At 52.4% G+C, this 107,881-nt stretch overlaps 5 protein-coding genes and 1 long non-coding RNA gene across 9 annotated transcripts; 1 reads left to right on the top strand and 5 right to left on the bottom strand.

Annotated features, from left to right (window-relative positions):
• Positions 1 to 20,297: 20,297 nt before the first annotated feature.
• RPA1 (replication protein A1) lies at positions 20,298 to 54,545 on the bottom strand. Its single transcript, XM_083715147.1, has 17 exons — positions 54,394 to 54,545; positions 52,743 to 52,790; positions 51,324 to 51,402; positions 49,484 to 49,592; positions 47,030 to 47,118; positions 45,647 to 45,757; positions 42,808 to 42,937; positions 41,505 to 41,607; positions 39,093 to 39,161; positions 38,042 to 38,234; positions 36,155 to 36,294; positions 34,596 to 34,744; positions 30,530 to 30,662; positions 29,236 to 29,412; positions 24,863 to 24,970; positions 22,009 to 22,095; positions 20,298 to 21,253 (listed from the first exon to the last, which is right to left on the bottom strand). Exons 1-17 carry the CDS (start codon positions 54,424 to 54,426, stop codon positions 21,140 to 21,142), a joined length of 1,872 nt encoding a protein of 623 aa, XP_083571273.1. The 5' UTR covers positions 54,427 to 54,545; the 3' UTR covers positions 20,298 to 21,139.
• Positions 54,546 to 54,569: 24 nt separating this feature from the next.
• On the top strand, positions 54,570 to 68,575 carry SMYD4 (SET and MYND domain containing 4). 2 transcript variants are annotated; one of them, XM_083715082.1, is made up of 12 exons: positions 54,570 to 55,185; positions 55,902 to 55,969; positions 56,734 to 56,873; positions 57,553 to 57,697; positions 59,309 to 59,398; positions 60,088 to 61,219; positions 62,562 to 62,744; positions 64,381 to 64,556; positions 65,515 to 65,650; positions 66,186 to 66,302; positions 67,317 to 67,440; positions 68,227 to 68,575. In XM_083715082.1, the coding sequence occupies exons 2-12, from the start codon at positions 55,967 to 55,969 to the stop codon at positions 68,399 to 68,401; spliced, it is 2,421 nt and encodes an 806-aa protein (XP_083571208.1). In that variant the 5' UTR covers positions 54,570 to 55,185; positions 55,902 to 55,966; the 3' UTR covers positions 68,402 to 68,575. The 2 variants fall into 2 exon arrangements, with proteins under 2 accessions (XP_083571208.1, XP_083571207.1); XM_083715081.1 differs by lacking the exon at positions 55,902 to 55,969.
• Positions 55,150 to 68,220, bottom strand: LOC310832976. Its single transcript, XR_014558497.1, has 3 exons — positions 67,634 to 68,220; positions 56,750 to 56,946; positions 55,150 to 55,208 (listed from the first exon to the last, which is right to left on the bottom strand). It is a non-coding gene; the product is annotated as an uncharacterized lncRNA (long non-coding RNA).
• Positions 68,576 to 69,191: 616 nt separating the features above from the next.
• SERPINF1 (serpin family F member 1) lies at positions 69,192 to 76,324 on the bottom strand. The gene is made up of 8 exons (XM_083715231.1): positions 75,940 to 76,324; positions 73,659 to 73,753; positions 73,092 to 73,284; positions 72,850 to 73,005; positions 72,106 to 72,309; positions 71,724 to 71,866; positions 70,120 to 70,330; positions 69,192 to 69,609 (listed from the first exon to the last, which is right to left on the bottom strand). Exons 2-8 carry the CDS (start codon positions 73,743 to 73,745, stop codon positions 69,353 to 69,355), a joined length of 1,251 nt encoding a protein of 416 aa, XP_083571357.1. The 5' UTR covers positions 73,746 to 73,753; positions 75,940 to 76,324; the 3' UTR covers positions 69,192 to 69,352.
• A 3,228-nt stretch (positions 76,325 to 79,552) lies between these two features.
• On the bottom strand, positions 79,553 to 89,346 carry SERPINF2 (serpin family F member 2). Of its 2 annotated transcripts, none has more exons than XM_083715187.1 (9): positions 89,169 to 89,346; positions 88,267 to 88,345; positions 87,879 to 87,929; positions 85,904 to 86,279; positions 84,955 to 85,095; positions 83,741 to 83,944; positions 81,930 to 82,072; positions 81,449 to 81,653; positions 79,553 to 80,508 (listed from the first exon to the last, which is right to left on the bottom strand). In XM_083715187.1, the coding sequence occupies exons 2-9, from the start codon at positions 88,321 to 88,323 to the stop codon at positions 80,171 to 80,173; spliced, it is 1,515 nt and encodes a 504-aa protein (XP_083571313.1). In that variant the 5' UTR covers positions 88,324 to 88,345; positions 89,169 to 89,346; the 3' UTR covers positions 79,553 to 80,170. The 2 variants fall into 2 exon arrangements, with proteins under 2 accessions (XP_083571313.1, XP_083571312.1); XM_083715186.1 differs by having other exon boundaries at positions 85,904 to 86,303; positions 89,169 to 89,342.
• An 824-nt stretch (positions 89,347 to 90,170) lies between these two features.
• On the bottom strand, positions 90,171 to 107,399 carry WDR81 (WD repeat domain 81). 2 transcript variants are annotated; one of them, XM_083714987.1, is made up of 11 exons: positions 107,293 to 107,399; positions 102,553 to 106,194; positions 102,191 to 102,298; positions 101,313 to 101,503; positions 99,049 to 99,239; positions 98,708 to 98,861; positions 98,088 to 98,220; positions 96,743 to 97,432; positions 95,832 to 95,977; positions 94,138 to 94,317; positions 90,171 to 91,438 (listed from the first exon to the last, which is right to left on the bottom strand). In XM_083714987.1, the coding sequence occupies exons 2-11, from the start codon at positions 106,166 to 106,168 to the stop codon at positions 91,115 to 91,117; spliced, it is 5,733 nt and encodes a 1,910-aa protein (XP_083571113.1). In that variant the 5' UTR covers positions 106,169 to 106,194; positions 107,293 to 107,399; the 3' UTR covers positions 90,171 to 91,114. The 2 variants fall into 2 exon arrangements, with proteins under 2 accessions (XP_083571113.1, XP_083571112.1); XM_083714986.1 differs by lacking the exon at positions 107,293 to 107,399 and adding an exon at positions 106,595 to 106,727.
• Between the last annotated feature and the right edge of the window lie 482 nt (positions 107,400 to 107,881).

The raw sequence follows: 107,881 nt of genomic DNA, 5'->3' as shown, positions 1-107,881 counted from the left end.
GGGCAGCGAGAGGGCACATAACGAAAATTCAAGCAGAAAGGCAGCCACATAGCCTTACGTTCAAGCTCATCAGCACCCAAACAGCCACAGAAGACAATACAATGGGGCAAGGGAGGTTTGCTGTTAAATTAAGCTGGGAAGCACCCAAAGGCCTCCCCCTCCCTGCAGAAGACCCCCCCCCCCACTGACCCAGGGCTCCCATGTACGGAAAGATACATTTGGACACAGGAAGCTGCCTCAGGCACAGGCCGTTGATCCACTTAGGCCAGTGCTGCCTGCACTGACTGGCAACAGCTCTCGGGGGCTGTTTCAGGCAAGGAGTTTGCCAGCCCCACCTGGGAGGTCGAAGATGGCGCTGTCTCCATGCAACAGTCCCAACTCTGCCACTGAGCCCAGGCCCAAGCTGCCTCGGACAAGCGAAACCACTGGTCCAGCTAGCTCAGGACTGACTGGCAGCCGCTCCCCAAAGTTTCAGAGATGCCGTTTGGGGATTGCGCCTGGGAACTTCTGTCTTCAACCGTGAAGCTTTCGCCTTAGACAATTTAGGACTGGAGAGAGAACGCGCCCATGTCAGGGGCTATGAAAGGTGTCAGTTAACCGGAGCCCCTATGTGCAAGGCCGATCTGCCAGATATTGAGGACAAGTGGCAGGCAAGGGCCTCTGCCCACTATTGAGAGCAGAATGAGATGGTGGGTTTCACAGCCCCCACTGGACCTTGGGGGGGGGGCGACATGCCACGGGTAGGCGGAGCCAGAAAGAAAGTGGGCAGTGCAGTAGATGCAAACTCCACCCTCCACGCTGGCAAGCAAATGGCAGGGTCAGGGTTTGGGGATCCTCTCCTCCCAGCCAGGCAATCTCTCAAGGAGGGTGTGCAGCAGGGCGAGTGAGGGGGTGTGGCCTGGAGAGAGTCACGAGGGCCAACTAAGAGAGTGCTGGAGGGCCACATGCGGCCGCAGTGCCTGAAATGCCCCCCTTTTGGACCAGGTGGGCCTTCGTGGACCTCAGATCCAGTTCTAACATTATCGTGGCCTAACTGGGAACTGAGGGGGGTGTGTTTGCCCTCTAACAGACTAAACCCCTTTGGGGTCAGCCCTGCTGAGGCCCTTCTTCTCCACCTGCAACCTCCAGCCCCCTCCCCAACATCCTTGGCTCTTCCTTCTGTGGAGCATCACCTGTTGCCTCCGGTGTGAAGAAGGGAGAGTCTTGTGGCTCCTTAAGAGATTGAGAGGCAACAGCAAGAGAGTGAAAAGGATTCTCCTCTTCACACGAGGGTCCAAAACATCAGAAGGTAAGGGGAGCCTGCTGGATCAGGCCAGTGGCCCATTAGTCCAGCATCCCGTTCTCACAGTGGCCAACCAGATGCCCGTGGAAAACTAGCAAGCAGGATTCGAGCCCAGGAGCCATTTCCCTCACTCTGGTTTCCAGCAACTGGCCTTCAGAAGCATGGCTGCCTCTTGTGGGAGGGAGTTCCATAGGTTAACTCCGCGCAGCTTGAGGAAGCCCTTCCTTTCAGGTGACCTGAATCTGAGGGCGAATCCTACTCTGCCCAGTCTCCATAGCTAAGGGAGGCGTCCGAAGATACTGCCCTTCCGCATCTACCGGCCCGGCAACTCTTCCATGCTCCCCGCCCTCGGGTTTCAACCTGTTTCCCTAAAAGCCTTTGATTCCCTGCCGATGCCGCCCCTCTCCCCACCCCAGACAATTTGCAAGGGGGTCTTCTGTGGGTGCGCCGAGGTGCGTCCCCGAGCCGCCCCTCCTGCCCTCTTTCCCGGCGTCTCGGAGGCTCCCCTCCGCCCGACTTCCAGGCGAACCCTCGGCAGCTTCACCTCTACAGAAAGGGGAGTCGGAGTCGCTTTCTAGGCCAGGCCCGGGGGGGGGGGGGCTGCTCGCGAAGCCGCCTTAGCTGCGGAGAGGAAGCCTCGCGCAGGCCGGGCCCCTCCCTAGGAAGCCCCCAAAGCAGCGCCCAGCCGAGCGAGGGCGACCCCCGGGGCCGGGAGGAGGCGCCGCCCGTCCCAAGCCCCCTGTGGACACGTCTTTCCCCAAAGGCTCTGCCGCCGGCGAGGCGGGCTGCCCTGGAGGGGCCACGCGGAGGAGCGCGGAGCGCGGCTGCGGGAGAGGATCTTGAGGAGGGGCGCAGGCTGCCGGGCCCCTCCTGGGGGGGGGGGAGAGGGAGAGGCACGCCGGCCGCTCTTCCCGCCCGGCCCCGCGCTGGGAAGCGGCTCTGCTGCAGAGCCAAGCCGAGCGAGGCTCTCTCGGCTGCGCCGACGCCCCAGCACAATTCTAACACCCCCCCCCCCAACGCCCTTAGGAAACCCCCTCCGTCCAAATCATGAGGGTTTGCATGGCAGCAGAGACGGGGAGGCCCCGGGAGCCCCCCACATGCTGCCCATCGATGCTCCTCGCTGACGGCTGTGCCTCGTGGGAACGGGGAGACCCGTGTTGCGTCTCCTCCTCACGACAACTCCGCGAGGTGGGCCCGTCTCAAGGCCATCCTTCAAGAGGGGCTTCCTCCCGGTGTGGCCGGCCTCGGCCTCCCGCCCCCCGGAGCCACCGGCCCCGCTGGGAGACTGAGGGGAGCCGGACGGCCTCCGTCTTGTTCTGGATAGTTCAGTTGGTTGGTGCCTAGTGCTGAGAACCCAGAGGTCGCAGGTTCGTGCCCCGCAAAGGACAGCTCCACATTCCTGCATTGCAGGTGGTTGGACTAGATGGTCCTCAGGGTCCCTTCCAGCGCTACAATTCTATGATCTCCGTAGAATATGCTTGGGACAGTGTGATGGTCGCCTTTCTCTTGGGGACTTGCGGGCTGCAGCTGCCCCAGCCAAAAAAGCATATTATCGCACCCCTTACCCCACCCCGCCGCCCAGATATGATGCTGCCAAAGAGAGAGAGGCCGGACCCCCCACCCGTCCCACAACGGCGCTTGGAGACGGACCCGCGCCGCAGGAGTGGCCGGAGGGGGAGGCTGGTCAGGCAAGCGCCCCCGCGCCGTCCCAAGAGCGCTCCTTGGCCCGCAAACGCCCCCTTGGGAGAACAGTGCGCGCCGCGATTCGGTACACACGCGCGCTGCCGCCAAGGCGGGGAGTGAGCGAGTGACCTACTTTCCCGGCTGCTGGGCAGGGCAGGATTCATTCGGGCGGCCGAGAGAGAGAAGGAGCAGCCGGGAAGGGCCTGGGCGGGCCGGCAAGGAGCCCCCTTGGGCGGAGCGCACCGGCCTTTGCCCTCGAAGGTTACCTGGCGCCGGACTAGCCAAGGCGCTTCCTTCGGACACCCGCCCCCCTCACTTTACACAGAGCTAGGCGCGTCTTTCCTGATGACCCCCCCCCCCTCCATTCAGCCTCTCCTCCACATTCCTCCGCAGGCAGCACTACGTGTCCGACGGCACACAGCGCGCGCGCGCGGACACACCCGCCGCCGGCCCGCGGAGGAGCTTCTGCTCGCCCCCTGGCGGGCGGGGCAGGGACCCGGCGGGGGGGTGCGCTCCCGAGGCGCCGTCGCCCGGAGACGCGCCGGCTCTGTCCCTGGCAGGTGCCTCGCGCGGCGCTCCTTGGCAACCCGCCCGAGCCCCGAGGGAGGCCGAGCGCTACCAGCCGGCAGAGCAACAGCCCTCGCTCGCCAGGTGGAGAAGCAGCCCGGCCAGGATCGGCGCCCTCCGCCCTCCTCCTGACATTTAGCCGCCAGAACGGGGGATGGGCGGAGCCTCTTGCCGGGAGCGGCAGTAATGAAGCATTTTTTTAAAGGGGGGGTAAGTCCCGCTGCGCAACTAGGCAGGTCTATCAAGGCAAACTAGCCCTCGCCCGCAATAAATAAGAAACTGCGCAAAGACCAAGAGGGCCGTGGAGATTCGGCCGCCATCAGGGCAGTTTCAAAAGTCAATAAAAACAACTTTGGGGGGCTGCAGCCCCGCAGGCGCGCGCACACACCCTGCCCCATGGATGGATATAAATAGCCGGGCGTTGCCGCTTCTTCCCCCGACCCTGCAGGTAGCCAGCCCGAGGGTGCTTGAGCCGAGCTGGGCGGTCAGCTGTAGATGCTACTGGAGAGCTCCGCGCGTCAAGCAGACGCACGTGGCCAAGGCTGGGCGCGCCAGGCGAGTGGACGGAGGCGCCGCTCCCTTTACTCTCCAATACCCATGTACTTGGAAGGCTAAGCGCGCGCCTTCACAGCGCGCAACGCCCTCCCCAAATAATATTGGGAACTGTAGTTCGTCTCGGGTGCTGCTGGGAACCGTAGCCTTGCAGCCGGAAGGGTCAAGAGCGCCCAAGGCCGCCCGTCTGCCAGGCAGGTGGCCCACGCAAGGCCGAAAGGCTTAGCGGGGCGAGAGGAGGAGACCCACCACCCCTTCACGCCAGGCCGGCTGCGCTCCTCTCCGCGTCGCGGAGTCACTCGCCCTTGATGTCCGTATAAATAACTCAAGTCCCCGGGAACAAGGTCGCCGCGACCGGCGCCGGAGCGACGGGAAGGCGGCTGCGAGGCTCGCCTTTGCCCAGTCTGGCCCTTCGAGGCGCGGCCAGGAGGAGCCGCGTGCCGGGAAGACCGCTTTGCGCATCCGGCGAGGCAGGGGTTGCGCGGCGTCTCCAGTTGTGGCTCCGGGTGGGCTCTGAAACTAAGGCGCCGGGCTCAAAAAGGGGGGATGCAGCGAAATGAAAGGACGGGGGTGCGCTTTCCTTCAGCACACGAAGGCTTAAACTCCGCCGTCGCCCCCCTGCAAAGAAAGCGCGCTTTGCGCTAGGAGAGTCTCGGGCCTGTTTAAGCCACGCGTCGCCATGCTGGCCTCCCAGGTGAGAAATGCTCATCCAGCAAGGCCAAGAGGCCCGCAGGTGCCCCCGTCCGGCCCGGCCCACATCCTTGGAGCTTGCAAGCGGGACAGGGACTGCTCCGCGCTCAGGGAAGCCTGGAATAAGTCTTATATTCTCTCTTGTCTCCGCCCGTTCTTTTCTCGCCCTGGACCCCCCACTGGGAGAAGAATGCTCCCTCTCTCGCCCTCCTTCTCGCCACTAGGAATGACCAGGCTGGTCGTTTTATTCTTGATTTATTGCATTGATGACCGCCCCCAGTTTTTCCTCCAGGGCGCTAAGGGTTAAGTAGATAGTTCTCCCCACCTCTTCATTTAATCCACACAGCAACCCTGCGATGTAGACTCTAGGCTGAGAGAGACGGTGATTGGCCGAGAGCGGGATTCGAACACAGGTCGTAGGCCTACATTCTTGCCACTGGGCCCCGGCACTGGCTCTCCAAGGGACTCCCGGGGGACACGGACAGGGCTAGCCCGCTGGCGCTGCGTCTCCTTATTGCGCAAACCCTTTCGCCCCGCTAATGGGAAAATCTCTCTCCTGTAAAACCCTATTTTCCTCCGCCAAAACATCCCAGCCTATTTGCTTACATGTTGCGTTCTGCGATATATATATTTTGCGGCATCCCTATTAAAACGACAAACAGCCTCTGAGGGGCGGGGGGGAGAAGGGGGGCCAAACGAGGCCGTGAGATTAAATGCATTGTGATCCGTGACGTAACGACGGGAAGATTTAGATTTTTGTTTTTAAATTTTAAAAAGCCCTTTTGTCCTTCGGGCTGGGCCCCTCCGGCGTCGCCCCGCATTAAGGGGCTGCGGCGCGAGGGGCGATGCGTGGAGGAGACAGCTGACTTCAGAAGAAATAAAATCCCCATTAAACTTTTGTTGCGCGATTACATCAAAAGCAGCTCGTTCGTTTTAATCGGAGCGGAGGCAAGAGCTGTTCTCGACTCGGGGTCCTCGTGCCTCCGGGGCTCCCTCTGTGCGCCAAAGCAGAGAGAGTTTGCAATAATGAGCCATTTCCATGCGATCAGGATCGCGCTGCGCGATAAGGCTCCCACTCAGTGGTCTTTCTTTCTCTATATATAAAATAAGGGAGGGAGGGAGGGGCGCATCTTTGGGGAGTGGTTTCTTGTCCTCGCAACGCCACCTGCTGGACACCGGGGGGAAGACCAAGCTGGGGGGCGGCCGATTGGATCACAAAAAAAGCAAGGGGAGAATCGTAGACTCTTGGAGTTGGAAGGGACCCCCAAGGGACATCCAGCTCAACCCGCTGCAAAACGACTTAAGAATCCCTGACAGATGGCTGCCCAACCTCTGTCTGAAAACGGATGCAGCTGGAAAGGTACACAGGTGTCTTCCAGCATTCAAAGCAATTTTTAAAAAAGTTTTCCCCTCCCTTAAAAGGTTAGAAGTTAGACATAAGTTCATATCAGCCTGTGGGCTGCGTGTTTAGAAGTGTGTGTTCTCTCTCTGTTAATTTAAAAAAGGAACATATTCCTTTATTAAACCATGGCTGAAAGCAGACTTCTGGTACTGAAGGCAGGAAGACCAGGCCTAGTCCATGCTTGTTTCATTTGGGGCAAGGACGATAAGTCACTTCCCACCACCATGACAGTTTTACACAATACACAAAAGACGAAGAAAAGCAACAACCTTAAAAGATTATAGAACTGCATATTTTACAAGACTGTCAATGGCTCCTGGCCAGGACAGCTCTGCTCTGCCTCGCCAGCTGGAGGCAGCAATGCTCCTGGAGACCACTAGGAGGGAGAGGGCTCTTGTGCCCGGATCCTGCTTCCCTTTGGGGCATCTGGCAGGAGGCTAGGTGGGCCACTGACTTGATTCAGCAGGCTTTCTTCCATTCTTACTGCCACCTTCTATGCTGGACCACCTTTGCAAGAGGCATCCAGTCCCCACTGCCCCTGTCCAGCAATGTATTGCTGACCCCTGCTCCCCAGTAGCCCAGGGAGGCCGTGTTGAGGCAAGAGAAGGGCCACCCAAGCACGGCAGTGAGGAAAGGGGTGTGTTCATGGTCCCCTGCTTTCCTTGCCCCAAGGACTAGCATTTCCAGCTACCTTTGCCAGATAACACAATGACCTTTTCCCCCTGGAGATGACACTTTATAAAACTCCTTCAGGAAACCAGCCAGCAAAGACTGTTCCCAAAACCCCCCGCAATTAAACAGCGAGGCGCTTTGTGACAGCTGCTTGCGATTCTCCACGCTCTGAGCCGAACACGTGAACACGCGTAAATCCAGAGAAGACCCAGCTTCAAAAGCAGGCAAGAGACCAGACCTGGAAATCCAGCCAATTTAGTTTTAGAAGCGATTAAGTCCAGCTGCAGACGGAGAACGGCTGGTAGAGGAGACAGAGGTCATGATTCGGAGAAAGTCCTGCATCTTTTGTGCAGGATAGAAATAGGACTTCTGCATGTAGACAAAAAAGGGGGGGTCTTTTAATAAATGCAGAGTAATATATTTATCCTGAAGAGTCTTCAGAACCCTTCAGTGAAGAACCTTTTCCTGAGACACTGACATGATCAAGGCATTAGGAGCAAATCCCTTGGAAGGACCATTTCTACAAACACCACTCAGTTAAACTATGGAGTCCCCTCCTGAGAGCAAAGAAACTGGGTGGCTTTAAAAGGAGGGTGAGGGTACCCATGGCTACCAGCCAGGATGGCTCTGCTCTGCCTCTGTGGTCAGAGGCAGCCATGAGAGATGCTCTTGTGCTCGGATCCTGCTCGCTGGTTCCCCATTTGGACACCTGGTTGGCCACGGTGAGAGGAGGAGGAGGCTGGGCTAGATGGCCCACTGGCCTCATCCAGCAGGGCTCACTCTGATGTTATTGTGGCTATGTTCAGGTGACAAGAGACTCCAGTTAAACATCCGGGAGAACTTTCTGACAGTAAGAGCTGTTTGGAAGTGGAGCGGTTTCCCTCCGAAGGTGGTGGGCTCTCTCTCTTTTTTAAGCAGAGGTGGGGTGGCCATCTGTCGGGGACACTTTAGCTGAGATTCCTGCATTGCTGGCACAAAAATGGAAACAAGAAGAATGACTGACAAACGAAGAATGGAGGATGAAACTGATGGACTATGCAGAGCTAGATAAACTAACAGGAAGGATTCGAAACCTGCGGGACCAGAGACTGGAGTAAATATACGAACTACGTATTTGAAAAGTAATTGTAATGAACAGATCACACTAGTAGGATCGCAAGAAGTTTTGTAAGGAAGATTATTTGAAATATTGCAAAAAAGAGTATGAAGAAAATTAGTTAATGACAATTAAGAGTAATAGAGAAATTAGGAAATGCAGAATAAATGATAAAAATGGAAAATCACCAGAGGAGTTGACGGAAGTCAAAAATAAGATAAGAAATTATGTTATATGAATGTTGGAAATGATATGTTAAAAAATAATAATACAAATATTTTTTAAAAAGAGAGAGATTCCTGCACTGCAGGGAGTTGAACTAGAGCACCTTCAGGGTCCCTTTCAATGCTGCAATTCTATGATTCTATGTGCCACCTCCATTGTTGGAGGCAGTGGCGTAGCATGGGTTGTCAGCACCCGGGGCAAGGCAAGTAATTTGTGCCCCTAACCCGTGGATTGCGCCCCCTAACCCATGGATTTGCGCCCCCTAACCCTAACCCCCAGATGTTGCGCCCGGTGCGGCCGGCCCCCCCCGGCAGCCCCCACGCTACACCACTGGTTGGAGGCAGCAAGGGCCCCTGGACACAAGCGCAGGAGAGGGCCACCCCACACCTGAGAGGCTGCTTGAGGACTTCCCACAGGCCTCTGGCTGGCTTCTGTGAGAGCCGGACAAGATGGGCCTTTTGTCTGATCCAGCAGCCAGGCTCTTTTGACTTTCTTACTGAAGGTCAGTAGCAGAGCACACGGTTTGCCTGCAGCAAGTCCCAGGCTCAATCCCCAGTCTGTCCAGGCAGGCGGATCCCAACAGCCGCAGCCACCAGCAGGCCAAGAGTCAGCAATGATGGGGGTTGGAGTCCGACGGCAGCTGGAGGGGCACAAGCTCTTCCCCTTCTATGTCTCTGTGTGCCTCCCTCTGCCCAGGCCAAGCCTCAAAAGCAACAGGACGGATGAAAGTACATCTTCGCACAGTGGAGGAACTGTGGAACTCCATTCTGCAGGAGGCAGTGAGGGCCACCAACCTGGATGGCTTTAAAAGAGAATTGGACAGATTCACAGAGGAGGCTACCAATGGCTCCTAGCCACAATGGCTCTGTTGCTGGAAGCCCCAGAAGGGGAGAGGGCTCAGGTCCTGTTTGTGGGCTTCCCATTGGGGTATCTGGGTGGCCACCGTGAAAATAGGATGCTGGGTGGATCCAGCAGGCCCTTCTCATGTTCAGCGCATGCCCACGGCATGGCGAACGGAATTAGCAGGGCAGCCAGTCTCCAGGCTCTGATCTCCCAGCCAAAATTATCTGCACTCTCCAGGCCAGACTGAAGCACGAAGCGCTTGGCAGAAAGGGGGGCGTCCCCCAAGCCCACTCTCACGCAAAGCTGCACGAAAGCTGTTTATAGAGTCCTTGGTTGATCATGAGATATTTAAAATATGCACATGGTAATTCAGAACTAATTACCCTGAGCACATTTGGAACATTTATGCCCTCATTGCTGGAACCTGCCTATTGGCTGCACCTTCCTGCTTGCTCTCGAGTGTGTCTATAAACTGCTCCGGTGCATTTAGCTTCCAGGCTGGATCTGACAAGCGCAGCCTCCCCAAAAGAGCTGCTGGGCTGCTGGGAAGACGCTGGTCCTTGCTCTCTCCTCTCCCCCCACCCTCCCCATCCACTTTCCGAGGAGTCAAGGCAGCGCACATTTCAATCAGGTTCTCTGCAGAGCAGCCGTCACACACACACACACACACACACACACACACACACACACACACACAGCACTTGAAGATGCAGGGCTTTTGCATTCCCTCTTGAGCTGTTCAACTGGCACACTTTTCATGGCAGAAGTTATAACCCAAAACGGCGCTAAGAGAACACAAACAGTGTGTGAGAGTTACTAGCTGGTTGAGAGCAATTGGGAAGTGGGGGGGGGGGAGGAATCTCAAAAAGTGGCCAGATGCTTCATACATCTGTCTGGGGAAGTTTGCGGGCACAACCTCAGATGCTGCACTGGATCCTGGGTTGTTCACCGTGGATTCCACGCAGCTGTTCCAGCAGTCCACTGGCAAGGGAGGTTCATCAGATCTTTTGTGCGCTTACGCACTTCATTCACTCAGCATCCAGAATTTCAGCATCTTCACCAGAACCCAGCATAGAGCAAGTTCCTTGACCTGGGCCTAGAGAGACCAGAGTTCAGATGCCTGCTCAGATAGGACACTCATCTTGAGCCAGGCTCTCTCTCTTTCTCTCTGCCTAGCCAGCCTCACAGGGCTTCTTGGGAAGACCCAAGTGGGACAGTTGTCACACAGAGTCACTGAGCTTCCTGTCCCTCTCCTACAATACCAGAACCACCATAGGTCATCGAAAGAAGCTGGATGGAGGGAGATTTAGGACAGACCAAAGGAATTCTTCACACGGTTGATAGATAAACAAGGAAAGTGGCTGCCACAAGATGTAGCGATGGCCAACAGCTTGAATGGTTTGAAAGGGGATTAGGCAAACTTGTGGAGGAGGTTGTCAGCCCCGTGGCTCACTCTTGAAACTTCTTCAAATTATTGTTAAGAAAGCAACTAATGAGACATTTTGAAAAGCGTTAAGTGGATGGAGGCGAACCAGGTGAGTGTAGATTACTCTCTTTCTGAGATGTGTGACCACAGCAGCCTCCTTGTTCCACCTCCCACCCTTCTATATAAATAGGACGCCTTCTGCCAACGCCTAAGGAGTGCTCTCCCATCTCCTCGCTGATGAGGCTTCATCCCTGCGAAATGAAACAGCCGAAGAGAGCAGCAAACTGGCATTACCTCTCCCAATTATAATTGCGAACTTCCCCAACTGATCCGAACGGATTAATCTTAGCTACGAGGATCTGGAATGCAACAGCCGGAGATTTCTCCTTTATGAGTCAATGGGAGGATCAATTAGCATCCGAGTTATAAATACACTCCAAGGCAGTGATGGGAGTCAGCTCAGCCTCCCATTAACTCTGGAGCCAAAGATGGGGGGCTGCAGCATTTAAAGCTGAGCAGCAGACCTGCAGCATCCTCCCCCCGCTTCTGGTTAGATATTGGAGAGCAAAGAAGACATTTGTCATCTCCCTCCCACGGAAGCTGTCCTGCGAGAGCCATATGGTGGGAGAGGAAGGAGATGGTCGCTGCCCAAGCTGGGAGCCCACGAGGACCCTTTCGATGAACCAACGCCCCTGCACACTCTGCCCATCTGCAGTTTTCTTTCTGGGGGGAGGAGAAGGAAGCACCAAGACCTCTCCTCCCTGCCCTGAAGAAAACCACAGACCCACAAAGCTGCTAATTCCAACGCCGGAAGGGCTTTGGGGGTAATGAAGGCACTAAATTAAGGCTTCGGCGAGCCAGACATAGCACAGGGCCTAACTGGTAGCAAGAGGCCTCTTAGGCGGAGAGAATCTTTTTCCAAGCACCGGCTTATGAGCTGGAGTTTGGCAGGGAGCTGGGCAAGAAGGATGGGGAGAGAGGGGAAAAGCCAATTTCACCTGGTAATCAGTGCCGCTATCGCTATTCCATCCGGACCAGGCCTGCAGGCACCATGGACTGAGTTTTCCTCTCCCCATTAAGAGAGAGGAGCTAATGGCTTTCCCTGGGAAGAGATGGGCAAGGTGGGCAGGGCAGAGCGCAGGTGGGGGAGCTGCTGCTTTGTCTTCCTCCAGGAAGGGGGGAGCAGCACCAAGCCCTGGGCAACAGACCTCTGTTCAGGAGATGGCTTCTGCCCGCCGGGGTTGGTGGGTAGTGTTAAGTTGTGGGCGAACATATCAGACGACACAGCGATTCTTCAAACAGCTCTTCTTTATTCTGAGGCCGGAACAGAACTGAACTGAAGGGCTCAGTCAGCCTGCTTATATAGAGCTCCAGTACCTTGTTACTGTAACAACTTTCTAAAACTATCCAATCACTGAATGTCACTTTCGATCCTTCATTTGCATAACTATCTACAGTATCCCCCTGCTGGCCCAGGGTGAGAACTTCAGTACATAACAGGTAGCAAGGCGGGCAGCCCAGACTGTAGGCAGAGTCAGAGAGAATGACAAGCAGAGCCAAGTGAGTCTCATTTCCTCCTCCCTTGTGTTGCACAAGGAGCAACACTGAGACTAAGGAAGAGGAGGAAGCTGGCAGCCCCAGAGACTGGCAGGCAGCAAGGAGAGAAGGTGGAGGTTGGCAGGCAGAAGTTGGTAGGGCAGTGCCTTCCCGTCACCCTACTGTATCCGCCTCCACTGACTTTCACTCCAGATGTTGTTAGGCTACAACTCCCATTTACAAATTCATAGAGGAGAGGGCTGAGATTGTTCTCTGAAGCCCTTCTTCATGTGACTCCTCCACAAGATGTCTGGAGAGTGGCAACCCGAGAACGGGGCCTTTTTGCAGTGGCTCCCCATTTAGGGAATGCTCTCCCCAGGGAGGTTCAGCTGGCACCTTCAGTATACACCTTTAGGCTCCAGGAGAAAACATTCCTCTTCAACCAGGCCTTTGGCTGATTAACATCCAATACCCTTTTAAATGTGTTGTGGGTAGCTATTGGTTTGTTTTTGTTCTTGCTTTTATTATGTGCTTTTTTATCTTGTTTTGTGGGATCAACAGCTGAAGGGTGGTACACAAATTTAATAAAGAATGGTGGTGATTATGATGGCTCGGCTCTGCCTCTTGGTCAGAGGCAACAGTGCTTCTGAAATCCTGTTGATGGAAGCCACAGGGAGCTTTGCTCTGGTGTTTGGGTCCCGTTTGTCAGCTCCCCATCATGGGAATCTGGTTGGCCACTGTGAGAACAGGATGCCAGCCTAGATGGTGTTAGGATTTTTATCCACCTAAGCTGCTCAGCAAGTATCACTATGTTGTTTATATCATGTGAGTGTCTGAGAGCATGAGACAGGAAGTCTCAGGACTGTTGGACTATTGCTGGAGAGTTTAGTTTCACTTCTGTGTGTGATGTTTTTCTGTACTGCTGCTGAGAGAGCACAGACATGCTGATGGATTCTTTGTACATAGACTGTAAATAAAGCAGTTTAGAGCTACTGATTGTCTCTTTCTTCTGCTATGAGATGCCAGAAGACGAGCGTGCTCCTCTCAGGAGGGAGGGGTCTCTTATTGCTGGTCTCTCTGGACTGAGGAAGAATTACAGCCAGAGAGTGACCACCGGAGAGACGCCCCGGTGTCTTGGGAAGGTGGTGGCCTTCCCAGGCATTTTTCCAATAGATGGTCCATTGGTCGATCCATCAGGCTCTTCTTAGGTTCACCCACCCCTATCAGCCATGCTAGATGGGGCTGGTGAGAGTCTAATGCTGTCTGGAGGGAGAGCCACAACCTCCCTACCTCATCTCACACACCTCTAGGAACAGCAGAGAGGCCTGCTCTGGTTGCCTGAGCACTGACCATTTTCAACAGCCACCCTCATGAGAATTTGCACTTTGCAGGATGGGAGCATCGCTTCGAGGGCAGGAAGCCAACTCAGCCGCTTGTGCCCTGGGGAGGCGGGAGCTGCTTCTTGCCCCTCCGAGAGAGGCTCAAAAGGGCTTCAGCTCCGGAAAGAAGTTTGCCAAGGAGACCTTTGCACTCCGCAAGCCATTTTCCTGCTTAATTAGCAGGCGATGCGTGGCGCTCTTCCAGGCAGAGGAGGGGAAGCAGATTGCGACAGAGCAGTGACTCAGTTGTGGGGCAGCCCCTCAGCCCTTCGGCATGAAGCGCACATTTGCTGGGCTGGCAAAAGGGCCGCTGAGAGTGCGGGGGGGGGGTGCCTTTCAAGAGAGGTGAGCAAAGTTTGCATCCCACACTCCCCCCAAAAACAACAACCCATACACACACTCGAGAGACCTTTGTGCAATCGCCAGAGCTCAGAGTACACAAACGCGCTCAATCTGCCATTTGTATCAACAGGAGAATCGTTTTTGAGGCTTCCAAAGTTGGCATAATTTTCTGCCTGGGATTTGCAAACAGATGCCCAGATCGTTGTTCGGCTCCGAGCGGCACAGCTTTTCTGGATAATGTTGTCGGTGGGCAGCAAAAGGAAATACCGCAAGGAGGGCTATGAAGATGAGAAAGGACCTAGAAAGTCCGAGGGAAATGGGGCACTTGTAGGGGGATTTCGAAGGGAGAAGCGAGGCCTAAGTGGGGCAGAGATTCAACTGTGCGGAGGGGGAGACCAGGACAGTCTGGTGGGCAAGACAAGAGGAGGTTCAGGGAAGGCACTGGTAGACTTCGCCTGTGTGGAAGGAGCAGCTCCATGATGAAATGAATCAAGGAAGAACTGCAGAAGGCCCCGATCCCAATCCTCAACAGCCTCTCCGGACAGAGCTCAGAAAGGTCCCTGCATCACATATCCAAAAGCACTTGCTGCCTTCTCTTCCTTCAGGCATTTGCCTAATTCTCTTTCAAAGCCATCCAAGTTGCTGCCTCCTGCAGGAGGGAGTTCCGCAGTTTCACTGTGAACTGTGTGGACTTTATTTGGTCTGTCCTGAATCTCCCAACATTCAGCCTCCTTGGATGACCCTGCTGGGCTCTGAAGTTAGAGAGAGAGAGAGCTCTTCTCCCTGTCTGGCAGGCCAGACCCATCAGGCCTCCTCTCCCCCAAGTGCTACCTGGGGGCAGCCATCAGACTGCCTCAGTTGGAGAGAGATGGGGAATGGGGTTCATGGTAGGCCTGGCTCCATCAGGCACCTCCTGCCTCTCAACTGGGCCAGCTGGGCATTACAGGAACACCTGTTTAGAAACCGGTGCCTGAGTTTTGGTTTTCCTTTTCCCTCCCTATCCTTTTTCCTTGTGTGCTGTGTCTTTTTAAAAAAAGGGACTTTCTTGTCTTGATTGTCTGTAAACTGCTTGGGGAGCCTTTTTAGCCGATAGATCAGGATACAAATGCCGAAAACCTTTCCTCACCAAAACCAAAAACATTTCCATGCAGAAAAACTGACCAACATTTCCAACTCGGGCCAAAGGCAGCTTCTTGCATTCCTCCACCTGGGATTCTGGAGGCAGCAGCGACGGAGGAAAGAGAGAGAACTCTAGGTACTGCAAGTTAAATATAGGCTGTGTTCCTTGTATTTTTACAAGTGTGAGGCAGGGATATTATCCAGAGAAAGCTGTCATTTTTAATGACAGCACAAGCTCCAATTACCAGAAAGCCAATACACTTGGGAGCTGAAGGGTTTTATTCACCCAGCCCCCAACCCCACCAAATTGCTCAAAATTGGGGAAGGAAAAAGAATGAGATTCATGATGCCAGCGTCACAGCCAGATGTAAATAGCTATGCCTGGCCTTAAGACGCCCAACCGTTTCGCAAAGTGCTTCCAAGAGTTGAGACTCATTTATGCGAAGAACACCCCGACCTCCTCACAAAGCCCGTTGGGAAAAAGGCTTCTGGCTGGAGACGGGGTGGGGGTGGGGAAGCAGAGTAAGGCTCAGAGACGGACCCCACCCTGCAGGGAGCCACAGAACTGTTTGCTGTAGACACACGGCCCCATTGCAGCTGGCCCCGAGCAAGCAGCCAAGGCCTTGATCCTCTGTGCAAAGGTCCTTGCTCATTGTTGCCCTCAGGCACTGCTTGCTTTGAGGCTTCCCTTGGGGACACCTGGGGGCCCACGGCAAGGACATGCTTGGCATCACAGTGGGGACAGAGCCGTCTTTCCCATAGGGCTTAGTCGTGAGTTGCGCCAGGGCGCCGGCTTCTCAGGGGCGCCCCAGTGAGTGGGGGAGCTGCGCAGCTTTGCCAGCGGCCTCCACTTTCCTTGCACGCCCGCCAGCTGTGTCCTGCCAACCATAGGTCTGGCGGGTGCGCAGCTTCCCTTCCAAGCCTCTGTAGGGATCGCTCTCCTCCCAAGGAGACTTGGGAGGGAAGCTGCGTACCTGCCAGCCATATGGTTGGCGGGGCACAGCTCCCCTCCCATGCCTCTGTGGGGATTGCTCTCCCACAACGGCATGGGGGAGAGTTGCGCGCACCCCCCCATGGCTGGCAGTGTGCAGCTTCGCGCCCCCCCCCACTATCCGTGGTAATTTGGGGGTGCTGGGCAGATATTTGCACCCCGGCACCAAATCTGCTAAAGACGGCCCTGAGTGGGGATGTGGCACCCCAATCCCGCTTGCTTGCAGGCTTCCCTCTGGGGCCTCCAGGTGGTCTCCATGAGGATGGAAATCATAGAATGGAGTTGGAAGGGACCTTGAGGGTCATCTAGCCCAACCCCCTGCAATCTCAACCCCCGGTCCCTCATCCCATTTGAAACCACGGAGGCTGAGCTAGATGGGCCCCCTTTGGGCTCTTCCTTTAAGATGCTCTCCCCCCCTTGGCTCTTCGTCCTCTGTCTTGCAAGTGCTTGGCTGGGACTGGACCAGGAGCTCCTCACATCGCCTGAGACAGACTTTTCTCCCACCACTTCCTCCTCCGTGGCTGGTTTTCAGCAACCGTGTTCGTGAGCATTGCAGCCTCCAGAGTCCAGACCATCATGGCTAACAGCTTCTGGAACCAGACACAGATTTTGGCAGAGCTAGGGGTTGGGCTACATGAATCCAGGGGTGTCTTCCAACTGCACGATTCTATGATTCAAGATAGTTGCAGCTCTTGATGAGAATCAGCTGGGGGGGGGAATTCAAATAGGAACGAGGCGAAGGCAAGCCCCTTCCTCCCTCTCCTCACAAGGACTTCCCCTCTAGAAAGTTGATAATCCTGGCCCACTTGAAGAGGCTTTTGAAGCGTTGCTGAGATAAGTGTGTTCAGACAACTTCACCATGCATTGAGGGAAGGGCTCCTTTTATGGTTTCCATGTAAGAAGACGAAGAAGAGCTCATTTGGTCCAGTTTCCTGTTCTCACAGTGGCCAAATATCCCCAGGAATCTAGACAAGACTCTTTCTGGAGGTCCCATAGGGACATCCTAAGAGTTACTGGATCAGGACAATCATGTCCAGCCTCCTGTCCTCACAAGTGGCCAACGAGATGCCCCAAGGCAGAGGCCCCAAGCAGGATGCACGCACAAGAGCCACACTCTCCCCTCCTGTGGTTTCCAGCAACTGGGATTATAAATAATAATAATTTATTATTTATACCCCGCCCATCTGACTGGGTTTCCCCAGCCACTCTGGGTGGCTTCCAACACAATATTAAAATACCGTAATGTATCAAACATCAAAAGCTTCCCTAAAGAGGGCTGCCTTCAGATGTCTTCTAAAAGTCTGGTAGTTGTTCTTCTCTTTGACATCTGGTGGGAGGGAGTTCCACAGGGCGGGTGCCACTACCGAAAAGGCCCTCTGCCTAGTTCCCTGTAACTTGACTTCTCGCAGTGAGGGAACTGCCAGAAGGCCCTCAGCGCTGGACCTCAGTGTCCTGGCAGAACGATGGGGGTGGAGACTCCTTCAGGTATACAGGACCGAGGCTGTTTATTCAAGATTCAGAAGCATTGCTGCCTCTGACTGTGGAGGCAGAAAAGAGTCGTCAAGAGCCCTCTCTTCCATGAACTGGTCCAATCCTCAGTTTGTTCCACAGTTTAACTCTGTGCTGCGTGGACTTTATCTGCCCTGTATCTTCACTGTGCAAACTATGGAGGCTGGCACGCATGGGGTTGGGTGGCCGGTAGGCCAGACAGCAGGCAGATCCAGAGTCAATGACAGTAGGAAGAATTGATGATGATGATGATAATTTATATTCTGCTAAGGAATTCTGCCTGAGTTCTATTAAGGCAAACTTGAGACTAAGGGAGGAAGGGGGAAGCAGCCAGTCCCATCCCCTGAGAGGAAGGCAGGCGGATGGGGAGGGGGCTAGGCAGCGGCACCAAACAGCCACCTTGCTATCTCTGAAGGTCATGTGGAGGATGGAGGAAGCTATCTGCTGCTACAAAGGATCCAAGCCAACAGATTCAAATGCTGAGAAATGAGATTCCGACTAAACAACAGGTAGAACTTCCTGGTGGCAAGAGCCACTCAACAGTGGAGCAGGCTCCCTTGGAAGGTGCTGGATTCTCTTCCATGGCCATCTGTCAGGGATGCTTTAGCTGAGATTCCTTTACTGCCAGGGGCTGGACAAGATGACCCTTGAGGGTCCCTTAAAGGTAAAGGGACCCCTGACCATTAGGTCCAGCCAAGACCGACTCTGGGGTTGTGGCGCTCATCTCACTTTACTGGCCAAGGGAGCCGGCGTACAGCTTCCAGGTCATGTGGCCAGCATGACTAAGCCACTTATGGCGAACCAGAGCAGCGCATGGAAACGCCGTTTACCTTCCCGCCGGAGCAGTACCTATTTATCTACTTGCACTTCGACATGCTTTTGAACTGCTAGGTTGGCAGGAGCAGGAGCAGAGCAAAGGGAGCTCACCCTGTCACGGGGATTCGAACCGCCGACCTTCTGATCAGCAAGTCCTAGGCTCAGTGGTTTAACCCACAGTGCCACCCGCGTCCCCTTGAGGGTCCCTTACAACTCTACAATTCTATGAACAGGGTAGCGTAGGAAGTTCCCGTGAGGAGCAGATGGCACCACCTTTCTCTGGAAGAGCGTCCCCCACCCCCGCCACCAGCTCAATGTGCTGCTAATGCACAGCAGCCGTATCAAGGGAGGCTGCGAATAACACAGCCATTAGCGCAAACTCACACGCCTGTGTTGCTGCGCTAAGAGATAGCATAACAGGTGAAAAAGCTAAATGCCTGGGAATTTTAGCACCCCCGCAGATAAATGGAAGACTTCGAGCAGGTAAAAAGCAGTTCTCTTCCTCTCTTGTGTTTGGTGTGGGGGCCAGACTCGCCCCACAGAGGAGGGGAACCGGCTTCCCTTTCTATAAATAAGATGGCCAAGGCAGGCTCCCTGCCAGAGCAGCCCAGTCAATACGGCTTTCTCCGTCTGTGCTGCCAAACTTCACTTTAAGGGAGTGTATTAATTACGTAGTCGATATCTGTCTGTTTCATTAGTGTATTAAATACCCGGATCAATAATATTTATACTGTTCACAGAGACAGCCTTAAGTAGGGGGGCAGGGAAGGGGGAAGAGAGAAATGGGGGACGTTTTGGACCTGGAGGATTCGAAATGCCAGGGGAACCCACCAGGGACCAGCCGGGGCCTTTTAATGGAAAGCATAAAGCACTGGAAAGAGACAGGAGCCAGATTATCACTATCTGTTTTTCAGTCCCTTGAACAACGAGGCACGGGGGAATTCAAGGAACATTTAAGAACTGGAAGTGAAATGATTCGGTTCACTTCTCCCTCCCTCCCTCCCTCCCTCCCACAGAGAGAAGGGGGAGAGAAGGAACCCGATTCTCCACCCACCACTCCCAAAGAGTTAAGTGAAAAAGCAGCTCGATTGCAGAGCGCCACCATTGGCCTTTTATTACAGCCTTTACGAGGAAGCTAATGACTCCGTGCTTGAACCTAATTAGGACATATGGCTGCATAGAAGACTTTGGTCACAGCACTCCCACTATGGTTGTCTGCAAACAAACTTATTGGTGTTTTCTTTGCGGGGGAGGCTGATTCTCTCCCCTCACCCCACATTCAACCGTCAGGCCAGAGAGCCATCTGCACACACTGAAAACTCCACCATTTCAGCCCGTGTCCCCTTCTCCTTCCTGAATTCGGGGGTGGGTGGGTGTGGTAGTGAATGGAAGCCAGGAAGGAATAGAGACTGGTTAGCAGAGCAGAAAGAAAGACGATCACACCAAACCTGCAATTTGTCAATCGCGAAGCGGGTGGAAGACCATAATTTCCCAGCCAACGTTTCATAAGCAAGGTCAGAAGGAAGAAGTGCCAAGGCCCCAGAGCTCGCTTGGGAGAGCCAGAGAGGGATGCTCTGCTCCACGGAGAGAGCGAGGAGGGCCAAGAGGTCAGGGGTCGAGGGAAGCCCCATTTTCATGCTCATCGCTAGAGAGGACACGCGCTAAGCAAGGGCGACCTGAGTGGGCAAAAGCATCGTTGGCTCCAGAGCCGCCTTCCAATTCACACCCCACGAGGAAGCTGCAACGCTGCCCGGCCATGCAGCCAACGCTTTGCTGCAGCTGGCAAATGCATAATTCATGCAACCAGAGGCAGGCGCAGCTCTCTGGCTCTGCTAACTAGAAAGCCAGCAGCAGCAGCAGCACCTCTGTTCCTGGGACCAGTTCACGCAGAGCACGTGTATGTAAAGCCTGGTTAGTTCTTAGACTGCTGGGTAAACATTAAAAAAAAAAATAATCCAAAATGCCAGAGAGGCCACCTTCACCAGCCAAAACAAGATCACATTATTGGCTCTCGCTGACACAAGGCTGAGAAAAATCGCCACTCTTCCGTCTCGCCAACTTCAGCCCCAGCGTCTTTCCCCCAAGTGAAAGCGTATTATGAAAACTAATTAATTGCTTTCCAGTAATGAGAATCCGCTGGCGTTTGCAGAAAGCAGAGACCACAATATAGAACTAAATGCTGTTTATAGAAAGAGACAGGAGGAAGAAGGGGCACAGGCGCACCCTCCGTCGGAGGCTTCTATGTCCTCAGTGATACAAACAGAGTTCACACACACAAATTATGGACAGGTAGCAAAGCCACCGCAGTCGGCAGCCCCAAAAATGCAGTATTAATTGAAGTGCAAAACTAAAGCACTGCTTTGTAGTTGCCTAGATTTCCCAGGGGGATGAAGAGTCAACGCTTATCAGCCTCTCTCAGAAGAGACAATTTTGATTAATATCGGGCCCATCTGACTCAGTCTATTAAACCCTGAAGGAAGGATATTCTTCAGATATAAGAGATACGTCTTTGATTAATAATTCTGCCATATTGCCATTCCAAGCATTAACAGTCGCCTGGCACCTGTGGAAGGAATGAAGCCTTTGAACATTAGGGGGGGAGGGGAGCCTCTGTTGAGCTAAGGGACCCCTTCCACACAACACCATCCCCCTCACAGAAGTCCTGGCCCCTCCCACCCAGGTCTTTGAGCATTTCCCAAGTTTGTGGGGGGGGTGAGGGGGTCTATCGCAGCCTGGGGTCTCCCCTTCCCAGCTCAGCCCCCAGGTATTCCCTTTGTGCCGGCAGGTCTTCTCCACCCCCCACCCCAGTCAACGATGGCACTCAGCCAAGGCACAGGAACACAGAATCAACGGAGGCAAAGAAGGGGGTGCAATGCATTCTGGAACTTGGGTCTGTGCAAGAGTGTGGAGAAACCAATTCAAACATTTGTCTCTAGTTATTCTACAGAGAGGACCCCGGCTCTGCCAAGGGGCAGGGGGGCACCAGTGCCAGGCTGCTCGTCGCCCTCGTCAGCATCCCAGCTGGGCAGCATTCTTCCTGATGGTCCCGATCAGCCTCCTGCTGTACTCCTGGTGGTTGACAGGCTTGACATCCAATGCTGTCGCCTTCAGGCGCGATTCGTCCTTGGGAAAGAGAAAAGGCTTCAGGTGAGGACACTGTACCGTCTTCAGGCTCAACTGCGCTGCTAGCAAACCACCTGGCGCGGCTGCACAGTTCCCGGCATTGCAAGCAAAACCCGGAATTGATTGGGAGAGGCCCAATTCTCAAAGGCTAATTCTCTGGCAAAGGCAGAATCCTACACAGTGTGCGGATTGAGGGAGCAGTGCAGTGGTTAACAGCCTGCCTTTTGAGCTGGCTCAAATTCACAAAGTGGCCACAGGCAATAGCCTCTCAGGCCCCCGCAGGAGCCTCCAGCAAAGGAACATCTCTACTTAAAGGGAAAGAGGGAGAAGGGGGAAAGTGCCTTTATAAAACACACACATAGATTCTTTTGGAAGAGCCACAGAGGTGGGAACTGTTTCAAACCCATCTCAGTTTCTAGTGCAGACACTCCCCTCAATCCCAAGCAAAAAACACCTGCATGGAATTCCCCCAGATATAGTTTTAACTCCTTGCAGCTACTGATCATCACACAGCATTTCCTGCTGCTGGTTTTCAAACCCTCTTTAATTTTGTCTAAGCTCTGTGTGTGACGTTCCACTGGACAGCCTCCAGTTCTATTCTGGCAGGGCCCCCTCTCTCCTACTTTTTCATTATAATGCTCATTCTTCCACCTCTGCCAAAGAAGAGCCCAAATTGCTTAACAAACAAACACCCCAACCCCACAAGATACAGATCTGCTTGTTTCTTTGTGCACATCTCTGTGTGTCCGTCTTACGTTGAAAGTCTCTTGTTTGACTCTGACCCGGAATACATGGGTGGTGAAGCTGGCTTTCTGGAGCACCTCATCAAACGCGTTTTCATTCTGTGGAAGAACAGCAGAACAGACGCGTTGAGGCCAACCCTAAGCTGGAAGGGAGCATGGTTAGCCCAGCAGAAAAGGCATTGTGGCACCTTCAGCTCCAGTCCTAAGCCAGCTCAGAAGTTCCTTCCCAAGCCAGACAGACACGCAGGTTCACCATGAGACGCTATCAGCAGAAGGTGTGGGAGGCTTCTCCACTGCGATTAAAGGCGGGTGCTTAAAACACAAGCGTGGATGGCCCTTGTTGCCAGGAGCCTTATCAGAGGCAGTCAGCTGTCCCTGCTTATCTTGCAAGCCACATCCTGAAGCTGCAGTTGTTCCAGCTGGGGGGTAGGGAATGGGCAGGTGCTGAATGCTCTCTGGTCATCCATAGCACCAGCGCCATAGAGCCACTGGCTTCAGCGCATAGGAGAGAAAAGCAATGGACTAGCAGCTCAGATGCCAAGCACTTGTGCCCAGGACACACCTCACGGGAGCTGCTTCCCTTTATTCCACCCCAAACCAGCCAAACTCTCCAGCTCCGAAAGAGCTCTCCATTAGCCGGCCACTGCATGGCCCTTTGCCTTCCCTCCACCTGCATCTTCCCTCTCTCCACAGCCTTTTAAGATGTGCTCATCATCTGTGCCGATCTAAGCAAGGCTAGCCCAACCCTCAGAGCTTTAGGTTAATGATCAGGCACTGGCTGCCCAGGAAAGGGGCCTGCAGAGAAACAAGGAAATGCTATTATCTTGTTGTGCTAAACGCACAGCTTGCGTCCTCCTCGGCAAAATGGCTGCTTTGAAAGCAGCGAGGCAAGACGCCTTGCTAGAGAGCACCGCTGCCCATCTACCCCTACGGAGCACGACTCTTTTGCCAGCCACAACATCTCTGTTCCCCAAAAATTAAGACACAGCAAAACCTTTCGTTCTTGCCGGAGTCTACCCGACGAGAGGGCAGATTGTGTCGCAGAAGCGAAACCGCATGCCAGGAACTTTAACTGTGTCAGTTGGAAGCCCTTTTTCTAGTTCAGGAAAGCAGGTGAGCTGCTAACGCAAAGGCAGACTCTGCACCACAGGAAGGAAATGGATGGGGGGGGGAGGGTTGTCACATTAAACGAACACAGGTTCTTCAGGGCACGAAGGACTCGCTCTTCCAAAAGCACAGCATTTCGGCTGCAATCTGGAAAGATTTAGTAAGAAAAGCTGCAGCCAGATCAGGCTGGGGCTCATCTAGGCCAGCATCCTGTTCTCACAGTGGCCAAGCAGTTGTCCCAATGGGAAGAAGCCTGCAAGCAGCGCATGAGAGCGCCTGGTAATGACAGGCGCAGGGCCTCTGACCCTGGAGGAAGCACAGAGCCAGCACAACTCCTGGCCAGCCCTTTCTGGACAGGGCAGCAACAGAGATGTGCCCCCAACCAACTCTGGTTTCTCATAAAACATCCAGCTACTCCTACATATATGAAAAGCAATTTAAGGAACAACCCTATAGGACAGTGGTTTTCAAAGGACATGGCAAGAGAGGACGGAAAGGGTGGCAGGAAGATGCAAGGACAATCCAGGAAACATTAAAAAAAATCAGTGTAGTACAGTATAGTATCAAAATAATTTATTTATTTGCAGAATATGGATATCTTTTCAAAGCGAACAAGAGCATCCTTCTATGTGACAACAAGGGGTTAGAGGAATTCACAGGAGGTTATCCCTGGCGAGGCAACACCAGGCAAGAAGGGCAGAGACCAATGAGGCCATATGCCCCAAATGTCAGCTGCTGGGAAAGAGTGTGCCAGGTGATCTGGGACAGCACAGCAGCAGGATAGCACATGGGCCTCTGCCAAGAGACCACAGGCCACTGGGAGGTTCTGCTCAGCCCCACCACCTCCCAGAAAGAGCATCACTATGAGGGAAAGACAAGCCTGGGTCCATTTATGGGCTGGAGAAAGCTGCTCTCCCTGCAAAAGAGAACGCTCAGACTGCAGAGCAGAAGGGAAGAGACTTCAGGGAAATTCATCTGCTGTGGGTCCACTGGGGTGTGTGTTGTTTTGTGTGCATTGTTACAATCTGTTATTATTATCTTACACCGTCACTATAGGTGTAACTGTTTTAAAATGTTTGTATTGACTTTATTTCTTAAAGCCTGCATCGTTCTCTTATACAGAACTGAAGTGGAACTGATTTTCATTCTTGTTGTAACTGCTTCATTTCTTTCATAAGTATGTATTTTGCGTATGCTGCGAACTGCCCAGGGACCTTGTGGTGAAAAGCCCATTAAGAAATCGAGCAAAATAAACAAATAAACAAAGTATTCTGATTGAAAGGCAGGGCACAAGCCTCCCAAAGTAAATGGATCCCAGGGAAGGGAGTGCACAGCACTTGCTAAGGACTCCTCACCCCCCCCCCCCCGGAAACACAAAAAGTCAAACCGTCCAGGCTGCCCTGCGCAGCTACTCAGGATTTCAGGTATTTTCTCACTGGGGTGGGGAGTGTCCTCAAGAGAGAAGCAGGACTGTGCCCTGAGTGCCTCCCATTTTCAGACAAAATTGTTTCCCGCTGCCTTGCCTGCAGTCCTCCCGCCACTGGCTGCCAAGCAGCCTTCAGACACAGCCCCCCCCCAAAAAAAACACTGCCAGCAGTAGGCAGACCCCTCAGGGCAAGCCCCCCAGTCTCCCCTCCCCAGAGAGCTCATCGTTGTCAAGGAGCCTGAGAGGCCTCTGCAGACCCCGTAATGAGTGTTAAAGCATCCAGGTGAGGAAGGGAAGAGAAGCCCCCAAGGCAAGCGACGCAAGTGGCCTGACCTTTTCCTTCAGTTCTCCCAGGAAGGCTGTGTTCTGCCCAAGGATGGTCTCTGCCGATTCCTGGAAACAAGTCAACCACAAATTGTCCTGGAAATCAGCAATGTTGACCTGAGGGGGGAGGAGAGATAAGAAGACCAATGATAAAGCAGCACAGCCTCAGCCCACTACCAAGGGCAGCCTGGAGCCCCCAGCTCAGCCCCTCCAACATGCCCCCCGAGCCTTGGCCCCTCCTGTTTCCACTGCCTGCAGGCAGCCACCACAAGTGGAGGCACACATGCCAGGGGGCAGCGGCCACCCCCCAAAGAAAACGACATGTCAGGGGGGTGTCAGTGGAAAGGAGCTCCTCTCGCACAACCAGGCAGCACAGAGCAGCCACAAGTCAGGGCAGATCACAGGGCTCCTCTGCACAGCCCTTCCCAAAACCTCTGTCTTTCAAAGTCTTCCATTTTATCCCCATCAGTGCCCACATCCATTATTCAAAGCAGTGTTTCTGTGCTGTGAAAGCAGCTCAGGGGTTCTTGGGCAAGTTTGTTTTGTTTTTTAAAACCAAGAGAGAGAGAGAGAGAGAGAGAGAGAGAGAGAGAGAGAGAGAGAGAGAGAGAGATGAGGAAGGGATGGGGAGTAGGAGCCTGGCCAAGAGGCTTCACTTCAACCGGCCACATCCTGCTGGGACCATGGGGGACAATCAGGGCTGTAGATAGGGGGTGGTGAGGTGGGCCCCTGCCAGGGGCACAGGCAATAGGGGGGCCCCACGCAAATTCGGCAAACATTTGTCCATAAATATTGATTATTGGCTCATAAGAAATCATTTTAAATAGAGGGTGAATTGAATGGGTGGAAGGTGGGGGGTTGGAGGAGAGGTGGAAAGAAGAGCTAATTTGTCTGTGGCTAGGGGGCGCAACCTGGGCGGTTCTGTGGCCATCCCCAGTCGTGGAGAAGCAGCAAGGGATGCCTCCTTAGTGGTGGGGCCAATAACGAGGAGGGAGGGGGCGGGACAGGCGGGTCAGAAGAGCCTGGTCAAGGGCAAGCCTGGCTCTCCATTATGACCTGAAAGACAAAGAGGCTGGGTGCTGGGACTTTGATTCTGGCAGGAACTGGTGCCCACCATGGGGGAGGAAGGAACCAGGGCAGCCAGAGAAAGCAGGTTGATAATGCCTGCTGGGCATTTAGATGCCTTCTGAAAAAGCCAAGACACTTTTGTGTATTTCCAGGGGCCAGAACCAACTTCAGAGCAAGGAAAGGGTTTATAGTCCAGGGCAGCCTTCCCTTTGTCCCACTTTCTGACTTGCAAATTGACCCCCTTCTGGACGGACAGGCCAGAGCCTTCCACTCTTTGGGGATTTGAGACAGCTCTCACTTCACTCAACAGTGTCACTCAAACACAGACACACTTTCAACAGGAACTGGGCGTGCAAGACCTCTGGAGAAGCCGCCCAAACACACCCCTAGGAGTGCACAGTGCCCGCCTCTTCTGCTCTGTAGCTCCTTCCTGGGACCACCAGCATCTCTCTCTATTTCTGGCCCAGCCCCCCGCTGCTTGCTTGGGCCTCACAGCCAAACACACCCCCTCGGAAGGTGTGGGGCTCTCCTTCCTTGGAGGTTTAGAAGCAGAGGTTGGCTGGTCACCTGTCACGGACACTTTAGCCGAGATTCCTGCATTATATAATAATTTAATAATAATAATTTATTATTTATACCCCGCCCATCTGGCTGAGTTTCCCCAGCCACTCTGGGCGGCTTCCAATCAAGTGTTAAAAACAATACAGCATTAAATTTTAAAAACTTCCCTAAACAGGGCTGCCTTCAGGTGTCTTTTAAAAAGAAGATAGCTGCTTATTTCCTTCACATCTGAAGGGAGGGTGTTCCACAGGGCGGGCGCCACCACCGAGAAGGCCCTCTGTCTGGTTCCCTGTAACCTCACTTCTCGCAATGAGGGAACCGCCAGAAGGCCCTTGGTGCTGGATCTCAGTGTCCGGGCTGAACGATGGGGGTGGAGACGCTCCTTCAGGTATACTGGACCTTTGAGGCCGTTTAGGGCTTTAAAGGTCAGCACCAACACTTTGAATTGTGCTTGGAAACGTACTGGGAGCCAATGCATTGCAGGGAGTTTCACCAGATGACCCTCGGGTTCCTTTCCCATTCTGCAATTATATTCCCCCCTCTTTCTCTCCCCCTCCTCACGTTCGCTATCTTCACCATTTGGGGTGCGGGGGCAGGCAGAGAAGGGATTTCAAAAGGAGCTCCCATCAAACACCAGGCAAAATCTCTTGCTCACCGCAGAGCCTAGCAGAACAAATGCGGAAGGAGAACTCGAGTGGCCCGTAATTCAGAAGCACTTCTCTGGCTTCCCTCTCCCTCTTGCCCTCCCACCTCCACTCCGTACAATAAATCCTTCCCCCAGGGGGACAGCTCCCCCCACCGCCACGTCCTCAAACATTCTAATAAGGTGAGGCCGTCGATTTGGAGAGGCTGTTCATTTAGCCGCTCTATTAGCTGAAGTGAAGCCTCCAGCAGCCGCCAACCTCCCCTTTGCAGGCTTCCTGCATGGGAGTTTCTAAAGGCGAGTCGCAGGGGTCCTAATTTGGGGGCACTTTCATGAACCGAAGGATGGAGGAAAGCAGCGGCGTTGCTCTGGAGGTGCAAGCAGGCGTCACAATGGCAGCCCTCAGATGCTCTGCTCCAAAGCCGGTTCCCGTTAATGCGCGAGACACAGAACATTAGCCACAAAAGAGAGAACTAAATATAGGGAGCAGCTGAATGAGTGCAATTACAGCTCTCCAGAAATGCCATTCCACATTAGCTTATCTTCCTAACAAAGAAACGTGGGCCAGCGACGCTCCTGCACTGAAGGCTGCGATGCTCGCAAAGGGGCTCCGCTGGGCGAGAGGCACTTGGGGTGGGGAGGGATGGCAAAGGGCTCAGGAGGGCGCAAGGACCGCAGGAGCCAGTTGAACAGTACCCCCTTGAGTGGGGGCAAAAAGGATCTATTCGTTCTACTTCCTCCCCTGCCGCAGTCAGACATCTGAAAACGCTCTCCAAAACCAGCCACTAAGCAAAGCACACAAAGGTGTTGTGACCACACAGTTCTCAGCAGCAGGGATCCTAACGCACCAGTTCCCAGTTCAGTAGGAAAAGAGCGGCAGGGATAAGGGACGTTTAACGGCACAGCACCATCTAGGCTGTGCAGCAGCAGCAGCGCCACAATGGCAGCAGAGCAGCCAGAAAGACGCACAATGAACAGGCAAGGCCAACTTTAAAAGCTTAGCCATTAAAAAGGGGCATGTTCTGAACTGCAGTCAACAAACAGAGCGCAGTTCAAGAGGCTGCAAGGCCCTCACAGAGCAATAGCCTGGATGGTTTAGCACAAATAAATAGATGGTCATATTGCTTTTAGACTTGGTTTGGACAAATACACTGACATTTGGAATGAATTTATACAGAATGTAGTAGATTATTAATGACCATAGGTGTATTAAAATAGCACTTAAGGTAATAATATCACTGTCATGGATGCTTTAGCTGAGATTCCTGCCTTGCAGGGGGTTGGACTAAATGACCCTTTGTGTCCCTTCCAACTCTACGGTTTTATTTACATATATATATACACACACACACACACACACACACACATATATGTACACGTGTGTAAAAGGTATGGAAATGTAGCTGATTTTACTAACTGTATTACACTGAACTTTCTTCACTTTTCTTTTCCCCACCCTTTTTTCCTTTTATCGCTTTATTTCTTTATAAAGGAAATTCTACTAAGAAAATATCAGTATAAAAAAGGAAAGGACGGTCATGGCTGAAAGGGGCCCATTTGGCCTGGGTGGGCAGGAGAGCAGCCGTTGCTGCGCTCCTTGCAGAGGCTGCAGTGAGGAGCAGGAGGAAGGGTTGCTTGGCCCCTCTGCGTGGCATCTGAACAGCGCACCTTTCCATGGGAATGCAGGGCTCAGGAACAGAGGAGCCTTGCCTGATGCCAAGTCAGGACATCTGGCTCAGCATTGCCTGCGTTGACTGGCAGCAGCTCTCCAGGCTTTTGGAGGGGAGTCTCTCTCTCTCTCTCTCTCTCTCCCTTCCTCCCTCCCTGCAGGGGTTCTGACAGTGAGCCTTCCCCCCGCAGCTCCAGAGAGGGAGAAACAGAAGGTGGTCTCTATGCACGCTCACGTGGTCTGGGAAAGACCACTGCAAATGCCGATTGGCTCAGCATAATCTTCTCTCGTCCGCTGGAGCAGGAGACAGAAGCTCTTTGGTGCTCATCTTTCCCCTTAGCAAGAGCAGGCTGGCCTGCACACACAGCGCTCTCAGCTCCTCCCAAGCCGAAAAGGAGCCTGCCTGCGAAGGGCACAGGACCTGCTGGAAAAGGGACTCACCGAGAGGATCATGCGGTACTTGAAGTTGGAGAACTCCCGGTCACATTTCTCGCAGCGGTAAAGCCCGTTCTGCAGGTCGACCAGCTTCTTGTTGCAGTCCGGGGATGGGCAGGCCTGGTACATGCAGTTCTCCTTGCGCAGGTACACCACTGTGGCCAAGCAGCTGAAGTAGTCTGCCTGTGGGGGGGGGCAGGAAAGGCTGTGGATGGGATTTTGTTTTTCAAAACTGACAAGCCACCACCAGAGCAGCCCCTCAGGGAGACAGGCAGGCCGCTGCAGCTCCACCCCCCCCCCCATGTTAAAGGGACCCCAACATGCCACACCTCCTGCTCAAAACCAGAAGGGTCCACTGCCTAATCATTCCTTCGCATAATCAGGCAAACTCCCAACAGTGAGTTGAACAATGCGCCTGTGCTAGTTAGGAGTCAAGATAAAGAACTGTGTTCATTAAATATCCTCCAACACATTACCTGAATTGAGATATTGTAACCTGCGCATGTGTGTTTTAATTGACTGATTAATGGACGAACCGTTTAGAGAGTGAACTAATTGAGCTGGCTGAGGAGCCTGACTGGCTGTGCGGCCGACATTTCCCTTCATTGCAAATGTGAGGCCCTTTGTCTTGCCTTATTAACATCCCAACACCTCAAGACACCAGGGCTATTGCTCTTAATTCTTATTTTAAAAGATAATGAGCTGTTATCAAGACTGACATTTAGGCTACCAAAGTGTTTCCTTCACGTTTCTGCTCCACTGGAATTGAATTGCCTCCAGACACGGTATGATTTAATGTGGTTTAACTGCTTTGCTTTTAACTGGTTATTTACTGTAAGGTTTAGGAACGTCTGATGCATTCTTAAGAATAAAATACAGCCACTTCAGTATGAAACACTTAATGAATTCCAATATGCAATTTTTAAATTATTTTGATTTTTGTCCTTAGTGATTCTGCAAGGAAGGTAGGAACCATTATGCCCAGCTAGCTCAGGAGCATCTCCTGCATCCTCTGGGGTCTTAGGCAGGAGCCTCCTTCCCAGCCCCACCTGGAGATGCTGTTGAGGACCTTCTGCTTGTCAGGCAGGTGCTATGGCCCGTCCCCTGAACGTAGCTGCTACTTTCATTTCCGAGAAAGGGAAGGGATGCTGAAGGGGGAACTTGTCTAAGGCTCTGCGAATGACTTTGCAGGCAGCAAGGGGGAACCTTCTAGATGCAGGGCTCTGCTGGCTGACTGCCTCTGCCACCTCCACCACAGGAGCCCCAGGGAACAGCCCAAAACGCTGAATCCCCATTGTACCTTATCTCCTTGCCCCAGGTTCTCAGATTTGGCCTCATGCAGACTCTTCCAGTTGGTGTCTGCACCTCCCATAGGCCCAGTCCTTGTGCCTGAGATGGAGGTGGACTCCAGGAGCTGCCCTTCAGAGTCAAACCTGGAAGCAAAACAAAATAAAGCGGGGGTGTGGGATATTTCTCTCGGTTCCAAGAAGAAACATACCAGGGTTTTTATTTTTACCCTCCTGCGCTCAATGCAAGAGGGATTTTTATCAATGGCTTGCACAGGAAACAATTACAGTAACTTGTGTATATTACTCACTAAAATAGCATTTCAGGATGCGCTAATACTCCATTTTAATTAGTGCAATATTTTATAATCTTGGAAAACGGGGACACGCTCCGTTTCGCTCGTGCGCCAACTAGAGGCCATGGCTCAGCACTGCAGCCGCTTCAGAGGAGAGCTGAGGGCACTGGGACATTTGCACGGTGAGAGCTAAATTACATGCTCACATTATCTTTGCAGAAGCTTGGGAGAGAAATGCAGGGAGAGCTTAATAGATCCCATGCCCGAAGTAAAAACCAGCCGGCCCCTCTGCCAACCAGATAAGCTGGTGCTACCACCCCTGCACCAACAAGCAGCACCGCAGTTTAATTTGTTTTTTCGCACGAAGCGCTGGCCTTTGTTTCATCAGACCCATCAGGCACGGCTAACAAGCAAGGAAGCGAGAGAGCAGCTCACGTCGGGCGGAGGAGAGGGGCTCAGTGACAACCTCTCGGGTACCGCAGGTGGAAAGAGAAACAGAGAAGAGAAAAGAGGAGAGAAGCAGCAGCCCACACCAACAGCAGCAAGAAGCCGTCAGGGCAGGGAGGGGAGGGCGCTTTGCTTCAGGAGACTTTTGTTCCCCTCCACAAAATTTCACCAAGGAAGGGAGAGAGAAAGAAAGAAAGAAAGGGCTGAACGCAGCATTTTCCACTTGTGAACACTGCTGGCTTCGGAAGGAGCCTGAGGCAGAATGCCAGGTGGGAGTGTGCAAGGGCCAGAGCAAAGGCGAAGCCCTCCCTCAACGGAGGCAGGACACAGGGCCTGCTAGGAAAAGAGCCAGGAAGGCGGCTGAGGAGAGAGCCCAGGCAGAGTCCTGTCTGTCTTCCCAGGGGGCTCCTCAGGCCCGCCTTTGCAAAACCTCCCTGAAGGGGTGAGCAGCACTCTAGGCAGCCATGCAGGCAGGGCACTGCCTGAGTTCCTGTTCCAAGGATTCCCCTCTCAAGCCTGCAGTGGAAGCAGGCACCTCGGGGAACAGAGCCAGCCTGAGCTACTGACCCCGTTCTGGAGGGATGCAGCCACATCCCCCTCTGGAAAAATGGTGACTCTGTGCTTGAGAAGGACCCACCAATAATCAAGGTGGCAACTTGCGGGGCTCACATGGACCAGTGCTCCTCCTTACCAAAGCAACAGCATTCCTTGCCTGCGGACAACTAAAAGGCAGAAGGGAAAGGAGTGGAGCCAAGCCAAGCCCTTGGCACTTGAGTTTCAAATGCCCATGAGCCCATCGCTTGCACATCTTAAGCAGCTCAGCTCTGACATCCAAGAGGTAAACAGGCCCTGAGAGTCTGAACTGAAGTGTTTAAGAGGAACAACAGAAGCTGCCTTATACAGAGTCAGACCACTGGCTCCACCTAGCACAGTACTGTCCACACTAACTGGCAGAGGCTCTCCAGGGGTCAAGGCAGGGAGTTGTTCCCAGCCCTACCTGGGGATGCTGCCGGGATTGATCCTGGAACCTTCTGCATGCAAAACAGCATCTATCCCACGGAGCTGTGGCTCTTCCCTTCCAAGACTGTTCCCAGAGCAGGGGTAGGCAACCTAAGGTCCGTGGGCCGGATGCAGCCCAATCGCCTTCTCAATCTGGCCCATGGATGGTCCGGGAGTCAGCATGTTTTTACATGAATAGAATGTGTGCTTTTATTTAAAATGCATCTCTGGGTTATTTCTGGGGCATAGGAATTCGTTCATATTTTTTTCCCCAAAATAGAGTCCGGCCCACCACATGGTCTGAGGGACGGTGGACCCGCCCACGGCTGAAAAAGGTTGCTGACCCCTGTCCCAGAGGGACGAAGTCAGGCAGGGTGGCCAAGGTCCTTGGCACTTTTGAGGCTCTCTCTCACAACCACCTGCTTGGTCCTCCTTGACTACGCTCTGCATCACGGCTGCTTCTGCCTCACAGCTGCCTGCCCCACCTCTCTCCGGTGCTCACTTCCTCCCCCAACACAGTTACCAAGAAGGCAGGCTCGGCCTCCTTTCCAAGCCCCTCTCCAAACGTCCATCACGCCTGCAGAGCCGTCCATGAATGCCAGCCCACGCACCGGCACTCCAAGCATGCAGGAGGTGCCCAGAGACAAGAGACGCCACCATCCTGTGCCTCTCCTGGTGGCTTCTCAGGCTGGCCAGCAATTCAGAAGAGAAGCGTTTGGCAGGGGGAGGAGGCGAGCACGGCTGCCTCCTCTTCTGTCTCTGGCACAGCCTTGAGTGTGCCAAGAGCACTTAGAGAGGAACAATGCGCCAAATGAAACGGAGTGCATTATTGAAGTGCCTCCGTCGCTAATGGATTCCTTTCCTCAGCAACACACACGAGGTAGCAGAGAGGCGTTGTCTGCGCCCCGTTTATAAACCGGGGGGCGGGGGGGGACTGAAGCCCAAGGTTAACCAAGCAACTTTCTCAAAACTTGTTATGGCTGATTCAGGAATGCAGGCAAGCTTCCCTGAGCATGTTTTGGCCACGTCCGGATTCCTCACACGTCAACTGGCGGGGCAGGAAAAACTCTTCCCCTACCCTGGCCCCAGAACTTTGTGCTTCAGCAGGCAAGTGTGGAGCGGCTACAGCCTCTGCGCAGTTGCCAGCAACTAAATGCCCTTTTGGCATCGTGTCAAATGCTGTAATCAACACAGAAGCCAGAGTGAAAATAAATGGCAAGCCCCTCCCAGAACAAGAAAGCAGCATCGCCTCCCCCTGAAGAGGCTCAAAGGAAGCAGGAGTATTCTACAAATGAGAGCAAGTGGAAGGAAACACAAGCGGGGGGGAGGGGGTCCCCGAAGAAGGCTGGGCTAATGGGCATCTGGTGGGTGAGGTGGGACAAGCCCCCTCCTGATTGATTCAAACATGGGGTGCAACACAGGAGGGAAGCCTTGTGGGGCAGCCTGGTGTGATGTGGACCACAACTCTCTCCCCCACCCCAGCCAGTGCAGCCAATCAGAATCGTAGTCCAAACCACCTGGAGGGTAGCAGGCTGGCCTAGTGGGCAGATCTCACTGAAATGGTCAGGAATCACCGGGAGACCTCGCTGAAAGGGATCAGCACAGAGTCCAACCATAGAACTCCCTCCGGCAGATGGCAGAGATGGTCACCAACTTGAGGGGCTTTAAACGGGGATTGGACACATTCATGGGGGAGGAGAGGGCTATGGGTGGCTGCTATCAAGGACGGCTCTGCGCTGCCTCTGCAGTCGGAGGCACTGATGCTTCTGAATACCAGCTGATGGGACCCAGAGGGAGAAGAGAGGCTCTTGCGCTTCAATCCTGCTTGCTGGTTTCTCACAGGCATCAGGTTTATTTATTTATTTATTAAATCTGTATGCCGCCCTTCATCCGAAGATCACAGGGCAGTTCTCACAACATAAAAATACAAAATCTGGTTGGCCACTGTGTGAACAGGATGATGGGCTAGATGGGTCACTGGCCTGATCCAGCGGGTTCTGCTTATGCTCTAAGGAGTTGTGCTGCAAGAGCAGCCGCCTGCAAAAAGCTCCCAGCGGATGGGTCGGATCTGCCTCGCCCTCCACTGTCCTCCAGGGTGCCCAGAACACACCCTACATCTGTTTCAACGCCCAATCCTTCAAGGTTTGGTCACAGGATTATGGGTGTGCGTGTTGTTCCTCTTGAGAGAGGAACAACACCTCAACTTCCTAGTGCCTAGTTTTTGCATGCAAGCCTGTGGCCAGGAATGGCGTGGGGTTTACCTTCCCCCACCCCACTCCAGCCAAGATGTTAAATCCAACACGTGCCGTGCGGCGCTCACAGAAGCGAGCAAGCGTACCATCCACGCAGCTTGAAGGACTCTGGGATGTCAGGGTTGATGAGGATGCTGCTCGATGAAACAACAGACAGAGTCCGGCCACCAAAATCCGAGACTTTGACTCCTTTGAAGGCCACCACAGGCTGCTTAGAGCCATCAAAGTTCTCTGCCTGCGAAGATAAAGAGGAAGGGGCACACTCATTCCACAAGAGGGCATTTGAGTTTAGGGAAAAGGTGAGTAAGAAGCAGCATTATAGAGATTGGGAAAATTACACATGGTGGGGGGAAAGCACTAGAACTATGCTGAAAAGAAAGTATTTCCTTCACATCATAGTACATGAACTCTGGAACTCCCTCCCACAGTAGGCAGTGATGGCCACCAACATGGATGGCTTTAAAAGACAATGAGACAAATCCACAAAGAAGAAAGTAGGTAGTAACCATAGTTACTAACACTCATGCTTATGTTCTGCTTCCACTGCCAGGGACAGTAAATGCACCTGAATGGCAGTGACAGGGAATCCCAAGAGGAGAGAGAGCCCTGCTGGGCCCTGGCCACTAAATGGACCAGGCACGAGATTGGTGAGCCACTGCCCTAACGCAGCAGGCACTCCTTGTTCGTCCCTATGTATGGCACAAGAAGCAGCATGCCTATGGGGTCTGGGTGGCCCTGAGTCTCCCTGGGCCCAAGTGCAGCAAGCCCATGAGGAGTCCACAACAGCACTTTCTCAACCAGCCCCTGGTTCTCGGGTCTCTACGAAAGGAGGCAGGAAAAGTGGTGCTCGCGTGGGCTCTGCTCACCCCCCCCCCCGCATAACCCCCCAATGTTTCAAAAGCAAGAGGAGTTTGCAGTATCAACCTAGGAAGCTGCAGTGCAAAGTATGGAAATGACTCCCTCAGTGCTTTCTGAGCACGACAGCATTAAACCCAAGGCCATCACGACTCCATCAACCCTATTTGGGGCGGGGGAGGGGAATTGCAGGGAGCAAAAACCTTAGGAAATAAAAAATAATGTCCCTGGCTTTTAAATCAAGGAGCTGAGAATAAACTACAGCTCAGGGAACTGCCCTCTCGTGAGATCTGTGCCCTGCCTGGCCTTCCCCGACCTGGCGCCCTCCAGATGTTTCAGACACTGCAAGTCCCAGCAGCCTCAGCTTTCTTCAGTGGTGCTGGCTGAGCCTGATAGGAGGCTGGTCTGCTAGGACTGTCAGGACTGTGTCTTCCTCATTGCCTCCCCTCTGATCCTTTTGAACAGGAAATGCCAGACGGAACCTCGGACCTTCTACATACAAAACCACGGGCTCTACTATGGCTCCTCCCAGATCCAGGGCCAAGAGGCACCTGTCAAAGGGTGCCATTCTCCTGGGTCCACAGGTGAGGCAAGCTGGTCAACAGAGCAGCAGAAATGAAGAGGTTGGGTGGCCCTCTCTCTTGGATGCTTTAACCCTGTATTGCAGAGGGTTGGACTGGAGGACCCTTGGGGTCCCTTCCAACTCTACAATTGCATGATTTCTATGATCTTAAGGTTCTAAGAGCAATGTTCTGCCCTGAATGGGCTCCCTACTCCTCTGACAACTTACGTCGTTTCCCCACAGAGTGACGTTCACTCCTTTCCCAGTCATGTCCATCAAGTGCACAACTCTCTTCAACACCTCTCGATTGGAAGACTTTATGGTGATTTTCGTGAGGTCCTCGCAGCTCTTGCAGATCCCAATTACATCTGAAAGGCAAGCAGAGGGATGTTAGGAGCGTTCTCCATACGTTTATGGCACAGCCCATGTTAGTGGAGTAGCCCAGATCAGCCCTGCCGAAATAGGAGATGGTCCATCCATATTGGCATTCCGCCGGCTCATGAAGACACACCTGAACCCGAACTTCCTGATCTGATAGCTTTTTAAAAATAACTCCTTTAATTGCTATGCTTTTTAACTGGCTTGTTTTACTGCATATTAAATTATGGATGCTTTTAATGCTTTGATGGAATAGTTTCACTGCATATTGTTAATTATGTATAGATTTTATAATTGATTTTATACCTGTAAACTGCTTAGAACAAGGCTTGTCAGTGGCTATTAGCTACAGTGGCTGTGTTCTCCCTCCAGTGTGGTATGCCTCCTAATACCAGTTGCTGGGAAACACAAGTGGAGAGGAAGAGCATCTGACTGGCCGCTGTGGGGAACAGGACGTGGGACTAGAAGGGCCTCCTTTGGCCAGCCGCCAGCCTCTTCTGACATTATGATCCTAATTAGCACCGTACACTTATCATTTGCCACTCCATGCATCACCAGAGGTAGGGTTTTGGATCCATTTCATGAACGGGGGTTTTTACTGTGGGGAGGGCACAAACCCTTGGCTGACGTGCAGGACAGAAGCATGGCTACGGAGCTTGGTGGCGGCTGCCTTCAAAAGTATCATTCTGAGTTGTTAAATGTGGATAAGGAAGTTTTTAATGTTTGACATTTCACTGTGTTTGGTGCTTTAATTTGTTGGAAGCTGCCCAGAGTGGTTGAGCCAACGCAGTCAGATAAGCAGCATAGAAATAATTAATAATTAAGAATATCATCACCCTGAAGGGAAGTACTGCAGCAGCAAGGCCCTGACCCGCAGCCCAGTTTGCTTATGTACCTTTCGAATTAGTAAGGCCCTGGAAAGCTGTGCCTTAGTGCACTAAGGCAGTCTGGAACCTTTCACCTGAGCTACTACAAGAGCTGAGATCACTGAGGGGAGGGGAAGTCTGGCAGAGTCAGTCTAGAAAGCAAGCCAAGAGGGCTAATGCGGCAGGCAACAGCCCAAGAGGAGGAAGGTCGAGAGAGCAATTCAATGGTCCTCTTCTTGTGAAAACACAAATTACTATGTACCCCAGCTGGTGGTTAGGTCTCTGCGTGAAGGAGGAAGGCTGCTGGTCTCTTGGCAACAAGGAGCAGCACTGGGACTGTGCCAGGGGAGCTTTCCAACGAGTGAGCATGAGAGACTCATACCTCAGTACCTAAGGCAGCAGCACAGTACTGACTTGGGCTGATGGGAAATGTAGTCAAAAACACCCTGGAAGGCGCCAGGTTGGGAGTGACTGCCCAAGGTCTTTGGGACCTTTAAAGATGCTCTGATGTGGCCTATCATGTGGTTCCCCTCCCACCCCCTGAGGCTTGGGCTGCCTTCACTAAGGACTGAGCCTTTAGGGCGGCAGGCCCTCTGGAACTCCCTGCCGATGAAGGTTCAGCAGGAGTCATTCCTGCCTTCTTTCATACATCTCCTAAAAACTGTTATTCAGACAAGGTCTTTGCAATGGCCACCTTTTTCTTTACCAGGCAGTATTGATGATTTGAGTGTAATTTTGTGTGCTGTAAACGACTTTGCTGTGGTGTTGCTGTTGTTGTTTTTAATATCCTCACATGGCTGGATCGTTATGACAGTGCTGCCCAGAAACATTTTGCTAAACACGCAAGCAATGCCGCCACTGCCTCCCTCACCCACAAGGGCGTCTCTGTCTGCGCTCTCCAGGTCACCAATGGGGATGAAGTCAAACTTCACAGAGGGGAGGTGCTGCGCTTCATCGCAGGCGACGACGGACGTCTCGTTCGAGAACGTGATCTCGTAGTCGTTCTTCACGGTCGTGTACTGCTTGTTGGCCGTCTTCAGGTGGCCCTTTGAGAAGTAATAGACCTGAGGCAGAGAAAAAAGAGTGAAGCAACCACACACACCCCGATTCAAGTGCTCCGCTGCTCCCCTCTCAACCCCAACTAAGGAAATTCCAAGGGGGTGGGAGATCAGGGTCGCGTCCAGAAACACAGAGGAACCTGCGCTTTCAGACAAGTCCACTTGCTGTCTCCTGAAAGGGGAACCTCAAATTTATATGGGCTAGCCCAAACCCTGCTGTCTTTATCAAAGGCCCTTCTCCAGATGCCCCACCCAAGGGAGGGGTGGAGGGTGACCACACAAACCGGGCTCCAGCTGCAGAATACTCTGCTGGCCTTTGACAACTAGGCTGCCTCCCACGGTGATGCTCATCTTTCGGGGGGCAGGGGGGTCCTGTGGCCTTTTATGTTAGCAGAGGAGCACCTTCTGCTTTTGAATTGTTCCCTGCCTTGAATGTTTCTCCTTTTAGTTTGTTGCATTTTAACTTGCCAAGCTGCTCTGAGGCTTTTTCTTTCGTATAACGCCGCTGATAAATTAAATAACCATGATTATTACTATAGGAGAGCTCTGCTCTTGTTTTCAGGCATGTGGACAGGGCAGCCACGCCTCCTAACCTGTGAGCTAACCCAGAGACCCTGCAGGGGAGGGGGGAGGTTTGGCTATGGGCAAATCAAACTGTACTGCAAGCCTTCACCCCATAGGCAAGAGGAACTGAAAAACTCTCCCCCTTAGCCTTAAGAGATTCCAGTTATCAGGCCCACAGATCAGCCAGACCCACACAAGGTTTATTCCTCCAGGCAAGAATGAAGGCAGGCAGTGCACATTCTGCTTCAACACGTTTAAAATACATCCCCACCCCCGCTGATCCAGCCAAGGGCACAGTACCTTGTTCAACTCAATGAGGGGGAAAAACTTGTCCACTTGTTCATTGAAGGCCGTTGCTCTGATCTCACCCTGAAATAAGGAAGCAGGAAGGGCAATCAGCACAAAAAAGGGGATTCCAACCCCACCCCCAGACCACATGAAAATTGCTGGGGGGTCTTTGCAGACCCCTTAACGGTTCCTTCGCCTGTTGAAGCAATGTGCTGTGCTAGATGCTGTACGTGAAAGCAGCAGTATTTTCACTGCTTCTTTCACTGCTTACATATTGTATTACCATTCCACAGAATTCAAATTGCAATTCAATAAGATACAACAGGTAAGAAATAAAAGAAGCAATTAAATTACAATTAGCAGTCAATATGAATGTTATATATCTTCAGGCGCCAGGCAAGAACATTCCTTTGTAATCAGGCCTTTGGCTTTTAATGATCTGGGGCTTTTTAGAGTGGGTAGGGTGTTTCAATGTTTTCTTTAACGCATGATTTTTTAAAGTTGCTTTGAGTTGCCTGTAGCAAAAAAGTGACTAACAGGATTAGTTGTTTTAAAAAAAGTCTAGTGTGATGGATATGCAGTCTTCTATCTTCAACCATAAATCTGCAGGCATGCCACAAACCACCTGAATGTACCCCAGGGCCACAGCAGAAGTGGCACCGGTCTGTTCCCACCAGGCACCAGTGCTGATCTGTTACCACAGAAGATGGAAAAGGTGAAAAGGTGGCCTTCCCTTTCAGCAACAGGCGAGGAAACCTTTTGCACCTTCTCACAGTTCCACCATTATCCCAGAGAGGCAGGCTTGGGTAGCATGTAAATTTCACATGAATTTAAAATCAATCAATCTGTTAAAAGGGCAGATGATTTCTAGTTGCCAAATCAGCTGACAATCCTAATGATGCAAGGTATTTTGTATTTGCTTTATGAACGTAATTTTACTGTTGATTTTATGCTGTTCGCTGCCATGTTGTTTCCCTGTCCTTAATGTCAGTGATGTAATATATTTTGCAAATGAAAAGATAAGTATAAAAATAATACCTATGAACAGATTCCTCTCCCCACCTGGACTCCAAGAAGACTCTCTGGGTTGCATGCTTCCCTATAGTCCCCTGAAAATAAACTCCAGAAGAACAGGGCCTATGCCAGGCATAGGGAATCTTTGCCCCCCCCCCCCCGGGTGCTGCTGAACTACAACTCCCATCCTCCCCTGCCACTGACGATGCTTGCTGGGGCTGATGGGAATTGTAGTCCAGCAAAGGTCCCCCACACCTGGCCCATACAGAGCAGCAATGAGCCCCTTGTGCTGCCGCCCAGCTGAGAGCCCTCTTCCGGCTCCATGACAGTGTCGTCGTCTCACAAGCTCCCCGATACCTGCTTCTCGCTCCACAAATTAGCGGATGACATCACCCACATAGCAGCAGGAGCAGAGGCACCCAGAGTGTTGTGACAGGCCCTTCCCAAAGTGATAATTAAAAGCGGAGCTAGAGCACCACCAGCTAAGATGTTTATGCAGGAGGAGTATTAAAATTGTAATAAAAACCGTCAGTCAGGAACCTGACAGCACGGAGATAGAGAGGAAGCAAAAGGAACAGCTGATGAGGATGTGCCAGGAGTTCAGAGCCACACCTCCCCCCAAAAAAATGTTTCCACACATGCAGACAAACAGGCAACAAGCCTCTGCGCAGCGAAGAGAGCTGTAATTTGATCAAAAGCTTGGAATTACAGAGCTTAAGTACAGGGCTTGGCTAATCAAGCTTCCCTCCTCGCAAACAAACTGGAGGCAGGAGTTTTCCTCCAGTTACATATTTATTTTCTAATTAAAAAGATGTTCTGTTTGGAGATGCTAATCATTTGCATACCATACCTCCCTGATTCCACAGGGCTACGGGGGGGGGGGGGGGGGGAGAGAACCTGCAATCCACACTGCAGCAGCAGCAGCAGCAGCAGCAGCAGCAGCAGCAGAGCCAGCTGTCCATTAAAGGGGTGAAGCAACATAAACCAGCAGGCTGCTCTACTCTCTCTAAAAGTTCCTCCTTACTGACACAAGGTTTTCGGTGGACAGAGAACCTGTGGGGTAGAAGGCTAGAGAAGGTCTGGAGGAGACATGGTCCTACTCACTGAGTGACCTTGGGCCAGTCTCTATCTCTCAGGGAATAAGCAGCCTACATATTCCACTTCAAGACTGGGAATGGGGGGGGGGGATGGTTGATTTGAACTCAGGGCGTTCAAGGAAAGGTGGGCTGTTGAATCCAGCGGCGGCAGCAGAGACGGGAGCATGTAGTAAGTTCAGAGCTTTTGGCTGATCTCTCTGTAGCTTTCTTCTGCAACAGCCTTTGCCAGCTGGGTGCCCTCTGGAGGGTTTGGACTACAACTCCCATCAACCCCAACCCAGCCTTCAATTCACTCCTCGCCACGAACACTTACACTTTCATCAACCAATTCGATGGAGAAAAGCTTCCCTTCCCCACGTGAGTTGCTCCATGCACGGACCTGGCCCTTCTGAGTCACCCGGGCGCAAATTGTCCACCTAGAACCACAGGGGAGAATTAGGAACCTTGCCAGCCCACTTGGACTAGCTCCTGCCAAAATCTCTTCAAGAGCCTTTATAGACGGACGGCCTTGAAATCCATTTTAAGATTAGGGAAGAACCACACAGGAAGTGCTGCAGTCTCTTACCGTGTGTGTGCGTGTGTGTGTGAAGGGGGGAGAATGAAGCCATCTAGGCCTGTCTGTCCAGCCCTCTGGACTCCCCCTCCCCTTCCCACTCCACCCCTTCCCTGCACCCCTCTCTCCTAGAGTGCTTTTGCCAGGGTAATAGATGTGGTCCTACAGAAACCACTGGCACCGATCCCACTGGAATACAGTTCTCTGATCAAATCTGGTGTTCCACCCAATTCTGCCTCCAGCCATGCCCAGCACTGGCATGTGGGCTCTCCAAAAGGTTGCCCACCACAAGAGAATGAGGCTGAAAGGGCCTCCAACCCCGCCTTACGAGCCTCATGACAGCCAATGGCTGATCCAGGGACCGCCTCCCGCTCACCCAGCAGAGCACCTACAGGGCAGAGACAAAGGAACACGCCTGGCAGGCACTTCTGTAGGCAACAGCCTACTTCATCAGATGTGCATATGGAATAAGTGGCATTCAGCTCATAGCTCTCGTACATCTCGCAGCACAAAAGCCCCTTTGTTCTGCCGCAGTAGGAGTAAGCCTCCCTATTCTTTGCCTTCCCCCACAATTTACACCAATGACTACAGCCAGTGACTTGCTGAATGAAGCACGGCAGCATTGGAAACCCGAAACGCAAAGGAACAAGGATGGTAAACAGGCACAATGGAAGCCTGCCATGCCCAAGCCACCTGCTAGGAACGCAGTCGGGAAGGACACTCTGTTTTCGCTGGGAAGAAAAACAAGGCAAAGACGCATGCACGTGCACTCAAGAGCGCAGCTTGCATCGGATTCTGCAGACTTTGTGCCACAGGAGCAAAGCCCTCCCCCCCCCCCAAAAAAAGAGAGGCACCTGCATGCTTCAAAATCAACTTCCTAAAAATTAATTTGTCGCCCAACCGGGAGAGGTTAATCCCACAGTAGTTGGGGCTAAGCAATTAAGACCAGAGACACAAGCATAGGGCAATGGGGCAGCAAGCCCTGAGGTGAAGCTAACGCAGCTCTGAGTGCCCAGGGCGTTCAGGCCATGGTGGTGGCAGACCCTCACGCTGGACAACTTACCTGGACTGGTAGGGGTTCAGACTGGCAATGGGCACCACTTTGGTCTGGGAGCCCCCAGGGGTGCTCAGGAAGCTGGAGCCGCCTACTTTCCCAGGCACCTTTGAAGGGGTGATGTATTTTGACGCAGACCCTAAAGACAAGAGATGTATCGGGCTAAACATTAGGAAGAACTTTCTGGCAGCAAAGGCTGTTCGATGGTGGAAAAGACTTCCTAAGTTGGTGGCAGACTCTCGTTTGCTGGAGTTTGTTTAAACAGAGCTTGGATGGCCATAAATTGGGGGTTATTTAGCAGTGACTCCTGCAGTGCAGGGGGTTGGACTAGATGCCTCTCACTGTCCCTTCCGACTCTACAATCCTACGATTAGGGATTCAGCTCTGCGGCGCAGCAGCGACATCAAGATACCCTGGCACATGAGCTCCTTCCATGTATTGACCAAAACCCAGGACAGACTGGTTCTGGCGCCACTCGGCCACTTCCCCCACCCCACCCCTTCAATATCTCAAGCAAAGGCAAGAGCTGGTACAAGCTATTACCACAACTTTTTGTTGTTGTTTTGCATTTAGCTTTTATGGCCAAGAGCATCCTGCTCTGCCCAAAGGGAACAATCACCGCAACACTCAGCTGGCACCCTGTGACAGTTCACAGTCTAGTGCCTTGTACCCTTCTATAGCAATTCTGTGTGCAAACGCTGCCCCCCACCAGCCACACTGAGTATTGCAAGGAGGGGAAAGCCTCATTATGCAGTTTGCTAACATTCTCTGTTATCACTTGAATTGCACATTCCATGAAAAAGAGGACAAACTGCAGCACCAGTGGGGGGTGAGGGAGGGTGTTTACAATATTAAAATCAACACAGATCCTTTCAGCATCTTAAAGACTTAAAACATACTTATTCTGGCCTACGCTTTGCACCTTTAGTGAAATGGGCTGCCGCCTACGAGGGATCGCACCTTAATAAATGTGCATTGTCTTTTCTGAGGTGGCAACAAGACACTTTTGCAGGGGTTTTTGTTGCAACCGACTAGTCTGCCTCCGGAAGTTTTATAATGTTAGCAACATATACACAAGCTGTTCCGATATGTAAACTCCTTTTGCAAGACATGTATTTCCTTTTCTTTTATGCTGAATAATTTACGCTGCACCACAGTTTGTTTCGCTGTTGTGAAATAATGCCTTAATAAAAAGTAAAAATAGGGGGGGAGAGAAAAAGAATTAAGCTGCCTATCAAATGCCAGCACAAAGCTGTGTTTCCTCATTTAGATAACAATTACAGTGTGCGCCTCTGATAATTTTCTGCAAGCTACGAAAATGACTGGCTCTATCATTATTAATGAAGCTCCGCTGTAACCTGACAGGGGCTAAAAATTATTTTTCTGTTTCAATTTCAGCGTCTGCCTCTCTTTTTCAATTTGCCTTTCAACTCCATGTCACCATCCTCCCTGTTAGCACCACTCACCCCTTGGAAACAAAAAGGCAATTTTAATTATAAACGTTTGTTGCCAACGAGCCAGGAGCCAAACTCAAAGAGCTCAGAGTCAAGCGAAGCACCAAGAGAAACCTTTGGCAAATCAAGTCCAGTATGCTTTGATGTTACTTTCCCCCACCTGCTGGACTTTCTGGCTTTCCATTTAAAGTAGGGGGAAGGAAAAATCTGTACCCCCCCCCCCGATGCTGCTGGGCTACAATCCCCACCAACCCTGACCACTGGCCATGCTGGGGATGATGGGAGCTGAGAGTCCAGCAACAGCTGGAGGGCCAGAGGTGCAGGCTGAGCCTGATAGGAGGCTGGTCTGCTAGGACTGTCCGTGCAGAGGCCAGCAGAGCGAACGACAGCAGCACCTGGTGACAGAGTACTTGCCTTGCATGCAGGTTCCATCCCTGACTGCAGCTCCACCTAGGGTTGGGAAAGGCTCCCTGCCTGAAACCCCCAAGAGCATGGGCAGGCAACCTAAGGTCCGGGGGCCCGATCTGGCCCAATCGCCTTCTAAATCCGGCCCACGGACGGTCCAGGAATCAGCGTGTTTTTACATGAGTAGAATGTGTCCTTTTATTTAAAATGCATCTCTGGGTTATTTGTGGGGCATAGGAATTCATTCATTCCCCCCCCCCAAAAAAAATATATAGTCTGGCCCCCCACAAGGTCTGAGGGACAGTGGACCAGCCCCCTGCTGAAAAAATTTGCTCAAGAGCTTCTGCCAACCAGTGCAGACAATACTGCGCTAGAGGGGCATTGTATAAGGCAGCTTCCTACATCCCTATGAAATGGGCGCCCACTGAGCAAAACCTCTTTGCCCTTTCGCTCAAAAGATCCTATACGACAAAGTAGATCCACTGGAAGTAATGGGCCTATGTGAGCCACGTACATCAATTCCCATGGGTTTGCTCTGGGTATTTAAGAACGGTGGCAGCCCTGACTCTGCACAGGGCAGCCCAAATCTCTCCAGTTCTTGTGAGGCCAGAATGAGCTTAGCGCAGGGATGGCCCTTCCACCAGACACAGCTGGCTTCCAACTCCCAGCAGCCACCTTGGCCAATGATCAAAGGTGCTGTCGGGAGCTGGAGCCTGGCAGTATCTGCAGCGCACCACATTGGCTACCCCTAACTAAAACCTACACAGATCTCAAGACTGGGAAGGGCCTTCAGCCATAAACCAACCAACCACCACCACTCCCCCCTTTCAAATTGCAGCAAGTAACATTTTGACCAGTGGTTTTTAATGCAACCCTGACCTCACACAGACAAGAGAAGCCAAGCCGCATGGGAGCAGCAAGACACTACCTTCTCTTGCTGCTCATCAAACCTCCTTCTCTCTCTGCTTCACACATCCTGGACCATTTACCTGCTGCTGTGGCTGCTGCGGCTGTGCTCTCATTCGGATGTGCTGGCCTGCTAGGGGCTTGGTTGGTTGCCAGGCTCCCAGAGCTCTGCTGCTGCCCTGCTTGCAAAGTGCCTGGGAAGCAAAGGGGGGAAAGCCATTTCAGTGGCAAGAGCTGGCAAGGAAAGTCTAACATGCTCCCTTGCGGACCTCCGTGCAGCTGCTCAACCAGTCAAAGCAGTGTACAGAGCAGGGGGCTGTTGAGCTCCCAGCTCACGCTAGTCCCAGGCACCATGGAGAAACAGTTTATCAGTTGCATTTTGGCTGCTTGTGTCCATTAATTTCAATGGGTCTACTCTGAGGAGTAGGACTGCCCAGAACCTTGTACATTCTTTGTAAACTGCTCAAATCTTTTACCTAAATTTAAGCCACATACACTTCTTCAAATAAAATAAAATGCAGAGGATGGAGGAAACTCCTGGAACTATTTGTAAACTCAAGAACTTGAACCTCAGATTGCTTGTTTCTAACTTTCTCCCAACCCATATTCATTTTGTGCCATGTCTCATGAGGGCAGGGACTGTCTCTCTCCCCCCCCCTCACCTCTTCAAGTCTGTGAGCCTCTGGGGGGGGGGGTTAAGAGGGGGATAAAAATATTTCAATAAACAATAATAACCCTAGCAGCTGTATAGTGAAGTCTCATTATAAAATCTCATTTTCATCTATGCTGCATTTAAAACAGGCACACACTAAGCTTTAAGGGCTGTGGATATCCAGGCTGTAGGGTTGTTTATTTCCACACTTCAGCAAATGGACAACAAAAACTGTTTTTGTACTCCAGAATATTTTCCTTCTGGACCTGAATTTATGCTTTAGATTTACGCTCCAAAAATTTGTGAAGTTCAAATCATCTGCATTAAGTCTGGCTGATTTGACTCAACTTATGAACCAACTAACTCCCGCGGCTCCTCTCTGTGAGGACAAGGAAATTTTGTGGTTCACCAGTGTGTTGCAAATAACTCATAGCGTTCTTAAATATGGGTTCTCCCTAGAACACTTGCCACCTTCTCTTGGGCTGATGGATTTAATCCTTCGTCTGAGATGTGCCCTGCCGAAAACTCAATTTTAGCGTCATCCGACTCTGTTCCAAAGGGCTGAACACATTCCGATGGTGGCGACCGCTCACCAAAGCGGAAGGAGTTATGAATGAGAGAAGTGATCCCGGAGTAACAGGGGACGTCAGCAGAGAAGAAATCGCTAATCCAGACACAAAGGCATTTCAAGCCAAAACACAAAATCCCTGTTTCTCATTAGGACGGGGAAAACACATCATTGAAAAGGGCATCGCAGCAGTTAAGATGCCAGAACAAGGCCCCTGCAGACCCATCGCTCAGGAAAGCTCCTTACCTTCAGTGTACTGCACAGGATTGCCTATCTTCCCCGCCACCATGTCAGCCGTCTGGAGGACTTCTAAATCCATCACAATAACCACCTTCCTGCAAAGAAAAAGCTGAAGGTTTACCCGCCTGGTGCCTGCTTTGCTTGTTAAGAGACTGTGAGCTGGGAAGGTAAACAGGAGTCAGGATCTTTTGCCACAGGGCAATAGCTGAGAGGCAGAGGTAACCCAAACTGGGGATTTAAGTGCTACAGCAACTAGAATCCATGCTGCACTTTAATTTTAATTATTGAATTTATATACCACCCTACACCCGAAGGTCCTCATATGTTAGAATAGGGGTGGGGAGGCTGCACGCAAGGGCTGCATTTCCTTCACAGCAATTTTCCAAGGGTCCCATGGCAGCAGTAAGCAGGACCAGAGGGAAAAGTAGGCAGAGCAACACACGTCCGTTTTTACCTTTGTACAGTCAGCTAGTTTCTACACACAAACCCCTCTCTATCTTCCATTCAGGAAACCAAGGAGCATCACCAGCTAAAATACTCAAGGTGCAAAGCTGGGTCAAGTTTTGCAGGCCAGGCAGAGAGGGTTGGAGAATCATGTTGGAGAGTCAGAAAGGGCTCAGGTCTGAGTTTACCCACCCTGTATTAGTACAGTGGTACCTCAGGTTAAGTACTTAATTCGTTCCACAGGTCTGTACTTAACCTGAAACTGTTCTTAACCTGAAGCATCACTTTAGCTCAGTGTTTCCCAACCTTGGGCCTCCAGATCAGCGTTTCCCAACCTTGTGCCTCCAGCTGTTTTTGAACTACAACTCCCATCATCCCTGACTAGCAAGACCAGTGGCAAGGGATGATGGGAAATGTAGCCCAAAAACAGCTGGAGGCACAAGGTTGGGAAACACTGCTCCAGATGTTTTTGGCCTACAACTCCCATCATCCCTAGCTAGCAAGACCAGTGGTCAGGGATGATGGGAATTGTAGTTCAAAAACAGCTGGAGGCCCAAGGTTGGGAAACAAAGTTTAGCTAATGGGGCCTCCAGCTGCCGCCGCGCTGCCGGAGCCCGATTTCTGTTCTCATCCTGAAGCAAAGTTCTTAACCTGAAGCACTATTTCTGGGTTAGCGGAGTCTGTAACCTGAAGCGTATGTAACCTGAGGTACAACTGTACTGGATTTAGAGTATTGGGGGTGGGGGGTGGGGTTACAGTCCAAGATTTGGAAATCTTGAGGAAACAGAGAAAGGCAAACTGGAAGTAATACATTCTGTCTGCCCATTGTTTTATTGTTTTGAATGCATTTTAACTACCATTGGATCAGATGGTGGTTTCACATTTTATGGCTCACAAAAGAAACCACTTTTGTCACATATGATTTTGTGATTTATTTGCTCAACACTACCCAATAAGTGAGGGACGCGGGTGACGCTGCGGGTTAAACCACAGAGCCTAGGACTTGCCGATCAGAAGGTCGGCGGTTTGAATCCCCGCGACGGGGTGAACTCCCGTTGCTCGGTCCCTGCTCCTGCCAACCTAGCAGTTTGAAAGCACGTCAAAGTGCAAGTAGATAAATAGGTACCGCTCCAGCAGGAAGGTAAACAGCCTTTCCGTGCGCTGCTCTGGTTTCGCCAGAAGCGGCTTAGTCATGCTGGCCACATGAACCGGAGGCTGTACGCTGGCTCCCTTGGCCAGTAAAGCGAGATGAGCGCCACAACCCCAGAGTCGGCCACGACTGGACCTAATGGTCAGGGGTCCCTTTACCTTTACCCAATAAGTGAAGTTCTGTGAGGGGTTTACAACAGAGATTAAAAAGCATTAAAAATTACCCAAAATCTGAAACAGAATAAAAATACAAAATGTGTAAGAAATTGCTGCCTGCTTGCCTGCTCTCCACAAGGAGGGGACACAATGCTGTATCAGAGTCTTGAACCCTAGATCAGGCACCCCAGAAGCCAGCGCTCACTCTACATGTTTTGGACTACATCTCCCATCAGCACCAGCATTGTACAGCCATTGATGCTAGGGCTGATGGGAGTTGTAGTCCGAATCTTCCTAGAGCTGGTCCTTTTTGTTCTTCTTCCCAACCTTGTGCCTCCAGCTGTTTTTGAACTACAACTCCCATCATCCCTGACTAGCAAGACCAGTGGCAAGGGATGATGGGAAATGTAGCCCAAAAACAGCTGGAGGCACAAGGTTGGGAAACACTGTTCTAGACCCTCAATGTGCCACAAAAGTGACTAATATGGCTATGTGTGGGTAAACAAGGCAATTCGAAAATCTAAGGAAAAATTGCTGTTGCAAACTTCCTTCCCAGGTTGCCGTGGCAGACCTGAGGGCTAAGATGAAAGACCACAAACCCATACCAAGAGGAATAAAACACCATGCCTGGACCTTAATGTCACACTAGAGGGGATTGGATTGTAAAGCAGAATCATAGGCCCTCACTTTTATCACAGATTGAGCAGTTACCTTCCATCCTTCAGGACGTTAATGATGAACCTGTTAATCTTGCAGATGGCGTTCGCACTCAAGCCCTGGTCATTAACCAGGTCGTTCAGCTGTGTTGCCAGCATGAAAGCTGTAGAAGAAAAAGAAGAAAGGAGGGGGAAAGTATTTTATGAGGTGAAAGGAGGCACCGTGTGATTGTGGCCTGGTTGTGATAGGACTTCAGGTTACTGCTCAGAGATCTAGGAACTGCTTGACTTAAATCAACACACATCTCATCAACCACCACCCAAAGACAGACTCTGCTTTGATAGAGGTGCCTGAATAAAAGCTGGAGGACAGCCACATGCCAAGGAGGCCTGCAACTGCATCTTGCACTGATTATGATTCTACGGATATAGTTGAAATGCAAACCAACATTCCGTTTCCAAAAAGACAATTTGAGACGGAATAGCCTCTACATTAAGCCAAGAAACTGAAGCCATGTTAAGCCTCGTGACACAGCAGCTCTCGAACTCTTTAAAAAACCTAAGTTCATACAGTGTCCCACATAGGTAAATTTTTGGGAGGGGGTAATAGAAATGATTAACAAGACTATACAGAAAAATCTTGAATTTGCAGAGGAAAATATCCCTTTGAATTCTATTCCCAATACATGCAATCTAACTAAGAGACAGTATGAATGGATTCTACATGCCCTTACTACAGCAAAAAGACTGGTTTTAATGAACCGGAAGAACATAAATGCGTCTCCCTTCAGCGAATGAATAAAAGATATGTATAAACTCACAATGCATGAGCAAATTACATATAAACGTAGACTTGCTATAGACAAAGTCAATATATGGAAATCAGTTGCACAGTGGTACCTCTGGTTACGTACTTAATTCGTTCCGGAGGTCCGTTCTTAACCTGAAACTGTTCTTAACCTGAAACACCACTTTAGCTAATGGGGCCTCCTGCTGCCGCCGCGCATGATTTCTGTTCTCAACCTGAAGCAAAGTTCTTAACCCGAGGTACTAACCCAAGGTACCACTGTATAAACACTGAATTAGATAAAGTTCAAGATATGTATAATAACAATCCTTTAAGTTTTCTCCCCCCTTTTCTTTTTCCTTTTATGTTTTTAATAAAGAACATTAAAAGCTCTCAAACCCAAAGGCTCAAGAACATGCTGAGGCCGCTAGCACAAGAAGGCTTCCACCAAACCCTACCAAAGCAAGTTCCTATTTTTCTGGAGGGGAAAAAGGGCTGTGAATACACCATACATTTAAAAGCATGTTCCATCACCACTAAGGAATGCTGGGAAATGCAGTTTGTTAAGGGTGCTGAGAACTGTAGCTCTGAGAAGGGTAAACTACAGTCCCCAGGATTCTTTGGAAGGAAGTAAAACCAAAACCACCAATTCTTTAGTCTTTACCTAACCAGTGGCCAAGCAGCAAGGTGGAGAGAGAGTAAGTCAAACTTCACTAGAGCAGGAATTAGGAAAGTTACTGTAGGTAATTTCACCAGTGTAGGGTAAACTCTTAAGACCTTGTGATTGCACTCCACACCCTCTTGTAAATGCACATTGGCAGTGGGCCTCTAGTCACAACGGCATATGGTCTATTTAGCCTAGTAGTACCATGCTTGGCTGACGGTGGCCCCCCAAGGTCTCAGGCAGAGGGTTCTCCTAGCCTGTCTAACTCAGGGTCCTTTTTTAAGAAGCGTGTGCCAAGGGCTGAGCCTGGGATCTTCTGGGTGTAAGCCTGTGGCTCTACAACTGAGCTATACCAACACCCCTCCAAATCGCCAGTGCTGATGTCCAGGAGCATCTTGCAGCAATGTCGCCCCAGCCAACTGTCTCTGTGCACGTGATGCTTACAGGAAAGGGTTTGCACGCCATCACTCATCAGCATCCGGTAACGCTGTGGGCCGGTTCCAGTGGAGATAGCTCGGATGGTCTGCACAGAAAAGCACAAGAGGCATGGTTAGGTCCAACAAGGAGAGTTGACTTAAGGCAAGAACAGTAATGTGAAGGACACATACAGTGTCCCTGTTATAGAAATACCGGGGGGGGGGGGGGAGAGTACATCTTTAAAGTTACATATTACAAATATTATGCTTGAATGTATGCTTTCAACTTGACAGCTCAGGGAAGTTACCTAGCTTTAAAAATAATATAAAATCATCTCCTTTCCCAGTTTCCTCCATTCCAAAGCTATTTTCCCCTTGAAAAAGGACTCCAGCAAGTTCCCAGAGGTGACAATTGCTGGGCTCATTGTTAGCCAAAGGAAGCCAAATCTCATCACCTGACTCACCTCAGGCTCCAGACATGCAAAGGAACTTCTATTGTACTTTTGGGTGGTGGGTACTTAAGACATACCGTATTTTTCGCCCCATAGGACGCACTTTTCCCCCTCCAAAAATGAAGGGGAAATCTGTGCGTCCTATGGGGCGAATGCAGGCTTTTGCTGAAGCCTGGAGAGCGAGAGGGGTCGGTGCGCACCGACCCCTCTCGCTCTCCAGGCTTTGCTCAGATCTCCGCAAGCCGTGGGAACACGCGCCGGGCTCCCGCGGCTCGTGGAGAGTTGCCTGCATGCCAAAGGCTATGCGCGCTGAGCTCAGCACGCCCAGACTTCGCGCAGCTCTCCGCAAGGCGCGGGGGCCCAGCACCAGGCTCGCGGAGAGTTGCCTGTTCTGGGGGCTGGGGTCGGGGGAAGCTCGACCCGCGCCTGGGGGGGAAATAATATTTTTTTCCTTTATTTCCCCCCCAAAAAACTAGGTGAGCCTTATGGGACGGTGCGTCCTATAGGGCGAAAAAATACGGTATTTGTCTATGCTAATCTTATACCTGAGTCTTGCCCTGACATGTCTGCTTATGCTAATCTTGTACCAAGGACTTGTCTGGACATGTTTGCCAAGGTTAACCCCTCCCCTTTTGTGACATGTCAGTGATGAAGTAATGATGCTGTATGAACTGTATTGGTGGGAAAGTTTTAAAAGTCTTTGTCACCCCATCCTCGGGGTTCAAATTTGCTCTTTGAACCTATTGCGCAATAAACTTTGGTCTACAGCTGTTTGCTCCATTTGGCTGGACTCCTTCCTTTATTCCGCAGGGACCCGTGGGCTCTGCCCGACGAGCTGGGTGACTAAGCAGCCTCACATCTAGATTTTTCCTTAACACCCCAATGCTTTGCCCCCTGGGTCAAGATGGTAAAGCTCCCCCCCCCCCGAAGGCCAGTACCTGGCCTCCTGTACATTTATCTTGAAGCTTATTGGACAGGGAGCAGGGAATACTCACAATGAGCTGCAAGACAGGATTATTAACATTCTCTCCTTGCATCATGGCCTGAAAAAGGAAATAGACAGCTGACTCCTTTGAGCAAGAGAGGGTGAATGGCCTGATCTCAGGAAAAGGTTTCCTTGGACTAAATGAAGTTTTTCATTCTCCTGGAGCAAGGATCAGCACATTTACAGGTGGTTCCCCAGGGAGGCAATTCCAGCTTCCCCAGCCTGCAAAAGGAGCCTATCTAGGAGACAGGGAATGAGGAACCTGCAGCCCTCCAGTTTTTGGCACCCAATGAGAGCCGACCTTTTATCTGCTATTTTAAGTTGTTTTAAACTGTTTTAAACATTGTGTTTTAATTGTTGTAACCTGCCCAGGAAACTTATGGTGAAAAGCAGGTAATAAATTATAGTATTTTTCTGGACTACATATCACTCAAAGTAGACCCACTGAAATAATAATAATAATAATAATATCCCACCCTCCCCGGCCAAAACCAGGTTCAGGGTTAAAAGACTAAGCGATTCATCACACCTTAATGAAAAAAGGTTTACTTTGAGAGCAGGGCTAATGCTTGATACAACTCTACCCTGTGTCACCTTGAGTCCCTGTTTTGGCGAAAAGGTGGGATATGAACAAATAACAAAAAAAATAAGTCTCTCTCCCGTTGCAGTTCTTCCTCTGGAGCAGCTCTCCCATGAAGGCTGCCAGGGTTGGAGGGGGCAAGGCAGGTGGAAAGAGCCATTGCCAGATGGAAAGTCTCTCTCCCCTTGCAATTCATATTGATGCAAGTAAGTGTGTGGATACACAGGCATTCTTCAGTAGCCAGACATTCCAATGACTGTTCTGTACTTTAAAAAATGGTTTCTGATGTTTTTATTGTGGCTGCAGACCACCCTGGCAGGGTAACATACAATAGGCACATGCACACATAAAGTGCCTACGATTTAGGGATTACAGTGGTATCTCGGGTTAAGATCTTAATTCGTTCCAGAGGTCCGTTCTTAACCTGAAACTGTTCTTAACCCGAGGTACCACTTTAGCTAAAGGGGCCTCCTGCTGCCGCACAAGTTCTGTTCTCATCCTGAAGCAAAGTTCTTAACCCGAGGCAATATTTCTGGGTTAGCAGAGTCTGTAACCTGAAGCGTATGTAACCCGAGGTACCACTGTATATGCAAGTATGTAAAATGGAAAACATACACGTATAAGCAAATTTATGTAACCAATTGTAAGTTATGCACGTTCTTGCATACACACACACACGTGTACTTTCGTGTATTCCTGAACTGGATTTCTAACCACGTGCAAATACATGAATATTACTTGCAAAGTCGCCAGAAAAGCGCTAGGAGTCATTAATTCGGGGTTGGCGGCTCCCGCTCTCCTCAGCCTCACTAAAAAAAGCCACAACAAAAAAAATTCCTTCCAGTAGCACCTTAAAGACCAACTAAGTCAGATACACAGTGTGCATGCACACGAAAGCTCATACCAAGAACTGACTTAGTTGGTCTTTAAGGTGCTACTGGAAGGAATTTTTTTTTGTTTTGACTATGGCAGACCAACACGGCTACCTATCTGTAACTAAAAAAAGCCACGGCAGAGAAAGCGGGAGCGCGTGCGCGCGAGCATGTGCAGAGTGCGGCCCCCTCCCCGCCTCCCCTCTCACCGCGATGGCCCCCTCGCTGAGCCGCGCCGCCATCCCGGCCTCCTCTTCTTCCTCGCCGACGGCGCTTCTGAGGAGAGCGGGGCGGGGGCGGAGCCGGCCTCCTCGTCCCGCGCGCGCGAGGCAGCCGCCGCCTCCTTTCCCTCCGTCACGTGCTGCTGCCGCGGAGGCGCCATTGGCCGAGGGGAGCCTGGTGAGGGCGGAAGGCGGGGGCGGAGCCGCCTCCCCGCTTCACCGCTGGCAGCGCCGCAGCCGCGCCGGGCCCTCCTCTCGCTTTCGCGCCTTTTGGCTCTGAGGTGGAAAACAACGGGAGGAGGAAAGGCGCGCAGATTCCCGCGCGGGCGCTTCTTGTGAGGCGCCTTTGGTGGTCGGGGCGGCGGGGGCGAGAAGACTGAGGGTCCGGGGCACCGAACAGCCTCCCCCCGCTCTTTCTTGGTGCGGTGTTATTGCCGCCATTGCTGCTATTATTATTATTATTATTATTATTATTATTATTATTATTATTATTATTATTATCCTCGCTCAAGTAGCATGACGGGGTTGTGTCTAAGTTTTAGTCGGACTAGACCCCTTCTCTGACAGGCGAGGGGCCAAGAGATTTCTCTGCCGCAGCTGTAAGCCGCCTTGAGCCTAATTCGGGGAAAGGCGGGGTACGAGAAGCAAGAGCGGGAGGTTAGGGAACTGGGTACAACAATTGTTGTTCTTCTCCTGCCCTCCTTTTGCAGCACTGCTATTACAGTTCTATTATCAGTATACTTACAACTTACTACTCAACCTTCACCTGCAGGTTCCAGGGTGAGTCACAACAGTTTAAAATTCTGAATTAAAAAGAATGAAAAAAAACACTGCAATCACAATGCTAGGCTGGCTATTAAGTGTATGAATATTTGTGAGGGTGGGTAGAGAGAAAGAGACCAATGTTCAGTTCTGGCTACCCCCATTTAAGAAGGATATTGAGAAGCAGGAACGAAGGTGACCAAGATGGCAAAGGGTCTTGAGACCAAGCCTGATGAGGAACAGTTGAAGGAGCTGGGGATGTTTAGCCTGGAAAAGAGGAGATAGAGCCATCTTCAAATATCTCAAGGGCTGCTGCATGGAAGAGGAACATGCTTGCTTGCTTCTGCTCCAGAGGGTAGGACTCGAACCCATGGCTTCAAGTTGCAAGAAAGGAGATTCCGACTCAACATCAGGAAGGGATGTACAAAGTGGAATAGTCCCCCTCAGAAGGTGGTGGACTCTCTTTCATTGGAGGTTTTTAAGCAGAGGTCGGAAGGCCTTCTGTCATAGATGTGTTGATTGAGATTTCTGCATTGCAGGGGGTTGGACTAGATGACCCTCAGGGACCTTTTCAACTCTGCAGTCCTATGTTTCTATCTCAAGTGCCAAATGCCAGGGGGAAGAATTGTGGTTTCAGCATAGGATGAAAGCTCTGGGGATGGAATTTCTAGTTCTTTTTGGAGCAGTACCATTATTGCTGTCATCGTCCTTGTCCTGCTTCTTCTTCCCTCCAGGGTGACAAGCACCATACTCACCTGCCCCAGCTTTACCTTCACAACAACCCTGTGAAATAGGCTGCATGGTAGGTGTGGGGGATATCTTTTGGGGGGGAGGGATATCTGTAGATGTCATCACAGCCCCTGGTCGCAAGCCATGCTGACTGCTGGAGCCATGAAGAATTGGGAGCCCAAAGGCATTTGAAGGGAGAGCCACAGCAGGTTCCTTGGTTAGCACCCAGAAGCACACCCTCATATGTCTTTGATGCAAGAGATTTTTTTTTAAATGCCCAATTTATTATATATTTTTGTCATTATTAGAGCATGTATTTTTGTGTTTTTATACTGTATTGTAAACCGCCCTGTGATCCTTGGATGAAGGATAACTTTAATAAAGTACTACTACTACTACTAATTTTCCACCTGCTCTGGTCTAAATTCACCCTCTGTTAAATCAGGTATCTTCAACCTTTTCAAGCCCAGGACCCACTTTTAACTCAAATGTGCATTTGGGGCACTTTTCCTAATCTTTTACCATATATTTGCATTGTAGTAGTGCTATTGTTTTAACCTTCCATTGCAGAGGCTTGCACTAGATGACCCTTGGGGCATAGCTGTCAACGTTTCCCCTTTTTTAAGGGAAGTTCCCTTATTCCGAATAGGATTCCTCGCAAGAAAAGGGAAAAGTTGACAGCTATGCCTTGGGGTCCCTTCCAACTCTACAGTTATGTGATTCTGTGACCCACAAGTGAGTCCCAACCCACCAGCTGAACACCAGTGCATTATCAAATAGCTGTAGATTGTATAGCCTCTGAATGGTTAAACAAAATTTGGATGAATTTATTTCTAGCTCATCATGGACTTACCTGTGGAAAAATGGAAGCTTTACATTAGCCAGAAACTGACTTCACTGCAGCCATTATTGAAGGAACAACTTTGTCACTCCATGTCGCTCAGGGACAGCTTTCTTCTTTCCTTGACTCTTCTGCAGTAAGTAACTTTGAGTGATGTGTGTGAATATTTTGCTGAGAAGCCTGCATGCTGTTCCTCTGCAGTTCGAGTTCTAAAAAAAACCCAAAAACCTTGAGCTAGCTGCTTAGCTATGGTGAAATTTAATAACACCGTTAATTTGTGATTGTTATGCAGTGCCACACCATTCATTTCTCGGAGGGGAGCATGTTGCAAATAATGACAGCGAATCATGGACAGAAAAGGCAGTAATGGCCACCAACCTAGATGGCTCTAAAGAAGATTAGACAAATGCATGGAGAGCACTATCAATGGCTAGTGGCTATGATGGCTATGCTCTGCTTTCACAGCTGGGGGTAGCAATACTTCTGAATACCAGCTGCTGGAAATCAAAGTAGGGAAGAGTTGCTTTTGTGCTCAATTCCTACTTGCAGCTTTCCCACAAGCCACTGTGAGAACAGGATGCTGGACTAAATGGGCCCCCTTTGGTTCTTCTTATGTTCTTGCATTAGATTATAACAGCCAATACCAATTGTATTTGCTGCCTGATATGTATTCCTGTAGATGGGCACACAAACTAATGCCATTCCTGCTCTCATTACCTGTTTTGACAGAATTCTGTGACATCTCTAGTGCTGACTCTCTGCACACCTGTCTCAAATCTCTCCCCCTGTCTCTTGCTCTTTTCTCCCTCTTGTAGTCCTGAAGATGAAGAGTATTTGCTCAGGCTGTCCAGGTACTATTGTGTGAAGAAAGATCCTAAGATGACTCTGTCCTGCAAGGAGGAAGGGAACAAATGGTTTCGAAAAAAGGAGTATAGAACAGCAGCAGTACTCTATTCCAGGGTAAAGACCTGGGGCTGGATGAGGGCGCTCAACACCTATTTATTTATTTATTTATTTTGTTGATTTTTATTTTTCCCCCTTCCCACTCAGAGCACCCTCAGTAAAGCTTACAATATAAAACAAATAATGCAAAAATACACTGAAATCCATCTAGCATATTTTTCCATGTATAAGACGCCCCCATGTATGAGACGACCCCTATTTTTTTGAACTCCAAATTAAGAAATCTATATTTTAAACACCAGACAACAACTTTGATATTTCATTAAATATTCAAAGCACTGGGGGGGGGGTGCACACACGGGCACCAGCCCAAGCCAGCTACATGAGATGGATAGTGGCTTTGGCGGTTCCAGCGGTTTCTTCACAGCAGCTGCAGGAAGTTGAATGGTTTTTTTTAACCCCTGTGCATTCACCGTCCCTGTAATCTAATATATATTTTGCAAAGTTGACTGCATTTGGACACCTCTTTAAGATAGGTAAAGGTAAAGGGACCCCTGACCATGAGGTCCAGTCTTGGACGACTCCTGGGTTGTGGCGCTCATCTCGTTTTACTGGCCAAGGGAGCCAGCGCACAGCTTCCGGGTCATGTGGCCAGCAGGACTAAGCCGCTTCTGGCGAACCAAAGCAGCACACGGAAACGCCACTTACCTTCCCGTCGGAGTGGTACCTATTTATCTACTTGCACTTTGGTGTGCTTTCAAGCTGCTAAGTTGGCAGGAGCAGGGACCGAGCAACGGGAGCTCACCACGTCACGGGGATTCAAACCGCTGACCTTCTGATCGGCAAGTCCTAGGCTCAGTGGTTTAACCCACAACGCCAATTTTGCATGGCTGTTCCTGAGCTCAAGGAGCAGGTTTTCATCTGTGTTTGGAATCAGTTGGATGGTGTTTGGATAGCAGACTGAAGCTTTCAGCACTTCACTGATTTTAACTACTGATTTCAAAACAACTCTGCTTTTTTTTGTTTTCTTAGAAATCCTGAGCAGTGCCACATATGAGACTGCTGGTATGTTAACAAACCTAAACCATAGCAAAGCAAAAACTATAACGGGGAGACTAAAAGCCATCAAAGGGGTGTGTGAGAGAAAGCTTGGGAGTGAGAAGCCATAAAAAGGATGGGCCAGGCAAATCCCAACATAGGACAGGGAATTCAGCATTTTGGGCACTGCCACAGAGAAGGCTCCCATCAAAGTCTTTTCCACTCATAAGTGATGGGTGTGAAGGGGTGTGTGTGTAGTGGTTAAGAGCAGTAGACTCGTAATCTGGTGAACCAGGTTCACGTTCTCCGCTCCTCCACATGCAGCTGCTGGGTGACCTTGGGCTAGTCACACGTCTTTGAAGTCTCTCAGCCCCACTCACCTCACAGAGTGTTTGTTGTGGGGGAGGAAGGGAAAGGAGAATGTTAGCCGTTTGGAGACTCTTTCGGGTAGTGATAAAGCGGGATATCAAATCCAAACTCTTCTTCTCCTTCTCTTTTGAAGGCACACCAATGCATTTTGCTTCTGCAGTTAGCTGTGTCCTGTGGCTGAACTGAGGTTCCAACCAGAAAACTCCCAGCTCTCGCCCTTTAGCCACTTATTTTGGCCTCCTCTTTCTCTGATCTTTCCAGGCACTTTCCCACGCAGAGGCCGGCAGCCCAGAAATGGCAGTGTGTTATGCCAACCACTCGGCAGCTCTTTTCCACCTGGGTCAGTTTGAGGTGAGTTGGGGCCAACCAAGCAACGCATTGTCCAAAGCCATTGTTTCCAGTTGGAGGCCTGGCAGTCAGAAAGTCACATGCCCCCAGAAGCAGAACCATTTGTGTGTATAGTGCAAGCACTGCAATGTGTAGGGCTCCCCCACCTCTGGGGAATCCGGGTTATCGCTTAGAGTTAGAGCATTGTTATTGCATTCCAACAGTCCCAGGTTCAACCCCTGGCTTTTCCAAGAAGGGCTTCTTCTGCCTGAGCCTCTGTCAGTCAGTGTAGATTTTACTGAGCTAGATGGCCCAATATTCTCACTCAGCATAATGCAGCTTCCTGTGTTTCTAACATGGTAATGCACTCTCTGATTCTAAAGATTGTAAAAAAGCTCTCACTGCTTATTGTGCCTGACTGAGGTTAACTGCAGAATAGTGATTTCCTGTAAGTAGAAAGGTGAAAGCTTGGGGGAGCAGGGGTTTGGGAAGTATCATTAACATGTAAGCACTTCTGGGGGAAGCCATTTACAACACAGAGAGAACCTTGCATGGTATAACTATCAAGCTGGCAAGTGGTGGGGCAGATGAGGACCTAGTGGTAGCTGTAAACGTAATAAGAAAGTTGAGCAACATAATAAGCAGAGCTTAGGACATTGTAGTATCCACAACCCCCTTTTCAAGCTTTCATAAAACCTTTATTTTCTCCACAGGTTTGTTTGGAGGACATTAAGAGGGCACAGGGAGGGGGCTACCCAGAAGAACTGCTCCCCAAGCTGTTGCTGCGGAAGGCCAACTGCCTCCTTTCTCTAGGTCGACTTCAGGAGGTGACAGAAGCCCTAGACAGCATGGAGGAGAAAATGTCTGCAGTCCAGAGTCTGGAAGCTGCCAGCCATCATGTGCTGCTTAGTAAATTCAACCAGCTGAAACTCAAAGCCTGCAAAGGGAAGAGTGGTTCAGTCTGTCAGCCTGCTGTGTCTGACAGGATCCAGAAGGATTTGGAGCCCTGGGAGGAGAGCAGTAGGATTTCATGTGCCTCTGCATCAGTGAGCTTAAACTTCTCTGCGTGCAAAGGGCGCCATTTAGTTGCAGCCAAGGATATCCTTCCTGGCGAACTCTTAGTGAGGGAAGAGGCCTTTGTAAGCGTGCTGTGCCCTGGGGAAAGCCTCTTGCTTCAAGGCAGTGCAGAGGCCATGTTGAATGGGCAGCCGGCTAACGAGGATCTTCACTGCCACCATTGCTTGAAGCAGCTGCTGTCGCCTGTTCCCTGCCAGGGGTGCAGCTATGCCAAGTACTGCAGCCATGCCTGTGCCCAGCTGGCATGGAGGACCTACCACAGCAGAGAGTGCTCCTTCGGGGGACTGCTTCTGACATTGGGAGTGTTCTGCCATGTCGCCTTAAGATCGGTTCTGGTGGCGGGCTTTGCAGAGGTCAGCACTTTAATAAAGCAGTCACACACAGAGGAAGTGGTGACAGAACCTGTTGCTGAAGCACCAGCTCCCAGTGTGGTTGTAGAAGAGAACTCGGCCTCCTCCATTCCTGGCTGTGATGCTGATGGGCGGTACAGCAGTTCCTACCAAGCCATCTTCTGCCTTTTGCCACACACTGAAAAGCACAGCCTTGAGCTCAAGCTCCTCTGCAGCCTGAGCGTTGCTGCCTTGTGTAAGAGGCTTGGAGAAGCTGGTCTGGAGGCTTTCATTTCAGGGAAGAGCACACCTGAAGACCAGGGAGGACCAGAAGCTGGCAAAGCATGTCCTGAGTGGGAAGTCCCAGGGGAGGCCATGCTGAGGCACATGCTGCAGCTGCAGTGCAATGCGCAGGCAGTGTCTGCACTCCACGTGTCAGGTGAGTACACATGGGGTTGCTCTTTCTCCTGCTTGGACTCCCTAGAGGAGATGGGCAGAGTGTGTTATACATGAGGAAGCACTTTTAAGAACTGGAAGCTGCAAAGGCCTCCAGATTCTTCTGGCTGGGTTCTCTCCTTCACTGCTGAAGGCAGTAAATGCCTCTGAATACCAGTTACCACTCATATTATACCTTTCATTGGTAGGTATTGGAGGGCAGGGTGTGGTTGGTTGGCTGCAATGGGGTTTGTTTGCATTTGTGAGGAGGGGAGGGCTTGTTGGGTCAGGAAGCCGGATTGATTTGTATGCTGCTGATGGATTCTTTTTGTCTTGTTGGGCTATGAATGTGATTAAGGGGAGCCATACCAGGGTGAATGCATCCTCTTCTATTTATCCCCTTGTCAGTTTCAGTTTATTGGTTAGCTTCTCTAGGAAGGGCCTATCCTGAGCCAGGTGCCACCCTTTGTTGACTGAAGCGGGGTTCGCTCAGGAGTTGACTTCCTTTGGGTGGGTTGTGTATTTCTTGTAGGAAGGCAATGTGTGGTTTCATGGTGTTTACTTACAAGTTGGTGCACTTTCTTTTGATCAGGTTTCCCAGTCCCCTCACATTTAGTGTAATTGCTTTTAAGCTAGCCATTTTGTTTGTCTGTTTTATGGGATGATTCCCTGCTAACCTGTCTGGGTTGTCCTGTTTTTCTCACCTTATATTGGCCATTGAACCTAATATGCTGATATATAGTGTGTTGGGTGGGGGAAGAGCAGGGGTTAGTGTTAGGAATGGGCTGAAGATTGGGGAGTAGGTTATAGAGAGTAATCTTTATGTAGTTATATAGGTGTTTGTTTGGGGTAGCTTAGACCCTTTGGCTCCCAGCCAGTTGGTCCTGTGTCTCATCTGGCATGGACGGCCTTGTTTGAGAACAGGCTGTCCCCCCTTTCACTTGTAATAGGGGTGGGTTAGTGAGATGGTGCCAAGCGCCTTTGTGGCACTTGTGTTGGGTGTAAAATTTATAAAAGAATGTTGTCCGCTGGGCCGTTGGTGGGGTGCTCCCAGTCCTGGTGGGGTTGAGGCCACTGGTGGGGCTGGGGGCTCTTTGTGGCCTCCCTGGTTGTCGCGTTGGACACCCCTGGTTTTTGGTGTCCCCCCCCCAGTGGTGGTGGCAGTGTTGGCACAGGGACCAGCCAGGTCCAGGACCTGCCACCCCCCCCCATTGGTGCTGGCAGTCCTCAGGTGCTCCACTCAGCCATGGTGCTCTCACCATCTTGCCTTGTCGGATGTCCAGCCAGCCTCTTCCGATGTTCTGATTCGTCTTGTCCTTAAAAGCCTCATTGTCACTTTCACTCAGGGGCTGAGAATGGGCCAGTGGTTAGCAGCAAACAGGTGCGTGTGGCCACAGCTCTCTACCCCGTGGTCAGCCTCCTGAACCACTCCTGTGAGCCAAACACCAGCGTGACTTTCAGCAGCAGAACCGCAGAGGTCAGAGCTTTGCAGTCAATTCCAAGAGGGCAGGAGATTCTCCACTGCTATGGTGAGTAACTGCTCTCATTTGGCTGAGGAGGGGGCCAGGTGAACTGATGCCTGGAAACCCTGTCACGCTTCTCTCAAGAGAAGCCAAAATGTACCAGTGGCGTAGGTATTGGGATCTTATATTTGCTTGTACCTCCTCCCTTTCCCTTTTCCCCCTCCTTGACTGAAAACGGGGCTTAAGGGCCTCATGCCTGCAGATCAGCCTCATTAGTTTCTTGGTGATGCTGAAAAAGTTCCGGGGAGCTGCTCTCAAATTCCTCAGGATGCTGGAATTTGGAAAACAATTTCTCTGCTTCTTTCCAACATTTCAACATGCTTTTTGTCAAAACGATTACAGCTGAGTTCTACGATTTTATCATTTTTATTTCAATTACTGTATCTGGGATTGAAAGTGAATTTGAGAACCCAGCCAACTGATGAACGAGATATAAATTTTTAAGTAGTTAGCACAATATCACATTTCTGGGTGACCTGAGTGCATGGAATTTTTCCAGCTCAAGAAAGCTCAGGCCAGAGTGAAAGGTGCACACAGGAACGCACCAAAAGAGCCACGCTCTTGAAAGTGTCCAGTTATTCATTTCAGTTATTTATATCCCACCTTTCATGATACAAATCATTCCAATGCCAAGACACTATAAACAACTATTTTTTAAAAAAGTATACCAAGCAACCAAAAGCTTTAAGGTCCTCCCCTGGGGTGGCCTTCGCCTGTCTCCTGCTCTCTCCTGGAATCCTCCCTGTAGGCGAGTTGATAGTGGATGAGGACCCCATGGGACAGAGAAGGGGGAAAGTGTTTGTGCCTGTTCAGGGCCAAACTCAGGGGAAATAAGCTTTCTGGTTTTGCAGTGGGAGATGGCATGCTGTTGGTCAAGATGTCAGCCTCACCTCTCCAAATCTGTTTTACAACCTTTAGAAAAAATGACCATGCTTATTTCCTTTAAAAGCCATCCATTAAACATTAAATTGAATGAAGGCAGTGTTCTAACCCTTCTATACGTTTTTAATGGCCATCAACCTGCCCACGTTACTGGGAGGGGCAAGACCTGAGAGCTCAAATAACATTGGGATTGCTGGCAAGTCTGCTTCTTTCTGGCAAAGCAAAGGCAGCAGGAGGAAGCTGGACTCAGAACCACAGAAAAGCGTGGTGCGGGAAATTATGTGGTTTTAGTGGAAATGTTATAAAGGATTAAGTAAAAATAGATTGTTAATTGGTGAAAGGAGAGAATGTAAAGTTACATCATATTAAGATTAATTGTAGAACAAAAATTGGGAAAGATGGAAAGGATTTGCTGAAATAGCTAACTGAACTAGAATACAAAAAAGGGGGATGTGAGGAGGTCAAGGAAACAAGCAAATGAAAGATAAGTTATGGGAAGGTTCGATTTGTTTTTTAATTGTTTCTATTTTTCTGGTTTTTTTATTGTGATGTGTTGCTTTGTTTTTGTTTAATTTGGTGTTTTTTCTTCTTTTTGTAACCTTTAAAACTTCAATAAATATTATTTAAAAAACAAAAAAACAGAAAAGCGTGGTGCGAGAGCAGTGGCTTTGATCTGCTTTTGCAAGCACCCTACACTCCAGATCAGTTTCCCGTTGTGGCTGTGGCTCCTGTGGCTATTCTTTGTGTCCTCTCTCAACAGGGCCTCACAGGTGCAGGATGGGGGCTGCCGAAAGGCGTAAGCGGCTCCTTTCTCAGTATTTCTTTGAATGTTGCTGTCTGCCCTGCTTGGAGGAGCTGCAGCCCAACTCAGGAAAGAGAGCATCCTCCCAAGGCGGTCTCTTCCATTGCCCTGCCTGCCACAAGCCCATGCAGCAGGTAATGCTCTGACAGGGTTGCTTCTGCAGTATTGAATGGGGCAGCTGCATCTTTGACGGGGGGGGGCAGGGCACAGCCCTGCAGTTTACAAGCTGATGACGTTCTCCGCCGATGATAGTTAAGAACGTAAGAGCAGCCCTTCTGCATCAAGTCACAGGCCTCTCCAGGCAGGCATTCTGTTCCCATGAGCCAGCATGAAGGCAAACAGGCCTTTCCCACTGTCATTCCCCACCAATTGGCACCTAGACATGGAAGAGGCATAGTATGGCCATTGCAGCTTCTGGACACCAGTCCACACTGTGGTGTGCTTGCCTGGTGGTTTTAGCCTTCCTCGCATCCCTTTGCTTTCCCCTTTCATGATATAACTAAAGGAATATTTCAAAAGGAATTTCTCCACACATAGTTGTGGAACTCACTCCCAGAAGAGGCAGTGATTGCTGCCAACTTGGATGGCTTTAAAACAGGATCAGACACATTCATGGAGAAGGAGATGGCTATTGATGGCTGCTAGCCAGAATGGCTGTGTTCTGCTTCTACTGCTGGAAGCAGTAAAGGCCTCTGAACAATTGCAGTTGGTTGGTTGATTTTTTTAATTCATTAAATTTTTATACTGCCCTCCTGGGAAACACAAGTGGGGGGAGTTGCTGTTGCACTCAGGTCCTGATAGCAGGCTTCTTGCTGAGTTGGCTGTTGTAAGAACAGGAGGATGTACTACTTGGGGCCCCTTTGGCCTGATCCAGTTACGGTGCCCTTCTAAATGTTTTTCATTGTGAGAGTAACACTCATGTCATTTGCTGCAAAGACACTCAAACCGTTTTTTGCATAAATTGGGCTGGATCTGTGCCTGAGTCGGTTTATGGGGTGCCCTTTCTCCCCAAGCACCACCTGGCTCAGGGGTGTGATGGATGAGGCTCTGTAATGTGATACAAACAGGGAGCTGTCCGGTGGGTTTTTCCAGGGTGCAGAGGGTTTGCTCCATTGCTCCAGTGGGGCCTGCGAAGTACGAGTTCATGAGGATCATTTCCAGCATCAGCTCTGTGACCTTCGACTGCAGGCCGAGGCAGCCTTGGAGCTTCTGCAGTGGGGCCACCCAGGTGAGCATCTTCTGCAACAAGTGCTTGTGCTGCTGCTTCCTCACTGACCAGTTGGCACAAGTAGAAATGACCTTGCCTAGGATGTCGTGTTCCTGATGACCACATGGGGGCAGCATTGTTGTATTCAGGCTGTTCCCTCTTAAGGAGCCGCCTTTGGGGAAATGCTGAAGGGGAGAGGCCAGATAAAGTGTGAGGCTTAAAAACACCCAAGAAACTCAGGCAGGGCCTCTCCCTGGGTAGCTTATGTATCTAGAAGAGTCGGGTAGGAACCAGGAAGCCCTGGGTTTAGCTACTTAAACGTTTCTGCAGCATTATGAGCCACTCAAGGCTTCTCACAGCAAATCAGCCCTTAATAACATTAAAAGCAAAAGGTGACACTTATCTGTCTCGACAGCAAACCTCCACAGCCGCACATATGCAAAACAATACGGAGATCTTAATAGAAATCTGCCCCACAGGCCTCTTGTGAATATGGCCAAGGCTGTCATGCGTCCATCTCACAATTGCATTGGGCCTGGGCCTCTTGAATTTCCAGATCAGTCGATGGAGCTGCTTCTGAAATGCAGGTTGGATGCCAAGAGATTCCTCTCTCCAGCGCACTTGATGGCGGGAGAGATTGAGGATCGCCTGGCGCAGGCCTGCGTCACCCTGGGTAAGGTGCTCTTTTAAACTAAGGGGGGAAACCCTTTTTGGCTCTGCCAGCCAGAGCCTTATCTGGCCCCACCCCTGCAGACCAACTTTGATGTGGGGGTGTGCCTGCATGGAGAAACCTACCTGCTAATCACATGATGTAATTATGATAACAGATGAGTGACAGGTAACCTGTCCGGCCCAACTGTCAAAATCCCAAGCGCTCTGCTGGAATCCCAAGCAATGCACTTTGCAATCCCTGTGCAGGCAATACAGCTTGCTTCAGCTCTCCTGCCCATCAGCTGATCATGACTGCATATATCCCTAGCACATCCCCCACAGCATTCATTGTCTTTCTAAACCGAAAAGGCCCAAATGCACCAACCTTTCCTTGTAAAAATGGTGTGCCAGCTTTTTCATCATTTTGTCCTCTTTTGAGGACACCTTTTGCCAGCTCTCTGATATCCTTTCTTGAATCAGGGTGACCGGAACTGTGTACACTATGTTTATTCCACGTTTGGTTGCAACAAATAATTACATAAGGCATTACGATAAGTGCAGTTTTATTTTCAGCCACTTCCCCAACATCCTCCAGCATGGAATCTGCCTTTTTTTTGACACAATCAGACTCTGAATTATCATTGTCCTTGAGCTAAGTCTGCATATATGGAGTTAGGGGTGGGCTTGTTCGTCTGTCTGCTTGTTTTCTCCAATATGCATCACTTTGCACTGATATTTGGCAGTTTGCACTTGAGTAATAAGTTTGCATGATTGATTGATTTTGCAAGGGTCATATAATCTTAAAATGGGAGCTTGGCAGCAGGGCTGTGATGATAACAGCCCATGAGATAATACGTACGTGCATACAGGCAACCACCATTGCTTAGAGCTAGAGCCCTCCGTAATCCGTAAATAGATAGCATTTAAGATAATGAGAGCATGAAGCAGTAGCTGTGAGGAGGCTAAGGAAGCACTCTGGCGCCCAGTAAAATGATTCCCACATTATTTCTCCTACCTCGCTCCCAATCTTTCCCAGGGAAGTGGCAGGAAGCAGCAGGGCATCTACGCAGCAGCATCCAGACTGTGGAAGCCCATTACGGCCCCTCCAGCATAGAAGCAGGCCAGGAGCTCTTCAAACTGGCACAGGTCCTCTTCAATGGGTAAGTGCCCCTCCCCCGCTCCCTATGGTGGCTCACAAGGCACATGCTTCCGCATAGCAGTGGACAGGAGCAGCGTGCTTTTCAGAAGGGGCTTTTCAGCGCTGCCCTAGGGAAAGCAGCTGAAGGGTTCACACAGAGGGGTTTTGTGGCCCACCCAGCATCCCCTTAGGGGCTGTGGATAAAATGGACTTACCTGTGTCATAGGACTGGGAGGCATGTCTTGGGGTTGCCTCATCAGACCCCTGCCTCTATTCAAGGCGGAAAGTCCTGTTCTGGAAGTGTCCGCAAGAGCCAACTTTTCACTGGAACCCTCCAAAAAGAGCATGAGCACTTTGCTGTGTTACTCAATGGCTGAATCACATGGGAAGTTAATTGTATGTTAAGAACATGTGTATATTTTTAATGTAAATAGCAGCTGCTAAGCCTGGAAGCCATGTGGAGGGGGAGGTTTCGTTTCCCCCCCCCCTCTCTCTCCCCCTCCCTACCACGGTCAGGATGAATTGCTTTTCAGAGAGATTTTTGTCCAGATTGTGGACAAATTGCTGTTACATAACACAAAGTTCTTCCTAATAATTAGCTCCCCAGAACCTCCATCCCTATTTTTCGCTGCCTCCTCATCCTTCCTGAGGCCTCCTGCTCTCCCTCCCTTCAGCCTCTCCTCCTTCTGGACTCTTCTTCATCTTGGGTGGCTGAGATTAGGTCCAGAGCTCAGCTTGGGGTTCTGTTGAGGGGAGGGAGCCATTGCTGCAGCCCTTTCAAGAATCCCTCCTTTTCTTCTGTGGCCAGGCGTGCTGTACCAGAAGCCCTGCACACCACCCAGGAGGCTGAGAATGTTTTGTCTAGGCACTTCGGCCCCCAGAGTACCCAGCTGCAAGAGCTGCAAGAGATGAAAGCCTGCCTGGAGGAGTTGCTCAGAGGAGGCGGAGCCTCTGTTGCCAGTGCAAGACCCAAGATGTCATAGGTGAGAAACATGCAGGCTGCCCGGTTAGGCTGCTGTTTGGTACCCTTGGCGGGGATGAAGACGCCTGAATGATGGGAAGGACACGCCCTTTGTACTCTGGGCAGCCAGAGGCAGGGAGCAAATCATGTGATATTGGCAAACTTCATTAAAATTCCCCAAAGGCTTGAAAAACCATTCCTGCCTCTGCCCACTTGTTCCAAGGAGGACACAGAAAGTTGCCTTGTGCCAAGTCAGACTTTTGGGCCAACAAACCCAGGATGGTCTCATCTCATAGGCAGGATCCCAGGTGGAGAAGGGTTTTTCCCACTGGGAGATGGTTGGGCTGGACCTTTCCCATGCAAAACATGCTCTCTTCACCACTGAAGCAGCAATCCTTTGCCATGAAATTTTCCTCAGCACATTGAAGGTGGCTGCCATCAAATTCATGCTTTGGGAGGGGCAGATGCATCTGTGTCTCGGGGGGGGGGGAGTGGGGTCCTCAAGTCACAGGATTGGGAGGTACCTGTTGGTTCATACAGGTGCATACACACAGGTCAGAGCCCCTCCAGAGGTACAGGTGGGACTGCTGGAAGGCAGCCCCCTCCCCCAAAGCACACACAAGATTCTCTGGATCCCTGGGGAGTAGGGTATTCCCTAGTGGTGAGAACATTGTGTTGGACACTGGGAAGGAAAAACGGGGAACAGAGGTAACTTTTCTCTGCTATCTCTTCCATCCTTCTCAATAATTCTGTCTCCCCTGGTATGCTTTCTCTATCACCAACAAGATAATGAACTACTGAGACCCACACAATTGTTCTTGGGGCATGTTTATTGCAGCACGTAAGCATAAACAGTTGTGGGGCACAGCAAGAGTGCAACAGGGCAGTCGGGCCCCACCTACCTACCCCCAAGCCATTTCCTCCCCGATGACCACAGGCTGTTCTGATGGGGGGGTTTTTTGGGGGGGGGAGTCTAAGCACTCCGAGGGTCCAGAATTTTCCCAATAAAAAGGAGAGTGCCTGTGTCATTGTCCCGAAGCACAAACAGGAAGGGTCTGTCCAGGTGGTAGTCTATGGCGAAGTTCAGGGGTCCGGTCATCTCTGGAGCAGACACAGGGCGTGCGCCGTCTTCTCTAAGCTCAAGGACTACTTTGTGCTGTGCGTGGGTGAGCTTGACAGGCTTCACAGCGATCTTGCTGAAGTCGGGAGTCGAGAAGAGTGCCTGGAGCCCTGTGAGGAAGGAGGATGTCTCATTAGCTGGGGGGAGAACTGGCCAGGGCTGCAGCCAAGCTGCGTCTCCTGGGCTCCTAGCCAAAAAGAAGAGGACAACACTGACTTCCTGCAGTTGCCCTATGGCTGCCACAAGTGAAGTTTACTTGTTCAGAAGATTAGACGGGTTCACTGGAAGAGTAGAGGAAGCAGCCTTAGACCAAGCCATCTAGCTCAGCAGTGTCTGCACCGACTGGAAGGGAAACAGCCCACCTGGAGACTCCGCAAATTGAACCTGAGGCCCTTCTTCAGGCAAAGCATGTGCCTCTTATCCTGCCCATCCCCAACGCGGACAGTCTCTAGGAATGGCCTTCCATGTTCAAAGGCAGCCAGTGCAAAAATAAGGGAAGGGAAGGGGCTTGTAACCTGCAGTGCTTCATCCCCCCTGCTGGGTGTGTCTATTTTGCCAAGTGCAGCACTGCACTGGCGCTCTCGCCCCACCTCAGCTGCAGAACTGGGCTGGGTACATACGCATTTCCTGGAGTGTGCTGGCAAGGTTCGTCTCAGAGGTCATCTTGAGCTGGGGTAGGCTCAGCACCGCCTGGACGGTCTTCAGCTGCCTGTCTATGTCATGAATGAACTCAGAGGTGAGGCTCTCTTCAATCAGCGTCATGTTTTGGGTCACACTCTGGGGCAGGAAGAACATGATGCTGACACTTCCTGCCAGGGGCAGCTGAGCAATCTAGAAATGGGAGTCGGAGAAAGTGAAAGGTGTTAGGTGCTGACATTTCAAAGGAGTTCCTCCATCTGTGCTCCTTGCAGGGCTTTGACCCACTTGCTCAGCCCAGGACCCCACCCCCCAAAGAACGTTGCAGAGTGAGCTGTCTGCCCCACTGTTACAAAGGTAATTAATTTCCCTCTGTTCGTGTCTTAGCCATCATAGATGGCTTGAGAAATGTTGCCACAGCCCAGGGGTTCCCAGCCTGTGGGAAGAAGCTTAAGCTCCAGAGGAGGATTTTTGGATGTGTTTGTCACTGGGACTATGGGTGCAGCTCTTTGGGAAGCAAAAGGGGGAGATGTTGACTGAGCCGGGGCAACAGTCGTAGGCAGGTGGAAACTGGGGTCTTGGGGTGTTTAGAAGGCTTGAATCCTGCCTACACACATATTTGCACACGCACACATATATCCATGGGGCATTTGTACCTGCAACACTTAAGAACACCCTTCATTCTCTATTGCAGCAGCTGGCTAGGGTCCTACCACTTGAAAAGAGGCACTTTTGAAAATGAAAGAGATGGCCCAATCAAAGTTGTTCTCAGTGCATAAGCTGCAGTTTACAATCCCTTCTTTTTCATCCCCAGCTTCCAAGTTTAGCTTGCAAATGTGCTGCAGAAATTGACATACAGTGGTACCTTGGGTTAAGAACTTAATTCATTCTGGAGGTCCGTATCTAACCTGAAACTGTTCTTAACCTGAAACACCACTTTAGCTAATGGGGCCTCCTGCTGTTGCTGCGCCGCCAGATCATGATTTCTGTTCTCAACCTGAAGCAAAGTTCTTAACCTGAAGCACTATTTCTGGGTTAGCAGAGTCTGTAACCTGACGCGTATGTAACCTGAAGTCTATGTAACCTGAGGTACCATTGTACTTGCAAAATTTGCAATTCTTCATGAACCAAAATAACCCCATCTTATGTAGCCTGGTTCTCCTGGCCTTCAGCCCAAACAAGCAATGGATTGTGCTGCTCTCTGACTTGGACCTCTGAGAGAAGTCACAGGGTGGGAGGGACTGCTCCAGATGTGTGGATGAGTTGCCAACCTGCAAGGAACTGGGGAATCTTTGCAGGCCAGTTTTAGCTTATAGCAGGGCAGAGCCACCCATGGAGGTACATCATTGGCACACATTTATATTTCAATAGCATATCCATCCAGAGGTTCAAATCCATCCTCAGGGTGGATCTTGGGCAGATGGCAATATCTGGCCGCTTCTCAGTTTAGCTGGCCAAATGAAGCTGTTCCCTTCTTGTCACAAATTTAGTCATGAGAGGGAGCAAATGGTGAAGGAAGGCCTGCCTGCCCTTATACTGTGAAGCAGGCAGGGAGACCCTTTCTGCAGGGTCTGCTCCCTGTACTGACCTTGCAGTTGAGCTCAGAGTCAAAGCCGTACTTGAGGATGGCTTTGGGATCTGACATCATGGGCACTTTCACCGTCCGGCCCTCGTCCAGATGGAAGTCCTGCAGCTTAGTCAGCCTGGTGTCAAACCTGGTGACCCACTGCCCTGTTATTAGAGAAGGGAAAGAAATGTTATCGAGTTCCTAATTCCCTCTTCCTTCGAAAAGCTTCAGCTGGAACAGTGACTCCCCCTGGGGAGAAGCAGAAGACACAGCCCAGCCTTCACCCTCCTCTGTGATCCTAACCTCAAGGAATTGGAGACACCTCTTGTCACCCCAAGGTGCCCGCCACTGGACCTTACCTTCTCCGTTCCTTGAGCACCTCTCTCGGCATGTCTCCCCTTACCTTTGAAATAGGCTGCCCCAAGGAGCAGGATGCTAATTCCAGCAGGGATCTCGCCAAAGAACCTCGTGACCTTCCCGCCAGTCCGCTGCTGCACCCAGTTGTTGATCTCTTGCAGGTCTGCCCGGGCGTTTCCACTCAGCACTCTGGGGCGGACTCCATAGGCCTTGTCCAGCTCATTCACAAACCCAATTTTCATTTTCAGCCCTAGGGGAGTGGGAAGGGGTGAGACCAGAAAGCTCCCATCCTGCTCAGTACTTGGAGGTGATGTCTTAACAGCCTGTACTCATGCAGCCACAGATGTGGAGGCAGCCAAAGGTGACCTGGTCCAGCCTACTTGCATAGAGCCCAGAGGCAGCCAATGAGAAAACCCTTCCAGGCACTAAATCTGAAGTAACTTTAGCAGTTCTCAACAGGACCTGTTTCGTAGGAAACAGTGAGAATCGTGCAGAAGGCAGGCGTTAATTCTGCCTTGGACTTTGAGGCTGGGCTGGTGCTCACTGGCTCCAAACAGCCTGGGCCAAATTGCTCATGAGACTGACAGACTTTTTAATAGAGTGGCTAGGTTAGGCGGCGCCTGCTGCCCAAATAGCCAATCCTACCAAGGCAAATGGGTACATCCTGCAAGTACGGATGATTTGATTTGGGGACCAGGAATTGCTGCTTGCTGGACCATGTTCCCCGTGGCCGCCCACTCTGCCTCCTTGCCATCCCCTGTGACATGGGGAGCAGGGCCACAAGGTTTACTTCTCTCCATGATGAGGCGGAAGACGCTCTTCAGGCCTTTGGAGGGAGCCGCCATGGTGGTCAGGAGCTCCTTGTATGTGCTGTGGATCCCGGCCTTGTCAAGCATGTCGTAGAACAGAGCACGAGAGATTATACCTTCGGTCCGTTCTCCTGCCCCTACGAACCACAAAGAAAAAGGCCTGTGAAATTTGCCTTCCCGGGATGGGTGATGTTAGGAATGGATGGAACAGAACTGAGCTCACCAAGGGAAATGCCAGAGAGAGCCGTGGCAATGCTGAAGGGGGACAGCAGGACGTTGGCGCTGGGAGCCTGGCTGGATTGCTGGCGGTACAGGTCATAGCCAAAGTTGGAGACGGCAGCTGCTAGCTTGTTGAGAGGGCTCTTGAAAAAGGGGTCCTCCTCCTCAGTTCCCTCTGTGTTGTCGGGTTCAGGATCCTGTGAAAGGCAAAATTTGCTTGCTCAGAATTGTCCCGTCCCTAAGACTCCTTCCATTTGTCTGAATGCCTTAAAGAGAGCCTTCGCCGCTGCCACGCCCTCCAGATGTTTTGGACAAGGGTTGATGGGAGCTGTAGTCTAAAACATCTGGAGGGCATCAGGTTAACAGAGGCCGCTGTAGAAACATCCTAGGGACTTCTCAAAGTACAAAAGCGAGAAGGCAGCATATGGGTTTTCATCCCCAGCTTGCCATGGGCTAGGCTATGCAGCCCGTCCCTGCCCCTTTTTCTAGTTTTTAAACAAAAGAGGACATGCAGAATGCCTCAGGGGTGGTGTTCAGTATTTTGGGAGGAGCCCTGAAGCCTCAGACAGACCTGTGGGCTGCTCCTGGTACCAGAGTCCTGGCTTCTGCAGGAAATGGCTAGGAGTCCCAGCCACAGAAGAACCACCAGATGTCGCATGGCGGGGCCTGGAGAGGAAAGAACGAACAAGTTTAACTGCTGTCCCCCTCAGCCTTTTCTCTGGAGCTGGAGCTGCAAATACAGGACAGAGCACTGAGGCAGGAACTCATTTCCCAGGACTTTCATTTAAAACAAACCAAGAAAACCTCACTTCCTGTTTCATTAAAGAGAAGACTGCAGTGGGCATTGGCTTTGTACTTGCTGATGTCTTACTAACTGCCCTGCTCCCATGAGCCAGCAGAAGCAATAAAACTACAAGTAATATTTACTATTTCCACCCCCCTTGTGAATATTCCAAGCAAGAAACAATGAAAGAATCACAGCTCAAGTCCAATGTTTGTCACGGTCCTAAACATGAATCAAAACCTTGAGCTTTTAAGACTTCCCTATAACTTCTAATAATTTGTGCAATTCCTTGGACTGCCACAGGCACCTCTTTCCCCCATCGTGAGTCCTTCAGTCCCAATGGGACAAATGGACTGGGGCAGGGGAAGCAGACCTCTTGTTTTGCAGGATTCTGGCGTGAATCCATCACTTGTGTTTGCAGGGGATAGACTTAGATACTGCCGCATCCAGTCCAAAGAGTAGCCTGTATCCCCAGCAGACACCAAAGCCCTGTCCCTGAAAGCTGGCGCCACAAGGGCTGTGTGGAAATAGTAGTTAGGTCTTTAAAAGGCTGCAATTAAAGGGAAGGCAGCCAAATCACCAGGATGGCACAAAAGTTTCAAATTACTGCAGATCTAGATCATCTCTCAAGCACACTCTTCTCCCCATTTGTGATTCCCAGCAACTGGTATGGAGAGGCATTTACTATTTCCAATAGTGGAGGCAGAATTGTGGAGCCCTCTCCTCTGTGGATTTCTCTAATCCTCTCCCAGCGTTGCCCTTTCCTGAACCTTTTCCAGCTCTCCAATATCCCTTTCTAGTTTGTTTGACAGACTACTGTATTTTAATATTTTGTTGGAAGCCGCCCAGAGTGGCTGGGGAAACGCAGCTATATGGGCGGGGTATAAATAAATAAGTTGTTGTTGTTATGAAGCGACCAGAACTGGACACGTATTCCAAATGCAGCCACACCATAGATTTTTATAATGGCATTATGTCATTGGCAGTCTTATTCTGTGTCCCTTCCCTAATTGTGCGAGGTGACCAGAGAAGAACTAGAGAGAGAGAGAGAGAGATTGTGTGTGTGTGTGTGTGTGTGTGTGTGTGTGTGTGTGTGTGTGTGTGTTGCCTTATTTAGATGCAAATGGCATGTTGGTCGTAACCCCATTCCACACTGGGGAAGAGGGCCTCAAAAGGGAGATGATCATGCTCCAGCTTGATCACCATTGCCAGGCTGAGAATTTCCACATTTGCCAAAAACCTATGCTGAAACTCTGCTTGTTGCTTGCTTGCTTGCTTGCTTGCTTGCTTGCTTGCTTGCTTGCTTGAGTGGGCCTAGACATCTGGATCCCATTAGCACAAAACTTAAGCACACAGCCAAAATGAGAAAAATAAGAGCTACTACTTTAGCCAACATTGGGTGGTTCCTGGGACAGGGTGGTCCACCCCCTCTTTGTAAGTTGCTTCTATGAAGGAGAAGAATCTAGACTCTGAACCTCTCTCTCTCCCCCCCCCCCACACACACCAGAGGCACCTGAGGCAAGAGAAAAGGAGCTGTCAGATGAGGTGGTGGGTGATCTCTGCCATCTGCAAGTCTGAAATAAAAAGGCAGGTTTCTTTCTGAAAGGTGGACTGAGGCTTTGTTCTCTCAGGGTGGAATTTTTGCAGCTGTCAGAGGATTTGCCATTAGCACCCTGGCGCCCTGGGTAGGATTTACAAAAACAGCCCTATTCTTACAAAATCTCACACTGGGACCTTCTTTCTCCAAGTGAAAAAATGGAGGTGTTGCCTGGCTCTTAATTGATGCTGCCTCCTGGGCAGAACCAGTGGAGCTGATGGTGCTTTCTCTTAAACTCTCATTTGGTTTCTGTTGCAGAGACAATACTTCTAAAGTAGGGCACAAGTTGACGGAAGAGGGTGAAAAAATGGACATTGCTCCCATGTCCCCCACCCCACCCCAATATGACCTTTTTTTCCTTTTGAGTTTTGCCTTCCTGCTGCGCTGTGCTCTACGCCCCAAAGAAAAGTAGCCTTACACCCACCCACACCCCTGGGCAGTTGGAATAAGCTCCTCTGAGCACCCCCTTACCTCAGGCTCCTGTCCTCCACTGCAGTCCTTCTTGACCAGGCTGTGTGTGAGTGTGTGTGGAGCTTCACATCTGCCTGGGCTGCTGCTGCTGTGGCTGCCAGCCCACAGGCTATCCCAGCCCAGCCATCAGCAGGCTTCAAGTTACAGCTCCCCTCTTAAAGCAGCCTCCTTTTGTTTTCCACACTGCATGGACAGCTGTGCTGAGAGGCAGAGCATAAGAGCCTGGCTGCTGGATCAGGGAGGAGTGAGAGACCCATCTAGTCCAGCATCCTTTCCAGGACCCGAGTACAAGAGCACTCTCCCCTTCTATGGGGTCAGAGCATAATCACCATTGGCCAGTAGCCATTGACGACACCCCTGCTCCATGAAGCTTGGCCCAGGCTGGAAAAGGGGAGCCTAGCAGAGCCAAGATCATCTTGCCAGCAGACGAGTCCTGGGATTGGAGGTGTGCTGCTAGTATGAGATGGGGTGGAGTCTTAATTACCCACCCTGCACACACATGTGCAGACACAGAACATGCTTTGTGGGTGCACACTTGTATTTATTCAAATGCTGGGACAGATTAATAATTAACCAACCAAGTTTAATTTCTTCATAACCTAGATGCTAGACTGCTAAACACTTTTCTGACATTCTGCTACTTTGGCAAAGTTCCTCATCCTTAACCCTTCAAAGATTGGCTTGAAAGTGTGGGCAAAACCTGGTGATGGCAGAGAGACGAAAGAGCTCAGCAGGAGTCCTGGTTCTCGGTGGTCAGGGCTTTGCTCAGTTATTTGCTTCTGCCCAAGGAAATTCTGTTGTGGCAATAGGTAAAGGACCCCTAGACAATTAAGTCCAGTCAAAGGCGACTATAGGGTGTGGTCTCATCTCGCTTTTCAGGCCCAGGGAGCCGGCGTTTGTCCACAGACAGCTTTCCGAGTCATGTGGCCAGCATGACTAAGCTGCTTCTGGCACAACGGAACCCCGTGACAGATGCCAGAGCGCACGGAAACACCGCTTACCTTCCCACCAGAGCGGTACCTATTTATCTACTTGCACTGGTGTGCTTTTGAACTGCTAAGTTGGCAGGAGCTGTGACAGAGCAATGGGAGTTCACCCCGTCCTGCGGATTCGAACCACCAACCTTCTGATTGGCAAGCCCAAGGGGCTCAATGGTTTAGACCACAGCGTCACCCGCATCCCCTTTACCTTTACCTTTGTGGCAATAACCTAACCTTGAGAATTCGTCCTCTGGGTGCCACAGTCCCTGGCTAGCATAGTGCAGTGTTTTGCTTGTTCAGCAGTGGGATTCTGAAATGAGGAGAGAGCATCTTATGCCCTAGACTGCCAAGCCAGTCTGAAGACTTGGATGATACCCTCCTGGAGCAGACGGCCACACATTCAAAAAGGAGACAGATCGTAGTCATGGAAGATTTCAACTACCCCAATATCTGTAGGAACTCAAACTCTGCCAAGAACATAAGGTCCAACAAATTCCTCAGTTGCCTCTCTTGACAGTGACACCATCACCCTGAAGGTGAAAGAAGCAACAATGGGATCATCTGTCTTGGACCGGACCCTCACCAACTGAGGAACTGATCAACCTTGGGAGGAAGTGATCATGTCCTCTTGGGTTTCATGATACAGAGGCAAGGGAAAACGGAGTGTAGACAGACATGCACTCTGGACTTTAAGAAGGCCAATTTCAAAAAGCTTAAGGAACTACTGGGTGAGATCCCATGAACAGAAATACTCAAAGAGAAGATGAATGGGAGTTTCTTAAAGGTGAAATATTGAAGGCCCATGTAACTACCGACCAGTCAGCTTGATGTGGATACCAGGAAATGTCCTACATCAGATAATTAAGTCTATGAGCACTTAGAAAAGGATGCTGTGACTACTAAGACCCAGCATGGGTTTCTCATGCCAGACGAATCTCATTTCTTTTTTTGATAGTTATAAGCTTGGTGGATCAGGGGAATGTTGTGGACATAGTGTATCTTGATTTCCGAAAGACTTTTGACAAAGTTCCCCATGATACTCTTACAGAGAAGCTAGCAAAATGTGGCCTGGACGAAGTAACTGTTAAGTGGTTTTGTTGTAGGTGATTGACTGAATCCAAAGAGTGCTCACTAAGGGTTCCTCATCATCCTGGAATAAAGTGACAAATGGGGTGCCACGGGGTTCTGTCCTGGGCCTGTTGTTGTTCAACATTATTTATAAACAACCTGGATGAAGAAATTGAGGGGGTGCTCATCAAGTTAGCAGAAGACAACAAACTGGGAGGGGTAGCTAATGCCACAGAATACAGAATCAGAATTCAAGATGACCTTAACAGATTGGACACCTGGGCCCAAACTAGTAAAATGAATTTCAAAAGGGACAAATGCCAGGTTATAAACTTAGGAAGGAAGAACCAGCTGCATAAATGGAAGATGGGGGACACCTGGCTTGCCAGTAGTACATGTGCAAAGGATCTAGGGGTCTTAGTAGACCACAAGCTGAACATGAGTCAACAGTGTGATACAACAGGGGGGAAAGCTAATGCTATTCTAGGCTGCAGCAACAGAAGTATTGTGTCCAGATCAAGGGAAGTAATAGTACCGCTCTATTCTGCCTGGGTTGGACCACTCCTGGAATACTGTGTCCAGTTCTGGGTGCCACAATTTTAAAATGCCATTGGTAAGCTGCAATGTGTGCAGGGGAGGACAACAAAGATGGTCAAGGGTCTGGAAACCAATCCTTATGAGGACTAGTTGAGGGAGTTGGGTGTGTTTAGCCTGGAAAAGAGGAGACTGAGAGGAGATATGAGAGCCATCTCCAGCTATCTGAAGGACTGTCACATGGAAGATGCGAGCAAGCTTGTTTTCTCCTGCTGCGGAGGTTAGGACCCAAGTGAATGGATTCAAATGACAAGAAATGAGATCCTGGCTCAACATTAGGAAGACCTTTCAGACAGTAAGAGCTGTTTGACATTAGAACAGTCTCCCTCAGGAGGTGGTGGGCTCTGCTTCATCGGAGGTTTTTACGCCGAGGTTGGATGGCCATCTGCCATGGATGCTTTAGCTGAGATTCCTGCATTGCAGGGGGTTGGACTAGATGACCCTGGGGTTCCCTTCCAACTCTACAGTTCTATGGAAAGAAGGTTTGAGCATCTGGAGGGGATCAGTTTGCTGGTCACAGGTGTGCAATGTGGGGAGTCAGTCTAATGGATTCCGGAGTGCAGCCAGAAGCAGATACCAACTTTCAGTTCCGCATTGTGGCTGCTTGTGCAGCTGCTTTAAATAAGGAGCTGGGAATACAGAACTGGGAAGTCTTAACCAACCTCAGTCTCATCCCCCCCATGAGTCACTGGAGATCCCCAAGCAATTCTCTCCCCACACCCAGTAGCCTCCTTGTCTATCAAGGCCATTGGCATTTACATTCATATTCTCTCACACACTTGCTCTGTTGCTACAGCAATGTAAGTGTAAAACAGCCCAAGTGGGATGTTGCACAGAAAGGGCAGGGGCCCTTTACACAAACCCAACAAGCAAAGAGAACAAAGACTCCACAGTGCTCTGCAATGCCCTTCTTGAGAACTGTTTGCAGGATTCGAAGTGTGGTCAGTCACACACATTAGTGGCAACAGGCATTAGGATACCAGCAGGTTTATTTTCCTAGCAATTCCCAACACCCTTATTTTTTCTTGAGTTGTGCAGCACTACGCAGTCTATTCTGTTGCATTTTTGTGGCCACCTGAAAGGAAAAGTTGTGGTCTGGATATATTGTGGGGCTGCAGTACTGAAGAGAAGCTGGCGCCAAGACGGGAAGTGAGCCTGTAAACTCCCCAGGGCCTGGGCTGCTGCTGCTGCTGCTGCTGCTGCTGGTTCTTGTATTCTCTGCATCCTTTTATTTCACGGCACTCACAGCTCATTCATATCTGTGGCGCTTCAGATTCCTCAGCCAGTGTCTCTGCAGAACACAGAACCAGAGGAGGAGGTGCAACTTTGTGACCTTTTGCTCAGCTTTAATTCTAGGGCCAAAGGCCTGCAGGTCAGGGTGCAGGATCCCATCCGCAAGGGCCATTGAGAAGAAGATGAGTCAACAGGGCCATATTTTATAGCTTGCAGGACTGGGTACAGGATGGCAACCCACATCAGCAGCCAGTTAGGTGAAAGGGTGGCTTTTTGTTGTTTTCTGGACATTTGGGGAGAGGCTGCTGAAAAAAACCCTGACTGGCCACAACACATCCTGGAGGCCTCTGAGGCATTCAGGGCTTCTCTTGGTCCATGGAGCATGGAAAGAGCTTTCCATCATCTCCCACAGCACAGTCACTCGTCTTCCTCTCCTGAGGGGCGCTGGGGTTGGGGTTCCGGATGGCGCCCAGGAAGAGTGGGATGCCGGTGGTGTCCTCTTGGATGATGAAGAGGAAGGGCTGGTTGAGGTTGAAAACAGAGAGGGAGCGGAACATGGAGACACTGGTGGCGGCTGATGCCTCTACCCCGTCCTCAGAAAGCTCCAGGGCGGCTCTGTGCTGGACACTGGAGACCACGAGGGGACCCTCTGTTATGGGGTGGAAATTTGGGGCAGAGAACAGCTCACCAAGGCCTGCAAAGAAAGAGAGAGGAGTGAAGGCAGTACCAAGGGGGAAGCTGCAGGCTTCTCCAGAGAGAAAGCAGCCGTCAGTCAGGATGGTGCTGGTGCAGAACATCAGCAGCGTTTGTGACCCAAGACTATTCTCAGGGCTGTGTATATTTGGGGGATGAGGAGAATTTCCACCCACCCACAGCCTGAATTCTGCCGCTGCATTAAAATCGTTAAAATGGAGCGCCTGTATGTTTTACTAAGGAGGCAGAATTTCTGCTGCTTCCAAGACTAGCTTGAAACAGAAGCTGGACTTCTGGAGCGGAGATGGCAGAAGAGTTAGGGAAAAGTCACACACGTTTAATCTGTGAGTGAAAAAGAAAACTGCTGCCAGTGACTTGCTTGCAATACCAGAGCAGCCCATTTCACAACATTAAGCCTCCATCTGGAAGCATCTGAAGAGCCACTGTGGAGGAAGCAGAGGGAAATGAGGACACAAACAGCCACTCGCCAACATGCCCTGCTAAGGGTCTGAAAGCTCTTTCCAACCTCTGTCTGGTGAGGACTCCAGAACATATCAGAAGCTGCCTGCACCCATTTCCACAGACAAGTCTTCAGATAATGTGTGTCTGAGGTCACAGGAGCACAAGGCAGGGACTGCATTTAACACAGGGATCTGCCTTGGAGTGCGGAACCTGTAGATCTCTGGCTCTCCTTGGACTGCAGAGTCCACCATCCTTGACAGCTGGCCTTGCTGGCTGCTGGGGCTGCCAGGAGGCCAACTGGCAGCAGTGGCTTCTCCAGGGCTTGGGGCAGGGGGACACAACCTGGGACCTTCTGCATGCAAAGCAGGAGTTATGAAGCGTGGCCCATAAGGCAGCAAGGTGGCTGAGGGTACCCAAAACCGTCCTGTAAAGGCGAACAGTGAAGCAGGCTGGCCCCCTCGATCCCTCCCTCCTCTTACCCAACTGGCGGAGGGCTTGCTCTAGGTTCAGGTGGTGCTGCAGGTGCAGTTTGGGCATCTTCACCATGGTGGGCCTCTCCTTGGGGAAGTGGCTTTGGAGGTTGGCCTGGCTGAGATCGGAGAGCAGCCGAGAGAAGTTCTGCTCAGGGTGGTTTGGAAGGATGGCCACAAAGCTCGTGTTGCCCTTGAAGGGGAACCTGGCCACCTGGGAGAGAAGCACAGGGAAGCTTCAGCAGGGGCAGCCCAACAGAACATTATTTGTGGATATGAAAGGGCAACTGCGAAGAACAGAGGAGAGGAGCAGCAGCAGGACGGCCTTTGCCTTGAGCCCTCCTCTCGTCTGCTCCAGGGGCAGGAGAAAGGCCCAGGCTCACCCCACGTGGGAAGGGAAGGAGGCCAACGATCTCCCAGGCACTTTGACCTGATGCCAGACCCTTGGGCAGCATCAACAACAAAAGTTCCCACCCCCCTGTTACCCCACCTGGACATCCTGGGCCTCCAGGTTGAACCAGCTGAGAGGGTAGACGCGAGCCCGCATCATCTCCACGGAGACGGTGAATTCATCATCCAGGTAGAATGTGTCAGGCTCAGTCAGAAGGGGATCAAACTTGGTCTTCCAAAACCCTGCCCAAAAGAGGGAATAAAAAATTGATTGAGGAGAGGAAAGGCAGCATCTGGAAACCAAGCCCCCTGGAGTCCTGTCTCCAGTTCTGGGCACTGCAGAGGATATTGACAAGCTGGAAGGTGGGCAAAGGAGGGCAACTGAAATAATGAGGGTTCTGGAAAACAACCCTTATGAGGAATGGTTGAGGGAGCTGGGCATGTTTAGCCTGTGTGATAGGAGACTAAAAGGTGCCATGATAGTCATATTCAGATAACTGAAGGGCTGTCACAGGGAAGATAGAGAAAGAGCTTATTTTCTGCTGCTCCAGAGGGTAGGACCTGAGCCAATGGATCAAATTGCAAGAAACTAATGATTAGGAAGAACTTTCTGATGGCTTGACAGTGGAGTGGGAGGTGGCGGACTCTTCTTCCCTGGAGGTTTCTCAGCAGAGGTTGGATGGCCATTTGTCAGGGATGCCTTAATTGTGATTCCTGCATTGTTTCCAAGCACAATTCAAAGTGTTGGTGCTGACCTTTAAAGCCTCGGTCCAGTATACCTGAAGGAGCGTCTCCATCCCCATTGTTCTACCCAGACACTGAGGCCCAGCGCTGAGGGCTTCTGGCGGTTCCTTCGCTGTAAGAAGCCAAGTTACAGGGAACCAGGCAGAGGGCTTTCTTGGTAATGGCACCCGCCCTGTGGAACGCCCTCCCACCCGATGTCAAAGAGAAAAACAACTGCCAGAATTTTAGAAGACATCTGAAGGCAGCGCTGTTTTTTTGTTGTTGTTGTTGCTTAGTCTTCCACTGCCTCCCGCAGTGTGGTCAAACCCATGCTCATAGCTTTGAGAACACTGTCCAACCATCTCGTACTCTGTCGTCCCCTTCTCCTTGTGCCCACCATCTTTCCCAACATCAGGGTATTTTCCAGGGAGTCTTCTCTTCTCATGAGGTGGCCAAAGTACTGGAGCCTCAGCTTTACAATCGGTCCTTCCAGTGAGCACTCAGGGCTGATTTCATTAAGAATGGATAGGTTTGATCTACTTGCAGTCCATGGGACTCTCAAGAGTCTCCTCCAGCACCATAATTCAAAAGCATAAATTCTTCAGCGATCAGCCTTCTTTATGGTCCAGCTTTCACTTCCATACATCAGTATTGGGAAAACCATAGCTTGAACTATACGGCAAGGTGGCAAGGTGATGTCTCTACTGCAGCACTGTTTAGGGAAGTTTTAATGTTTAACAGAGTATTGTATTTTAATATTTTGTTGGAAGCCACCCAGAGTGGCTGGGGAAACCCAGCCAGACGGGAGGGGTATAAATAAGAAAATTATTATTATTGTTGTTGTTGCTGTTGTTGTTATTATTATTATTATTATTATTATTATTATTATTATTGCTGCTACTACTACTACTACTACTACTACTACTACTACTACAGGGGGTTGGGCTAGATGACACTCGGGCTCCCTCCCAACTGTGATTCTATGACAATCTTGCTTTTCCTGTAGGTGGACAAAACTACTGTCCATAAAACAATATTAAGTTATTAGGATCGATTAAAACGGGAGAAGCAGAGGCCTTGTTCACACAGTTACTTCTTGGGCTGCTGCAATAACTTAAAAGTTGACTGATCTGTTGGCTGTCCCAGCAGGTCAGGGGGGTGGGGGTGGGGAGGAGCAGCCCAGCTCACCTCGGAAGTGCACTGCATTGAGCAGCAGCATCACGACACTGGCCGGCAGCTCAGTCAGCATGGTGGGGATCTGTCCATGGGTCGCCTCTTTCACCCAGGTGTTGATGGCCGCCAGGTCCACCTCGCTGTTCCCAGACAGGGTGGCTGGCTTGGCCCCGTAGAACGTCTCTGAGTCCTCCAGGAACTGCTCTTTCACTAGGAATCCTGCAAAAGCACTGGATGTGAGGCACTCAAGAGTTTCCGCCCTCCCACTAAGACTGGGGTAAACCTGCTAGGATTCTCCCCAACCTATTTTTGGGCCAGGGGACTGCTGCTGCGTGGATTTCCCTCCTCCCCTGCACTCAAGGTCCTCGGGATTCAAACTTATTTGTGAATAGCAGCTGCCGGGGTGGGGACTCTTGATCCAGATGGGGACAGAGAGGGGTGCTCTTATCCTAATGAAAACTGCTACCACCCATCCAACCAATACTATTTGCACCATTCACATTATGATGCTTTGCTACTGGTGCATGGAGATGGATGGTGGTGACATTAGTTGGGAAAATTACATGGGCAAAAGGGTTAAGAAAAAAACACTTACTATTCCTCTCCAGTCCCAATACAGCTTCTCCCCCTGCCCCATCCCTCAATATCTGCTATCCATTAAAGGTTTAGTAGAGGTTTGCCTGAACCCTTATATATATATCCTCAGCTCAATCACTGAGATCACTCACAGAAGTGTCGCTGGTTGTTCCCTGAGTTGGTGAGGCTCGTTTGATAACAAGAGACCAAGCTTTTAGTGTCATTAGCCTCTACCACTGGAGATTCAGTGGCACCTTCTATGCCAACTTTTAAATGCCTGCTAAAAACCTTTATATTCTGCCAGCTATATTATTATTGTTATTTTGTTATACCTTGCCTTTTTCCCTGACAAGCCTACACAAGCAGTTAAGAATACATCTCCCACAATGGTCTGCTGATGTTTGTTTTTAATTCTTTGGCTTTTAACCTGTTTTTAACTTTTTATGATTCTACTTTCTGTTTTTATATTGGTAGGAACCGTTGTGATACATTTTTTTTAATGATACAGCGGTATACAAATATTTTTTAATAAGTAAAATAAGGAGAGAAATTCAAGCCACACCATGTGGAAGCGCCTGCTCTTCCCTTTCATGCCCAAAGGGCAGGCTCACTCGACTTCTTCTATTCCACACCTGCCTGTCCACACCTCTCACCTTTCTGTAGGTAAAGCCGGGCCGCGATGCTGAGCATCTGGCTGAGGTGCTGGGAGATGGTGCGCAGAGCCTGGTGTGGGCAGGGCACAGACTCCACGTGCAGGGCCTTCAGCAGCTGCTCCTCGGTCCGGTTGGCTGCGCCTGAAAGGGAAACCAGATTAACAGCAGCACAGTTAACACTCAGCTAACCTGGGAACGTGGTAACCTGACCCTTCAGATGCAGTAGCCCCGAGCGTGTGAGCGTGGCAGTCAGGCATGGAAGCCTCTTGCTTGCACTGGGCCACTGAGCTCCAAAGCGCTTGTCACATCAGCCAGGAGAGAGAGAGTTGCCCCTGTAGGCCCCATGTTAAAGCAGAAGAGGGCTAAAGACCTTTCATCACACAAGCAGGAAGAGGGAGGCTTCTGTGCTTAGCACTCTCTTATCCTTCAGTAACAGAGCACCAGCGTTGTAGGCAGAAGGTCTCTGGTGCAGCCCCAACGGCTGGGAAAGACTTCCTGCCTGAGACCCTGGAGAGCCACAGCTGACAGTGTGGAAAACGCCCAACTAGATGGACTGCTGGTCAGACCCTGTACAAGACAGTGTCTTCTGCTCCTACTCTTCCCGTCTCCATTGCAGAAATTCTCAGACTGTGCAGCCAACAAGGCTGCTCATGTGCTGGAGGAAATGTGCAGTTAACTGGAGTCCAGAGCGCTCAGTGGCTGGCAGGCTGCTTTGCTTTCACCCCTGCTGGGCGTGCATCCTGCCATCTCTGCATTGGTTGTTCATTCAGAGAGATGACAGGATTGCCTCTCCCCATGCACACAGGAGCCATCATTACTTGGAAGGAGATCTTTTCCACATCCCAAAAGCAAAACCCTTCTTTGCTGTTAACCACAAAAAGCACCTTTGCTTTTGAGTTCAGAAGAAGTCAGCAAAGAGGCTGTCTTTGAGGGATTTGGGGATACTGACCTAGAGCCAAGTGAGCCAGCGCCAGGCTGATGCTGAGGGGAGAGAAGAAGAGGTTGCCTTTGCTGTTCTCCAGTTCCACCTGCTGCAGGAGGTTAGCACCCAGCTTCATCACAGCCTCGGCCACCGCCTGCGTCTTCTCCAGAGGGATGTCCCTGTCACAGCTTCTTCCACGGTCATCATCCTCTGCCTCAGAAGAGCTCTGGGGCTCGCCCAGCTCTGTGGCTGAAACCTCCTCTGCCAGGCTTGGATCAGAGGGTGGCAGTATGGTGCCAAGGAGGCTCTCCGGGGTCTCGGATGCAGGTGGGAGCACCTCCGCCTCAGGCAAAGCAACCTCCGGCAGCAATGCTTCTTCCACCAATCCATCTGCTTCATCGCCCTGTGAAGAAATGGGCCCTAGGAGCTGAGGGTGGGGGGGAGGGGGAGAATGGGCAGCTAAGTCTGGGGTGGAAGGAGACATCCGGGTAGCTGAGGGGCAGAGGATGGGCTGGGCAGGCAAGAGGGCCCACCCTCTAAAGAAAGAAGCACTTGTTTTCACACTGGGTAAAAGCTGGCAAGTTCTCTGCTCGTCAGGAGACCAGGGAGCTGCTGCCAGTCAGAGCAGGCAGTGCTGGACTGCATGGACACAGAGACTGGCCTGATAGATGGTAGTTTTCATAAGCGTAAGAAAGGCCTTGCTGGGTCAAACTAAAGGGGCCCCATCTGGTCCAGCCTCCTGTCCTCACCGTGGCATCTGAATGCCCCAAGGGAAGCTCACAAGCAGGACCTGAGGTGCAACGGCAGGACTCTCCCCCTTGTGATTCCCAGCAGCTGGTATTCAGAGACAGAACACATAAAGGAATCAGAGCTAGCCTAAGTATTCCTTAAACCCTCATAAGGCAGCATACAGAAAAATAAAAGCAAGACACAAAATCACATTTCAGCAAAAACCAATCATTTAAAAGCAGCATAGGCCTGGAGAAAAAACCTGAAAGAAGTTTCAGCATCAGTGTCACTGTCAGGTCCTTTAAGACAGAGCTTGTGCCCTTCCAGGCGTCTCTGAACTGCAACTCCTACCATCATGGGAGTTCTAGTTCAGCAGCATCTGAAGGGCCAGCGATCGGTTCTCCACAGCTGCTTTGGGAGAAAGCCGCCTGAATTGACTGGGTTTGCAAGGCCCTTTTGAAAAGCTTCTTCTGGCAGGGAGTCCTCATGACAGTGTGGGGTCTCCGCTGAGGAAATCCTGCATGCGCTTGATTATTTTACCTTTAATAGTACTTCTCAGCAATTTACCTGGAAGAGAGGCCAAGCCTGTAACTTCCTGAATCCCTTTGTAAATATTGGTGTTGTGCTGGCTGCTTTCCAGTCCTCTGGGACCAAGGACACTCTTAGGAACGGTACATATTTTTGTTAGAAGATCAGTTTCACATTTGAGTTCCTTAAGAGCTCTTAGGCAATACCATCCAGATTATCCAGCACGGCCTGCCATCTCCTCTCTCGCTTGCCTCTGCTCCCAAAACTCCCTTTCTCGAAAATGTCATTGGAGGCTGAGAGATCTGCCCTGCATCTCCTGCAGCGATTCATCCTCTCGACCATCTCCTTTTGCACAGCTTTGGCTCCCTGGTTGTCCAGAGGCCCACCTTCCAGAAGATGCCCCCCAGCCCCAAACAAAACCAAGCCCTTCTTCCTGACAGCCATGTGCCCAAGCCCTTCTGTGGGGAACTTTTTAGAGAAAGCTGCCTCAACAGGTCCTGTCTTTGAACTTTCTACTTGCCAACCTAAATTCTGCTTCTGGGACTGGCTACGTTTGCTCACGCCACTGGTGTTGGCCTCTATATATGATTAAAATGTGGTGATGACCCAGGACCAGAACCATCACACAGCAATGTTACCCACCCTGCTCTCCATTCCCAAGTCCCGAATTCGACAGTATTTGCCTTTTAATTAAAAATAAACAAATTTTTAAAAAAGAGAAGCTGTGAGATTCATCTCCCCTTACCTGGAGAATGTTCCTCTGCCCGTCATCTTCAAAGGCATGGGCAATCGAGACCTAAAATAATAGAATCATAGAGTTGGAAGGGACCCCCCCCCAACGGTCTTGGAGCCAACTCCCTGCAGTGCCAGAGCCACGGATAAAAAATCCCTGACACCTGGCCATCCAACCTCCTGATTAAAGACCTCCACCACCTTCCCAAGGCGAGGGGGTTTGTTCCACAGGAAGCTCCCCCCACTTGGGAGACCAGCAGCACGTTCCAGGGGCCAGTCCCCCCACCCCTGGTCCCCACGCCCTCTCCTGCCCCTGCCCGTCTCCCCGCGAGTCTCCCTCGGCTGGGCTCTTCTGCCCCGGTCGGAGAGGAGGAGCTGGCCGGACCGTGGCCGGGACTTACCCCGTGGTGCGTCGCGGCCAGCAGGAGCATCAGTAGAGGCCAGGGCGGGGCAGCCATCTTTCGACGGAGGGGTGGAAGTCTGCCGGAGATGGGCGGATAAGTGATGCCTAGGGTGGCTTCGGGGTCCCGTCCCTCCTTCAAGACAGACCCGAGAGAGGGACTCACAGCCCCCCCAGCCGCTTTCCCTTCAGCTCACCCCCTGTCTGCCCCCCAAAAGGAGATCTCCACGGCAAGCCCCCCTTCCAGTCACCATCCTCTTCTAGACTGAGGGTTGCATACGTTTACATTCCACCCCGCGCCCCTTGGAGTTGGGACTTTGGTGGGTGGGTGGCTGTCCTTGCTTTTTGAAACGAAGCTCTTCAGGGACTCGCTCGGCTCCTTAACGCTTCCTGGGCGCAAGTTTGGGAGGGAAGGAGGCTGAGCCCCCACCCAGCTGCAGGCCGAGAGAAAGGGCAGGAGTGGGTGCTGGAAGCTCCAGCTGGTGCGTGAGGGCATGTGCTCTTTCCCTTCCACGGCCACAGAAGCCAGGGGTGGCGTAGTGAGTCAGTGTCGGACCTCGGGTTCAGATCCCGCAGCTCAGGCATGAAGCTCCCACGGAGTGTGAGCCTGGCGGCCAGTCACTCCTGTCTCTCGGCCTAGCCTACCTCGCAGGGTTGTCGTGGGGATTAAATGAGGAGGGGGATAATTGGACATGCCGCCTTGAGCTTCTTGGTGGGATACGAAATGCAATTAAATTAAATTAATAAAAGCCAGGGAAGCAGAGCCAGGAGATTCCCCCAAAGCCCCGCTTAGCAAAGCAGCCTTTCTCTGCCTTCAATCAGAGGACTCCAAACTGCCCCTTGCGCAAGGACTCCAAGCTCCGGCTCCCCTCCCCCCCCCCCAGCTCAAGCCCCCCATCTCACGTTGGTCCTGCACGGGGCTCTTCCTTGCGCCTGTCTCCTGCCGCCGCCGCCACCACTGCCAGCTTCGTTGAGGGGGGGGCGATTTTGCAGAAGTGGCCCCCAAGTTTCGCCAGGGACCAGCTGCAGGAGCAACGCCTACTCGCGGAATCTCTCCCCCTTCCTCACTACTTCACCACCCTCCGTGGGCAAATATTGACTTTTTCTGCATCTGGTTAAACATTTCTCCGGGAACTGTGTGGCGGCGTAGGAAGGGACCTGAGCAACAGGACCGAACCGCCTCCTCGCCTGCTGCCCGACGTGTGTTTAGGGTGGGCTGGGGAGCCTCCTAGAGGGCAAGGACGGGGGCCCTTTGCACCCCCCCCAGCCCAGCTGCAGCCTCCGTGCAGAGGCGAGCAACGCGGCCCCCTCAGCCGGCCCAGCTGGGACCACCGAAGGGAAAGACGACTCTCGAAACTCTGCATGCAAAAGGGACGTGCACTCCCCCCTTGAAAACCAGAGCTGAACAAGCAGCCTGCCTTGGGAGAAATTGAGGAACAGCCCCAAGTGAAGTCCAATGATTTCTAGCAGGTCCACTCCCTGCAAAACTTAGCGGAATGCTACCCTAATAATTCCTCCCTGCTTGGCCTTTTGAGGCCTCCTTTGAAATCAACAGTCATGGAATTGTGGAGCTGAAGGCGACGCCAAGGGTCATCTAGTCCAACCCCTTGAAGTCAGGAATTGGAGCTTTGCCGGGCCTAGAGGGCACTCGTCACCTTGATTATCTGGTGTGTTTGTTTCGTGCCAGGGACCGGACATACGCTTACTAAATAAATAAACAGCCAGGCTGCCTCACTATCTGGCACAGATTAACTTTTGAGTCACCACAGAAAGTTTTGGAACATCTTGGCCCTTTTGTGGCGCCCTGTTGTCCCTTACGGAGGAGGAGGAGGTGGGGGGGGGGGAGAAAAGGAAGCAGCAGGAGGACACCCAATTCATGCCACACATAGAGAGAGAGAAGGCAACTGCGAGCTCCAGGGTGTTTATTAGAATATGTATATATATATAATCTATTGCAATCAGTTAATCAGCAAGGGGGGGGTCTGCTCCCCTCCCCCCAGGAAAAGGGGGCAAGCACTTGCACAGGTGTGCTGACCCTTGCCTGGGTGGGGGGTTTTCCCACAAGCTGCCTCCCTGCCACTCCCACCCCAGGGGGAAAATATCATTCCAGGAGGACAGGCAGAGCGAGACAGAACATGGCACCCAAGTACTCAAGATGGCAGGGCAGTTGGACCACTGAATCTGTGTGTGTGTGTGTGTTTGCATCCTCACTGGGCTTGAGCAAAGACAGGGAGACTGGAGAACTGGGTGCCAAGGGCATCTGCAAGGGCTGGTCAGCCAGGAAAGAGGCTGCCCCCTTCCCAGAGAAGGAGGAGGTTCTGAGGGTTCCAGTTCTCCAAGCACCACATGAGGACCATTCTCCACAGGGTGGAGAGAAGGCACTCTCCATAGTCCAACTGGAGGAGCCCTCAATGCCCAGGTGTTGCCGCCGTCCAGGTGCAAAGCCTTCTCTCTTTGCACGGAGGCCAGCTCTTGCGGGGGGGGGGGGGAGACGCATATGGGATGGGTGGGGGGAGCCAGGAGGACAGATGAAGTCTTGTGCGCCACACACACATAATCGAAAAAGTTCAAGAACAGGAATGCTGCGTTGGAGAGGGGCAGTGGAAGAGGGCACCAAAGCTGCTGCCCTCCGTGGGTTCCTCAGCGAATGCCCACCCCACTCCCCAAAGAGAGTCAGGCACATACGGTGATGAGAGGATTGGGGCCTCTGGCTGCCCAGCAGCCTGCTTGCAGAGAGTCAAAGCGGGCACGGAGGTCTCCTCGAAGCCCCCTGCCCTCTCTCTCACCCACCCCAGTCCCCCCACAAAGGGGCTCTGCCCCCGTCCCCAGAAGGGAGGAGAGAGCCAGGGCTACGCCAGGAGCCGGACGGTGCCGTTGTCGGAGCCCAGCAGGAGCTGGCACTTGGTGGGCAGGACAGCCAGGCTGGTGAGGGTGCCCCGGAAGTTCTCGGAGCTGAGCTTGGTGACGCTGGGGGGCAGCGCCTCCTGCAGGGCGTAGACGCTGATCCTGTTGGCCACGGTGCCGGCCACCGCCTCGTTGCCGTAGAGGTCGAAGGTGTGGATGGGCTCCGAGGAGGCCGGCTTGTAGGTCTGAAGGGGCTTCGGCTCCAGCTCCTTCCAGACGGCCAGGGAGTGGTCGGAGGAGGAGCTGATCAGCATGTTGCCCTCCGTGGCCTGTGGGGGAAACGTCACCCGTCAGCTCAGGGGCATCTCGGCCCACACCCAGGAACCCCACCCAGAATGTGGGGGGCAGCAGTCCTTTGACGCGAAGGGAAGGTACACCCCACCACTGAATCCTGCTTTACAAAGTGGCAGGGGAAAGGCACTTTGCACATGCCTCAAGGCACTCTTCCTTACCCAGCAGAATCGCCCTACGCTCCATATGCCCACTCAACTTCTTCCATTGCCACAACTGGCCTCATATAACACCCGTCCCACATTTGCTCAGAACTCAACCTTTGGGTGTGGTGGGACCTTTGTAACTCCCTGCCTATTGATATGAGGCAGATCCCTGCACTCTACTCTTTCCAGCACGAAACTTTCACGTTCAGGCAAGATGGCCCAGAAAGTTGTGGTAATTTTAATCCATTTTAGTATTTTAGGTTTTTGTTTGTTTTAAAGAACTTGCGGATTTTTCATGATTTGCTTTTCTTTCTTTTTTAACAATCAAGCGGTGAATGAATTTTATGACATAAATAATTTCACTTCCTGTACTCCAGGAATGAGCTCTGGCTAGTATTCGGCCCCAGCACTAACTGGGGGACTCACCCACCACCCACCCATGCTTCATGCAGGACTCCAGTGGTGCCAGCTTCTCCACCGTTCTCGGCGTGCTCTCCAGCAAGAGTGGCAAATCCAAAACCGGCCACTGGCATCTCACTGCCTCCGCAGAACTGGTGGGGAGGGCCTTCCCAAAGGCCACCCCTCCCCATGCAGAATCGGTTGTGAAGAACCAGGGGGCTGCCTCATAGGGGTTGCACATCCCATTTTGCCGCCTGAGGCAAAGCCAGAACATTCGGCCGCCCAAGCCTCCCTTGCCTGTAGCAGCAGCAGTTTCTGACAAGATCACGTGAGATTTTGGCAACATTCTGCCGGAATCCAGTGCCGCTGGCAGCAGAGGCAGCAGGGTGCCTGTGGGATACCGCCTTCAGCATCTGCCACCCAAGGCACCCTGCCTAATAATAATTTATTATTTATACCCCACCCATCTGGCTGGGTTTCCCCAGCCACTCTGGGCGGCTTCCAACAAAACACTAAAATACAAGAACCTATTAAACATTAAAAGCTTTCCTAAACAGGGCTGCCTTCAGATGTCTTCTAAAAGTTTGGTAGTTATTTTTCTCTTTGACATCTGGTGGGAGGGAGTTCCACAGGGCGGGTGCCACTACTGAAAAGACCCTCTGCCTGGTTCCCTGTAACTTGGCTTCTCGCAGGGAGGGAACAGCCAGAAGGCCCTCGGAACTGGACCTCAGTGTCTGGGCAGAACAATGGGGGTGGAGACGCCCCTTCAGGTATACTGGACCGAGGCCGTTTAGGGCTTTAAAGGTCAGACCCAACCCAGTGTAGGTCTTTCAAGACCGGTGTTATGTGGTCTCGGTGGCCGCTCCCAGTTACCAGTCTAGCTGCTGCATCCTGGATTAGTTGTAGTTTCTGGGTCACCTTCAAAGGTAGCCCCACATAGAGCGCATCGCAGTAGTCCAAGCGAGAGTGGGTGGGCCGGCCCTGCTGCCACACAGGATGCAGATGCCCCACCTAGCCGAGGAAGGAGGGTGTGCGCATGGGTCCCAGCCAGCCCAGTCCCTGACAGCAGCAGTGCCTGGGAGCTGCCAGTGGGGCTTTGTGGCCGAGGGCCTCCCGCCAGCGGAGGAAGAGCAAGCAGCTGGGTTGTTTGGCTCTGGGTGAAGGACACGGAGGGCAGCCCAGGGAGCAGGCAAATAGGGAGAAGGGTGAGCCATTCAGATGGGGGCAGCCGGCCAGTGCTAAGGGGGAAAAGCAGGGACCGCCAGCGCACACACATTCTCGCCTTCCCCTCCTCTGGCACACAAGACCTTTGTCCTTCTCCCACCAGCTCAGAAATGGCCCCCAGAGAAGGATCAACAGAGGGGACAACCGGCCAAACCCCCAATGCCCTAACCCCACTTCCACACCCACCCAGCACAAGCCACAAGGTATTGCTCACATGCGACCGCCCTCCTCTCTGGAATCATGAAGGCTGGAGGCAGGGGGTTTTGTTTGTCTGTGTGCAACATTGCAATGCCAGATTCCCCGGTTTCTTCAGCGTGCAATCTGGGAATGCACTGGAGACATGTAAGCAGACAAGGCTACGGCGAATGATGCCCCTGTGTCGGATCTGAAGCTGCAAGGGCCCTCAGCCCAGCGCCCAAGAGCACCAGGCGATACCTTGGATACCAAGGCGATACCAAGAGTCCCTCAGCCCAGCGCCCAAGAGCACCAGGCGATACCTTGGACCCACAGAAGGGAATCTTCAGCTGTCCGAGGTGCAGCAGCGGGGAAAGGGGGGCAGCCGGTCTCTGAGCGAGAGTGAAAAGGCATCTAGGTCAGACCAGGAGAGGTAATCTGGGGTCCCCAGGGTGGTGCCCATGGGCACAGTGGTGCCTCCAGGCATCGCCTGGGATGCCCTCCCACACCTCCTAATTCCTGGCTTTTATTTCAAAAACTGTGGCCTTGGTTGGCCACAGGAGGTTGCTTAGATGGGCCTGAACCAGCAGGGCTATTCTTAGGTTCTTATGATGGGATGGTCCCTAGTTTTAGCCAGCATTTGAAAGGTCAATCGTAAACGAATTTGCCTTTGAGACGAACAAGGCAAGGGGGGGGGATGCACCCAAATGAACCCCTCCAGCCCAGCCCCTTACCTTGATCTGCAAGATGTCTCCCTCGTGCGCTGGCCACACCTTCAGGATGAGGCCTGTCCGGGTGTCCAGCAGGGCCATGAAGCCGGAGGAGAAGCCGGCTACCACGCTCCGGCCACTGGGGCTGACGGCCAGGCAGCGGACAAGGCCAGCGTTGGCCCCACAGGCCAGGCGGAATTCATGCTGGGGGCACAGAAGGAGGGGAGGCAGAGGGGCGTCAGAAGCAGCCTCTCCCAGTCAGAACCTGTGGCAATTCTCCCCCGGTGTCACCTGCTCTGACTGGCAGCAGCAGCTCTCCAGGGTTTCCCCCCAGCATTTCCCCATCAGGGATTGGACCTGAGACCTTCTGCCTGCAAGGCCACTGCTCTGCCTCAGAGGACCAGGGGAACCACGTCAGGCCCTCCAGGGCCCTGGGAAAGGGAGACCCTCCCGGCACCTGCCACGTGGCCCCCTTTGTGAGTGAGGGGACTGGTGTGGGGCTGGACTGGGGACCTCCTGCCTGCAAGCTGGGTGCCTCCCAACTCCCAAAGTTGTCCCTTGGGGTCACAATTCATGACTCCCAGATAAATGTGAGGCCCCTCCAGCCCCAGGCCCACCCTCACAGGGCACTGCCTGGCTGCAGGCCAGACTCCCTGTCCATCTGGTCCAGTGCTGCTTGCTCTGACTAGAAGCATCTCTCCAGGGCCTCAGGCAAGGGAGGGTCTTTCCCATCACCTGACACTTTTCCAAGAGGCTGGGAGCGAACCAGAGACCTACATGCAAAGCAGATGTTTTGTCTCCGAGTGACAGATCCCATAGGGAAGTGGCTGAGGGATCCCGGAAAAGAGACTCGGAGGTGACATGAGAGCCATTTCCCCATCTCTGAAGGGCTGCCACATGGAAGGTGGCGGAAGCTCGTTTCCTTCTGTTCTGGAGGGCGGGAGCCGAACCAACAGATACCAAATGGCAAGAAAGATTCTGGCAAAACATTAGAAAGAACTTCCTAAGAGCTGTTTGGCAGCGGGACAGACTCCCTTGGAAGGTGGTGCCCCCTCCTTCGCTGGAGGTTTTTGAGCAGCTCTGACCACCAAGACATTCTTCCGAATGTCCCGTCAAGTTGGCTGGCCATCTGCCAGACATGCTCCTGTTGTGATTCTGACATTATAGGGAGTTGGACTGGAGGACTCGACAAGGCTGTTATTCTGAGCTGCCTTCTGCCTTTCTCTCCCCAGCTCAGTCCTGGCAGTACAGGCAACGACACCCCATTTACACATACTCATGCAACACGCCAAGCTCCAAACGACCCAAAAACATCATCAAAAGGGGGACTGCCATAAGACTCAGGGAAAAAGCTGTACTGCAAAAATGATTAAGGTTTTAAATGATAATTTTAGGTTATATTTTAGTGATCAAGATTTTTTTTTTCCCAAAGTGATCAAGATTTAATTCAAACATACGCAATTTCACATGAACATGAGATTCCTTGGAACGTAACTGCTGCATAAATTGGGAGTTGCCTGTATTGGCTCCCTGGTGTCTGTGGAAGAGAAAACCATCGCCTGCTCTCAGACCCCTTTCCAGTGGGAAGCTGGACCAGGGCAGCTGCTCTGTCCCAAGGCTACGGCCTCCTCTTCACAGGCATGACCAATAGGGAGCAGGAAATGTCCCCCACCTCCGCCGACTAAAGCAGCCCCGGGCGCAACGAACCCTCAGAGTACCTGGAGTCCCGGCTTCCGGTGGTCAATGAAGCGCAGGACCGAGTCGGCGCTGGCCATGCTGATGCTGGTGTAGGGAGGCGGCATAGCGCTCACCGCCGTGATGGGCACTTTGCAGTCAGGCGCCTCAAACGTGCGGACGACTTTACCTGCAAGAGAGAGACAGCCTGTTCAGATGGGGCGAAAGGGGCAGCTGGCTCCAGAGCCGGTTGTGCTGCCCCAAATCCGCCTCTGGTGTGTTTTCCTCCTGGCACACGGGCGTCACCAGATGAGGCATTCCAAAGAGGCTCCAAGCCCCGCTTTCCCTCAACTAGGGCCAGGGCCTTTTCAGTACAGTGGTACCTTGGGTTACAGACACTTCAGGTTACAGACTCTACTAACCCAGAAATAGTACCTCAGGTTAAGAACTTGGCTCCAGGATGAGAACAGAAATCGTGTGGCAGTAGCAGGAGGCCCCATTAGCTAAGGTACCTCAGGTTAAGAACGAACCTCCAGAACGAATTAAGTTTGTAACCAGAGATACCACTGTACTGGCCCCAACCTGGTGGAACGCTCTGTCCCAAGAGACCAGGGCCCTGCGGGACTTGACATCTTTTCACAGGGCCTGCAAGACAGAGCTGTTCCGCCTGGTCTTTGGTTTGGACTCAGACTGACCCTTATGTTTCCCTCCCCTTATGGTTTTGATCTATCGGCTACTTTTAAAACAAGGCTGCATTTTAAATTGGGTTTTTTTGTTTTGTTCTCTCCCCCCCCCCATTATGTATTTACTGTAATTTTACTGGTGTTAGCCACCCTGAGCCCGGCTCTGGCCGGGGAGGGTGGGGTATAAATAAAATTTATTATTATTATTACACCGCCCAGCCCCAGGGGGCCACACTCCTGTGGCCCGGCCAAGCCCCCCCTCCCCGCCTCACCAGTGAAGGGGTCCCAGATGTGGACGGTGCCGTCGCAGCTGACCACGTGCTGCGGGGCCTCCAGGGCGCCAACGTAGAAGACGGACTTCTTGTGGTGCCCGTAGGTCAGGCGGGGCTCCTCCTCGCGGGTGCCGTCCCCCCGGTTGTAGAGGGGCCAGAGGCGCACCGTCTTGTCCTTGCTGCCGCTGAGGAAGAAGTCCTCCCCGCCCAGGGGGGCCAGGCACTTGATGGCCCCCGCGTGGCCCACGAAGCTCTGCAGCTTGATCTGGTGGAAGTGGAAGCGGGCGTCGTGCTGGCTCACCCCGATCTCGTACTGCCAGTAGGCCAGCCAGTTGCCGCAGAGGTGGTGGGCGCTGCGATGCAGCTCCTGCTTCAGGGCCTCCCCCTCCTCCCGGCGCCCCGCCGTGGGGCAGAAGCTGCCGGGGCTCCCCGAGGCCTCCTGCTGGGCCTCCGTGGGGACCTGGATCCGGTTGCCCACCAGCACGCTCCCAAAAGTCCCAGAGTGCGTGTCCTCGCAGGGGCCGGAGGAGGGGTCCGCGCCCAGGGCGCTTTGCTCCAAGGACCCCGGGCCTGGCGCGGCTGCATCCTGGCTCTGGGAAGCCAGGCCTCGGGGGCTGATGCTCTCCAGGTAGAGGCCAGCCAGCCGGCCGACCAGCGCGTGGTTGGGGACGAGGGTGTGGATGACGTCACCTGCAGAGAAGGGAGGAAGGTGGGAGAGCTCTGGGTATGGATCCAGGCCCCGCGCAAGGCCAGGGAGCTCCAAGGCCTCTCCTCACCAAGCGCAGCGGGGTCAAGGAGCTGCAAAGGCAACAGAGTCTGGGGCTTGTCAAGTTTTTAAAAAGGAGGGAGAGAAACAGTCAGAGGGATTTATAAAAATTGTGCACAGGTTGGAGAAAGGAAGCAGGGAGACGTTTTTATCCCCTCCCATGCAGTTCTAGAATAAAAAAGTTTATTCAAACTGCTGCAAATTAACCAGTGGAACTCACTGCCTCAAGATGTCCAGGGTCCAAAAGGAAGAATGGATGTTCCTTAGGGGCCTTCAGATCATCTCAAGGAGATGGGGAAAAACACACACATACCTTTCTGCTTTGCCAGCCTGCCCCCCTTCCAATGTTTTGGACAACTTGGCCACCCCAGTCCCTGCAGCCCAATACAGCTGGAGGGCACCAGGTGGGCACAGGCTGGGCCGATCTTCAAGGTGCCACAAGACTCGCTGTTGTGTCTGCTGCCCGAGACTCACACCCAGAGCCATTTGAGAAGGTGCAGAGCGTGTGTGCATGCATGTGTCTGCAAGAGCACAAGAGACACGGAGAGCAGGGGAGGAAAGTCAAGCCTCACGCCCTACCTAGCAGGCAGGAGAAGGGGACAAAGGTGATGTAAGCCATCTCCAGGCTGAAAACCTTCTGCAGCTCCAACACAGCAGATGGGTCCGGGGGCAGCAGCCTCGTCGGCAGGGCAGGCGGCTCCTGTGTCACACCCTGGGCGGGGGGGGGGGGGAGGAGGAGGAGGAGGAGGAACCAGTTAGACAAACCTCCGCCTTGCTGGCACCCACCTCTGGGAGAGGATTCCCACCCAGCGCCAACAGCCGCCCTGAGAACAGCACTGCATTTCCCCCCTGCCTGCACTTTTCATAGAACTGTAGAGTTGAAATGAAAGCATTGTAGAAACTGGAACCCAGTGTTTGTTTCTCCCCAACCTCTGCCACCAAGGCTCCCTAGATATGATCCCTACAGCGAATAAGACCATTTTGGCTCTGCAGAGGAAAGATCACTTTCTGGACGTTTGTGGCCTGAGAAACGTCTCCTGGGTTGACCTGATGCCTCTTATGAGAAAGAACCCCTTCCACCCCACTTCCATGTGCCACGAGTTCAAGTCTTGCCAGAGCCAGGGGTCCTTCTCTCTCCCCCCCCCATCAGCAGAGGCCGAAAAAGCTCCCTGACCTTCTGCCCTCCCTTCCCGACTCACCTGCTCCAGCAGCGAAAACGTCTCGAAGAACGTCCGGAGAGTCTGGCTGAGGTGCTGCTGCACCATCTCTGACCCGATCCGCAAGCAAACCAGCGCCACGAGGCTGATGGTCTTGAGGCACAAGCCGACGCGGGCCTGGGCCCCGCTGGGGAAGCTGGAGGGGGAGGGTGGGGCGTCAGCCAGGAAGGGTGCCCAAGAGAGACATCCCAGCACACCCCGCCCAGTCTCCCCCACAAGGGCTGCAGGCTCCCCCCAGCCAGCGCCTCCAGAGCGGAGGCCCTCGTGGCCAGAGAGGGATGCCTGGTGCACGCCAGAGGGGGTCTCTCGCCCCAGCCTCTCACCTGATGGTGGCCGAGGTGAGGAAGCCCAGGACAGGCAGAAGGACCTCCTGGCTGATTTTGGGCAGGATATCCATGAGGGTGGTGTCCGAGAGGTAGACGACGATCTTGCGGGTGAGCGTCATGGCGGCCAGGAGCCCAGCCTCCTTGCGGCTGTTCAGCCGGACGACGCCTGCTCCGCCCCCAGGAGCCACCTGGAACAGGGAAAGGAGATCCCAGGTGGGTCAGCAGCAGAACGCCTGCTTGGCATGCAGAAGGTCCTCAGATCAAACCCCAGGAGGCATCTTTAGGTAGGGCTGGGGACAACCCCACCTTAAAATCCTTGAGAGTCACCGCTGCCTTTCCTATGGCACTTGAGAAAAATCCTAGAGTGGTAGAATTGGAAAGGACTCCAGGGTCATCTAGAACAACCCCCGGGGGAAGCCTGTAAGCAGGATCCGTGCACAAGAGCCCTCCTGTGCTTTCCAGCACCTGGTACTCAAGCAACCATGGATAGCCTTCTCCTCCATGAAACAGACCATGGCCTCATTTGCACCCCTGCCTTGCCCACTTATGAGCAGGCTGAGGTGACTGCCTCAGATGGCAGGATCCACAGCGGCAGCAGATCCCGTCTCCAAGGAAGGCATCACCTGCTGCTGCTGCTGCTGCCGCCTCTGTGGCCGCCATGGCTGTGGTGCGCTGCTTGGAGGCTGGATCTGCCACCTCCTGAGGGGTCTCCCGGCATGATTCAGTGTCCTTGGATTCCCACTTCAACCGTCCGGCTGATTCCCCTCTTGTTCCTAATGTAGCTCTTCACCCACCCCTTTGCCCCTAGTGAGAGGGGCACCATTTTCTGGCTCACCCTCGGTGCCAAACTGGCCAATTGGACATCACTGCTGTGAGGCTCAGGGCAGCTCTTCCCAGAGGCCGCCTCCTCCTCTTTCTCCTCCTCCCACCCAGAGAAGGGGCTGCTCCCTCCCCTGACTTTGCTGAATACAACCCTCCATGTTGGGAAAGATTTAAAATGGGGAAGTGTCCCCCAATACAGAGTGTGACCTCCACACAGAGAGAGAGAATAAGTGAGTGTGCAGAAGGCACTCAGCGCCCCTGAGGCTGAACGAGAGTCAGCTTCTCCTTTCAGAGCAGCTGCCGGGGAGGAAACGAAACTCCTCCCTGAAAAAATATGGTTCCGGAATTGAAATATTAATAGAGAACGTGTAAAATGTGCAGGAGTTAGCAAGAAAATAATAATTATTAAATTATAACAACACAACAAGATGGAAGAAGTAAAATATTGAGATCACACATGGGTGAAGGGGAGTGGACGGTATATGGGAACCTATAATATAATTTATAATTTGTTAATTGCTTTGTATTTACATACAGCAAAGGGAAGCATAGAGCAATTAGATATATTTTAATTTAGTTAATCTACGTAATAGGCTTATGTTAGAAAATGAATATGGATTTTGAATTTGATGATTGTAAAAATTTTTTGGTTTTCAAATAATAATAATAAAAAAAGAAATTCCTCCCTGAGCTGCCACCCCCCCCCCAGGACACAAAGCAAGGCAAACTCCCTCCTTGGAAGGGGGGGCAACATCTAGGATTTTAGTTGGCATATATTTGCCCAATCTTCCATCCCGCTGGCCCCTCCTCTGCTCAGCCCCCCACTCCCGCCCTCTGGGAGTTTGCTAGGTACTTCAGCTTCTCCCTAAAGCCATGAGGGCTAGAAACTTGGGAAGGCGAGTCTGCTTGGGCTGCTTTTTTTTTTAAAGCTAAGCTTCTCCGGCTGCTGAAATCTTGAACAGAATCCTGTGTTCCCTGCAGCAAGCTGCTCAGGCTGCCCAAGAATGGTGCTGGAGTGGAAGGACATGAGAGAGAGCCCCGGGTAAGGGCCCAGTAGCGCAGAACACCTGCTTGGCATGCAGAAGGTCCCAGCTTCAATCCCCAGTGGCAGCCCCAGGGACACTCCCTGCCCAAAACCCTGGAGAGCCATTGCTGCCAGTCAGTCTGGACAAGACTGTGCCAGGTGGGCCCAGGGTCTGACGCAGCATATGGCAATGGTGTAGGAGAAGGCAAGATGGAATCAGAGAATCCTAGAGCTGGAAGGGACCCCCCAAGGTCATCTAGTCCAACCCCCTGCGATGCAGGAATCTCAGTTACAGAATCCCTGGCAGACAGTCATCGGAACTTTGCTCCAAGGAAGATGAAGAGAGAGGAAAAGTAGAGGGGACCCACAGACATGCCTGGAGCCCTGACAGTCACCCTCAGATAGAGACACTGACCAGGTAGCTGATATAGGGCAGGTACAGGTAGGTGAGGACGGGCTCCCCATACAGGTGTGCTAGGTGGACCAGACAGGTCAGCACCGGCTCGGACACCACATCCCCCACCAGCAGCCGCTTCTGGTAAATGTTCCCGGAGCTCAGAGGGCTGCTCTCTTCAGCCCCAGCCACAAACTGCTGCCTGCCAGGACCTGCAGAAGGAGAAAGAGCAGAGAGAGAATGTGGGGGGCACCCTCAAAGGTCATCCAGCCCAACCCGCTCCCAAGGCAGGAAATCCCATTGCGACAGCAGCCCTGAAAGGTGGCCGTTCAGCCACTGTTTACACGCCCCTGGTGAAGGAGAGTCCACACACACACAAACCCCGGGGCAGCTCAGACCCTCAATGCCCCTGGTCCACGTCCTGCCGTCTGGGGTGCTCTGACACCTGTCCCTGTCCCAGACCAGGTTGCCCATGCCAGCTGCTGCAACCGATGGAAAACTGGAGCCCAGTGAAGACAAGTCCACCACTTTCAGAGGGAATCTGTTCCACTTTGAACAGCTCCTACACTCAGAAAGTTTTTCCTAAGGTTTAGTTGGACTCTCCTTTCTTGCAATAGGAGTCTGTTTGTTCAGGTCCTGCCCTCCAGGGGAGGAGAAAGCAACCGTGCGCCTTCTTCCATGTGACAGCCCTCGAGAGAGAGAGAGGAAGATGGCTCTCTTATCTCCTCTTCTGCAGGCTAAACTCGCTCTAGACCCCAACTGCCCCCCCCCGCCCCACTTGGGCACCAGGTTGGCAAAGGTTGTTCCAACAGAAGGCCACCCTCCTCCCCCAGACCCATGAAAAGCAGCCTCCTCCTTTCCTGCCCCCCCTGCCCCATAACCCCACAGGCGAGAATTACCGATGTAGCAGGAGGTCAGGAGTCGGAGGAGGTTCCTGGCCACGTAGCGGGAGGTGGTGGTGGGGCCCAGCTTGGGCGAGAGCCACCTCACCATCTTGCAGGCTGTATCTGGGAGACAAGAGAGGGCGGGAGCGGGCGGTTAGGCGGCACCCTGCCCACACCCAAGGGAGCTCCCTTTGTGGGCGCAGCCTGGCCTCCCAGCACCTCCCCAGTCCCTGCTGGTGTTTGCTTTGAATTCTTCTTTTGCTTTTAACTTATATTACTCTAAGCCACTATGATACAGCGGTATACAATTTTTTTAATCAATGAATGAATGACTAGGCCCCCCTCCCCGCCCACCCCCGGAAGGAGCCTTGGCTCACCCAGCAGAATGCTCCTCTCCTTGTCCCCCTCCTGGTCCAACAAGCCCCGTCCGACCCGGTCCTCCTCCTCCTCGCCATCATCGTCCTCTGCCAGGGTGGCTTCCACCGAGGCACTGAGTCCCAAGGAGAGCGTCAGCTCCTCCGCAACCACAGTGGTGGCGTCATCACGCTCTTCCTCCCCGTCCTGCTGGCCCTCGTCTTCCTCCTCCTGCGGTGGCTGCTCCTCCTCCTGCTCTTCCTCCTCTTCCTCCTCGCTGTGTTTCAGGTCCTGGCTGCTGTCGAGGGACTTGAGGCTCCCTTTGTCCTTCTGGGACTCCCCATCGGCGGCCGACCGGTCCTCCCCCAGGGAGACCTCGCTGGCGCTGCTCTTGTCGCTCAGGCGGCCCAGGCTGAAGGATTCCTCGGCTGCCGCAGCCTCTTCCTCTTCCTCCTCCTCCGTGCCCCGCAGAGCCTCGGCCACGTAGAGCCCGTTCTGGAAGTCCTCGCTCTCGGGCAGGTCAGCCTGGTCGTGCAGGCTGACCCCGGACATGTAGCCCAGCAGCTGCAGGGCCGAGCCCCTCTCTGCCTCCGCCTTGGCCTCCTCCCCAAAGGAACAGGGCCCGGGACTGCCCCCTCCGCTCTCGTCGTCCTCCTCCTCCTCCGCCACCCCCAGCAGGGCCTTGTTCTCCTCCGGGGCGGCCCCCTCGGACCCCACCAGCACCTGCAGGATGTGGGGCAGGAGGGCGGAGAGGAAGAGCTGCAGGCCCAGCCGCGCCATCAGCTGCGCCACGAAGCAGTCGGTGTACAGGTAGAATCGCCCATGGAGGCAGCGGGGGTTTTCGTAGGCCCCCACCAGCAGCTTCAGCAGGTACTTGTGGGCATTGCGGGGGCCCAGGGCCCTGGCGATGGGCTCAAAGAAGTACCAGGCGGCGTGGACAGCCGTGCGCTCCCCGGACAGCAGCGCCAGGACGAAGGGCAGCAGGATCTCCAGGCCCTCGGGGGTGATGCTGCTCAGGACGCCCTCCAGCTGCCGCCACAGCTGGAACACCAGCTCCCGGCCCTCGGCCTCTGCCTGGCGAGACAGGTAGGTGGAGATGAAGCGGTGCAGAGCCGGGAAGTAGGTGGGGAAGGGCAGCACCGCGCTGAAGGAGCTCCGCAGCTGCCAGGGGCAGGGCGGAGGGAGGCCCTGCCAGACAGGGGGGTAGTCAAACAGGAGCGGCCCCCACCCCGCCCTGGCGAGCTGCCCATCCGCCACCCTCAGCCGCAGCAGCGTATCCAGCAGGTGCTGCAGAGGAGCTGGGATGTCCTTGGGGTGCTGGCGGCACAGCCTCCGAGCCGCCTGGAAGCGCTCCGCCAGGGCCGCCCCGGGCTCCAGCGCCCGCAGCTTCGGGGCAAAGACGATCTCGGCCACCACAACCCCCAGGGCCTGCATGTCTCTCTGGAAGAGGTCCGAGGGCCCCGGGGGCAAGCGAGGCTGGCGCTGCTCCGGCCGGCCCAGCTGGGCGTGCAGTCCCTTCAGGAGGAAGGCGTCCAGCTTCTCCAACTCCTCCAAGGCCTGCAGGAAGTTGCAGCCCTCGGGAACGACGATCTTGGCCTCTAGCCCTTCCGCAGGAGGAGCCCCCGCCTTGGTCCTGCTGCGGCCCAGGTGCTTGCCCTCTGCGGGGATCCCCGGGGGCGGGGCGGGGGGACCGGGCAGCTCCATGGCCCGGCATGCCCCCGCAGGGAGGGCCTCCAGCGCCTCTGCCCCCTGCTCCACCTCCTCCTCCGCCGCCGTGAACCGACCTACAGCCCACACGCCTTCGCATGGCGCAGCTTCCACGACCGGCCCGCTGGCCCCATTGCTGGCCTGGCCCTTGGGAGCACCCCCTTCCAGGACTCTCGTCTCCTGCACAGGTGGGATGAGGGGCCTGGTGATGGGCGGGGCTTCGGCGGAGAGGAGGGCGCAGCTCCCTGCCAGGCGCCGGGGGTGGGGCTGGTCAAAGAGAGGCACCACCCCGTAGCTGGCCAGGTGGGTGTGGCCGTCCACCAGGTGCAGGCAGACGTTCTTCTCCTTGACGGCCTCCTTGCCCAGCAGCTTGTAGCCGAAGGTGAGGTCAATCCAGTGGTGGAGGTCCTGGGAGACCTCCCAGCTCTCCAGCAGTGCCCGGTGGGCCGCCACAAACTCCTCGCGGCAGGCACACCAGGCCGGCACCTCCAGGTCCGGCATGTCCGGGTGGATGGAGCGGAAAATGGCGGGGTCCGAGTAGAACTCGGGGATGCACTCGTCCGGCGTCCAGCCCTGCATGCGCTCCATGCTGGCCGGGTACTCGTTGGGCTCCCACTGGGAGCGCACGTGGGAGCACAGCACGGCCCGGGGCGTCCGCCGGGCGGTGTAGACGTAGTAGGTGATGTCAGAGAGGACGTCGGAGATGTGGTGGGGCACATGGGGCTGCTCCCCGCCCAGGCCGCCCCCGGCCACAAAGGCCTGCTTGGTCATCTCGTAGGTGAAGTCCAGCTGCTTGTCGCCCTTGTTGAGGCGGAACTTCGACTTCCGAAGGTCCCGGAAGCGGCCGTTGCGGGTGCTGAAGTCCACCACCCAGGGCAGGACCGGGTGGTAGTTGGGGTCACCCGCCCGGCGGCCAGCCAAGCGGTTCAGGTGCAGGAGGTAGTCAAAGTTGCTGAGGCGCCCGTGCACCCAGTCCAGCACCAGCTGCCCAAGGCCCTTCCCAGGCGCTGCAGGGATGCCGCCTCCGTCCGCCAGCGGGTCCCTCCCTGCAGTACCCGCCTCCACTTCTGCCGCCACCTCCTCCTCCTCGTAGTCCCGGAGCTGGACCCTGAGCCGGGCACACAGCTTCTCATCCACGGCCACGTCGTGCAAGGAGAAGGCCCCGCACGCCAGCCCTGCCCGGTGGCAGGCCTCCATGGCCTGCAGGACCTGGAAGAGGATGAAGAGGAGCTTGGCATGGCTGTTGGTCAGCTTGGCCGGGCTGAAGGTCACGATGTCGTGGAGGCAGAACTGGACGTAGGGGAAGACCACGTACAACATCTCCGGGGACTCCAGCAGCGCCTCCGCCGGGAGGATGCTGGGGCAGCGCAGAGGAGGGCACCTGCCGGGCGAGCAGCCGCCCTCTTTGGCTGGGGAGGTGCAGGAGGGGGCGCCCCTGCCCACGGGGACGATGGGGCAGCCGTAGAGCCTCTGGAGGGCCCCACAGAGCACCTCCAGGGCAGGGGCCGTGGGCGGGGTGGTCGCGTGGCAGTACGGGCGGATGTAAAGGCGGTGAGCCTGGCTCCACAGGTTCCGGTAGTTCTGAGAAGCCACATGGCGCATGAAGCCATGGAGCGTCTCCGGGGGCTCCTTCGGGTCGCCAGGCACCACAGCCAGCCCGTAGCGCAGCCGGTCCTTCCTCAGGCCATGGATCTCCACCCTGGTCCAGCCGGACGGCAGCTTCTGCACCGAGTGCTGGAGGCAGGTGCGCACCTCCACATCGCTGAGCCCTTCGGGGTGCGGGCACAGGCTGGGTAGCACCCCCCGCTCCTTCAGGCCGGCCAGCCACTTGGTGGGCACCAGAGCGATGACGTGGGAGCTCCCCGTGGCAGCTGCCAGCTGGCTGCGGTCAATGCCCAAGTCCTTCTCCACCTGCCTGAGGAGGGTCTCCATCCTGGGGGGCAGCACAGCAGCATTCCCTGGGGAGGGGGAGACACAAGGAGCCACAGATCACTGGGGCAGAACATAGAAAGTCTGTGGATGGCTAGAATCAGAGAATTGGGAGGGACCACAAGGGGCATCTGGTCCAACCCCCTGCAATGCTCAAACCCACAACCCGGACTGAGATTGGGAGTCTCATGCTCTGCCCTCTGAGCTATCCCGGCTCACAGCCAGAGGCCTGTGGCAAAGTTGGAATGCCTGTGGGCCTCCTGTTGAACCCAAGCCCCATTTGAACAAAGGGTTGGGCTGGATGACCCCTTGGGTCCCTCAGAACTCTAAAAGTTCTGTGGTTCTATGGAAGAGAGCCGCCAGATACCAGCTCCGACCATGTTGGTCCATTCACCAAACAGCGGCTGCCCAGTCTCATAAGAGAGTTACCCATAAATGAGTCCATCTAGCTCAGGACTACCTACTCTGACTGGCAGCAGCTCTGCAGGATTTCAGGCGAGGGCCATCCCCTGCCCTTCCTGAATTTGCTGCCAGGGACTGAGCCTGGGAGCTTCTGCGTGCAAACAAGGGGCAGCTGAGCCCACGCAGAGCTCAGAGACAGGATCAAACCAAAGGCCCACCTCGCTCCCCGGCACCCCCCTTCCCACGAGGCCAAGGAATCCCACCCACCCCGGAGAAAATCACCAGCTCCTTGACGATTAATTTCCAAGAACTGAGGAAGCGCCCAGCCCGAGGCTGCCTCGCGTCACGCGCCTCGCGCGCTGCAAACTGTCAGCTGACGGAGCGCTTCGCCGCCGCTGCCCCGCGGAAAGGGGAAATCTACTCTGCACATGCTCGGGAGACCGGGCTGCCAGGACCACGCGGGAAACAAGCTGAGGGTCCAAGCCCGGACTCCGGGCGTGGGGCGGCCCCCTCCTCCAACCTCCCTCAGCTCCGGGGTCGCGGCAGCGGCGGACCCTCCCGGGTCCTTCCCTCCCCGGCCCTTCCCCGCCGGGCGCGCCCGCCCTACCTCCGGCAGCGAGCAAGGCACTCTGCACATGTTCAGAGGCCCGCCTGCCCCGCTTCCCTGGCGGGGAGCGCTGCTGGGCGAGGCTCGGGGCCGAGCAGGGGCGGCGGGGCAGCCTCACCTGGCCTGGGCGCGGGGCTCAGGCGGCGCGCGAGGGGGCGCCTTCCTCGGCGGCGGCCGATCTCGCTCCGCTCCCAGCCATGTTGGGTCAGCTGACGCGCGGGTCACGTGGCGCCGCTTCCCGGGGAAAGACACAAACTCCACGTGGCCCGAGGGGGGGGGAGCGGCGTGCACGCGCAGCCAAGGAGGCACGGGGGCGCGCGCTCGAGAGGCGGGCGCGGGGAGCGAGTTGACCTAAATTTACGTCCAATTTACGTAAATTTGGAACTTCCTGCCTATTGATATCACTATTCCCCGGGGCAGCTGCTGAGAAGAGTAATGTTTACTCAAGTCCACCCAGATGGAAGTTGCTGGGGGTTTTAATCTAATATTTTAACTTTTCATCTTTTTTAAAGCAACGCTGTAAACATTTCTCGATTTTATTGCTTCATCTTTTTGTAAACCGCTCTGAGGTTTTGTTTTTGCGATCATGTGCTGACGATTTTCCCCCTGATGGGCGCGGGTCACAATCCATACTGTGCCTTATAAAGTTGAAAAAGCCACAAACCGTCTCTGCCGTGCTGCATCCCCCCCCCCCTGCCCTTCTTTTG

Source organism: Podarcis gaigeae (genome assembly GCF_964106915.1).
Source record: "Podarcis gaigeae genome assembly, chromosome: 15".
Lineage (NCBI taxonomy): Eukaryota > Metazoa > Chordata > Lepidosauria > Squamata > Lacertidae > Podarcis > Podarcis gaigeae.
The sequence above is the reverse complement of the archived record's forward strand: the minus strand, read 5'-3'. Positions and strand labels throughout refer to the sequence as shown.

What these genes read in the sequence shown, in the direction of transcription:
- RPA1 (XM_083715147.1), bottom strand. Translation starts at nt 54,426, where the DNA reads ATGGCGGCGCGGCTCAGCGAGGGGGCCATCGCG. An exon ending in ATCCTGTCTTGCAGCTCATT is followed by an intron (nt 51,403 to 52,742) that starts GTGAGTATTCCC and finishes TTTTCTGTGCAG; the next exon opens with ACCATCCGAGCTATCTCCAC. An exon ending in TGGGAGAACTGAAGGAAAAG is followed by an intron (nt 22,096 to 24,862) that starts GTCAGGCCACTT and finishes GTTCTTCCACAG; the next exon opens with AATGAAAACGCGTTTGATGA.
- SMYD4 (XM_083715082.1), top strand. An exon ending in CTTTCCTTGACTCTTCTGCA is followed by an intron (nt 56,874 to 57,552) that starts GTAAGTAACTTT and finishes TCCCTCTTGTAG; the next exon opens with TCCTGAAGATGAAGAGTATT. An exon ending in GGAGATTCTCCACTGCTATG is followed by an intron (nt 62,745 to 64,380) that starts GTGAGTAACTGC and finishes CTCTCTCAACAG; the next exon opens with GGCCTCACAGGTGCAGGATG.
- SERPINF1 (XM_083715231.1), bottom strand. Translation starts at nt 73,745, where the DNA reads ATGCGACATCTGGTGGTTCTTCTGTGGCTGGGACTCCTAGCCATTTCC. An exon ending in TCTCTCTGGCATTTCCCTTG is followed by an intron (nt 73,006 to 73,091) that starts GTGAGCTCAGTT and finishes TGTGGTTCGTAG; the next exon opens with GGGCAGGAGAACGGACCGAA. An exon ending in CAGCACACTCCAGGAAATGC is followed by an intron (nt 69,610 to 70,119) that starts GTATGTACCCAG and finishes CCTTCCTCACAG; the next exon opens with GGCTCCAGGCACTCTTCTCG.
- SERPINF2 (XM_083715186.1), bottom strand. Translation starts at nt 88,323, where the DNA reads ATGGCTGCCCCGCCCTGGCCTCTACTGATGCTCCTGCTGGCCGCGACG. An exon ending in CAATGCAGTGCACTTCCGAG is followed by an intron (nt 82,073 to 83,740) that starts GTGAGCTGGGCT and finishes TCTTTTGGGCAG; the next exon opens with GGTTTTGGAAGACCAAGTTT. An exon ending in TGGAGGCCCAGGATGTCCAG is followed by an intron (nt 81,654 to 81,929) that starts GTGGGGTAACAG and finishes CTTCTCTCCCAG; the next exon opens with GTGGCCAGGTTCCCCTTCAA.
- WDR81 (XM_083714986.1), bottom strand. An exon ending in GGAGAGGAGCATTCTGCTGG is followed by an intron (nt 102,299 to 102,552) that starts GTGAGCCAAGGC and finishes CTTGTCTCCCAG; the next exon opens with ATACAGCCTGCAAGATGGTG. An exon ending in TGCCCTATATCAGCTACCTG is followed by an intron (nt 99,240 to 101,312) that starts GTCAGTGTCTCT and finishes TCCCTGTTCCAG; the next exon opens with GTGGCTCCTGGGGGCGGAGC.